This window comes from Calliphora vicina, chromosome 1 (assembly GCF_958450345.1).
Source record: "Calliphora vicina chromosome 1, idCalVici1.1, whole genome shotgun sequence".
Taxonomy (NCBI): domain Eukaryota; kingdom Metazoa; phylum Arthropoda; class Insecta; order Diptera; family Calliphoridae; genus Calliphora; species Calliphora vicina.
In genome coordinates, this window is record NC_088780.1 from 14,146,985 (window position 1) to 14,291,163 (window position 144,179).

Sequence of the window (144,179 nt, forward strand, 5' to 3'; positions counted from 1 at the left end):
TCCTTCAACTTCTTTTTGAGGAAACATTACACAAACACAATGTTGCGTTTGTTTTTCAGTGATGGCCTGGAAAATATAGAAACCTTCAACGATGTAGAAAATTATATCGACATATATAAATAAAATGATTTAACTTGTTGTTGCTTGCTGGTTTGTTATCCTCAGAAAATTGAAAAACTAAAATTTCCTTAAGCGACAGTTTAATGATGACGGTCATGGTGATGATGATGCTGTTTTGCTTGAAAAACTCGTCTAATAGTACTGATTTGAAAAAACAGATTTAAATTTCTATACAAAAATGTCAACAAAATTGTCTAAAGAAAATCCAAGCAATCGCCGGCGACAACAAAATTGTGTAAAGAAAATCCAAGCAATCGCCGGCGACAACAAATTTTTGTAAAGAAAATTCATGCAATCGCCGGCGACAACAAAATTTTCTAAAGAAAATTCATGCAATCGCCGGCGACAACAAAATTTTCTAATGAAAATTCAAGTAATTGCCGGCGACAACAAAATTTTCTAAAGAAAATTCAAGTAATTACCGGCGACAACAATTTGTTTAAGATAATTCAAGTAATTGCCAGCGACAACAAAATTTTCATCAGTCGCCGGCGACAACAAAAATTTTCTAAAGAAAATCCATGCAATCGCCGGCGACAACAAAAAATTTCTAAAGAAAATCCATGCAATCGCCGGCGACAACAAAAATTTTCTAAAGAAAATCCATGCAATCGCCGGCGACAACAAAAATTTTCTAAAGAAAATCCATGCAATCGCCGGCGACAACAAAAATTTTCTAAAGAAAATCCATGCAATCGCCGGCGACAACAAAAATTTTCTAAAGAAAATCCATGCAATCGCCGGCGACAACAAAAATTTTCTAAAGAAAATCCATGCAATCGCCGGCGACAACAAAAATTTTCTAAAGAAAATCCATGCAATCGCCGGCGACAACAAAAATTTTCTAAAGAAAATCCATGCAATCGCCGGCGACAACAAAAATTTTCTAAAGAAAATCCATGCAATCGCCGGCGACAACAAAAATTTTCTAAAGAAAATCCATGCAATCGCCGGCGACAACAAAAATTTTCTAAAGAAAATCCATGCAATCGCCGGCGACAACAAAAATTTTCTAAAGAAAATCCATGCAATCGCCGGCGACAACAAAAATTTTCTAAAGAAAATCCATGCAATCGCCGGCGACAACAAAAATTTTCTAAAGAAAATCCATGCAATCGCCGGCGACAACAAAAATTTTCTAAAGAAAATCCATGCAATCGCCGGCGACAACAAAAATTTTCTAAAGAAAATCCATGCAATCGCCGGCGACAACAAAAATTTTCTAAAGAAAATCCATGCAATCGCCGGCGACAACAAAAATTTTCTAAAGAAAATCCATGCAATCGCCGGCGACAAAAAAAATTTTCTAAAGAAAATCCATGCAATCGCCGGCGACAACAAAAATTTTCTAAAGAAAATCCATGCAATCGCCGGCGACAAGAAAATTTTCTAAAGAAAATTCATGCAGTCGCCGGCGACAAGAAAATTTTCTAAAGAAAATTCATGCAGTCGCCGGCGACAAGAAAATTTTCTAAAGAAAATTCATGCAGTCGCCGGCGACAAGAAAATTTTCTAAAGAAAATTCATGCAGTCGCCGGCGACAAGAAAATTTTCTAAAGAAAATTCATGCAGTCGCCGGCGACAAGAAAATTTTCTAAAGAAAATTCATGCAGTCGCCGGCGACAAGAAAATTTTCTAAAGAAAATTCAAGTAATTGCCAGCGACAACAAATTTTTTAAAGAAAATTCAAGTAATCGCCGGCTACAACAAAATTTTCTAAAGAAAATTTAAGTAATCACCGGCGACAAGAAAATTTTCTAAAGAATATTCATGCAGTCGCCGGCGACAACAAATTTATTTGAAAAAATACTTTTTTGTACCAAAAGTACTTTTATATAAAAAGTACTTGTTTGCATGAAAAATACTTTAAAAAGTACAACTTTGTTTAAAATTTTAAGTCACTGGAATTGTTAAACAAGCTCCTTAGCATCACCGTTTCCTTTGTAGCAGCTAAATATAAAAAAGTTTCTAATCTGTGTAAATTAAGGAAATTCAATTGTGATTTTTTTTTAACAATATACTGTCTATAGCCAGTGTTAGTTAGTACTAGTACCTACATATACATCCTTCTTCTTTATTTTAGCTTTTAGTTGTTGTCTTGTTTTTTTTTCCTTTGCTCTCTTCATTTTAAAAGAAAACTAACTTTTTATCCTTTCGCAAAAGGATGTTTATCTTAACTTGTGGTTTGTGCTGTGCTGCAACCAGTCGGTAACCAACCACATCAAACGCAAAAAAAAGGACGAAAAACTAAAGAAAATAAGTTAACATGTTGATTTTTCCTATGTCCACATAAATTATACGTAAATCAGGTTTATTGCTTCTTTGCTTGTTATTTAGCTTCAAGGATATTTTTACTTAATTTTCAACACTCTATTCTTGTGTATATTTTGTTTGTTTGTCTGCTGTGTGTTGTTTTCTTCAGCATCTTCATTTTCAATCGAAACCAAATTGTCTCTTTAGTTTTAGGTTCTTAAACCCCCTCCCCCTTAGCCCCTTCATTAGGGGGTTTTCGCCAGAACAGTTTGTTAAAGTGAATGATGATGATGACGCTTTTGGCTATTTAATCTGTTTAAGAGTGTTTTCTTGTTGGTTTTCGTTGGTCGGTCTTCTTTGGTCGACGAGGACACCATCTTTAATTTCAGGCTCATACAAATTGTTCTTTATATGCTTGTTTTCTTGGTTTTATACATTTTCCTTGAAATATTTAGTTGTTAACATAACTTTGTGTTGTTTTTGCTGTTGGTGCTGCTGTTGTCGTAGTTATATTTTTTTGCTTCCATATTTTATTATGTAGTTTTGCCACCAACCATTTGATTTCATTAGATTTTATGTACATGTTTGTGGCAGAGCTGTAAAATAATTAAATTTAAGTAAAAAATTAAGAAAAACATAAAAGGGGCTATAAGTCGGTAAATAGTGGTCCAAATGGAAAAAGCACGGTCATCTGTGATCACTTAGATTTTCAACCAAAAATCAATTTTTTATATGAAAATGAAGAAAAACCTAAAAGTGGCTATAAGTCGATAAATATTGGCCTAAATGCAAAAAGGACGATCATCTGTGATCACTTATATTTTCAACAAAAAATCTATTTTTGATATGAAAATGAAGAAAATCATAAAAGTGCCTATAAATCGGTAAATAGTGGTCAAAATGGAAAAAGGACGATCATCTGTGATCACTTATATTTTCAACCAAAAATCAATTTTTAATATGAAAATGAAGTTAAACCTAAAAGTGGCTATAAGTCGGCAAATAGTGGTCCAAATGGAAAAAGGACGATCATCTGTGATCACTTATATTTTCAACCAAAAATCGATTTTTTATATGAAAGTGAAGAAAAACATAAAAGTGGCTTATAGTGGTCCAAATGGAAAAAGGACGATCATCTGTGATCACTTATATTTTCAACCAAAAATCAATTTTTGATATGAAAATGAAGAAAAACCTAAAAGTGGCTCTAAATCGGTAAATAGTGGTCCAAATGGAAAAAGGATTTTCATCTGTGATCACTTATATTTTCAACCAAAAATTGATTTTTTATATGAAAATGAAGAAAAGCCTAAAAGTGGCTCTAAATCGGTAAATAGTGCTCCAAATGGAAAAAGGACGATCATCTGTGATCACTTATATTTTCAACCAAAAATCTATTTTTGATATGAAAATGAAGAAAAACATAAAAGTGGCTATAGTTGGTAAATAGTGGTCCAAATGGAAAAAGGACGATCATCTGTGATCACTTATATTTTCAACCAAAAATCAATTTTTGATATGAGAATGAAGAAAAACATAAAAGTGGTTATAAGTTGGTAAATAATGGTCCAAATGGAAAAAGGACGATCATCTGTGATCACTTATATTTTCAACCAAAAATCAATTTTTGATATGAGAATGATGAAAAACCTAAAAGTGGCTATAAGTCGGTAAATAGTGGTCCAAATGGAAAAAGGACGATCATATGTAATCACTTATATTTTCAACCAAAAATCAATTTTTTATATGAAAATGAAGAAAAACATAAAAGTGGCTATAAGTCGGTAAATAGTGCTCCAAATGGAAAAAGGACGATCATCTGTGATCACTTATATTTTCAACCAAAAATCGATTTTTTATATGAAAACGAAGACAAATATAAAAGTGGCTATAAGTCGGTAAATAGTGGCCCAAACGGAAAAAGGACGATCATCTGTGATCACTTATATTTTCATCCAAAAATCGATTTTTTATATGAAAATTAAGAAAAATATTAAAGTGGCTATAAATCGGTAAATAGTGGCCCAAACGGAAAAAGGACGAACATCTGTGATCACTTATATTTTCAACCCAAAATCAATTTTTTATATAAAAATTAAGACAAACATAAAAGTGGCTATAACTGGTAAATAGTGGCCCAAATGGAAACATCCTTTTCATCATCTGTGATCTTTTAACCAAAAATCGATTTTTTATATGAAAATGAAGAAAAGCATAAAAGTGGCTATAAGTTGGTAAATAATGGTCCAAATGGAAAAAGGACGATCATCTGTAATCACTTATATTTTCAACCAAAAATCAATTTTTGATATGAGAATGATGAAAAACCTAAAAGTGGCTATAAATCGGTAAATAGTGCTCCAAATGGAAAAAGGACGATCATCTGTGATCACTTATATTTTCAACCAAAAATCAATTTTTGATATGATAATGATGAAAAACATAAAAGTGGCTATAAGTCGGTAAATAGTGCTCCAAATGGAAAAAGGACGATCATCTGTGATCACTTATATTTTCAACCAAAAATCAATTTTTGATATGAGAATGATGAAAAACCTAAAAGTGGCTATAAATCGGTAAATAGTGCTCCAAATGGAAAAAGGACGATCATCTGTGATCACTTATATTTTCAACCAAAAATCAATTTTTGATATGAGAATGATGAAAAACCTAAAAGTGGCTATAAGTCGGTAAATAGTGGTCCAAATAAATCGGTAAATAGTGCTCCAAATGGAAAAAGGACGATCATCTGTGATCACTTATATTTTCAACCAAAAATCAATTTTTGATATGAGAATGATGAAAAACCTAAAAGTGGCTATAAGTCGGTAAATAGTGGTCCAAATGGAAAAAGGACGATCATCTGTAATCACTTATATTTTCAACCAAAAATCAATTTTTTATATGAAAATGAAGAAAAACATAAAAGTGGCTATAAGTCGGTAAATAGTGCTCCAAATGGAAAAAGGACGATCATCTGTGATCACTTATATTTTCAACCAAAAATCAATTTTTGATATGAGAATGATGAAAAACCTAAAAGTGGCTATAAATCGGTAAATAGTGCTCCAAATGGAAAAAGGTCGATCATCTGTGATCACTTATATTTTCAACCAAAAACCAATTTTTGATATGAGAATGATGAAAAACCTAAAAGTGGCTATAAATCGGTAAATAGTGGCCCAAATGGAAAAAGGACGATCATCTGTGATCACTTATATTTTCAACCAAAAATCAATTTTTGATATGAAAATGAAGAAAAACATAAAAGTGGCTATAAGTCGGTAAATAGTGCTCCAAATGGAAAAGGACGATCATCTGTGATCACTTATATTTTCAACCAAAAACCAATTTTTGATATGAGAATGAAGAAAAACCTAAAAGTGGCTATAAATCGGTAAATAGCGCTCCAAATGGAAAAAGGACGATCATCTGTAATCAGTTATATTTTCAACAAAAAATATATTTTTGATATGAGAATGAAGAAAAACCTTAAAGTGGCTATAAATCGGTAAATAGTGCTCCAAATGGAAAAAGGACGATCATCTGTGATCACTTAACCAAAAATCGATTTTTTATATGAGAATGATGAAAAACCTAAAAGTGGCTATAAATCGGTAAATAGTGCTCCAAATGCAAAAAGGACGATCATCTGTGATCACTTATATTTTCAACCCAAAATCGATTTTTTATATGAAAATGAAGAAAAACATAAAAGTGGCTATAAGTCGGTAAATAGTGGCCCAAATGCAAAAAGGACGATCATCTGTGATCACTTTCAACCAAAAATCAATTTTTGATCTGAGAATGATGAAAAACCTAAAAGTGGCTATAAATCGGTAAATAGTGCTCCAAATGGAAAAAGGATGATCATCTGTGATCACTTATATTTTCAACCAAAAATCTATTTTTTATTATAAAACGAAGAAAAATATAAAAGTGGCTATAAATCGGTAAATAGTGGTCCAAATGAAAAAAGGACGATCATCTGTGATCACTTATATTTTCAACCCAAAATCGATTTTTTATATGAGAATGATGAAAAACCAAAAATCAATTTTTGATATGAGATGATGAAAAACGTAAAAGTGGCTATAAATCGGTAAATAGTGCTCCAAATGGAAAAAGGACGATCATCTGTGATCACTTATATTTTCAACCAAAAATCGATTTTTTATATGAAAATGAAGAAAAACCTAAAAGTGGCTCTAAATAGGTAAATAGTGCTCCAAATGGAAAAAGGATGATCATCTGTGATCACTTATATTTTCAACCAAAAATCAATTTTTGATATGAGAATGATGAAAAACCTAAAAGTGGCTATAAATCGGTAAATAGTGCTCCAAATGGAAAAAGGACGATCATCTGTGATCACTTATATTTTCAACCAAAAATCAATTTTTAATATGAGATGATGAATAAACCTAAAAGTGGCTATAAATCGGTAAATAGTGCTCCAAATGGAAAAAGGACGATCATCTGTGATCACTTATATTTTCAACCAAAAATCAATTTTTGATATGAGATGATGAAAAACCTAAAAGTGGCTATAAATCGGTAAATAGTGCTCCAAATGGAAAAAGGACGATCATCTGTGATCACTTATATTTTCAACCAAAAATCAAATTTTGATATGAGAATGAAGAAAAACCTAAAAGTGGCTATAAATCGGTAAATAGTGCTCCAAATGGAAAAAGGACGATCATCTGTGATCACTTATATTTTCAACCAAAAATCGATTTTTTATATGAAAATGAAGAAAAACCTAAAAGTGGCTCTAAATCGGTAAATAGTGCTCCAAATGGAAAAAGGACGATCATCTGTGATCACTTATATTTTCAACCAAAAATCAATTTTTGATATGAGAATGATGAAAAACCTAAAAGTGGCTATAAATCGGTAAATAGTGCTCCAAATGGAAAAAGGACGATCATCTGTGATCACTTATATTTTCAACCAAAAATCAATTTTTAATATGAGATGATGAAAAAACCTAAAAGTGGCTATAAATCGGTAAATAGTGCTCCAAATGGAAAAAGGACGATCATCTGTGATCACTTATATTTTCAACCAAAAACCAATTTTTAATATGAGATGATGAAAAACCTAAAAGTGGCTATAAATCGGTAAATAGTGCTCCAAATGGAAAAAGGACGATCATCTGTGATCACTTATATTTTCAACCAAAAACCAATTTTTAATATGAGATGATGAAAAACCTAAAAGTGGCTATAAATCCGTAAATAGTGCTCCAAATGGAAAAAGGACGATCATCTGTGATCACTTATATTTTCAACCAAAAACCAATTTTTGATATGAGAATGAAGAAAAACCTAAAAGTGGCTATAAGTCGGTAAATAGTGCTCCAAATGGAAAAAGGACGATCATCTGTGATCACTTATATTTTCAACCAAAAATCAATTTTTGATATGAGAATGAAGAAAAACCTAAAAGTGGCTATAAATCGGTAAATAGTGCTCCAAATGGAAAAAGGACGATCATCTGTGATCACTTATATTTTCAACCAATAATCAATTTTTAATATGAAAATGAAGTTAAACCTAAAAGTGGCTATAAGTCGGCAAATAGTGGCCCAAATGGAAAAAGGAAGATCATTTGTGATCACTTATATTTTCATCCAAAAATCGATTTTTTATATGATAATGAAGTTAAACCTAAAAGTGGCTATAAATCGGTAAATAGTGGTCCAAATGGCAAAAGGACGATCATCTGTGATCACTTATATTTTCAACTAAAAATCGATTTTTTATTTGAAAACGAAGAAAAACATAAAAGTGGCTATAAGTCGGTAAATAGTGGTTCACTTGGAAAATGCTGTAACTTTACGAAGGAAACTTATAAACCATTCTTTTACAATCCTGTTTGACTAGAAATTGTTGATGTCCTTGTAGAGTTGTTTTATTTTCTTGTTGTTTTGTTTCTAGTATAAGAATTTTTGTTTTACTCCTTGAGTGCACAATTTATATTTATGAAATTATGTTTTTGTTGTTCATAAATGAAATTTCTATAAACCTACATGCATAGAGATATGAATATGTTAAGTTGTGCTGTCATATATGTATGTACGAATGCTCTGTACTTATTATATTCACTTTGTTATTTTGATTAGGTCTTCTTTCTTAGTTTTTCCGTAAAAATACCCATTGGTTTATGGAGGGAAACGTGAACCAATCACATCTAACTAACCAAAGAGTTTAACCACTGGTTACTTCACTAGCGATATGACCTGGTACTTTAACATTTGGCTGTCATTAAAGTGAAGTCATTTCAAAGGGAGAGCAAGGTGTCAACTGATCCCCCTATAGATAACATGGGGACAGTAAAGAGTCGCAAGCGGAAAACCAACTAAAACACGGGGACATTGTCATATGCTGAACTAACGGGCAAATTTCTTGTTTATTGCAAAAAAAAATTTTTCTTTTTTTTCCTTATTCTTTCCCCGCGGGTTTGCGATGATGCCATATTAGTCCTGATTTAGCTCATCAATTTGAGACATGGAAAAATATAAATAAATCATATTAAGAACTATAAAAAATACAAAATAATTTATTTACAAAATCACTTACACGTTCCTGCACATTCAGGCATAAATAATCATTAGTATTGAATAAACAGAAATTTATTTCTACAACTTAATTAAACTGATTAAATATATCTTAGGAAATATTTTGAGATATTTTCTATTAAATACAAGTGGACGGTGGATTTGTAAATTTTTGGATAATTAAAGCAACATGGATTTTCCATTGTCGTTGAGGATTAATTTTCTTCATTTACATCTACATATGTATATATCTTCTATAACAATGTGGTCCTAAAGACGAAAACAACTTAACCAAGACAAGAGAACTTAACCAAGACAAGAGAAATGTTTTAAATGGTTTTTTGGTATTGGTGTCCTTTTTTGAAAGCCGTGTAGAAGATTTATAGAAAATTGGTCTAAGGGCATCCAGTATCACGATATTTATTGAACGTGTAGCATGCAGTAATGATGGATCGCGATCCAAATCGTGATCAATTACTATGGATCGCGATCCAAATATCGCAATATTTATGGAACGTGTAGCAGTACTCTAATACGATTTCCGTAAGGCAGTGGTCGGCACTCATATTCACCAAGAGCTGAGAGTGATCGTTTATTTACCAGTAATTAACCTGTATATTGGTCTAGAGCACTGGTCCTCTAGGGCGAACATGATCATTTATTTATCTGTAAGCCACACGAATGTTAAAGAATCTGGTCAGATTGCAACAGAGACAGAAAGTGCATAACATGTTATTGGGTGTATGAAACATTTGTACAATATAAATTTATTCAAAGTATTGTATTGGCCATTGTTAGCTTGACCGTTTCCCATCTATCTGGCAACATATGGATTCCGCGCCAAAAGAACTGCTCATCTTATGAGGCCAAGAACGAACCAAGCCAATTTCGAATACTCTGTTCTGAAGTGAAGCGTATCCCAGAGATAGCGTTCTGCATCGATCGATACAAACAATAGTCGGACGGCCACGGTCTGGACTATAAAGCGGGTGAGGCAAAACTTCCCAACCATTTAATTCTAAATAGATTTTAACAGGTATTAAAACATGTGGCCGAGCGTTGTCATGATGGAATATTACACTCTGGCCGCCTATTCTGGGCGTTTTTCGGCCAATGTTCGCTTCAAATGAATTAGTTGCGTTCGGTAGAGGTTCCCAGGATGGTCTCAGCAGCTCATAATGAATTTGCTCCCACCAAATACAGAGCATTACCTTAAAGCCGTGGATATTTGGCTTTGATGTCGATTCGGCTGGATGGCCGGGCTTCGCCGGGATCCATTTTTATAAAAGTTATTATAGTTATTTTAAATAGTTTTTAACAGGTATTGCAACATGTGGCCTAGCGTTAACATGGTGGAATATTACGACGGTTTTCTGTCTGTCCGTTTATCAGCCAATACTCGCTGTACCAGTTGCGATCGGTACAGGTTCCCTTCGATGGTCTAGCCAGATTTTAGCAGCTTATAATAGATAGGATCCTTTTGCGCCCACCAAAAACAGAGAATTCCCTTAGCTGCATGAATATTTAGCTTTGGTGTCGATTCGGCTGGTTGGCCGGGCTTCACATACGATCTCTTACACTTCGGGTTATCGTAATGGATCCATTTTTCATCACAAGTAATGATTCGATGCAAAAATTACTTACTTTTATAGCGCCTAAACATTATTTCGGACGTGCAAAATCGTCTTTCAAATGTACCTGCTACTTGAAAACGTTTTTAAATTGCTGATTGAGTAGCTCCAATGATTTTGCAAGCTCTTGTTGAGTTTTACAACAAGCTTCATAGAGTAATGTCTCCAATTCTTGCTCTTCAAAGTTTTTTGGCTGGCCTGGGCGATCTTTGTCTTCAAATGTTCCAGCTTTTGGATGAATCCTTCTTCTTGAAAACGTTTTTAAATTGCTGATTGAGTAGCTCCAATGATTTTGCAAGTTCTTGTTGAGTTTTATAACAATCTTCATGGAGTAATGCCTCCATATCTTGCTCTTCAAAGTTTTTTTGGCTGGCCTTCTTTATCTTCTGTGTCAAAATCTCCAGTTCTCTTCATGCCGACGACCACTGTCATGAGGTATTATCAGCACTTCCTCACTAATTTCGAAAATATTAGTTTGTAATATTGCTAATAAACGTTATCTTGTCTGAAATGGAATTATAGTTATCCTTATTCCTTATTGCAATATAAATTTCTGCATATTCATTATTATTTTCAAAAGCTTTATTTAACAAATGCTCCATGGCTCTAAAAGCCAAATTATAGCTTACTCTATAGCAATTTTGTTAATAAAAATCGTTTCCTCGGATTTCAAACAAAAATTATAAATTCGCTTAGTAACAGGTAATAATTGTTTGGCACCATTTTTTGTGCTGTTGCAACAAACAAATTTCAATAAAACTTTACCCACGCCAAACTAAAAAAAAAAATTTCGAAAAATAAAATAAAAACATTTTCTTTATTGACCAGCCAAAGAAGGGAAACAATTATATGAAACGAAATTGTATGTATTTATATAAATAAACTGTAACACATAAACTTGAATATAAAAAGAATAAAACGACAATTTTTTTTATACGATTCATCCCAGTCACGTGCTAATGAATTAAATTAAAGAATTTTCGTACTCCCTAGACATTTATCCTGGTAAAAGTTCCGTGTGTTTTTATACTCGTTTTTTTTTGTATATTGAATACAACTTGTATAAATGAACGAACATTCATATCAACTACTAGAATAGAAATAAACGCCCCATCGATTTGTGACAAATATACAAATAAAATAAAAAAAAAGAAAAAGGAAAAAAACAAAGCATACAGCGACAGGATGGCAGTAAGGCATGCCTGGCATGATGATTGGGTGGTACTTGAATATAGCAAGCGTCATTTCCGGTTGCTGTCTTTAGTCAACTAATTGGCTTGGTGCCTGTGTTTATTTACAAGTAGTTTTTTCTTCACCGTTACACAAATCCTTACAGACACACATACTACTCACATTCCTGAACACATTCCTAGAGAACTGTGGGTATCATCGATTTCAATGGAGTATTGAACTTTTTTTTATTTATTTTCTTTTTGTTGGTCTTTGCATGGTATTGTTTTTATATCCACTAGCAAAAAGATGGGGGGATTATTGAGTTTGTTATTCCGTTTGTAACATATAGAAATATTGGTCGTAGAACCAACAAGTTGTATATTCTGGGTCCTTATAAAATTCTAAGATGATCTAGCTATGTCCGTCTCCTATGATAGTACATCATGGGCAATTGATAGTTTCTCCTCATTCAAGTCACCTGTGCCTGATGGTATTTTGCCTTGGCTTCACAGAATATTTACGCTCTGTCTCTCTCTCAACCATGTTCCGGCTAACTGGAGAAGGGTCAAGGTTGTCTTTATTCCCAAAAATTAGCAGAAGAAGTTATTAGAATGTGAAGGTCTTTCAAATTTCCAACTTACAACGTTGGAAAGACTCATCGACTCTCTTATAAGACATTGACTGCAAGACCCAACACAGTTCCCAAGCAGTCAGCACTCCTACCTTAAAGGTCGCTCTAACGACAAAAATGTCCTTTCTGGACATAGAGGCTGCTTTCAATTATGTAACTACTCTTGCAATTCAACAAGCTCTTATTAACCGAGATGTTGAAGAGTATATCAGCAACTGGTTAGTATTCATGTTGAAATCAAGAACAGTTACAGCAAATTTGTCTCTCTCTCAATCATGTTCCAGCTAAGTGGAGAATGGTAAAGGTAGTTTTTATTCCCAAAATTTGCAGAAAAAGTCATGAGAATACGTAGGACTTTCGTCCAATTAGTCTTTCAACTTTCCAACATAAAACGTTGGAACACTCATCGTCTCTCATATAAGGCATCAACTAGAGGGCCTACCTTAATAGTCGCTCTAAAGAGACAGCCCTGCATGAAGTCATAAGAGTTATTGAGAGATCCCTCGAATTTAAACAATACACAATGGCAGCCTTCCTGGACATAGAGTCATGAGAATGCGAAGCACTTTCGCCCAATTAGTCTTTCATCTTTCCAACTTAAAACGTTGGAACACTCATCGACTATCATATAAGGCACCGACTAGAGGGTCGCTCCACAGAGACAGCTCTGCATGAAGTCGTAAGAGTTATTGAGAGATCCCTCGAATTTAAATAACAAACAATGGCAGCCTTCCTGGACATAGAGTCATGAGAATGCGAAGGACTTTCGCCCAATAAGCCTTTCATCTTTCCAACTTAAAACGTTGGAACACTCATCGACTCTCATATAAGGCATCAACAAGAGGGCCTACCTTAATAGTCGCTCTACAGAGACAGCCCTGAATGAAGTCATAAGAGTTATTGAGAGATCCCTCGAATTTAAACAATACACAATGGCAGCCTTCCTGGACATAGAGGGTGGTTTCAATTATGTAACTAATCTTGCAATTTAACAAGCTCTTATTAACCTAGATGTTTAAGAGTATATCAGCGACTGCTTAGGATCCATGTTGAAATCAAGATTAGTTGCAGCAAATCTTAGTAATAGCGTTAAGTCCAAGCTAGTTGGACGATGCACACCTCAGGCGGTGTGATCTCTCCACTACTATGGCGTTGCTAACTCGACAAAAAAGCAATAAAAGTTGTCGCTTATGCGGATGATGTGGTGATACTTGTATCAGGATTGTTTCCGGATGTAATTAGTGATATTATGTCCACTGCTTTAGAATTTCTCAACAATTGGGCCACGGAAAGTGGTCTTGGGGTAAATCCAAGCAAAACAGAACTTGTACTTTTCACGACATAGACGAAGATTCCCAGCTTCAGACTTCCGCGGTTGAAAAACTGCGAAATCCTCATTTCAAATAATGCGAAATGTCTAGGTTCTAAATCTAAATGATCATGGAAACTAAATACTAAACACAGTGTTAAGAGTCCCAACATACGGCTATAGTACGTCCAATTCTTACTTATGGATCTCTTGTATGGTGGACTCCAACTAGAAAAAACTATGTCGTACCCCAATATAAATTCCAGAGATCAGCTTGCAAAGGTCCTGCAAAGGCTCTGAACACTATACTGTACCTTGTTCCAATAGACCTTTACATAATGGCCACCTCTATCAGCAGCGCAGCGATGCTTAACGCATCTGGATGTTGGAGATCGAGAACGGGGATTCTGGGCCTAACGTCTTGGATCGTATACCAACCTTCGGACAATATAACTCCAGATTCTGATTTTGATAGGGTTATCAAAGTTTCCTCCAGGAGTGAGAGCTGTAGGGGTAATCTGGTGTACGAATATAACACCGGGATATATACAGACGGTTCTAAATTAGCTGTGGTGTTGGTTCTGGTCTTTTCTGTGACGAAATAAGCATCTCATACCGTTTTCCGAATGAATTTAATGTTTTTCAGGCTGAAATCTTTCCAGCCAGAATGGAATCTACTTTGGATATCTCCAATGCGGACGCTAGGCAAGTATGCAATGGACTCCCTTTTCAGGATAGGCAAAAAGAGGAGAAATGTTCCGCCTAGTCCTCAGTGTCAAACGACATAAATTCCAAGGTAACTACATATTGACCAACCTAGGTGAGGTCTAAACATAATGACCTGCTGAGATATCTCATGGCTACAGGTTGGGTCTAGTAACTTTGACATTTTTGTATACATTACAATGTAAATTACACTACATTTGTGGTCTTGCCAAAACGACTACATCGCGCGCATGGAACTACCACGTAAACCAACCAAGCAACTTACCAACTCACCCTATACAAGGTCCCCCTCAATAAATGACTTGAATATTCATAATTGTCTTGGAAATTGGACATAAACAAGTTTTATATATAAACCTAAATCTTTCAACCAACTTTTGTGAGGATCGGTTCATAATTGACTCTACCCCCCATATAACCCCTACATCAGACAAAATATTTATTGATGGTGGGTAAACAAGCTTCGGCACAGCCGAATATATCACTCTTAATTGTTGTTTTTTTTTTAGTATGTTGCTGTGTTGTGTGTGTTTATACAAAATGATGAACGATGCCAAAAATGTTAACGTTAGCAAGTGTTTGTGTGTATTTCCTGTTGCTGCGGCAAAAACAAAAAGCAACAGCAACACAAAATTACGAATAACGAATACGAGAATTTTGTGAGGACATTGCAAAACAACAAAACACAAAAAAAAACTTAAAAAACACAATAAAAAATATGAGAAAATGGAGAAGAAAAAAAGCAAGGAAATATATTGAACACTAAACTTAAACACACACACTCACTCACATCAACTCGTAAACTGTAGAAAGATACGCCACTGAATGACAGTCATTTCCGTTACTGTTTTGGTTTTAGTTCCCGTTTTATCCCTTCACCATTTTTGGAAGGCAAACGATGCCGTAACGTTTCTCTTTCTATTTAGTTTTTTGTTGTTGTTGTTTGCATCTATGGTGTTTTCCTTTCTTTCCTGTTTTTACCACACGATAAGTATTTTTTATGACCAAAACAACAGTAGCACAGCAATAACAACAACAAAAACAATAACAATAACATCCTAGCCGTGTGACAAGAAGACAAAAATAAAACGACTAAAAAGTGATGGCTTTGAAAATTTCTATCTTGTTAAAGCAAAAATAGAAAAGTAGAAAATCCTTTTTGGCACCAATTCCAGTTTGTAATGCAGAATAGTGATGGTGAAAAAATGTATTGGTAATCGTAGGTTCAAAGTGCTAAAATTGATAATAACACACTTACGAAAATTTTAAAAGAAAAATGTTTTGCTCATTTACTTTGTGTAGGCTTGACCGACCACATACATTCTTTCTTACTTGTTTAATTTATACTTGCCCTAGGATGACGATATGGATATCAAATGGAAGGGCATTCATTATGTTGACATCTCTAAAGACAAATTTGTTGTAATTTATCAAAATTAAAAACGGTCAAAAATATCTTTCAAAACGTTAATCCTTTTAACATTTGTTTAAACACACACAGACATTTTTAATGCTTTTTTTTTGTAAAAACTAATAAAAATATATTGAATATTTTATGGGAAAAGTTCAAGGATATTAAAGGATATATTGTTTATTGGATATTTAACAGTGGTCGCGCTTTTTTCGTCAAACAACAATGTGAACGTTCCTTAACATAACTACATTTTCAGTTTTTAAATTCGTTATGGAGCATTTTTAACTTACCGTTGAAATGTGATCCTTGCAAATTTCCAATAAGTTTTTCCGGCAATATCGGTACATGATTTCACCTAGCCCCCATACAAATGTCCCTCTGGAATACTTTTTGAATAGTCATAAATAAAATTTTGCACAAATTAGTTCTAAGTACTCTGAAATTATACTGTAAATTTAATATACAACATGGGCAATATTTGTCCCTGGTCCCCATACAAGGCCCCCTCAGAACATTTCAAAAACTTGTCAAGCAACAAATTATTGATTTAGAGCAAATCTAAGAAAGCTTCCTAGCAAACTAAAAATTTATATTTTTACCTATGAAAGTTATCTAATTGTGTAACTGTTTGATAAACATAAAACTTTTTTATCTATATTAAAATATATTTAAAAACAAGTAAGAGAGCTATATTCGGCTGTGCCGAATCTTATATACCCTTCCCCAAATTATACTTAAAAATAAAAATTTTAAATATTTTTAGATAAACAAAAGTTATTTGGAAAAACAAATTTCGAATTGTTTTTTTAAATTTTAAAAATTAATTTTTTTTTTTAAATTTAAAATTTTTTTTTTTGGTTTTTTAATTTTTTTTTTTAATATTTAGCGAAAAAAAATTGTTCGTGAAAAAAAGGGTTAAAATTTTTTTCCGATTTTGACCCAAAATGTAATTTTTTGAGGCAAAAAGTAATTTTTTGCACTTTCAAGAATGCATTTTTTTGTTGTTGGCATTTGATAAAGAAAACATTAAAGCAAATAACGGCAAGTTTTGTTTTTGTGAAAAATTAACGGCGACCGTCAAAGTCATTGATTGTGAGAAAAGTGTTTTTTTTAGTTTATTTAAATAGTTTAAGTTTATTTAAATAGTTAAAAAACAAAAATAAATTGAAATTAAATATGGAAAACAAAAGTGATAGTAAGTGCTTAATAGTTTAAGAAAAATATTTTGTAAAAAAAAAATTGTTTTTGCGAAAAAACTCATAATTCCGACATAACTTTTAATTTTAGGATTTTTTCTGAAAAATAAATTTTGGATAAGCTTTTAAAAAATTGGACGAATTTGGCCTTGTTTAAACGATCAGAAACGTGTTAAATGAAGAATTTTGAGTTTAATTTGTCAATTTCATGTTGCACTTTCTGAGAAATATAATTTTTCGTAGGCAAAATAGCGAACTTGCGGAAATTTGGTTGGATGCTCAAAATAAGAGAAGAATGCTGCTGTTTACAATTTTATTGTTGGTGAAATTGAATTCGGCAATGCTTTGAATGAGGAACCCGGTTATGTGAAGGAAAAAGTTTAAATTTTTTGTAAGAATATCTCAGTTAGATGGATGATTTCCGGCCATATTGGATCAGCCATTTTGAATCTGAAAAATTTTACATCATATACGAAATCAGCATTCTTGAGTACCCTCACATACTGATTTTCATGTAAATCTGAAGACATTATAAATTTTACGCCATTTTGAATTTAAAAAATTTTACCTCAGATTCGAAATCAGCAACCTTGAGTACCTCCACATAACGGTTTTCATGTAAATCAGAAGACATTTTAAATTTTACGCCGCCATATTGGATCCGCCATTTTGAATTTTAAAAATTTTACCTCAGATTCGAAATCAGCAACCTTGAATACCTACATATACCGATTTTCATGTAAATCAGAAGACTTTTTAAATTTTACGCCGCCATATTGGATTCGCCATTTTGAATTTTAAAAATTTTACCTCAGATTCGAAATCGGCAACCTTGAAAACCCCCGTATACAGATTTTCATCCTTGTTCAATGATTCCTTATAGTTTTGGCCACAAAAATGGGTGAAATTACCTATAGTGCATTGTAGGTCCAACTTACTATGGTCTAATATACGTCGTTGTAAAGGTCTTAGAAATATCTATCATTAGATATCCATATTGTCTATATTAATCCAGATATAGGTCAAAAATCGAGGTTGTCCTGGCTTTTTCCTTAATCTCAGCCATTTGTCGACCGAGCCTGGAGAATTCCGAAGATATTGATGTATGAATCGTGTAAGTTATTTGGGGGCTTCGGACATGGCTTAATCGACTCCGCTATCTATTAGGATCCAGAATATACATATATACTTTATAGGGTCGGAAAATTATATTGTGGAAATTACAAACGGAATGACAAACTTATATATAACCTCCTCACGAAGGTGAAGGGTATAAATATAAAGTGCATTCTGCTTCCATTGTAGGCCATTGAAAAATATTCCCATAAAACTCTTCATATCTAACCAAGTAATGTTTTAGACCTTGTAAATCTTTTATGTTTATAACATATATTAATATCTACAACATTTATGAAAAAATATTGTCATTCAAGCGCTGTCACCTGACTTCTTTCTGCACTTAACACGGATTTCTCGGCTTTGCTTATCTCGGCTTATCTTTACAAAACAGTAATCGCCCAATAACTAAATTTTGGAATTTTTGTTGCTTGACTGGTTTTTGAAATAAACAACGATTCAATTAATATCGTAATGAAATGTGATATAAACAAGTTTTACATGAACATCAGAGCTGTAAATGAATAATTTTTTCTGTTATTAATTCGTTATGAATTAGCTAAATTTTGAATTAATTATTTTCACAACAAAAAAGAATTTAATGAAATTTGAATCAATTCAAAACGTATTTAAATGATTTGCAATTCATTTCCAATTAAAATGAATTTTTCTATACAAAATTTGTTTAACGTTTGTCGTTGCGTTTTATAAAATGAGGCCCGTTAAACAAATTTTGTATGGAAAATATTCAAGTTTCAAACCCTTTTGCCAGTATTCTTCATACAAATTGCTTACGTTTCTGAATGCTTCGTTTTACAAAATGAGGCCCTTGTTTATTAATTTTTCAAATAAATTAATAGAGCAATAAGGACCAAATATGAGAATGAGTTACTCCATTATGATATATTTACTCTTAATATTTTTGTTTTACCATTTCGAATCGGTAGCCAACTTTGGTAAATACACAACACTGTTATATTGTTGTGTTGCTTGCTGTACATTATTATAAGGGTGTTGTAGTTGTTTTGCTATTATTATTTTTGCCGTTCAGTAGGCGGAAAAGCATATTGATAGGGTTTGTTTGCCAATAACGTTCCGTTTTCATTCTTCAAGTTCTCGAACAAAACTGGCAAAACGAATGAAGAAAAAAAATGGAAAACAATCTTGGTATTTGTCATCAAACAAATAGTCAATAAAATCCAATGTCTATCATGTAAATAAAATAAACGTGTAAATATTCTTAGAGAGAGAGAAAAATACAAAGTTATGCTAAGGGTTCTGGTAAATATTGTATTTTCATATAAAAGAGTAAAGTGTTAAGTGTGATAAGGAGCTGGGGATAAGTGTCAGTATATAATGACAGCACTTGGACAGGAAAGATTTTAAAAATAGGATTTTTTGTTTATATGATTTAGCAACATAATTAAATAAGTTTTGAAATTTCAAAATTTTTTTTTGTAAATTTAAAATTCCAATTTTTTTTTTAATTCCAACTAAAACTTGTACATCTGTTTGAAATTTCTGTTTATTAAATTGCAACATTTCATTTGAAATTATTTGCCATTAACAAAATTTAAGCAAAACAAAAAAAATGTCCATTCTATGCAAGCTCGTAAATCATCATCCACATTGAAATGATTCTATAACAATTATTTTGTCCTAAATTGAGAAAAAGCAAATAAATCCAAATGTTATAGAATTTAAATGGATGTGTAATAAACAAGAGTATGAACGAACGAACCAACCCACCAATATTCCTGCAAAAAAAACCAAACGAAATGGAATGAGCAAAAAATTGGAAAATTTACTAAGTAAATAGTCGGATGAAAAAATTGATTTAGGGAGAAACATTTGTACAATGTAGACAAATTTAAACCTGGCGAATAAAACGAAATTTGAAATGCCCTGCTAAAGAATTTTGGAATTACATAAATTAGCAAAAGATTTCATTTAAATGTCTGGGGGTTACTGCCTAATTCGTTTCGAATTACAATGAATTTAAAACACAAATTCAAACATTTTCGTTTTCGGATTGAGTTACGCAGTAAACGACCTGGATTCCCTAGCTAAACCTGACTAGATTTGGAATTTAGTTTTATTTTTATCAAAAAGCGTTATATTTTCTTATGATTTATAGTTCTTCTAAATAGGTTTTATAAAATTTAGAGTTTTTAACCAAATATCTTCATCAACCCTAAGGTATTTGATGAAACTGTAGCGCCCATCATGAAATTGTCGATATGTAGAGACAAAAAATCAAATATAAAACAGAAAACATTGTTGTAACAATTAAAAGTCAACACCAATATACCAAATGATGACTAAACAAGCAAAAAACGAGAAAAAAAATAATGAATATTTGTTTAGAATACATACGTTTAAACAAATTTTACGAAAATTGCAATGCAAAAAAAGAATTCCGATAAAACCATTTAACAACTTTTTCAGCAGCATCCAAAAACTAGAAATTTTAACAAAACAAACAAAACCAAATTAAAATCATTTAGTTTTAGTGATTTTTTTCTAATCATTTTTATTCGATTTCATTAACTGCTGGTCCTGATGATATTTATCCAAGGCTTCCAGCAAAGAATCTAGAAAATCGGCCAATATTATCTTTTGCGAACAATCAAATTCCATATTAAAACAATAAGTGGCATGGGCCAAAAAGGGTAGCTTCCTCAAAGTACGGCCACTAAGACCTTTACTTCTTTTGGCCAGTTCTTTTAACAAACCCTCATGTTTATCATCCGATTTGAATGAAGCCTCTGAATCCACCAAACCCACTCTCATTAGCTCGATAAGCATGGACTCATAAATTCTGCGTATAGCCAGTTCATTGGGTAAGCCAATATATTGCTTAATATCAGCTCTATCCAAAAACGCCAAATCTATGGTATCGGCTAAATTTGAAGTGGCCAATATCAGTACATTTGGATGCTCCTTAATACTATCCAGTTGTGTTAGCAGGGCATTTACCACACGCATGGCATCTTTGGGTTCCTGACCCGACATACAGTCCCTAGCATAGGCCAAGGATTCGACCTCATCTATGAGCACACACACCAAATTATGTTTATCTGCTATGATTTCTTTGATTTTGCCAAACAAACGCATCACCAATTTACCGCTCTCGGAAAACCATTTGGAAAATAAAGAATGTGAATTGATTTCTATAAGATGAGTGTGGCGAAATACCGGGCGACATCTTATGGCCAGCTTTTGGGCCAAAGCCTTGCACAGACTGGTCTTACCAGTGCCGGGTGGACCATGTAACAATATTAAACGATTGCAGGATATTATATTGTGATTAACGCTGTGTTGCGAAAATAGCAAGGCTGAAAGGGCAAACTTTAAAAGTTTCTCTTTAAGACCTAGGTCATAGATCAAATGCTCCCATAGTCCCTCAAACGAATGGGAAGGTAAAATCCAATGATTGGAAGAAGGCACAGAGCCAGAATCATCGTCTGCGCCAGCTCCAGCTTCACTGTCAAACATTTCCAATTCCATGGCACGTCGCTGAGGCCAATAGAAATGGAATATGAAAAATTCAGCATCTTCGGGGCAGGTTAACTAAAAATAAAACAAAAAAAATTAACAAAGTAACATAATTATTAGATAAAACATAATTTAATAATAAACAGCAAACAAAATTATTATAATTGGATAAGGATTACTCTTTATGTTTTAATTTAAAACCCACCTCTCCTTCCTTTTTCGATTCACACTCCAGCAACACACTTTCCACACTGTGCAGCACATCATTTTCCAATTCCTCCTTTTGTAACTTAATGCTATCATTGAAAGGCAATTGTTTTTTACTTAATAAATCCTTCAAAGGTTCTTCCAATTGAGCTTGAACTTGTTCCAGTCTTCTAAATAGTTTGGCATACCCAAAAAAAAATTATTACTTTTAAATTTGAGCTTATTTGTTTAACTTACCCCGCCAATTGTTTTAAACACACTTCTACATGTACCGCACGCTTTGAGGCCAAAAATTTCATTATAATTTCGATTGATTTTTTTAGATTTATATTAAAATTTATGCAAATGCTTAATATTTTGCAAATTCGTTTGAATGTTTGCCAATTTTGTTTTGTTTACAAAATTCGGCGGCCATTTTTGAGAGCCATCTGTATGTCAAATTGTGTGAGAGAGAGAGATCAATGAGTGTAAGGTATTGCCAGATGGTAATTATTAGGTATTGCCAGAACATTTTTAAGTGTTTATTTAAAAGAGTGATGTCAAACCGTTAATTTTAAACGTTTTTAATGGTTATACGTTATTTTAGAGATTTTATTGTAGAATTTAAAAAGTGTTTGCAAACTAAATTAAATTATTGTTTTATTATCCATTTAGTTAGTGACTTTTGACTCAAAAAATGTTTTATTTATTATTTTCTAAAAATTTAATAAAATTTTTTATTGATTTTTCAGGATATTTCTGTGCATTTCTGATATTTTTTTATAAAAAATAAAAGGTAAGCAAAATTAATAATAACATTCCATCGTGACTGAAAATAAAAAAGGTTCAGAAACAAATTAAATTTTCTAACATTATATTAAAATAAATTCAAAATTTTTACCCACAATCCACAAAAAAAAATTTAAATATAAACAAACAAAATTTCCATAAAAAATTTGATTTTAAAACGTTTAAATTTAAAAATTGATTATATATAAGGCCAATATAATATAATGTGTTTTTAGGCATCTTAGATGTTATCATGAGAAAATAGGATGGGAAATTGAAAATATATTTTTTTGCTCTTGGCTACTTAATTACATTTTCTCTTAAGTATTTTTGTTTATATATTTATATCACGACTGCACTCATCTTATAAAATCTTTTTATCAATAAAAAATTATTAGAAAAAATGAAGAGGCCAAAGAAAGCTCGATTAACGGTAAATTTTTCATTTGATATGTCGCGTGACAAATCATACTAAATGCAAAAATTTCAACATTATTCCATATTAAATTAAATAAAAATTTCTTTAATAAATTATGTTTCAATTTGCTGATTTTCTGCATTTTTTTCTAAAGTCGAAGTCGAAAAATATATTGCAAACAAAATCTATATTTTGCACTAAACTAAAGTGCTACAAATATGTAAATAAGAAAAAAACAATTGTTCTGATTTCTTTATTTTTTTTTACTTGAAAGGCGGTTGAATGTCGCGTTCGGGATTGTGGAAATGGCTTAATTTAACTACAATTTAAGAGTTTATTTTTATTTTTAACATTTTAACTAAATCAAACAGATTCTGTTTGAATCCCCCCCATTAAATGGTGTGAAATTTATTAGCAATTAAATTAAAAAAAAATATATTAAATTTTTATATATTTTCAATATTTTCCCATAAAAATAGTTTTCTTAAATTGAGCAGAGCAAAATATGTCACCTAACCTCTTGTAAAATACGAATTCTACTAAACAACTTGGCAATTTTTCTAACGATAACGATACCCCAACAGGGGCTATAAAGAGAGAGAGAACGAGAAAACACTTAAATGAACTAAAACGTTATTTCTGTATTTAATATGCGAAAAAACGAATATGCTAGTTGTAGTTAGTTGCTTTTATTTTCTATATTTTGTGTGTGTTTGCAAGACATTTGTAAGAAATTGAAAATTGAAAAATTTTCAACATTTATGCTGAGAACGTGACTAGAAATATGATGTTTTTCTTTATGCTCTAAAAACTACAAATAAAAAACAACTTGTTTATATAAAAATATATGAATTTTTCAACCTCTTTGCACCCACTACTCTGTTAACATAAACTGCAAATTTTAAATGGATATGACATTTGCTCATACTTGCGACAAGAAATATAACGAAACAAAATTGTAAAATACTTTCACCATCCCCCCCCCCAAAAATAAAGAAAAGTGTCAAATACAATATAGCAAATGTAATACATTAGACCGGAAGCTAAACAACCAGACATATCAGCATCATAGCCAGAAAGCACCAACGAATTTTTTTACTATTTAAAAAAAAAAATAGCAAATCTTATTTTCATAAAACCATTTTTAGCAAGTTTTTATTTTATTTTTTAAACAAGAGTGAGTAAATATTTTTTACAATAAAAATTTGAAAACCATTTTGTGAGTTTTTGGGTTCTTTTTTATAACCTTCACCTAGAGTTTGTCATTGCGTTTGTAATTTCTATATATTCTGGATTGTTATATCCGTCTGTATGTTGAAATCAACTTTTCGTAGCCCTCAAATAATTTAAATTCATGATTCAAACATCAATTTATCAGCTATAGTACCGGATCGGTTGCTATTCAAAATCTAAAAAATCGCCTTAAAAATGACTGAGAAACAACCACTACCTTGATTTTTTACTTATTTTTTATCTATATCTGGATTGCTAAGTCATTAATATAGACAATATGGACATTTAATGATGGATATTACAAAGAATTTAACAACGCCATAGTAATTTGGACATACAATGGGTAAAAATCGGGAAAAATATATTTTAAATTTTTGGTGAAGGATATTTAAGATTCTGCATAGCCGTTATAGCTCTCCTACTTGTTTTTATTTGAATTTTCTTATATTATTGGAGATTTTCTACGCAGCTTTAGTTTGTTCAGTATGTTGCATTAATTTTTCAAGCATTTGAACGATTCTTTTATTGACATGTTATATACAAAAATGTTTGTATACAGTAGATGTCCATAAACATATGGTGAAGTATGTATCAAGTCTCTAAAATAGAAAATTGTTAAAATACAATATCCATTTTGGTCTAACAAGATTCCTATAATACTTATACGTTTTTTTTTTGTTATGTACAAAAACCAAACCCAATTTTTTTCTCTAATAAGAAAACGAGAAAATATTTTCAAATAAATAATGCCAACAATTGCCAAGTAATAAGTCAAATAATACACAAAAATTTCATTTTATAAGATGAGAAAGATTTATTTTTTTTATTCTTGGTTAAATAAGTGATTTTTTTCTGATTTCTTTTTTTTTTAGAAAAAAGAAAATTTAATTCAAACTGGAATTGAAAGCAAAATAATGAGTAAATAAAATTGCATAATGCAATACCAACAATGACCACAATAGCAATATCAAGAGTTTTCCAAGGAAAAAATAAACAAAATTTCAATTTAATCTGAAAAAGTAGCAAATTTAATTTTCATGCATAACTTAACCTTAAATTTCTTGTTCAGCTAATTGACAACCTTGTTTTTGTTAAATGACAATCGTTATTTTTGTTGCTGTATGTTTTGCTGTATGACAACCGTTATTTTTATTGCATTTGCTTTGTGCTTTTCTTTGTTTACATTTTAATCACTTGTGTTTGTACTGCACACACAAACAGACACGAGTTATTTGCATTTTGGTTTAATATTTAGTGACAAGTGTTGGAAGAAAATTTATAATTTCATAAAATATGTTAATAAATCAAGTTCTTGACATAAAAAAGTGTTAAATTAATAAAGTGCAATAATTAAGGGAGCTAATTTGTGTAAAATAAAGTGTGAAGAAGTGCTTCTAAATAAAAAAAGTTTTTACTTAAAAAAAACTTAGCTTTAATAGTTTTTCTCTTGAAAAATATTCAAACGTTTTTAATAAATATTCCTTGTTATTAAATCAACTAAAAATATGTATTAAAATTTGATTTTATTAACATGTAAGTGCTTTTTATTTACCTACAAATATTTGTTTTGGTATTTTTTTTTATATCAATAGTTTTAATTTCCTGTTAGTTTTTTGTTGATTACTTAAAACTACAAATAATTTATTTAAGGTTTTTTGTTCGTTTTTGAAACTATTATTGTTGTTGTTATTAAATGTTTTATTAAAAACATATATTGTTATAAAGTGCTTGATTAAAAATGATGGAATACTCTATAAACAGTAAATTGAACTCGATTAAACATGTTTAAGGTTTAAAATTTGCATAATTTTTAAACAACTTGATTTTAATTCAAATAAAATACTTGATCGTAAGTGATTAAAATGTAAATTCCTATATATTTCTTGTCAAAAGTTCAAACATTGTTGGCCGATTTTTTTCTATTTAAATAGCAACTGAACCTGGACCATAGCCGACATATTGATATATCAATAATGTTTATAAGATATATGGGGGCTTCGAAAAGTTGATTTCAAAACACAGACGGACATTGTTATATGGTGAAGGGTATAATCAAAGAATTAAGTTAAAACAATTTCGGTTAATATACAATTTTTGCCCAGTTTTAAGATTTAATAAATGTTCAACTCTTTTTATTTTCGTTACGAAAAATAAAGAACACTATAAATATTTATTTCTGCACTAAGTGTCAACATTAAATTTAACAAAACTAAATAAATTCATTCATAAAAATGTATACAGTGGGAATAATTTTTAAAAATTTACTGGGAATTCATAACTTATTTTTTAGGATTTTGGAAATTCCCATTTTAAATTCTGAATACCTTTAACATAAAATTTCGGGATACATTTTACATTTACATTTTTTAGTTTTTCTTTTTTAATTATTTCAAATATTTGAAATTCGCCAAGTTTTTATCAAATCCCACTTTTTGTTCTAAAACTCCAAAATTTTCATTTACCAGGAAATCAATGAATTTAATAATTTTATTAAAGAATAATCTTTAAATATTTGGATTTTGTTAATATTTCAATAATTTTGTGTTAAAAATTAAAAGTTGCAATTAATGGGATTTTTGAAAAATTTCTGGGAATCAATAATTTATCTTTAAAATAATCAATATTTGGTTTATTTACACAAATAACTAAATTTTTCAAGATTTAGCAAATTCCCAGTTGAAATTTCTAAAATTTCCTTGACATAAAATTTCGGGATAAATGGATTTTTTTCGGATTTTCTTGAAGACTTTTTTTTATTTCTTTGGAGGATTGGAAATTTGCCAAATTTTTAAGAATTCTAAATCTTTGTTTTTATATTCCCAAATTATTTATTTTGCCGGGATTGTCGGAAATCAATAAATTTTATATTTTAGTGGAAGAAAATTAATTATTTTTGTAAAATATTAGTAATTTGTTAAGTTTACCTTAATTTTATGTTAAAAATCCTAAGTGGGTATTAATGGGATTTTTGCTAAATTACTGGGAATTCAAAATTTATATTTTAAATAATAAAAATTTTGTTTATAAACGGAAATAATTACATTTCTAAAGATTTAGCAAATTCCCATTTTAATTTCCGAAATACCCTGAAAATAATATTTCGAAACAAATGGATTTTTTAGGAATTTCTGAAAACTTTTGTTTATTTTTTTTATATTTGAAAGTTTTTATGATTTCCCACATTTTGTTTTAAAATTACCTGACTATTCATTTTGCCGGGATTGTTGGAAATCAATAAATTTAATATTTTTGTTAAAGAAAATTTATTATTTTTGTAAAATATTAGCATTTTGTTAAGTTTTCCCTAATTTTGTGTTAAAAATCCAAAGTGGAAATTAATGGGATTTTTGATAAATTACTGGGAATTCATAATTTATATTTTAAATAATAAAAATTTTGTTTATAAACAGAAATAATTACATTTCTAAAGATTTAGCAAATTCCCATTTTAATTTCCAAAATACCCTGAAAATAAAATTTCGAAATAAATGGATTTTTTAGGAATTTCTGAAAACTTTTGTTTATTTTTTTTATATTTGAAATTTTCCAAGTTTCTATGAATTCCCACATTTTGTTTTAAAATTCCCTCACTATTCATTTTGTCGGGATTGTGGGAAATCAATAAATTTAATATTTTTGTTAAAGAAAATTTATTATTTTTGTAAAATATTAGTAATTCGTTAAGTTTTCCCTAATTTTGTGTTAAAAATCCAAAGTGGGAATTAATGGGATTTTTGCTAAATTACTGGGAATTTATATTTTAAATAATACATATTTTGTTTATAAACAGAAATAATTACATTTCTAAAGATTTAGCAAATTCCCATTTTAATTTCCAAAATACCCTGAAAATAAAATTTCGATATAAACGGATTTTTTAGGAATTTCTGAAAACTTTTGTTTATTTTTTTTTATATTTAAAATTTTCCAAGTTTCTATGAATTCCCACATTTTGTTTTAAAATTCCCTCACTATTCATTTTGCCGGGATTGTTGGAAATCAATAAATTTAATATTTTTGTTAAAAAAAATTTATTATTTTTGTAAAATATTAGTATTTTGTTTAGTTTTCCCAAATTTTGTGTTAAAAATCCAAAGTGGGAATTAATGGGATTTTTGTAAAATTTCTGGGAATTGTTAAAATATCTTTAAAATAATAGATATTTGATTTATTAACACAAATAACTATATTTTTCAAGATTTAGCAAATTCCCATTTAATTTCAAAAATACCCTGAACATAAATTTTCGAAAAAAATGGATTTTTTTTGGAAATTCTGGAAAACATTTATTTATTTTTTTAAATTATTTGGAATTTTCCAATTTTTTATGAATTCCCACATTTTGTTTACCGGGATTGTTCAGATATAGCAGGAAATCAATAAAATTTTGTAAATCTTAACCACAATTTGTTTTTATGTTTTTAAAATTGCAATTTGTTCACTTGTTCAGTATACAGCCACTGTATTTAACACGGTTTTTTGAAAAATAACAATAAAATGGCATTAAAACAATATAAAAGAATACAACCACCATAAATAAAGTGTTACACAATATTTACTTGGCGATTGCGAATACAAACAGAATTCTCTCATACGAAACATTTTTCAAAAAAAATTATCATCAACATCATTTCTGGATGGATGATGGTTTTAGAACATTATTTGTAACAATATTTTAACCATATATCACTCAAGTAGTGATGTTGCCACATTCATTCATACATATTGTCTATCTGTCTGTCTGTTTGTTTGTTTGCTGCACATATGACTTTTGTTTTTATTTTTGCAGTTTTATATTTATTATTCTATGTAGTGCAGCAATATCATATGGACGTACTTAACAAATATTTATTTAAATTTCTATTATAGTCATAGAGAAACACAAGTGCGAATATGTATTTCATTATTTTATCGTTTTCATATGCAACTATTTAAATACATATCTGTATGTTGTATGTATTTAGTAAATATTCATATATAAAAATTGATTGGTTTTATTTTTTTCTTTTATAGTTTTCCATTATTTTAAAAGTTTTTTCCCTTTTTATCGATACTTTGTAGTTGCATTAATATATTGTAGAAACTTTTATAGTATGTTTATTCATATATTTTTTTAGTTTGTTGTAAACTATTATGTTTCTAAGGCTATTTGAGTATTTGTGGCATGTATTTACTTGTACAGTAAATAAATATACCTATTGCAGCTGCTCTATTCAGGTAAATATGTTTTATAGCATATTTGAGCGTTTTAGAGCATATTTTGTAGATTTGTTAAATTTTATTTATAATTTGTATATCCACAATCAAAAAAGATATCATTTCATTTGTAACATATCGAAATATTGATCGTAGAACCAAAAAGTTTATATTGTTACGTTTTTACCTTTTAAAAACGATGGTTCATTGCCTTTAAATAAACCTGATACTTTTCATTGCAAATAAAAGCAGTTTAGTAGTTATACCCTACACCACCATAGTGGGTAGGGTATAATGCGTTTGGGCAGCTGTTTGTAACGCCCAAAAATATTAGTCTAACACCCACCTTAAAGTATACCGATCGACTGAATCGTTTAAACGATGTCCGTCCGTCTGGTTGGCTGGCTGGCTGTCCATGTAAACCTTGTGCGCAGAGTACAGGTCGCAATTTTGAAGATATTTCGATCAAATTTGGTACATATTATTTTTTCGGCCCAAGGACCAAGTCTATTGAAACTGGTTGAAATCGGTTCATTATTTCACCTAGCCCCCATACAAATGTCCTTCCGAAATTGGACTTTATCGATCATAAATGTTTAATTTGTATATGTATCTCCACAAATTACGCTCCAAATAAGTTTTATATATACAAAATTTATGTCAGCAAATTTTGTTACGATCGGTCCATAATTAGTCATAGCTCCCATATAGACCCGCTTCCGAAAATCACTTTAACGTGCATAAATTGCTTAAAAATGTTGGTAAACACACAAAATTCAACATAGTTAACTTTAACATAGACATAAATCACACGACCTAATTTCATGGTGATCGGTCCATAATTGGTCATAGCCCCCATATAATTTCCACTTCCGAAAATCACTCAAAAATATAAATTATTGAAATTTTAAAAGAAAAATGTTTTTGCTCTTTTACTTAGTGTAGGGTTACTTTCTTACTTGTTTAACAATTGTAACAACTCTTTATTTATTAAAATTTACACAACCGTTTAAATAGTCACTCTGTGATTTTATACAAACACACGTTTTTAATTCACAGTTAAACACACACTTAAATTACACTTTGTAATGTACAAGAATCCAGTTGATGTTACCTTTAACAGCGCCTATAATTAACTCACTAAAACCTGCAACTGCTGCCACACACCGCCATTTTCCTTCGAGTAGCTTCATGAATGATATTAACGGACAAAACTAGAATATTCGAATTCTAGAGCTTTAACAGCTTCAATGTTAATAACTGCGTGCTAACACCATTGTTGTTAAGTAGAAGCTTCTACTGATGGATATGTTTATAAACATGATAAATGTTCCAAGTACTTAGTCGTTAAATTCAAATTGATAGTGCAATTTCGTAACAATATTCTGGGTCCTCATAAGATTCCTAGACGTTCTAGCAATGTCCTTTCGTCTGTCTGTTTAAAAGACGATGGGGCCCAAACAAAAGGAGATAGGTATCTGAAATTCCACAAATTCTTCTCTATTGAAAATGAGCAATATCGGTCCATGTCCCCCTCATACAAATGTCCCCCCGGAATACTGTTTGAGCAGTCATTAATATGTTGATTAGCGGCAATTCGTTAAAATTTTACTGTAAAGTATGGCGAAAAGCGGTCAAAATTTGTGTCTAGTCCCCTTACAAGGTTCCAATCAGAAAATTCGTGAAGAAATGCATGGGTGGTTGTGGTCTTCTTGGCATAGAGCTTTGACTTTAAATAACACCATAAAAAGAAATAAAAAGAAAAAAGGGAAACTTCTAATCAGCGGAACGAGAGAACACACGATCAGAAAATTTCTCAAGCAGTAATTGAATTGTATCATGGACGGTATACTATGTAGACTGGTCGAAACTAGATGTCGTCCACATCAATACATCCAATTTATGTAGGTAAAAACAACTGTGTTATCATGCCTCGATGTCGAGCATTAGGAATAGTCAATGATTCAGCCTAATTTTCGAAGATATATTGTGCAATAAAGCCTCAAATTCAAAACCCACCGAATTGTGGCATAGTGTACTCTACTCTATTAAAATATTTAGTCCGGGGCCAGTCAGGAACATATGTTTTTATTTAGAGCGATAGTCCAAGAGAAATCATGAACGAAATCGAAGAATGACTATAAATAAACGAATAATTTTAATCTGATTCTTTATCAAACATTTCTTCCGCCAACCTCGTCGTCTGAATTCTCAAACTAGACTGAATGATTTCATTCAATATAAGATCGAGCGTAGGTAAGAGAACAATGACTAAACATACATAGGAATTGCGTAGCCCTAATCTACAGCCACCTTTTTAAACTCCCTCAAACGGTGTATACAAGGACACCGATTTTTAGACAGAAGTGTTGACATTTAAAACTTGGAATATCACTATATAATCTATCGTTTCCAAACAATCCACAACATGATCCACGATATGGAAAATAAGTATTATTTTTCAATGATCTTAATCAAATTAAGTTTCTTCAACTTCGCATAATTAATGCTAACAACTCTATACTGACAAAAAAGTTTAGATTGACATGGCAGACATAAAATATTGCACAAAATTTTATCCCCAGCCAAATGAATAAAATCTAAGTTGAAGCTTTTATTGAATAAAGAAGGAAGAATACCCAACATTCTGACTCTGGAACGCAGTTTTCAACGAGACGTTTTCAATTTGCGTTTTACTGGAATTGTACCATTTAATTTTTCAGATGCATATAAGTTTTATTTTCGATGTTCGATAATAGAAAGAAAGTATTTTATGTCAAATTAGGACTGCACAGTGGGCAACCAACATATTTTGAATATTTTTGCCATTTCCAACCGGATAATCCGATTGACATAAAATTTCTCGTAGGAGTAGCAGAGTAACATTCGAGTTTGAGTTTCAACGACGGATCCCAAAAACTTCTCAGGAGCTGTGATATGGGATCCCAGTCGACTATAAGGTGGATGCTTCATCAATTCAGTGCTTGGAGTGCATGAAAAATATTGTTGTATTAACAAACTTTAGTTCTTGCTTTGTTATGGTGGAGAGTAATGCCTGTTTGGCAATTGTTTTTCTTTATTTTTGAACAAATGGTAGTGTTCTATTCCGAATATATCATCATACAGTTTAAAGTCAGACTCATATACATAGGACCATGAGTCGTTAACTGTCACGATCTAAAAGACAAGAAGAAAATTTCTTTGGATAAATGTTAATAATTTGTTGCTTGTTGATTTGAAAAGATATATTTTTTGGCCAAGTTTTTCTAGTTTCATTATAAGTCTCATTATGCTTTTGCAATATCGGTTTTCGGACAGTATCGACATTTGTCTGGCGATTTTATACAACATTTACGAAATCCCTCTTGGAAAGTATGAAATAACTGATTGAAATTGAAAACCCAGTGAAACTTGGTGAAGCAGATGTTTCTATGATTATTAGGAGTTTCCGCGTAACTCACAGAGACAATGTACAATTGTAAGAACTTGCAAGGAACACACAATTGACAACTCTTCGTACCTGACTGCATGGTTTAATGTACAAGGATCTTGCTGAAGCTCTTGAGCTATCAAATCTCTGTCATCCATAGCTGCAAGTAACTTCAACAAGTACATTCTCGTATCTAGCAGTGTATATTAACCTATGGAGTAAAAATATTGGGTAATTTTTTACCCGTAGATATTCGTTTGAAATTAATGACAAGTTACCTTTAAGATAAAGTAATCTGTTAGGTATTTTACACAGTAGATATCTATTTGTTGGAATTAAGGGCATTAGTCAATCAGCAAAGCCTAAGAAAACAAGTCGCGTTCGGTCTGGGGCACCAGTCCAGCATGTGATTGGCGACCTCAAACCCCCAAAGCCGATATATATCAATTGATCCCAACTGAGAGCCACGAACATCGCCAACTCCAATACGTTTTCCAAGCACCGAGCCAATTGCCACATCACTACTTTCAATGGCTCTGTTGTTTCGATAACTGCACCTATTAAGATATACTTGGTTGTCCGAAGTTTGCCACTAGCATAAACATCATCAATTTAACCAATAATCTCCTTACCGCTTTGGATTTCAACCACAGCCACTACATATTCCCCGAAGAAACCAGTCAGGATAAGTCCTGGGGCCACTAATAAACAAAAGCACCAGAAAAGTCACTGGTCAGCTGCGAGTTTTAAAACTCTTACTAGGTGCAGCCCAACAATTCGGTATCCCCTTTCCTACTACGAAATTAATACATTAAGGTGTTAGAAGATAACCAAGATAACATGCTCCGAAGAGCACTTGCCAAAACAGTATAAGTTAACTAGCATGATTATCCGAAACAAATTACGTCCGAAGAGCGAATTGCATTTAATATACTCTTTTTCAAAACTCATTCCAAAAAAGTTTCGGAGCAACGTTGCACAGTGGTTTAGAAACTTTTTTTTTGGAAATAATTCGGTATATTGGGAACTATTAGAGATATTTTTACGAAATTTCACATGGTTTCGAGTTGATTTACGTTTGTTCAGCTTCTTTGGGCCAATGGGGGCCAGTGCGTAGCCCCTCAATGTTGGTCACCTCGGGTCTTAAATTTTTTAAAAACAATCGCCAAAAATCCATTTATGACCTGAATGTTGTATTTGTAGATCTTCTCAAGGACTATTTATATTCAAAATTTCAGCTCATTCGGATCATAAATGGATTTTTGGCGATTTTTTTAAAAAAATTTAGACCCGAGTTGACCATCATTTCGTAACAATATCTTTAATAGTTCCCAAGTAACCGAATTATTTTAAAAAAAAAAGTTTTTAAATCACTGTGCGTTGCCAATTAAGTGCCTTTCATGATTGATTTAGATCTTTTTAACATCCCGAATGTCGTACTATTGTCTCTTAGTGCTTAAAAAAAGCGTCATGGATTAATGCGTTCCACTTTATCAGACTTTCTAATTTAACTGTTTCTGAAAATTATGGCAAATATTTATCTTACATTGTGGCCAACTATTAAGGCAAAGTGGAAGACGTTAGAGCTGATCCTCAACTGATCATTTAATTTTCGGTATATTTCATGCGATAGATATATTAATTTTGTCTAAAAGAGGTCGATTTGGTCCTTCCTAGGTCAAGGCTATTATTAGCAAGGCTATTAAATTTGACATATCCGTTTTATATAAATTGTTTGAATGAACTAATTACCTGACTAGTTCTATTTCATGTTTTTGTCCCTCTAGGATATTTAAACGCTTTCTACAGTATTTGGTAAATATTCAGTTTTTTTGTTTCCATTTAAACAAATTTTTTCGATTTAATTTTGTTTTACAGCATGAGGCTGTTTGCATACAAGTATTTGTACAAATGTATGTCTGACTTTTAAAGTGTTATTAAATACATGCTACTCCATATTTTTCTCTATTGCCATTCACATACTCATCTAGCTAATAATATTTGTTTACGAGGGTGTTCTGAGGAATGGCCGAAATATTTCCATGTTTATATAACAGGATTTTAGGCAGGTGGCTGCATCGGTTGGCCATTCAGTAGCGTAGGCTGTCAATCAATTTTCCCAGACTTTGTTTGGTGATTTCAAGTTCTATTTCTCGAATGTGTCGAACGATATTCGCCTTAATGGCTCAAATTAGACCAAATTGCTGTTACGCGGTAGCCAATTGGGAATTGATAATTCTAATGACTAACTTAGTACGCAAAGAGCTTCCAAGTCCCTACAGAACGAACATATTCATGACCCCATTGCGCTTATTACTGACTGAATGTTCCTGAATGGAACAGTTACAATCTCATCGGTTTACATCGTTTTACAGCAGTGATCATGAGTGTTGTCTCCGATCAATGTAGTCTCACGATCACGACAAACAAATTAGAATCATAATTTCTTTTTAAAATTTAAATGAAATTTAGTTGTGCAGAATTGTATTTCCATGATCATTTAACTGATCGTGGTAAGACATTTATAGGAGAAGTGATCAATAAGGCTTAGATCTCCAGAAATTTGTTGTGATCTCTACTTATATTTAACCTATTTATGACACATTTTTGATAGCTTTATATTTCAAGCTAAAGACATATTCCGGGAACACAATTCTTTTGAAGCTACCAGAGAATTAAATTGACTTTAGTTCTCAAACTTAACATTTAATTATTTCCCATATGACCCTAGTTCCTTACCACTATTCAAACTTATAAAAAATTTAAAGTGGCTCATTTGTTATGCGAATATAAGTTTTGAATACACAAATTTAAAATATAAATGTTAATAATTTTTCAACACAAAAACAGCTCGTGTTTAATTCATTTTTTTTGTTTGTTTGCTAAAAATAAACGAATAAAATGCATTTTATACAAGTACGAGAAAATATTTGCAACAAAAAAAACCAGTAAGAGTGTACCGAATCTTGTATACCCATCATCAATAGGTGATAATAAAATATTTTTCTGATATAAAGGTTATATGTGGGTTAGGGTCAATTATGGAAAGATCCTCACAAAAGTTGGTAGACAGAGTTAGGTTCGTATAAAACTGGTTTACATATGTGCAATTTTATCATGATTACTTATTATAAGAAAATTATGATTATTCAAGTAATTTTCTGAGGGGGACCTTGTACGGGGACTGCAAAATTTTATCAGGATTGCCGCTTAAAACACATATTTATGACTGCTTAAACAATATTCCGGGGGGACATTTGTATGGGGGCTAGGTGAAATCATGCACCGATATTGACCAATTTTCAATACTAAACAAACCTTAAAAACAGAGAGTATTAGACAGCTAGCGCCTTTCGTTTGGGCCCTATCGTGTTTTCAACAGACAGACATACGGATGGACAGATGTACAGACGGACGGACATAGCTGGATCGTCTTAGAATCTTATGAGGACCCAGAATATATCGGGTGTATGACTTCAAAATGCAGTATTCAAAGTATATGATCTGTTACCATCTTTCTGGCAACATATGGATTCCGAGCCAAAAGTAGTTCTTTTGAGACCAAGAACTAATGAAGCCAATTTCAGATAGTCTGTTCTGAAGTGAAGCGTATCCCGGAGAGAGCGTTCTGCATCGATCGAAACAAATAGTAGTCGGACGGGGCAAGATCCGGACCATAAAGCGGGTGAGGCAAAACTTCCCAACCAGTTAATTCTAAATAGATTTTAACAGGTATTAAAACATGTGGCCGAGCGTTGTCATGATGGAATATTACAGTCTGGCGTTTTTCGGCCAATGTTTGCTTCAAATGAATTAGTTGCGTTCGGTAGAGGTTCCCTGTGATGGTCTGGCCAGATTTCAGCAGCTCATAATGAATTTGTTCCCACCAAATACAGAGCATTACCTTAACGCCATGGATATTTGGCTTTGATGTCGATTCGGCTGGATGGCCGGGCCCTTACGCTTCCGGTTATCGTAATAGATCCATTTTTCATCGCAAGTAATGATTCGGTGTAAAAATTATTTTCTTTTATAGCCTCCAAACATCATTTCGGTCATGCAAAATAGTCTTTCAATGTCTCTCGCCTTCAATTCGTATGGTAACCAATTGCCCTGCTTTAGGATGAATCCTGCTGCTCTCAAACGTTTTGAATTGCTGCTTGAGTAGCTGCCAATGATTTTGAAGGCTCCTGATGAGTTTCACAACAATTTTCATGGAGTAATGCCTCCAATTTTTGGTCTTCAAACTTTTTTGGCTGGCCTGGTCGATCTTCAGTGTCAAAATCACCACCTTTGGACCTCTCAAACCATGTCTCGTTCATTGAAACCGACTTTCTATAGAAAAGTTATCGATAACATTTCTTTTTTATAGAAAAGTTATCGATAACATTTCTTTTCTATAGAAAAGTTATCGATAACATTACTTTTCTATAGAAAAGTTATCGATAACTTTACTTTTCTATAGAAAAGTTATCGATAACTTTACTTTTCTATAGAAAAGTTATCGATAACTTTACTTTTCTATAGAAAAGTTATCGATAACTTTACTTTTCTATAGAAAAGTTATCGATAACTTTACTTTTCTATAGAAAAGTTATCGATAACTTTACTTTTCTATAGAAAAGTTATCGATAACTTTACTTTTCTATAGAAAAGTTATCGATAACTTTACTTTTCTATAGAAAAGTTATCGATAACTTTACTTTTCTATAGAAAAGTTATCGATAACTTTACTTTTCTATAGAAAAGTTATCGATAACTTTACTTTTCTATAGAAAAGTTATCGATAACTTTACTTTTCTATAGAAAAGTTATCGATAACTTTACTTTTCTATAGAAAAGTTATCGATAACTTTACTTTTCTATAGAAAAGTTATCGATAACTTTACTTTTCTATAGAAAAGTTATCGATAACTTTACTTTTCTATAGAAAAGTTATCGATAACTTTACTTTTCTATAGAAAAGTTATCGATAACTTTACTTTTCTATAGAAAAGTTATCGATAACTTTACTTTTCTATAGAAAAGTTATCGATAACTTTACTTTTCTATAGAAAAGTTATCGATAACTTTACTTTTCTATAGAAAAGTTATCGATAACTTTACTTTTCTATAGAAAAGTTATCGATAACTTTACTTTTCTATAGAAAAGTTATCGATAACTTTACTTTTCTATAGAAAAGTTATCGATAACTTTACTTTTCTATAGAAAAGTTATCGATAACTTTACTTTTCTATAGAAAAGTTATCGATAACTTTACTTTTCTATAGAAAAGTTATCGATAACTTTACTTTTCTATAGAAAAGTTATCGATAACTTTACTTTTCTATAGAAAAGTTATCGATAACTTTACTTTTCTATAGAAAAGTTATCGATAACTTTACTTTTCTATAGAAAAGTTATCGATAACTTTACTTTTCTATAGAAAAGTTATCGATAACTTTACTTTTCTATAGAAAAGTTATCGATAACTTTACTTTTCTATAGAAAAGTTATCGATAACTTTACTTTTCTATAGAAAAGTTATCGATAACTTTACTTTTCTATAGAAAAGTTATCGATAACTTTACTTTTCTATAGAAAAGTTATCGATAACTTTACTTTTCTATAGAAAAGTTATCGATAACTTTACTTTTCTATAGAAAAGTTATCGATAACTTTACTTTTCTATAGAAAAGTTATCGATAACTTTACTTTTCTATAGAAAAGTTATCGATAACTTTACTTTTCTATAGAAAAGTTATCGATAACTTTACTTTTCTATAGAAAAGTTATCGATAACTTTACTTTTCTATAGAAAAGTTATCGATAACTTTACTTTTCTATAGAAAAGTTATCGATAACTTTACTTTTCTATAGAAAAGTTATCGATAACTTTACTTTTCTATAGAAAAGTTATCGATAACTTTACTTTTCTATAGAAAAGTTATCGATAACTTTACTTTTCTATAGAAAAGTTATCGATAACTTTACTTTTCTATAGAAAAGTTATCGATAACTTTACTTTTCTATAGAAAAGTTATCGATAACTTTACTTTTCTATAGAAAAGTTATCGATAACTTTACTTTTCTATAGAAAAGTTATCGATAACTTTACTTTTCTATAGAAAAGTTATCGATAACTTTACTTTTCTATAGAAAAGTTATCGATAACTTTACTTTTCTATAGAAAAGTTATCGATAACTTTACTTTTCTATAGAAAAGTTATCGATAACTTTACTTTTCTATAGAAAAGTTATCGATAACTTTACTTTTCTATAGAAAAGTTATCGATAACTTTACTTTTCTATAGAAAAGTTATCGATAACTTTACTTTTCTATAGAAAAGTTATCGATAACTTTACTTTTCTATAGAAAAGTTATCGATAACTTTACTTTTCTATAGAAAAGTTATCGATAACTTTACTTTTCTATAGAAAAGTTATCGATAACTTTACTTTTCTATAGAAAAGTTATCGATAACTTTACTTTTCTATAGAAAAGTTATCGATAACTTTACTTTTCTATAGAAAAGTTATCGATAACTTTACTTTTCTATAGAAAAGTTATCGATAACTTTACTTTTCTATAGAAAAGTTATCGATAACTTTACTTTTCTATAGAAAAGTTATCGATAACTTTACTTTTCTATAGAAAAGTTATTGATAACTTTACTTTACTATTGCAAAGTTATCGATATCTTTACTTTACTATTGAAAAGTTATCGATATCTTTACTTTACTATTGAAAAGTTATCGATATCTTTACTTTACTATTGAAAAGTTATCGATATCTTTACTTTACTATTGAAAAGTTATCGATATCTTTACTTTACTATTGAAAAGTTATCGATATCTTTACTTTTTTTCAAATTAAAGAAGTACAGCAAAACTTCCCGCATATGACGCTTTGATTCTCTGATTCTGAGTCGATCGGTATACTTTAAGTTTGATTTGGGCGTTGCAAACATCAGAATAAACCCATAATACCCTCCACACTATGATGGTGTAGGGTATTGAAAAGGTGTGTAACACATTGTATGTGTTTAAATATTAAAATTCTTTTGCAAACATTCCGGATTTGTTATTTTTTTTTTATTATTTTCTCGCATACATTTGTTTTTTGCTCGGTTTTGCCATTGTTTTTCTACTCATCAATTATGGATAAATTTGATTGAAAATAAAATTAAAACATGAGAGGAGTCATAAATAAAAAATTCAATCAATTGCTGATGATTTAGGAAGTGAAAGATTAAAAAAAAAAATGAGAAAATAAACAAACAAATGGGAAATGTTGAGAGAAATAATTTAAAAATTTCATTTTAAATATGTATTGTATTTAAAATAGAGAAAATTTGAAATTATTTAAAATTTAATTGATTCTTTTTTTTTTCTATTTTCTTTGTTTAATAAACTCTTTAAAACCAAGCCAATTTTTTAATTTACAATTTTGAAATAGTTTCTCATTTCCTTTATTGGCAAATATTTTTCGTCGAAATAAAAAAAAACGTCTGCTCCATTGATTTTTAATCACATTTACTGTAAATCATCATATTTGTTTGGAAGTTTTTTTTTTAACAACTGTGCCACCCCTTGTAACAAAAATATTTACATAATAAACTTTCCGAACTTTCGAAGAATGAATGAATGAACATACAAAAAAAATGTTTGTTACATTTTTCTGTTTTCAAGTGTTATTTAACATGAAATAGTTTTCAATTTAAACCATTTCCCAGGGGAAATATCAACTACTGATTCTTATAAACAAGCAGAATTTAAATATTTCAGATATTTATTTCTTCAAATAGTGATATTTCAGTTACACGATCTCCATAGCTATGAATCATTCCTAGGCAGTCGGCTGGGAAAATGAATTGTACAGACACTATCAACAAAACTAATTTTATAACAGTTATGTATTTCAAGTTCTATAACCGAAAATAAGTGGACGAGTTATTTTCGGTATTTGTTTAAAGAGACATCGCTCGGCCACATGTTGCAATACCTATTTAAAAGTATTTAGAATGAATAAAGAATTATTAATTTGTTTACTCTCGAGTTTAAAAAATAACACTCGTAAAATAATAATAACTAAAAATGAACTCCCGAAAGAATAAAAATTAAGAAATTAACTTTAAAAGAATTTTACTCGCGAATTTAAAAAATAAAACTCTTAAAAGAATAATAACTAAAAAGTGGTAAATAAAACTCGCGAAAGAATAAAATTATGAAATTATTCGTTTTGCAAATTAACTTTATAATAAAATAATTGTTTTATTTTTACACGAGAGTTTAAAAATAAAACTCGAAAAAGAATAATAACTAAAAAAGGAATGGAAATAAATTATATTTTTTTTAATACGCGAATTTAAGAAATAAAACTTGTAAAATAGTTATAACTAAAAAGGGGTAAATAAAACTGGCGAAAGAATAAAATTAAGAAATTATTCGTTTCACAAATAAAATAATTGTTATATTTTTAATCAAAAATTTAAAAATATAACTCGAGTTTTGTTACGAATTAAAAACAAAAAGAATTAAATTATGTATAATTTTTTTTATTCGCGAATTTTAAAAATTAAACTCTTAAAATAATAATAACTATTTTTTTTAACAAAAAGGACTAACTTATGTTTTTTATTAAAATAAATATATTAAGTCAACAAATATAATTCGAAAAATATATATTTTTTTAATTTTAGTAGTAGAAATACTACTTTTTAAAAAAAAGTATTAAATTTGTTATTTTTTGCTTGTTCACTTGTTGCTTGTTAATACAACTATTTTTCATTTGAATTTTTTTTAAAATTTATTGAATTTACTACTATTTTTTTGACAAAAAGTAGTAAATTTTATTACATATTTAGTGGAATATCTTAAATTTAAAAATTTTATTCCAAAAACAGTGTATTTTTTCAATTTTAGAAATAGTAGTAGAATACTACTTTTTTAAAAAAGTATTAAATTTGTTATTTTTAGCTTGTTCACTAAATTAGCATTACTACCACTATTTTTCATTTGATTTTTTTTTAAATTTATTGAATTTACTACTATTTTTTGACAGAAACATTGTATTTTTTCAATTTTAAAAATAGTAGTAGAAATACTACTTTTTTTTTAAAAAGTATTAAATTTGTTATTTTTACCACTATTTTTGATTTAATTTTTTTTAAAACTTATTGAATTTACTACTATTTTTTTGACAGAAAGTAGTAAATTTAATTACATAGTTAGTGGAATATGATAAATATAAAACTTTTATTCCAAAATTATAATAATTTTTCAATTTTAAAAATAGTAGTAGAAATACTTCTTTTTTAAAAAAGTATTAAATTTGTTATTTTTAGCTTGTTCACTAAATAAACATTAATACCACTATTTTTCATTTGAATTTTTTTTAAATTTATTGAATTTACTATTTTTTTGACAGAAACATTGTATTTTTTCAATTTTAAAAATAGTAGTAGAAATACTACTTTTTTTAAAAAGTATTAAATTTGTTATTTTTAGCTGTTCACTAAATAACCATTAATACCACTATTTTTCATATGAATTTTTTTAAAATTTATTGAATTTACTACTATTTTTTTTGACAGAAAGTAGTAAATTTTATTACTTTTTTAAAAAAGTATTAAATTTGTTATCTTTAGCTTGTTCACTAAATTAGCATTACTACCACTATTTTTCATTTGAATTTTTTTTTAAATTTATTTAATTTACTACTATTTTTTTGACAGAAAGTATAAAATTTTATTACTAAAAAAAGCTGTTAAATAAAACTGGCGTAATAATAAAAACTGAGAAATTATTTGTTTCACAATTTAACTTTAAAATCCTTTTACTTGCGAGTTTAAAAAATAAAACTCGAAAAAAATAAAAATTTTTTTTTATTCGCAAATTTAAAAAATAAAACAAAAGAATAATAACTAGAAATAGGGAACACAATTAACTTTAAAATAAAAGAATTCTTACTAAAATATTAATTTCGTATTCCCGAATTACGATTTTTGTTACGAATAAACTAAAAAAAAATTAAAGAGTTTTATATTTTTTTTCTTCGCGAATTTAAAAATAAAACTCTTTAAAGAATAATAACTAAAATTTAGACACATAAGATGTTTGTTACGATTTAAATTTAAAATAATTAAAGAATTTTATTTTTTTATTCTCGAGTTTAATTTTTTAAAGAAGACAAATTTAAAAAAATGGTAATTAATGATGAAGTTGATCCAATATCTTTTATTAAATTAATATAACTTACTGATTTATTTCATTTCTCTAAATAACTTACACCTCAATCTCCTTAACTTCATGGCCATATTTTCGAGTAAATATAAAGCACTTATTTGTAATTTCCTTTTCCACTATTCCATATGTGTTTCACGTTTCTTTAATTCAAAAAACTGTCCTCTAAAGAACTCGTTCCTAAAAATAGAACATTCTAGTTTTGTCTGTTAGATTATTCATGAAACTACTAGAATATGGCACTGTGTATATAAATAGTAATAGCGAGTGGCTATTGTATGTGTATTAAAAGAGAGTGACTATTGTGTAAATTTGAATAAAGAGTTGTTACAAATTTTAAACTATTAATCGCTTTTATTTGCAATTAAAAGAATATGGTTTGTTTAATGGATATAAACCACAGTTTTTAAAAGGTATAAACTTAACAGTATGTTCGATAGGAGCTAGAGAAAGTTGATTTCAATACACAAATTGGACAATTCCTCCTGTAAACAGTTTAAAATTAACCTCTTGCAAAATTATTGCTTTCTTTAAATTATTTTTTCTACATTTTTCCACTTCTTATTTCAATGTTTTTTGCCCCATTTTTTTTTTATTTTATTTTATTTTTTGAAACAACTTTTGTTTGACTACTTATCAACAACATAAGTTTATGCACGGTTGAATGAATGTCGTCCAAACTCTTCAGAGAGAAATGCAATTGATTGCAGTATTGGAAAATAGAAAAAAAAACTGCAAAAATAATATTGTATTGTAGCAATACAGAAAATAATAAATAAATGAAGAAGAAAAATCAACCAAACAAGAAAACGAAATATTGCTGAAGACTTACTATTAGATGGCAGCAGGAAAAATAAATAAATAGAAAGGGTTTCAACACACAGAAAGACCCAGGCCAAGACAGCCAATAATATAGAAAGAAAGAATTTGACCAATTGTTGAATTGAAAAGAAAATGTATAATAGTAATTGAAACTACTATTTAAAAAAAAAACATAACTTGAGATAAGGAAAATTAAACCACAAATAAGTGGTTTCTTATTTATTTAAAAGTAGGATCATAATGTTTGCTAAATTAGGGGGCAAGTTCTAATTTAACAAATGATATTATCATATTCAGGAAAACCTTACTTGGAATAAACATTATTAAATAATAGAAAATGAAACCAATCTTTAGAGGATACATAACTTGAGATAAACAAAATTAAACATTCATCATGTTAATAAACATTTCTATCAGTAGAAACATCTGCTTATCAACAATGTTAATAACAAGCTGTTTAACATTGTTTATAAGTATGAAATCATTAACTGTTAAAGCTGCTAAAAGCTCTAGATATTGAACATTCTAGTTTTGTACGTTATATAATTCATGAAACTACTAGAAGATGGCGCTGTGTATATAAATAGTAACAGCAAATTGCAGAGGAGTCAGTATATCAAAGGCGCTATTAGAGTTTTTTTCAATTAAAAGAATACAATTTATTTAAAGGAAATAAACCACCGTTTTTAAAGGGTAAAAACATAAAACATAAAATTTTGCATTCCTTTAAATTAATTTTTTTTTAAAAATTCTTATTTATCGTTTGTTTTTAAGTAATTATTCTTTTGGGAGTTTTATTTTTTTTTAACTCGCGGGTAAAACTATAATTCTTTTAAAGTCACTCGTTTTTAAGATGTAAAAACGTAATAATATAAATAAATTAATGCCATGTACAAGTTGTGCAAGCGATTCTTTATATGTGATTCTTAAAGCGAATTCTATTTCCAACTTCTTTAACTTGTATTCTTTAAAAAATTAAACTTGTGAATACTATATAAAAATTATTGAATTAAGAGACCTAAATTCGGCTAAAAAAATTATATGTACCTTAAAATACAAATTTTAAATATTTAAAAAAAAAAAATTTTTAAAATTATTTTTGAAAATTAAAAAAAAAATTTCAAAATTTTTAAAATTTTTTTTTTCGAAATTGTTTTTTTTTTATTTTTTTTCAAAATTTATTTTAAATTTTTTTAACAATTTTTTTTTAAATTTATTATTGAAAAAAAATTTATGACAAAAAAAAAATTTTTTTGCTAAAAAAAAATCGGATTACAAAATATTTATCCCAATTATGACCCATTGTAGGTCCAAATTACTATAGCCTTACATACATCATTGCATATTGTCTATATTAATGACTTAATAATCCAGATATAGATCAAAAATAGGCCAAAAATAGGTAGTCCCGGTTTTTTCCTTATATCTCAGCCATTTGTGGGCCGATTTTCTTGAGCCGGAAGAATTCCCGAATCATGTTCGATCCAGAATATACTTTGTGGGGTCGCAAATGAAAAATGTAGAAATTACAAACGGAATGACAAACTTATATGTACACAGAGAATAAAGATTCGTGATAGCAACCGAATTTGTTACCAATCGAATGATTCGGTTGTACACATAGAATTTTTCGATTCTATCAACAGAAGGACAGTTGACAAAGAAGAATTTCGATTAAAGCAACCAAACTTTTGTTACCCCTTTTAAAATTCTATAGCCACAACTGTAAAATTCGGTCACTAAGGTAGAATCATTCGATTGGCAACAAATTCGGTTGCTATCACGAATCTGTTTTCTCTGTGTATATACTAGGGTATTCGAATTATTCGATTTTTCTCTTGTTCGAATAAAACGAATAAGAGATTTTAACTTGTTCGAATAATTCGATCACACGTTTAAAATTAATCGAATTATTCGAATAATATAAATTTTTTTTAAAAAGTAACGAATGAAGTTTTGATGAAGGTTTTTAATATTTTATTGTTAAAGAAAAACAAAAAATGACGTTAAAGTTAACAATTCAAGTATTGATAATGTTAAAGAACGTTCAAAAACAAAGTCCATCATTAAATTTTCAACAGAAATATTCTGATCAGATTAATTCCCGATCAATCTACATAACAATGCTTTAACAAATTTGAGCTAGTTGGACATGATCCTGATTTCAAATACAATATAAACGTATTAAGAACTTTTTCGAATTATTCGTTATTCGAAAATGGCCATTTTTAAAATGTTCGAATAATTATTCGTAAGAAATTATTCGATTAATCGAACGATCATTAGTCGAATGAATACCCTAGTATATACCCTTGTCACTCATGGTGAAGGGTAAAAAATCGTAAACATTTTTTTTAATCCCTAGTAAAAAATAATAATTCTCAAATTAATTACAATTTTTATTCTATTTGGAGTTTTATTTTTTAAACTCGCGAATATAAAAAAAATAATCTTAATTATTGTAAATAATTACTAATAAATAAACTACTTTTTAAATTTTGTTATTCTTTCGCTGCAACAGAATTAATCCTTTTCAAATTTTAAATTATATTCACTCGTGAATTAAAGCTAGTATTATTTCTCTCTTAATTTGTGAAACGAATCTTATTATTGTAATTCTTTTAAAGTTATTTTGTTTAACCTCTATCATTACATTACTATTTTTTTTTGATATTTTAAAATTTTTTTTACTTAAACCTTTATTTATATATTATTGTTTTGGGAGTTTTATTTTTTAAACTCTATTCAGAATACTTAATATGTTTATTCTTTTAGGAGTTATATTTTTTAAACTCGCGAATATTAAACAAATAATTCTTTAATTATTTTAAAGCTAATTCATGAAACGAATATTAAATTACTTTTAAAATTTTATTATTCTTTCGCTATAACATTCGCTTGCATTCGTTAACAAATTAAACTTATATATAAGTATTTTTATACCCTTCACCTTCGTGAGAAGGGTATATATAAGTTTGTCATTCCGTTTGTAATTTCTACATTTTTCATTTCCGACCCTATAAAGTATATATATTCTGGATCCTTATAGATAGCGGAGTCGATTAAGCCATGTCCGTCTGTCTGTCTGTCTGTTGAAATCAGTTTTCTGAAGACCCCAGATATCTTCGGGATCCAAATCTTCAATAATTCTGTCAGACATGCTTTCAAGAATTTTGCTATTTAAAATCAGCAAAATCAGACCACAAATGGCTGAGATATGAGGAAAAAACCAAGAAAACCTCGATTTTTGACCTATATTTGGATTACTAAGACATTAATATAGACAATATGGATATCTAATGATAGATATTTCAAAGACATTTGCAACGACGTATATAAGACCATAGTAAGTTGAACCTACAATGGGTCAAAATCGGGAAAAAAAAATTTTAACCCGAATTTTTTTTTAAAAAAAAAAATTTAAAAAACAAAAAAAAAAATTTTTAAAATTTAGAAAAAAAAAATTTTAAATTTTAAAAAAAAAAAATTTAAATAATCGAAAAAATTTTTTTCCAGAAAATTAAAAAAACAACTGGAAAAAAAAATTAAATTTTGTTTACCTAAAAATATTTAAAATTTTGAAGTATAATTTGGTGAAGGGTATATAAGATTCGGCACAGCCGAATATAGCACTCTTACTTGTTTTTTTAGTAATTATTTTTTGGAAGTTTTAATTTTTAACTCGCGAGTAAAAAATGTAATTCTTGTAAAGTTATTTCGTTTAATGTCTCTCATTACATTATTATTTTTTTTATATTTTTATTCAAGTTTTGTTTCTTTTAAGCTCGCGAGTAAAAAATTCAAATTTAAAATTTTTTTTTTATAATTATTACAGTTTTGAGAGTTTAATTTTTTTTAACTTACTTAGGAAAAAATAATAATTCTCAAATTAATTAAAATTTTTATTCTTTTGGGAGTTTATTTTTTTAACTCCCGAATTTAAAAAATAATATTTTTTTAATTATTTTATAGCTAATTCGTGAAACAGATAACAGAATTATTCTTTTGTAAAATTTTAAATTATATTCGCTCGCAAGTGAATTAAAGCTAGTATTATGTCTCACTTAATTTGTGAAACGAATCTTATTATTGTAATTCTTTTAAAGTTATTTTGTTTAACCTTTATAATTACATTATTATACCCTACACCACCATAGTGGGGAGGGTATTATGCGTTTGTGCAGATGTTTGTAACGCTCAAAAATATTAGTCTAAAGTATACCGATCGACTTAGAATCACAACGACGTCCGTCCGTCCGTCCGTCTGGTTGGCTGGCTGTCCATGTAAACCTTGTGCGCAGAGTACAGGTCGCAATTTTGAAGATATTTCGATCAAATTTGGTACATATTATTTTGTCGGCCCAATGACCAAGCCTATTGAAACTGGCTGAAATCGGTCCATTATTTCACCTAGCCCCCATACAATATCCTTCCAAAATTGGACTTTATCGGTCATAAATGTTTAATTTATAAATGTATCTCCACAAATTGCGCTCCAAATAAGTTTTATATATGGGGGATTTCATGTCAAGTGAACCAACTTTTGAAATCGATGTCTTCCGATCGGGATGAAATTTGCACCAAGGTTAGCTCTATTGGATAGTAACTCAGACACAATTTTTCAACAACATCGGTCGAGAACTCTCTGAGTTATAGGGGGTAAAATTTTGACAATTTGGTCAAACAGGGGTTTTTTCTTATCCATGTAACTTATTACCTATTGTTCTTAGCAAAATGTGTCCCAAATAGTATAGATAGCTATTTCTTCGATCTTTCGAAAAAAAAATATTTAAAAAAAAAAATAAAAAATTTTTAATATTTTTTTTCCGAAATCAAAAACTTTTTTGACTTTTTTTTAAAATACGCCCTTTTTTTTTTTTTTTTTTTTTTTTTCTTAAAATAAAGTTTAGATATTTTCCTTGAACACCTACTTGGTCGCTTAGTGGGATGCGAGTGGGATATCTATCAAAATAAATATTTTGTAACTCAAAACATAAAATTTTTGACTTTTTTTGCAAAATCAAAAACTTTGTTGACTTTTTTTTTTTCAAAATGGACCCCTTTTTAATCTTTTTTTTAGGTCAAACAAAAGCTTAGATATTATCCTTGAAGACCCTTTTGGTCGCTTAGTGGGATGCGAGTGGGATATCTATCAAAATAAATATTTTTTAACTCAAGACTTACAATTTTTGACTTTTTTTTTTGCAAATACGATTTTTTTTCCAAATGGGCCCTTTTTTTAAATTTTTTTTTGTAGTCAAAAGAAAGCTTAGGTCCATTCCTTTAAGATATTTTTAGTCCCTTAGTGGGATGCGAGTAGGATATCTATCAAAATAAATATTTTGTAACGCAAGACATACAATTTTTTATTTTTTTTTTGCAAAATCAAAATTTTTTTCCAATATGGGCCCTTTTTTAATTTTTTTTTTTTGCTCAAAAGAAAGCCTAGGTCCATTCCTTTAAGATATTTTTAGTCCCTTAGTGGGATGCGAGTGGGATATCTATCAAAATAAATATTTTGTAACAAAAAAAGTCAAAAAAGTTTTTGATTTCGGAAAAAAAATATTAAAAATTTTTTATTTTTTTTTTTAAATATTTTTTTTCGAAAGATCGAAGAAATAGCTATATATACTATTTGGGACACATTTTGCTAAGAACAATAGGTAATAAGTTACATGGATAAGAACAAACCCCTGTTTGACCAAATTGTCAAAATTTTACCCCCTATAACTCAGAGATTTCTCGACCGATGTTGTTGAAAAATTGTGTCTGAGTTACTATCCAATAGAGCTAACCTTGGTGCAAATTTCATCCCGATCGGAAGACATCGATTTCAAAAGTTGGTTCACTTGACATGAAATGCCCCATATACAAAATTCATGTCACCAAATTTTGTTACGATCGGTCCATAATTAGTCATAGCTCCCATATAGACCCCCTTCCGAAAATCACTTTAATGTGCATAAATCGCTTAAAAATGTTGGTATAAACACAAAATTCAACATAGTAAACTTTCATATAGACATAAATCACACGACCTAATTTCATGGTGATCGGTCCATAATTGGTCATAGCCCTCATATAAGGCCCACTTCCGAAAATCATTCAAAAATATAAATTATTTAAATTTTAAAAGAAAAATGTTTTTGCTCTTTTACTTAGTGTAGGGTATTATATGGTTGGGCTTGACCGACCATACTTACTTACTTGTTTTTATTTTGATATTTTTAAATTTTATTTATTATCTTTTGGGAGTTTTATTTTTTAAACTCGCGAATATTAAACAAAAACTTCTTTTATTATGAATGAATATTAATAAATTTTATTAATCTATCGCTATAACAGAATTATTCTTTTTAAAATTTAAATTATTCGCTTACGAGTGAATTTAAGCTAGTATTATTACTGCTTTAATTTGTGAAAGGATTCTTATTAAATATCTTCTTAATTTTTATTGTTTGACGAGTTTTATTTACCTTTTTTTTAATATTATGCTTGCACGAATTAATTTTTTTACTCGCGTGTAAAAAATTCACAATTCTTTAATTGTTTTAAAGTGAATGAATGAAACGAATATTTAATCATTATTTTTAATTTAATTATTTCACGATTTTTATTTTTGAATATTCTGGAATATAAAATAATTGTTCTTTTCAATATGTTAAATTATATTCACTTGGGAATGATTTAAAAATGAGCATTCTGCCTGGCTTAATTTAAAACTCCTTAAATCAGTTTAAATTCTATAACGTTTAAGTATTTTCAACAAAAGTTTTTTTTTTAGTAAAACCAAATAATTTCTAAATTTATTCGCATTCGATAATTCGAGAAAAATCTTTTTAAAATTTTAAATTATATTCACTCACGAATGAATTGAAACCCATAGCTTTTTCCACCTTAATTTATAGTTTCTTAACACAACCTCATTTCTCTATCGTTTAAACCACTAAATCAGCTTTTTCAACAAAAAATAATTGTAATTTTTTTTGGCGAGTTTTATTTTTCAAGTTCGAAAGTAAAAAATAATAATTTCTTTATTCCTTTAAAGTTAAAAAGTGCAACAAATTAAAAATAATTTTTTCGCAATTTTATTCGTTAAACTCGCGAATAAAAAATAATTATTATTTTCCCTCGCGAATGAATTTAAAACGAGCATAGTTCCTTTACTTTAATTTATAATGTCTTCAAACAATTTAATTTCTAGAACGTTTAAGTCACTAAATCTGACTTTCCAACTAAAATTAATTGTGCTTATTCTTTTGCGAATTTTATATTTTAAACTCGCGAGTAAAACAATTATAATTCCTTAATTCTTTTAAAAGTTAATTCATGAAATTAAACTTTTAAAGAATTAAGGAATTATAATTTTTTTACTCGCGAGTTAAAAAAAATAAAACTCCCAAAAGAATAATTACTTAAAAACAAACGATAAATAAGAATTTTTAAAACAAAATTTTAATTGAAAGCAATGCAAAATTCTGATATATTCACAAGTATGAATGTGAGTTAAAAAAGTTGGAAAAAAAACCGATTTAAGAATCATATAGAAAAAAATTGCTTGCACAACTTGTACATGGCAAGTTATCATTTATTTATATTATGTTTTTACCCTTTAAAAACGATGGTTTATTTCCTTTAAATAAACTGTATTCTTTTAATTGAAAAAAACTCTAATAGCGCCTTTGATATACTGACTCCTCTGCAACTTGCTGTTACTATTTATATACACAGCGCCATCTTCTAGTAGTTTCATGAATTATAGAACGTACAAAACTAGAATGTTGTATATCTATAGCTTTTAGCAGCTTTAACAGTTAATGATGTCATACTTATAAACAATGTTAAACAGCTTGTTATTAACATTGTTGATAAGTAGATGTTTCTACTGATAGAAATGTTTATTAATATGATGAATGTTTCATTTTGTTTATCTCAAGTTATGTATCCTCTAAAGAACTTGCCCCTCAATCACCTCAACTTTCGAGCAATTGGTGGTTTCATTTTCTATTATTTAATAATGTTTATTCCAAGATAGGTTTTCCTGAATATGATAATACCATTTGTTAAATTATAACTTGCCCCCTAATTTACAAACATTATGATCCTACTTTTAAATAAATAAGAAACCACTTATTTGTGGTTTCATTTTTCTTATCTCAAGTTATGAAATTAAACTTTTTTAATAGTTTTTAAATTTTTATTCTCTTGCAAGTTTTTCAGTTCTAGCACAAAAACGAGAATTATTCTTTGTAAAATTAAAAACGAAAATTCTTTCTAACTTAATAAAATCCTTAAAACAATTTAAGTTCTCTAACATTTAATTTACAAAATCAGTTATTTCAACAAAAATTCTCATTGTCCCAAATGAAATGAATAGTAGATATTTTAATAACCATTTCATATATTATTTTCTTTATCGTCATCATCTTAGTTAATTGATTAAGAGAAAAATATCCCACTTAATTGTGGGTAATTTTGTTATTTCTACTGCTATAAAAACCAGCCCCCAACCACATAATTTTCTTAACATTTAGACAAGAATCGTTAGAATTAAATTTAAAGGCGATAGTGAAAGAAAGAGAGTGATGTGTTGACATGACACTGATGATATTTAACATTTAATTACAAACAAAAAACTACACAAACACTGCGAAACAATTGTAATTAAATAAAAAGTCATTTCAAACCATTAAGGATTTGTTTGCAAACGAAGGAAACAACATCTAAAACAAAAGAAAAGCTAGGGAAAAAATAACATAAACCAAAATGACCAACAAAATCATTGCCAGCTATGAAGCGCCGTCATGCTCCTCATCAGTGGCAAGAAAATTAAGCCAACGACAGAACAGAATAAAAAATAGCAAATAATATAAAAATAAATAAATAACATAGAGAAATAATTACGCACAAAAATACTAAACGAATTGTAACTCTTTTTTTTTCATTCTTTTTGGTTTTATTTTCCTGTACGTTTTGTGTTCAGCTGTTACATGTTTTCACTGCCAAATGAAATGGATATACGACCAACAAACTGAAAAAGAAAAAAATAACAGGAAAATTATTTTTAAAAATTTATTTTAAAATTAGAGAGAAAAAATCTGCTACCATTTCCACAAGAAGGAAAGAAGAAATAAAAAGAAAAAAGAAATATATATGAAATTTTCAACATGCCACGCTGTCTGTCAGTCATATTTTTACATTTGATTGTTATTTTTTTTTGTTCCACAGAATTAGGCAAATATTAATTGTGGATTGGAATTAGTTTAGCAATGGATTGGTTGATACCAGAACGTAATTAGATATCTTCTAACAGATGCCACTACTTTGCACATGTTGGATTAAAATTTGGTTCAAAAGGTCCTACTTAATTATTTGAATATATGACTTACAATTGCGTGATTTTTTCCAAATGTTTAGCTTTCATTTTGAAACATTTGTGTAATATAAATTTATTCAAAGTATTGGCAATTCTTAGCAATGATCTTTTCCCATCTTTCTGGCAAAATATGGATTCCGAGCCAAAAGGAATGTTCACCTTTTGAGGCCAAGAACGATTCAAGCCAATATCGGTTATAGATGGAATTTCATCAAACGAGTTCAAGATCAATTCAGGGGTACCGCAATTCTCCGTCCTTTCTCCTACTCTATTTCTTATCTTTATAAACGACCTTCTACGTCAAACTTCCAATCCTATCTACTCTTTTGCAGATGACAGCAACATTTGCCATTCATATGCATTCAATTATAGACCAAGCCTGTCGGAGATTGGGGCAATGAGGCAAAATATGAATGATACGCTGACCAAGATCTTGTGACAATCTCTGAATGGGGTTGTGCGAATAGAGTTGATTTCAATGCACGCAAGACTCAATGTTGTATGTTAACTCACAAACGCACAACAGATCATGTTGCTCCATCTGTTTTTATGGGTGGTGTAAATATTAAGGAATCAGAAGTTCTTGATGTTCTAGGCATGAGGCATGGACAAAACACATTTTTCGAGTGTCGAAAGAAGCATTCAAGTGTCTTGGTTTTCTAAAACGGTGTAAGAAATACTTCACTCCATCTGATCTCCTTACTATTTACACCACTTATATTCGACCTAAAATGGAATACAACTCTCATGTGTGGACCGATGCTTCGAAGTCTATTTTGGAGTTACTCGACCGCGTACAGGAGAGGGCGAAGATGCTTATCGGTGATAGTAGGGTATCCAGCTCTATTGACTGTTCTACCGATACTACATTCGTATGTGCTCTGCAGAAATTAGGGAACTTGTTCCCGAAACCCGTAGTTTTTTACGCAACACACGCTCTTCGGCAAGGGCACATCAATTTGTTGTCGACTGGACAGTAGATCGCACAACACATTAAAGGGAAAATTCGTTCTTTAGCCGTACTGTCCGTATGTGGAATAAGCTTCCTCCTGAAGTCTTTCCTGTCACTTTCAATATAGGAAAATACAAATCAAATGTCCACAAACACTACTCCCTCTATCTACCCTCCCATAACCTATTTTCCTAGTTCCAACACAATGCTTAGCATGAATAGGGGTCATCCCCTGAGTGCTGGTCCAAGAAAAAAAAGCTCCCACCAAATACAGAGCATTACCATAAAGCCACAGATATTTGGCTTAGGTGTCGATTCGGCTGTTTGTCCGGGCTTCACATACGATCTCTTACGTTTCGGGTTATCGTAATGGATCCATTTTTCATCGCAGTAATGATTCGGTGCAAAAATGATTTTCTTTTATAGCGTTCAAGCATAATTTCGGTCATGCAAAATCGTCATTCAAGGTCTCTCGGCATCAATTCGTATGGTATCCAATTTCCTGGCTTTTGAATGAATTCTGCTGATCGCAAATTGCTGCTTGAGTAGCTCCCAATGATTCTAAAAGCTCTTGTTGAGTTTGACAACAATCTTCATGGAGTAATATCTCCGATTCTAAGTCTTCAAACTTTTTTTTGTGCTGACCTGGTCGATCTTTGTCTTCCGTGTCAAAATCACAGCTTTTGAACCGAACAAACAAACTCTTGCACTTTGAAACCGATGAAACACATTCACCATAAGTTTTGCAATTGGTGTGCTTCAGCGGCACTTTTTTTAAAATTAAAGAAGTGAAGCATAACTTCCGGAATATGGCGCTTTCTTAGTACAAAATCCGACATTTTCGAAACAAAAACCGAGTTAAAAGATCCCGCATTTTTAAGCCATTCACCCAATATTATATTAAAGTTGAGTTAATATTTACTTCAAAGCTAAACTTGTTAATGTCATACGATTGCTGATGTTTTCAGTTCTTCAACAACATTACAACTATTTCAGTTCAATGGATTATAGAGGATCTATGTTATGGTCACAAGAAGCTCACTTGTGACCATACAAAACTGATCCCATTGTGATACCCAAGAACAACAGGATATTTATACTACATCCGTTCTTTCCATGGTAAACCAACCAGATTATCTGATGATGGAATAGATGCGTCTCAGATTCATTCTTGATAACTCATCTAAACATCATCATCTAAACGAAAAGGAAGGGTATTCCAAAAATACGTTCCCTCAAGTTTGTCAGAGGCGGGTATTGGCAAAATAGGTGGGATACAGTCTCCTTCTCTTCTTCGTTAAACCGCATGTGCATGTGTTCCAATTATGCAGTGTCCTGTAATAAAATAAACAACTAGCCTTATTTTCTGACGACGGAAGTCTATAAGTAGATTCATGTTGTCGGCATCTTTGACCTCGCGATAGCACAGATGGATTCATTAGTCCACCTGTTCTGTGCACTTTCATATAGTTTGTGCTGTACAACCATCTTAAATTTTGCAAGATAAATACCAGAAAAGGGATCAATTGCCTCCTCAGTTATCATCGATCCCCTTTTGGCCAATTCATCTGCTATACAATTACTCTGATTTCCATCGTGTCCAGGGACCCATATTAGCGTTATCCGGCATTCCCCGGATATCTCCAGATATTCGATTATACCTCAGCCAGTTTGCCAGATGCATGTTTTATGGCAGTAAATTCCGCCTGAAGTGGGATTTTATCCCAATCACTTGATTTTTGTTGATTTTGGAAAATTAAGATTTTGGACAATTAAGGAAATCGTGAATTTTCCTCGATGTAAGTAGCGATATCATGACCAATGCTTGGGTAATACTTACAAACTGTCCCGCAAACAGTGGGCTAGGAGTTAATCTGAGCATAAATCAGAACTGCTTCTGTTTACCACAAAGATCAGATTACCACGATTCAGACTAGCAGACAACGGATTAGGGACTGTGGTAGTGCGAAGTATCTAGGTATTATTCAAAATTATTATGGTAACATACAATTCCGTGTTAATAAGGCAACGGTTGCATAACTACTACACCTGTCACAAAATTGTAGGTGCAAATCGGGAATAGAACCCTAAGCTGGTTAAGCGGATGAACACTTCAATGATACGGTCATTATTAACTTATAGATCTCTAGTTTGGTGGAATACAACAGAGAGGAAATATGCTGTGGATCAACTGCACAGAATTCAGATTTCTGCTTGCATCAGTATCATGGATGTGAATGGAGAAAAACTGTGGAGTAGAATCCGGCTTCTAAATAGAAGTATTAGTATTCGGCGTCTACTTCATCACATATGAAGTAGGGTTAAAATTCTAAATACGTCTTGCAGATCTCTACATTAGTCCAGTTTCTTTTCTAGCAATCAAGGAGGCATGTAAAGTTCTACGTGAAAGGATCATTCATGGCAGTGCCGGCATATTTATCAACTCTCAGTCGTCACTTAATCTTCTATCATGTCGTCTAACCTTGGCCGACAGTGGAAAAGCCATGCCGGCGTTCTATCCTGAAATGAAGATCACCTTCATTTAAAATTTTACCGAACTCTTCAAGTTTACGATCGTGAAACTTGCAAGTCGTGTTTTGTCAGGTTCGTTTGTGAAATCAAAGATGAAGCAGGCTATACCGCAAATCTTATATTAATGTTAAAATTGTGGTTAATTTGTAAACTAAGCTCAAGATGGGCTAAAATGGCTAAATGAAGCCATGAAAGTGAAAAAGACTTCTACTCTGTCACCTTTCTGGATTAAGATAAAGCCAAAAATCATTGATCTACACATTACACAATGATTCATGATCTCTCCAAGGCATTTATCGATCACATCAATGGTTGATCGATGTAAATAACGCTACAAGAGAGATCACAACGCCTTCACAATTCAACAAAATCCGTATATTATCATGAAGTGAAAACAATGTCGATGTAATCTCTCCAGTATTGTACTTTTGTGATCGTTTGGACTAGGAGTGAATTTAGGCACAACGGAACGGGTACAGTAGCGACTACCAAACCGTAACATTTTCTATCTAACTGTAAAATATACCTCTGTATTATTCTGGACTTTAAGCTGACATTGAAACCAATTAAAAATTGTATGATTATAATGGTTTGATTGGTAAAATGCACCGGAATATTGATTTAATTTAGACAACTATGTAGAGAGTAAGTGAAAAATACAGGGAGATTCGATAAACTGGTGATTCTAAAGAAACTGGTTGTTAAAAAAAAACAATCGTTCAAATGTCAATACCGAAGCAGTGCATGAGTTGCAGTTTTTCAAAATTATAGCAACGTTGAAATGAACTCTTAAAAGAGAATTATTTGAGATTAATAACTTTTCAATCCATTCATTTATGTAGGGTATTTTCCAGTCTACTCATTCGAATCTACATTATTTCCTTAACATATTTTTAATTCATTTTAATTTTCCTGGTGGAATGTTTGTTTGCCGTTGATTGTGCGTTTGGCTGACATTTTGGATAATTTCCATTTTAGTTTTAATTGCAAATTCTTTGGATATTTGATAACAAATATTAATAAGTATTTATACAAACAAAAATTATCATAAAGTAGGGATAGTCACAGTTTGTTGGAATTGTAGAAAATTATTTATGAAGCGGATATAGAGGAAGTCATGTACTCCTTTTTTAAGTCAATTATACTTTAAACCGGGGATGTTGGAGACACTTTGTTTGTTAACAGGACATCTTAATATTGTTACGAAATATCATTATCAATTTCAATTTAATGGTGCGTAACATTACACTGTGTGTAATTTTTTGAGTCATGGAAATATAAGCATATACGGACACCACTACTTGATAGAAGACCAAAAAAAAAACAACCGTGTCTCCCAGTTTTGCCCAAAGCCAAGCACTTTTTTATGGGCCCCCAAAGATTTGGGGCCTTGGTGTTATTTTTGCAAAAAAGTTATCATTTTCTCAGGCTCATATCTTGCAAACAGTTTGGAATTTTTATTTACTCTCTGAGGCAAAGTTGTAGCCCTTGTCATAAAGAACAAAAATTGTGAACATATAAAATCAAACAAACTTCATCTTCAATATCAAAATCGCAAACAACTTTAAAATTTTTTTGAGCTGCCTAAAAGTATGCTTTAGTTTATAATAATTTAATAGTTTATGGCCCAAAACACTTATTTCCTTTAGTTTTTTCTTACTAACTTATATTGACCTACCTAAACTGTGTTAAGACTCATTCCTAGGAAGTTCATATGTTCTAGAAAGTTGTTTATTGAAATCTTAGGTATATTTTTGTAGTGGATTGTTTCCTTGAACTTTGATTTGTTTCCTTGAATTTTGATTGTTTCCTTGAATTTGATTTTGATCTTGAACATGAAAGTTTTTTGATTTTATTTGTTTACAATTTTTGTTCTTTATAACAAGGGCTACAACTTGCGTGTTGCACTGTGTAATTTAATAACTAAATAAAATGGATCTTTTATGACTCTCCTTTTAAGTCAAATATATATTGTTATACCCTACACCACCATAGTGGGGAGGGTATTATGCGTTTGTGCAAATGTTTATAACGCCCAAAAATATTAGTCTAACACCCACCTTAAAGTATATCGATCGACTTAGAATCACTTTCTGAGTCGATTAAACGATGTCCGTCCGTCCGTCTGGCTAGCTGGCTGTCCATGTAAACCTTGTGCACAGAGTACAGGTCGCAATTTTGAAGATACTTCGATCAAATTTGGTACATATTATTTTTTCGGCCCAAGGACCATGCCTATTGAAACTGGCAGAAATCGGTCCATTAGTTCACCTAGCCCCCATACAAATGTCCTTCCGAAATTGGACTTTGTCGGTCATAAATGTTTAATTTATAAATGTATCTCCACAAATTGCGCTCCAAATAAGTTTTATATATACAAAATTCATGTCACCAAATTTTGTTACGATCGGTCCATAATTAGTCATAGCTCCCATATACACCCGCTTCCGAAAATCACTTTAACGTGAATAAATCGCTTAAAAATGTTGGTATACTCACAAAATTCAACACGACCCAAATTCATGGTGATCGGTCCATAATTGGTCATAGCCCCCATATAAGGCCCACTTCCGAAAATCACTCAAAAAAATAAATTATTGAAGTTTTAAAAGAAAAATGTTTTTGCTCTTTTACTTAGTGTAGGGTATTACATGGTCGGGCTAGACCGACAATACTTTCTTACTTGTTTATAGTATGACAACATTAACTGTAAAGCAGCTTTAGATGCTCTAGGAGATCATTGTGAAAATAGAACATTCCAGTTTTTTCCGTTAGATTATTCATGAGACTTCTAGAATATGACGCTGTGTATAAAATGGTAATAGCGAGATGTGAGTGAGTCAGTAGATGCTGTTACAGTTAACATCAACTAAATTACCAATGCAATCTTGTAAATTATAATGTAGCTTTTTTAAATTGTGTGTATTAAAATAATAATACGGTTTATATAAAGTAAATAAACCACCGTTTTAAAAGGTAAAAACGTAACAATATTCAATCCGTAAACATTATTAAATTTTATTTAGAATATGAGGGCTAAACCAGCAGATTGCCTACAGTAATATTATAGGAAATCTATTTTTGTAGGACCTGAGGCAGTTGTTTTTGCCTCTGCTCTGAAAGTTTACTTAAATTGTTCCACTAGATTTAAGAACATTTTTTCTATATCATTGTATTATTTTTGCAATAATTTTCCTTTTCCCTGATTGTGAATACTCCAACTATTTCATTCGCATTTTCATTTGTCTTTATTGTGTATGTCCGCTTAACAAATGACAGTTTTTGATAGGAAGTTATTTTTGGTGTTTGTTTCTTCTCATAATAAATTTAATTTCGAATAATAAAATTACATTGTAATAAAATTTTAATGAGTTCCTTGCCAAGTACTATGCAGCAACGAAAATCCACAACAAAAGCTCATTATAATCCCCGGGATATGCTGTATTTATTTGCTTCAATAGAAGACCTAGAAGTATGCTTTAGAATTTCATACATACAAACACACACAAATATAATATTGATTGACAGTTATTTGCAAATAAATTTAATACCTTTAATATCAATAATAATAATAAAGCATACTTTTAGGATTTCATTAAAGAAAATTGCGGGTTATTGAATAATGCTTAATCTATTTAGATTATTTAAATGAGTTTAAGAAATTAAATTTCAAAGAATATTTGTTAAAACAAATCACGTTTGTTATTTAAATAAAAAAATTAGGATCAGCAGGAAAAAACACACACAACAAATCAAATCACACACATGTTTTTATACTTTTATGAGAAAAATTTTCAAAAAGAAAAAAAAATATACCAACAAGTAAAACTTTTTAATGAGTTTAACCGCTTGAGGACAATTTTTGACAATCACACCGCCACACACACAAATTCACATAAATGTCTGTCTGAAATATAAATTTTCTGTTAAAAAAAAAACAAAATGAAATAAGATTTTAAGACTAAAAAACAAATTATTATCTTTATGCGTGTGTGTAGAGTAGACACAATTCTTTTTTTTTTTTTAATTTTGTGTGTGTGTTTTTGGCCTATAGTTACTCTTAATACCAGTACACTTGTTTGATAGCAACCAAAAAACAATCCTTGAACTCCTCTTATTACATACAAATAATGTCTAAGTATTAACTTGAGTATGTGTGCTGCTTTTAAGGGTTTTATTTTTTTTTAAAACTTCTCTCTTACACCCTTCCTTTTTTTAAAGTATACAGATTAGGGTGGCCTCGATTGTATGGAGGAAAAATAAGATATCGTTCTCAACTGAGAAGATTCCATTTCTCATAAAATTTGCTTTTGGTTGAGTATTTGGTAATCAAGATCAAAGGATAAAAGAGTTATTTTTTATGGGCTACTCTTCATTAGCTTCACAAATATTGCCCCCTTTCAAACATTTTAACTTTTTTTTTATATTGTTACGAAATTGCATTAAGTCATGGAAATATAACCATATACGGACACCAGTACGTGATAAAAGACCAACAAAAAAGACGCGTGTCTCCCAGTTTTGCCCAAAGTGATACACTTTTTTTATGGGCCCCCAAAGATTTGGGGCCTTGGTGTCATTTTCCAAAAAAAGTGATTATTTTCTTAGGCTCATATCTTGCGAACAGTTCGGAATTTTGATTTACTTTCTGAGGCAAAGTTGTAGCCCTTGGCATAAAGAACAAAAATCGTGAACTTATAAATTCAGCTTCGTAGGCGGGTGCCCCCTCGAGTCACACATTTTTTTGAACTTCATCTTCAAGATCAAAATCCCAAAAAACTTAAAAAATCGATTTTTTACCTTTTTTCCCCTGTTGTGGTTTATAGGTAGCAAACCGTTAAAAATTCAAGGAAACAATCAACTACAAAAATGTACCTAAGATCTCAATAAACAACTTTCTAGAACATATGAACTTCCTAGGAATGATTCATAATACCGTTTATGTAGGTCAATATGAGTTAGTAAGAAAAAACTAAAGGAAATAAGTGTTTTGGGCCATAAACTATTAAATTATTATAAACTAAAGCATACTTTTAGGCAGCTTTAAACAAATTTATTTCTAAATTTATTTCCATTTTTTTTAAGGTTTTTTGCGAGTTTTTTCTTGAAGATAAATTTTTTTTGATTTTATTTGTTGACAATATTTGTTCCTTATGACAAGGGCTACAACTTTGTCTCATCGAGTAAATCAAAATTCCGAACTGTTTGCAAGATATGAGCCTAAGAATATGATAACTTTTTTTGCAAAAATTACATCGAGGCCCCAAATCTTTGGGCGCTCATAAAAAAGGTGCATGAATTTGGGCAAAACTGGAAGACAAGGATAATTTTTTTGTCTTTTATCACGTAAATGATGGCCGTATATGGTTATATTTCCATGACTCAAAAAATTACACACAGTGTAATTCAGGAAACTACTAGAAGATGACACTGGGTATATAAATATTGGGTTTATGACGGCATTTACAATAAATGGCGTATCTTTTCAACGCGGTTTTTGTTTTTATCTGTTATTTATTCTCACTTAATTATTGAACAAAGTTTTTTTTTTGCTTCGAAAATGTCGAATTTTCTGCCAAAAAAAAATGGCCGCTGAAGAACACCGATTTCTCACCAAAGCTTATGGTGGATGTGTTACATGGGTTTTAACGTGCGAGAAATGTTATTTTTCGGTTCAGAAGTAGTGATTTTAACACGGAAGACAAGATCGCCCATTCCAGCCAAAAAAGTCTAAACGTTTGCAAGTAGCAGTATTCATCCAAAAGCAGCAAAATTGGGTATCATACGAATTGAAGGCTGAGAGACCTTGAACTACGATTTTATATGTCTGAAATTCAGCTTGAACGCTTTAAAAGAAAATTATTTTTGCTCCGAATCATTACTTGCGATGAAATATGGATGCATTACGATAACCCAAAGCATAAGATATGGTATGTGAAGCCCGGCCAACCAGCTGAATCGACACAAAAGTAAAATATTCATGGCGCTAAGGTAATTATCTGTATTTGGTGAGACCAGAAGTGTCCTATCTATTATGAGCTGCTGAAATCTGGCCAGACCATCATGGGAATCTGTACCGAATGCAAGAGATTTGGCCTAAAAACGGCCAGAATATGAGGCGAAACATGAAACCGTAATATTCCATCATGACAACGCTCGGCCACATGTTGCAATACCTGTTGAAAACTATTTAGAAATAAGTGGTTGGGAAGTTTTGCCTTAACCTCCTTATAGTCCAGATAAACCAAAAATATCTCTTGAACTAAAAGAGATTAGCATATTTTTTGTAGACCTTGTTCAGCTCACTCGGATAATAAATGGATTTTTGTCAATTTGTTCAAAAAAAAAATGTGAGACCCGAGGGGACACCCGCCTACGAAGCTGAACAACTGTAAACAAACTGGAAAGCACCTCAGCTCCAACCTTGTGAAGATTCGAATTCTCGGTACGTTACGAGAATCGTAACGTACCGAGATATCGAATTGTTTTCAAAAAAAACATTTCTAAACAAGTACGAGAGCTATATTCGCTGTGCCGAATCATGTGCCAAATTATACTTCAAAATAAAAATTTTAAATATTTTTCGGTAAACAAAATTTATTATTTTTTTCCAAAGTTTTTTTTTTATTTTTTTTGGAAAAACATTTTTTCGAATTATTTTTTTATTTTTTTTTAAATTTAAGTTTTTTTTTAAATTTTAAAATTTTAAAATTTTTTTTTAATATTTAGCGAAAAACAACTTTTGGTGAAAAAAAATTCGGTTTAAAAACTATTTTTTCTGATTTTGACCCATTGTAGGTCCAACTTACTATAGCCTTATCTACATCGTTGTAAAGGTCTTTGAAATATCTATCATTAGGTATCCATCCATATTGTCTATATTAATGTCTTAGTAATCCAGATATAGGTCAAAAATCGAGGTTTTCCTGGTTTATTCCTCATATCTAAGCCACATGTGGACCTTAGAGCAACCGACCCGGAAGAATTCCGGAGATATTGATGTATGAATCATGTATGTAAGTTATTTGGGGGCTCCGGAAAGTTGATTTCAACAGACGGACATGGCTTAATCGTCTCCGCTATCTATAAGCATCCAGAATATATATACTTTATAGTGTCGGAAAATTATATTGTGGAAATTACAAACGGAATGACAAACTTATATATACCATTTTCACGAAGGTGAAGGGTATAAAAACTGTGTGCGGTATAAGAAATTTTCGTGTCCTCAAATTTTACATGAGTACTTCCGCCGTTTACATAAATATTTGAGGCAAAAATGGGAGTAGTAGCTACAGTGGGCGTGGCACGTCCCATATGATGTAAATTAAAAAAATACAGTATCTACGAATAGCTGGAGTCCTCATTTGATGAAGAAATTGGTGGATTATTGATAGTGGGCGTGGCAATTCCCATATGAAGTAAATTTAATAAATCGAATATATGTATAAGAGAGAGAGATAGTTCATACATTTTGTAAAGGTAATTCTACCATCAATATTAATAAATAGGACAAGAATGGGCGGAATATAAATAGTGGGCGTGGCACCGCCCATACAAACTAAATACTAAAATCCATATATATCTGTAAAATTGTAATATGTAACGCCTTGAAACTTTGTATGAGGCTAAAAATGGGCAAACTAGAGGGCGTGGCACCTCCCTGCTGCTACGTATTCCGGTGATAACTTTGGAAATGCCATTTGATTTTAAGCGATTGTAGTTTCCTGTTTGCTGATACCAATATTTCATACGTTTCCGATACAAGAAACATGGAAAAAATCATAAAAACCTTAAAAAGTACATATTAGAAACTGTATCTTAGCATGAATTAAACTTTTATTTTAGTTGCGACCATTTGCAATTATTTTAAGGAGCCGCCTTAATATATATAATTTGATATGAGTTTATTTCCAGGCAGGTTGAGGCAATCTCATAGCTTTAAAAACAAATTTGTAAGCAAATGTAAGTAAAAAAAAAGTTTCAAATAAAAAAAACTTATTCACGCCTTCACAAAAAAAAAACACCATGTTATGATGTTGTTCTCTAGGGGTCTAAAGGATTTTTACTTCTATTTTTTGGTTTCTTTAATGGGTTTCAAATTAAAAGGATTTGTTTTTCTAACTGTTTGTGTTTTGTCGAAAAAAGCAAACAGGGTGTTTGAAATGGTCTTGTGTAGTTCAGAAGTGACATGCTGGCTGTTACTTGCTGTTACTATTTATATACACAGTGACATCTTCTAGAAGTTTCATGAATTTTCTAACGGGCAAAACTAGAATGTTCTATTATTAATCTTAATGTTAGCAGTTTTAACAGTTAATGTTGGCAGTTAATGTTGCTATGAGTAAATGTGGCTTAGTGTTTATTTGTAAAAAATACTTCCTCTTTTACAGATATTTACAACAATTTAACAAATCTTATTAGTTATTCTACCAGAAACCGAAAACATGTGGTTCCTTTTCCTTTTATTACATACGTCTATAGTTTGTATAGTTTTATTACTTGTTAATCCTATTTAATAAATTTAAAATACCATTTCTTATTGCAGCACCCTTTAATTATATAACATGTATTTTGTAAGATGAGTTTATTTAAAGGATTTAAGTTTTTAATTAAAAAAAAATCTTGTTTTGGAACACAATTTCTTTTTTTTATTTTGTATACAAAAGTGTTAAAGTTATTTGTTTGTTTAGCTTTTTTTATGTTTTCCCATCGAAGCAAATACATAGATTGGATGAATATGAAATTGTTTAAAATATATTCCAGCCTGACTGACTATTTTAGTGAAAACGTGTTCATGCATAATGCAGTTAAAAGTTTAATTAAGTTGAAGAAAAAATCGAAAAAATACTAATACGGGAACTAAAAAATACCCAACAGCCAGGTAGTAATTATAAACAGAAAGCTTCTTAAGTGATATTTCAAGATTTTTTTTTGGCAGTTAAGTGTTTTAAAAAACTTTGTTTTTATAATTGACATATAGGTGTCGGATTGACCCAACAATTATTGATTCCGTGCCCCTTTGCAATGTGTGTTTTTTTTTGGAAATAATTCGGTATCTCGGGAACTATTGGAGATATCGTAATGAAGGTTTCACAATGTTGGAGCTGAATGGGGGCCAATGGGTGGCCCCTCAAAGTTGGTCACAATTTTTTAAAAAAAATCGCACAAAAATCCATTTTTATCCGAATGAGCTGAAATTTAAAATATAAATAGTCCTTCAGAGTTCAAGATGTACAAAAATATTTACATTTTTTTACCTTTTTTCCCTGTTCAAGTCCATAGGTAGCAAACCGTTCAAAATTCAAGGAAACAATCAACTACAAAAATGTACCTAAGATCTCAAGAAACAACTTTCTTTTGGGTCATAAACTATTAAATTATTATAAACTAAAGCATACTTTTAGGCAGTTTAAACAAAATTTATTTCGAAGTTTTTTGCGATTTTGATATTGAAGATGAAGTGATTTTTGTTCTTTATGACATGGGCTACAATTTTGCCTCAGAGAGTAAATCAAAATTCTGAACTGTTTGTAAGATATGAGCCTGAGAAAATGATCACCCATAAAAAAGTGCACTTTGGGCAAAACTGGGAGACACGGGTCTTCTTTTTTTTGTCTTTTGTCATGTAGTGGTGTCCGTATATGGTTATATTTCCATGACTCAAAAAATTACACACAGTGTTATCTTGTGCCTATAAAAAGTTATACATATCCAAAGTTGTAACTTGTAATAAGGGCCGTGTTTTTTCCCCAAAGATCATATATTTTATTTTTATTTTATTTTTTATACCCTTCACCTTCGTGAGAAGGGTATATATAAGTTTGTCATTCCGTTTGTAATTTCTACTTTTTTCATTTCCGACCCTATAAAGTATTATATATTATGGATGCTTATAGATAGCGGAATCGATTAAGCCATGTCCGTCTGTCTGTTGAAATCAATTTTCTGAAGACCCCAGATATCTTCGGGATCCAAATCTTCAATAATTCTGTCAGACATGCTTTCGAGAATTTTGCTATTTAAAATCAGCAAAATCGGTCCACAAATGGCTGAGATATGAGGAAAAAACCAAGACAACCTCGATTTTTGACCTATTTTTGACCTATATCTGGATTACTAAGACATTAATATAGACAATGTAATAAAAAAGCTCCCTAAAGTATGCAGTACAAATTTAGATAGTTTGTTTGCAAATAAATAAGAACAGGCAGGTGTATGTGGGTTGGAGAAACTTGAAGAACTAATATTAGTAAATGCTACCGGGTGAAGCCGGGGCGGTCAACTAGTATCTAATAAACTGCAAATTCAGACATAAGAATTTTTTTCCAAAATCTCAATACGACTAGTAGTGAAAAATAATCAAATTTAAAATGAGTATGAAATTTATTGATTTTTTTTTTAAATTTCTTTCAAGGATTAAACATAAAAAAATGGATTATTGATAATAACTAGCTACAAAAATCAATAATTATAAAATTTTTTCTTAAAATTGCGACTTATATATGGAAAACAAAAAAAATATATTTTTTTTTTTGGAAGAATTTGTTAAAGTTGCTAAGAATATGTTTCAATATTTAAGATTTTTTCCAATAAGCAGAATATTTAAGTGCATTTCATTAGCTTTTACTAAGTAGGGTGTATAAATGTTAAAAACAAATTCATTTGTTATTAAAAAATAAGTGAAATATACTAAGTAAGACCAGGTTTTGTAACATTTCTATATTAAACAATAAGGAGTGATTCATATTTAAAGGATTTCAAACAAAATCTTAACAATTAAATTGATTTAAATAGCGAAAAGTGAAAATTAAAATGTTGCCCAAGAACAAATGAAAAGGAAATCATTATTTTTTAACTGCATTATTTAAATTTAAATTGTGATATATTATGAAACTCCCCCCTTACTAATACATTCAAATTATGAGAAAAAAAATTCTTGCACATACGTGTAGACAAACAGCTTTGGCTTTTATATGGCTCATTGCTTTACAGTTAACAGATTGGTTCAATGAATACACACAAATACTCTTACACAGTCATCAATATCATCACTCTCTCTCGCTCTTACTCTCTCTATAAATGTGTGTGTGAAAATATTCTGGCTATTTATGTATTGGTTTCATTTTTATTCTACTCTTTTTTTTGTATTGTTTTGTAAAGGATTTTTCTATTTTTCTGTCATTTTTTTTTTTAAAATATTTATTTTCATAAATGTCACATTGTTATTGTGCAAACAACAGTTTCTTTTCAAACGCACACATTCATAAATTCTCTCTCTCCATCGTATATACAAAAAAATCAAAAAATGTTGCATATGTACAGGCGTTTTTTTTTTGTATTCATACTGTTACAATAGAGCTGCGTTTATCAATGAATTGTGGTGTAATAGGGTTATAAAGTTTTAAAAAAGTGTTCAAAACAAATTTATAGATTTTTTTTGCTGCTAAATCTGTTAAAAAAAAGAATTGTTAAACAAACAAGTTATTGGCATTTTTTGAAAATGTTCAAAGTTAAATTTTGTATTTACACATCAGTAAATTTTTGTGCAAAAAAATAAATATTTTGGTTAAATGACTAGAATGGAGTTAGAGGGTTTAGCAAATGTTTCAAAATGTAAATGAATAACAAAAGGAATTTTAAAAATTTGAGTTTTTAGAGCTTGGGAAAATAGCTTTACACTATAATAATTGCAGCATTTGTAAAATCTGTGAATAATTGATAGAATTTTTAAGAGAAAATTTCATGTAAACAGTTTAGGTTATAGAATAGGAAACCACATCCTTAAATATTTACTGAAAAAGTGTGATAAGTTTCGTGTAATAACAAAAATTAATTTTGTGTAACCAGGGAGCGTATGATTGATATTAATTATGGCTTATTTTAGAATATCAATCATAACTTTTGTAATTTTCAAGAAATTTTAATGATTTAAACAAAGAATTATAGTGGATACTTTAGACTATAAAAAGCTAATGAAAATTTAAACATTTTTACACAAAAATTCCTAAGAATTTACTTAAGTTTGCTTATAATTTTTTTTTATAATTTTTATTACCAGACAATTGGTAAAAGTCTCCACCTTAAAGGTGTGTGCCCTCAGAGAACTTTAGTGGCTTTTTAATTACACAAATTTTATTAGCAACAATTGGAAGTTATTTCTATTTCTTTTAGTGTTTCTTATATACAATTCAAATAGTAATTAATCATGTCATTGATTAAAACAAACATAAAATAACACAATACCACACCTTTAACTGAAAACAAAAAAACCGTACTGATTTCTTGGCATTGTATTAAATTTCTGTTTCTATTTGCAATTAAATGCCAGCAAAAAAATGAATATACAGCATGAAAATGCAAAAAAAATCTGGCAAATGTTTAAACAAAATTATAGAAAAAGAGCAAAAAGGAAATGGGCAAGAAAAGCCACAAATACTATAACATGAAAGCAAACAAATATAAATAAATAACTAACAACTGCAGGATATTAATCAATTAGTTGGGATTGTTAAGGATTTAAGATTTTCTTTTGTTTGGTTTTTCTAAAAGCCAAGAATCTATAAAATCTCTCTCAGAATTTATAATAAATGATATTTTAAGTCATAAATCTGGCTAAAGAGAATTTCTTGAAAAATTTAATTAATTTTTTTTTTTTAATTTTGCAGAAAAACTATTTCAGCATTTTTCCGTTAAATATTTCTTTAGCTTAAAATTCTTGCTTAAAAATCTGTATTTATTTTTTTTCCCACCACAACAATTTATAAAATTTATTGTAATTAATGGTTGGCATTATAATTTTCCAATATTTTGTAAAGCAACCAACCAACCAACCATCAAACTCTTAAGCCAAGAATTTCAATTAAACGCGTTTTTCTATTTTAACGTTTTTTATTTTTTATTTTGTATTTCTTTTACAATTTCTTTACCACTTGCTGCATTCTACAGAGATATTGAAGCGTATGCAGCAAGGACACCAGCAGCCCGAACCCAGCTACACATTTACAAGCTCTCTTTTTTGTATTCATTGAGAATTATATTGTGTGTTACGCTTAAATATTGGTTTTTATTTTAGGTTTTTCTCCTCCATTATTTTTTTTTGTTTCACATCACTTTGCGATGTTAGATTATGCGTGTCTTGTCTGTTTAAAATAAAATGGCATCTTAAGGAATTGTAAAAATGCATTTGAAATAGTGGATATAAAACGAATTATAAATAGCTTTATTTTGATTAATTTTTTTTTTTAATATTTAAAGGATTTTATTTAACTTTTCGTTTGCCCTTTACAGGTCTAAACTGTGCTCTTTAATATTAAATGTAAATCTCTAAAATTGCTTAAAAATTATAAAAGTTATGGTTTGTTTTCCAAAAAATTTCATAATTAATATTAATCATACGCACCTAGGTACTTAAATTGAAATTTTCTTAATTTTTGAGAAATGTACATGATTTTTGTTCCAGTTTTTAGTTATTTTTGAAGAATTTAGTTGACATTCTTGTTTACTTTGTTAGAACTTAAAGTATTTCCACGATTTTATTAAACTTTTTGTGTTTTTTTCAGATCTTAAATGATTTAAATTCAATTTCTGTTTGTTCCTAATTGGAGACTGAATTAGTGCCTTTATTTGTATCAATATAGAGTTGTTGTTTTCAAATTAGCTACTTTTCAATAAAATTCCTCAATCATATGAACCCCTAGGCTTAAATTATACTTTGTGTAATTTTTTGAGTCATGGAAATATAACCATATACGGACACCACTACTTGATAAAAGACCAAGAAAAAAGACCAGTGTCTCCCAGATTTGCCAAAAGTCATGTATATTTTTTATGAGTCCCCAAAGAAATGGAGTTTTGGTGTCATTTTTGCAAAAAAGTTATCATTTTCTCAGGTCATATCTTGCAAACAGTTCGGAATTTTGATTTACTCTCTGCGGCAAAGTTGTAGCCCTTGTTATAAAGAACAAAAATTGTCAACAAATAAAATCAAAAAAACATCATCTTCAATAAGAAAATCTCAAAAAACTTTGAAAAATTCGAAATAAATTTAGAAATACATTTTTTTAATGCTGCCTAAAATTATGCTCTAGTTTATAATAATTTAATAGTTTCTGGCCCAAAACACTTAATTTCTTTAGTTTTTTCTTACTAACTTATATTGACCTACCGAAACGGTATTAAGAATCATTCCTAGGAAGTTAATATGTTCTAGAAAGTTGTTTATTGAGATCATAGGTACATTTTTGTGGTTGATTGTTTCCTTGAATTTTGAACGGTTTGCTACCTATGGACCTGAACAGGGGAAAAGTAAAAAAATCGAATTTTTTAAAGTTTTTTGTGATTTTGATGTTGAAGATGAATTTTTTTTGATTTTATATGTTCGCAATTTTTGTTCTTTGTGACAAGGGCTACACCTTTGCCTCAGAGAATAAATCAAAATTCCGAACTGTTTGCAAGATATGAGGCTGAGTAAATCATCACTTTTTTCCCCAAATCTTTGGGGGCCCATAATAAAAGTGCATGACTTTGGGCAAAACTGGGAGACACGAACCTTTTTTTTGGTCTTTTATCACGTAGTGGTGGCCGTATATGGTTATATTTCTTTAAATCACTAAAATTATTTTTAAATTATAAAAGCTATGAATTGTTTTCTAAAATATGCCATAATTAATATTAATCATACGCTCACTAGCACGTTAAGTAGTTTTTTGATATTACATGGACATGATCTGACTTTTTATCTAACACTGATTGTAAATCTTTAAAGATTTTGTTTGAGTTCCTAAAGAATAAAATATTTGCTTTAAATTTTCACATTTTTTCACAAAATTTATATCGACCCTATTGGTTTAATTCTAATTCTAAATTTTTATGGGCTTTTTATAATCTAAGGTTTTGGCTTTAATTATTTCTTTAAATCACTAAAATTACTTTTAAATTGTAAAAGATATGAATTGTTTTCTAAAATATGCCAATCATACGCTCACTAGCACGCAAAATTGGTTTTTGACATTGACATGCAAGTGATCTGACTTTTAAGCTAACATTGATTGTAAATATTTAAAGATTTTGTTTAAGTTCCCAAAGAATAAAATAATTGCTTTAAGTTTTCTATAAATCCCTCAATTTTCGCAAAAGTTTATATCGACCCTATGGTTTAATTTTAATTTCTCTTTTTGTATATAAAAGCCTTGAGTATTGTCTTTAATTTGATATATAATTCATTGAAATAGAATTCTAGAGCTGATATTTATGATTTATTTTGTAAAATAAAACATAATTAATATCAATCATACGCCCCCTTGTTTTGTAAAATAATTTTTTGCTATTTCACTTAAATTTATAACATTTTTTAGGATATTTTTTATAATTCTTAGAGGATTTGTTACACATTATATTACTAATATTATAATTTGTTCAAACCTAAAGTATTCGAGTTCAAATTCTTGTCAACTACCAGAGTTGTGACAAAGTTAAGTATATTATAGAATTTTATTTTGCAACAATATTATTTAGGTTTAAATTTTGATTGACTTTTTATAATCTAAGGTTTTGGCTTTAATTATTTCTTTAAATCACTAAAATTACTTTTAAATTATAAAAGATATGAATTGTTTTCTAAAATATGCCATAATTAATATTAATCATACGCTCACTAGCACGTAAAATTGGTTTTTGACATTGACATGCAAGTGATCTGACTTTTAAGCTAACATTGATTGTAAATATTTAAAGATTTTGTTTAAGTTCTCAAAGAATAAAATAATTGCTTTAAGTTTTCTATAAATCCCTCAATTTTCACAAAAGTTTATATCGAGCCTATGGTTTAATTTTAATTTCTCTTTTTGTCTATAAAAGCCTTGAGTATTGTCTTTAATTTAATATATAATTCATTGAAATAGAATGCTAGAGCTGATATTTATGATTTATTTTGTAAAATAAAACATAATTAATATAAATCATACGCCCCCTGGTTTTGAAAAATAAGTTTTTGCTATTTCAACTAAATTTATAGCAGTTTTTAGGTTATTTTTATTAATTCTTAGATAATTTGTTACTAATTATATAATTAATACTATAATTAGTTTAAACCTAAACTATTCCAGGTTAGTTTCTTTGTAATTACCAGAAACTTAAGTAAATTATAGAATTATGTATGTAATAACTTTACTTATGTTCCAGTTTTCCTTTAATTTTAATAATATAAAGTATTAGCTTTAATTATTGCTTGAAATCATTGAAATTTCTCGAAATTTCTAATATTTATAAGTTAATTTCTAAATTGTGCAAAAAATTAATATTAATCATACGCTCCCTGGTTACGGAAAATATTTTATTTGACTTTACATGAAAATTATCATACTTTTGTTTTAAATCTTTATGTATTTTATTGCACATTCTAGAGCCTAAATTGTGTGCTTCAAATTTTTTATATTTAAATTTTCCTATTATGAAAAAATATTTTTTTGCCATTTATGAAAATTTATTCTTATTTTTTTTATTATTCTTACAGGATTTGTTATAAATTATTATAATTAATTTAAAATTTCATTGAAACCTTAAGTATTACAGTTCATTTTCTTTGACATTTTTAGAATTGTAGCAAACTTAAGAAAATTATAGAAATTTTTCTGGTAATAACATTATTTATGTTAAAATTTTCGTTAGATTTTAATAGTCTAAAGCATTGGCTTTGATTCTCTCTTTAAATCATTAAAATTGCTTGAAAATTGTATCAGTTATTATTGATTTTCTAAAATATGCCATAATTAATATCAATCATACGCTCCCTGATTCCAGAAAATATTTTTTTTGGATATTACGCAAAAATTATCATACTTTTGTTTTAAATCTTTAAGTATTTTGTTTTACATTCTAGAACCTAAATTGTGTGCTTGAAATTTTCCTTTAATTCCAGCAATTTCACCAAAAATTATAACAATTATGGACTGTTTCTTAAAAAGTAACAGAAATTAATAGCAATCATATGCCCTTTCATATAGTATTTCATAAAGTCTCCTACAATTTACTTAAACCCTCTATACCTGCTTTAGCAAGTAGTGCTTTCCTCAAAAGAACAAAAAAAAAAAGAAAAAAAGAAAATAATGCAACAAGGGAGTAATAAAACTCCACTATAGTGTTTTATAAGAAAATTGTGTAATGAAATTTTAGTCTTGTGGTTTGACAAAAAACGAAAAGAAAATAATTCAAAAAAAAAAAAAACAAAGAAATAAAACGATAGAAAAGGCAACCATCTACAGAAATTATTGCATAAGCCAAAAACACAACAATTTTGGCTAAAGAAACAAAGTCGAGAAAGTGGCAGCAGCAAGAAACTGCAACAAAAAAAAACAGAACAGAACTTTTTGCATAACCATTCCCAAAAGATGAGGGAATTTAAAAAGAAGACATTTTTTTCCAGCTACAGTTTTTTTTTATGCAACAAACGAAAAGCCAGAAGAAGAAAAAAAAAACAGGAACAAGTTTCTAGAAAAAAAGAGTACAAACAAGAGATCATAAAACGCAATTTGGTGGAAAAATAATAAAGTAAGAATAATACAATTTTTGAAGGGAAGTAAGAAATGAAAGCCGGCGAAACTAAAAAAGGTTAAAATTAAAAGAAAATAAACTATTTGGGGAAAAGACAGATATTAAAAGAGTCGCAGAAGACCAGAAACTTGGCCAAAAAATATCCAAAAGTTAATAAAATGAACACATTAACTTATTTTTATATCCTTTTATAGCCAGTCCGTCCGCCCCCAAATAACGTACATACATGATTCATTGCTACAAAATCGGCCCACAAATGGCTGAGATATAAGGAGAAAACCGGGACAACCTCGATTTATGACCTATTTTTTATCTATATCTGGATTACTAAGTCATTAATATAGACAATATGGATATATAATGATAGATATCTCAGAGTCCATTACAACGATGTATATAAGGCTATAGTAAATTGGACCTACAATCTGTCAAAATTGGGAAAAATATTTTTTAAACCGATTTTTTTTTCATCAGAAAAAAATATTTTTTCATAAATTTTTTTTCATTAATAAATTTAATAAAATTTTTTATAAAAAATTAAAAACAAAACAAAAAATGGAAGAAAATTTAAAAATAAAAAAACGAATTCGAAAATTTTTTTTTTTTAAATTTTCATACATTTATCTACATTTATACATACATCTTTCGGCTCGGTTGATATTTAAAATCGGCCCACAAATGGCTGAAACCGGGATAACCTCGATTTTTGGCCTATTTTTGATCTATATATGGATTACTAAGTCATTAATATATATTAATTAATGGATATCAAATGATAGATATTTCAAAGTCCATTGCAACGATGTCTATAAAGCTTTAGTAAGTTGAACCTACAATGGGTCAAAATCGGGAAAAATATTTTTTAACCTGAATTTTTTTTCATCAAAAAAAAATTTTTTTTGTCATACATTTTTTTGCACTAATAAATTAAAAAAATGTTTAAAAAATAAAAAAAAAATTATGAAAAACATTTAAAAATAAAAAACCATTTCGAAATTTTTTTTTAAATTTGTATTTTAAAGTATAACACCGTGCGACACTCAATATTAAACACGAACCGGATGATATACGTCTGAAACAATAAATTAAATGGAGAAAAACTGCGTTTTCAGTTTTTCATTTCGTGATCCTGTTTCCCTTAAAAAGGACTTCAAATTTTCAGAGGAGTACTTTTTTAAAAAAATGTTTTAAAATACTTCTGATCATCCTAATATGTCAAATTTTTTGTCAAATGATCAAGAAGAGTTGTAAAATATTTCGTATTATTTTTATTTTAACCTATAAGGATCAAAATATGTCAAAAATGTCCTTTCAAATTTTTATCCTTGAATATCCTTTTTATATTTTATTTTAATATTTCATTCGAAAAAAATATAACAAAATCCGTTGTGAAAAGCAACGAAGAAGACTTTTTAATAAACAAGTAAAATGGTATAGACGGGCAAGTCCGACCTTATGATACCCTACACCGGGTATATGATTATAAAGAGTTTTCTTTTGATATGAAACTTATTTGTGTTGAATCTTATTTTCGGTTGTGGGCCTTATATAGGAGCTATGACTAATTATGGACCAATCGTCACAAAATTTGGTGTGATGAATTGCGAATATATGAAACATATTTGTGTTGAATTTTGTTGGGACACTGACATATTTCAGTGATTTAGGTATATTAATGACATTTTCCAGTATGTTGCTTATATGGGAGCTATGGAATATTGTTGACCGATCGTCACGAAATTTGGTAGAGTTCGGCTTACATAAAACTTAATTTTGGTTTGAATATCTTTATAATTAAGATATTTATGAGAGCTTAACTATTTTCAAATAGGCCAATTGTATGGGGGCTAGGATAAATAATGGGCTGATTCTAACCAAATTCAATAGCCTTTGTCCTTGGGGCAATATAAAGATTTGTGCCAAATTTTGCCGAATTATCTGTAAATCTGCGACCTGCAGTTTGATTGCAAGGTTTACATGGATGGACTGACAGACGGACGGACATAGCTTAGTCGACTCAGAAAGTGATCCTGAGCAGATTGGTGTACTTTAAGTGGATGTTGGGACAATATTTTTGTATGTTGCAACAGCCCTAACCCATTATTACACCCCCCCCCTCCACTATGGTGGAGTAGTTTATAAACATGCACTTTTCTAAATAAATCTTTTTTTTATATTTTAATTTGACCTTTATATTTATAAAGGATGACATTTTGACATTTAGTATAGAATATTTGGGTCTTTAACGCACTATTTTTTTAAAAGGAATTTATTAGCAATCTTAAAGGATATTAAAGGATAAACATTTTAGAGGACATTTTTGACATATTTTGATCCTTACAGGATAAAATAAAGATAATACAAAATAGTCTACAACTCTTCTTGTTCTTTTGACATACAACTTGTCATTGTTGGAATAGCAGGAGTATTTTTAATTATTTTTTGAAAAATGTACTTCTTTGAAACTTTGAAGTCCTTAAAAAAGGACAAAGGATCGCGAAATGAAAAACTGAAAACACAGTTTTTCTCCATTAAATTTATAGTTTCAGACGTATATCATTCGATTCGTGTCTAACGAATTTTTTCTCTATTTGTCGGACGGTGTAATTTGATTTACTCTCTGAGGCAAAGTTTGTAGCCCAAAATGTTCACAAAAATTGCGAACATATATAAAAACTTCAACTTCAAGATTAAATTCTCAAAAATCTTTAAAAAAAATCGATTTTTTTATCTTTTTTCACCTGTTCAGGTCCATAGGTAGCAAACCGTTAAAAATTCAAGGAAACAATCCACTACAAAAAGGTACCTAAGATCTCAATAAACAACTTTCTAGAACATATAAACTTCCTAGGAATGATAGTAAGAAAAAACTAAAGGAATCAAGTGTTTTGGGCCATAAACTATTAAATTATTATAAACTAAAGCATACTTTTAGGCAGCTTTAAAAAATTAATTTCTAAATTTATTTCGAATTTTTTAAAGTTTTTTGCGGTTTTGATGTTGAAGATGAAGTTTTTTTGATTTTATTTGTTGACAATTTTTGTTCTTTATGACAAGGGCTACAACTTTGCCTCAGAGAGTAAATCAAAATTCATAACTGTTTGCAAGATATGAGCCTGAGAAAATTAACACTTTTTTGAAAAAATTACACCAAGGCCCCAAATATGTGGGGGCCCATAAAAAATAGCGCATGACTTTGGGCCAAACTGGGAGACAGGGGTATTTTTTTTTGGTCTTTTATCACGTACTGGTGTCCGTATATGGTTATATTTCCATGACTTAAAAAATTACACACTGTATTATCAACCACTACTTCCTGAACCTGCAAAATGTCCTATAAATCTTGCTCATCATCACTGCTGGCCATTGATTTATTCTCCCCAAAGTGATAAATAGTCTAAACTGCCCACCATATAGTTTTTGCTAACAATAATTCACTTAAACTCCAATTCAATTTTCCAACTAAATTCAAATATTGGCGCCTTAAAGCCTGCAACAGAATGGGTATTACAATTTAAATGTGTGTGCGTTTGAGAGTGTGTTAGTGACCATTTACCATTTTAATTCTCATTGTGTGGGGGTGTAAGTGTCATTTAGGTAAATTAAATTAAAATCTATTACATTCGTTAGCAATTTATAGAGCTTCTACTCCCAATTTAGATACTCCTACTCTGTTGTTCTCCCAATAAACTCCCACTAATTTTTCTAAATGGCAGAGTTTTTTTTTATCTATTTTTATACACTTAACCATTGAAATGTGTACAAGAAATTTCATTTAATTACTATTAATTACTATTCGTTGCCTCTGTGGCACTCTGCCTCTTTAGTTCTGTTGGCCCTTTATACCTCTAGATGGCAAAAATAACAATGTGTCAGTTTAATTGGATTAAAAATATAAAAAAATAGTATTTGCAACACAGGATTTTAGGCAAATGTCCTTCCTTTGTGCTAAAGAAAAGACTTGATTCTTTTTTTTTTTATTTATTTCCAACACTAAAACTATGTTGGGATTTTTTTCTATTATCTTTTTGCTCTGCATTTATCGTTTTATTTTTTTCTAATTTTATTTTTGCATGTTTAAGTCATGTTTGTATTCAATTTGATTGTCAGTTTTTGGTTTTAATTATAATAATGTAAAATTATTCTCTTGTTGATGTTAGGATAAAGTTAAGAGGGGTCATCTTACAATTAGTGGAAAGAAGACGTGCTGCCCAATAGAGTTTATTTGATTAGAAGGAATTAAGGCCAACAATTTACATAAGTAGAGAGAGAAATGCTTTTGCTGATATTAAATTATGACTGTTTAAAAAAGGATTAAAAGGTCGTTGGTATTATTTTAATAAGGGTAGCAGAACATAATGGAGCTGAATTCAAAGTAAATGTTAACAAATATAATTGAACATTGTATAATAAGGTTTCGAACAGATTAAAATTTGAAACACCTCCTAGTAACTAAATATTTTTTTAATAGAAAATATTGACAAATTATTCCTCTATCATGCAATCAGGTTTGGCAGATGAGGTAATAACTTGGTGCCAACATATCCATTCAAATATTTATTACAATTTTTACCAAGTACACGATTTACTATAAGAATTTACAGATTTCAGACCCTTTACTGAGAGTTTATTTTAAGTTTCTTTATATATTTTTGAAGTTTTATTAAATTTTCTCAATAAAAACATAGATTTTTTGTAAAAAGTACCAAAAAGTACTTTTTTAAATTAACCAGAATGTCGCAATTGTTTATATTTTATTAAAATAAATTTTGTTTTTATTGCAGATGTGTCCGAATATCTTTTACTGATAGTAACAAACTAGTTCCATTTGCAAATTCTGTAAGTATTAATGAATTTAGCTAATATTAGCAAAAGTACCAAAAAAAGTACTTTTTCTAGAAATTAAAAAATTTCAATATATTTTTGTATTATTGATAATTTATTTCATAAATTCAACAACAACATTAACGAAAAAGTTTAATGAAATACATTTTAAACAAAATTTTTTTAAAAAAGTACCAAAAAAGTACTTTTTCTAGAAATTAAAAAATTCAATATTTTTGTATTATTGATAATTTATATCTTAAATTGAACAACAACATTAAGGAAAAAGTTTAATGAAATACATTTTAAACAAATTTTTTTTAAAAAAGTACCAAAAAAGTACTTTTTCAAATAATACACAAAACTACTATTGGATGTAATTCACTAATTTTCGTATTTTTTGTAGCAAAAATAAAATTTTGAATTCATAAAAAAATATATTTTGTAAAAGTACCAAAAGGTACTTTTTTGGACATTTTTATTTTTCAGTATGAATATTGAAATTAATCATTAGACGTTCAATTTAAAACATTTGCAGTTAAATAGGACTTTTTTGTAAAAGTACCAAAAAAGTACTTTTTGGAAATTTTTATTTTTTGGTATATAAAAATACAAAACAATTAATAAGACATTAAAATTGAAAATTTAGTTAAATTCCAGACATTTGTAGTTAAAAAATACTTTTCCAAAAAAGTACTTTTTCAAATAATACACAAAACTACTATTGGATGTATATTCACTAATTTTCGTATTTTTTTTTTTACTAAAAATAACATTAATTGGTCAAAAAATAAATTTTTTTGTAAAAGTACCAATATGGCAATTTTTTGGAAAAATCATATTTCGACCTTAAAAATTCACTAATTTTCGTAATTTGTCTACAAAAAATAATTTTAGAAAACGTTGGAATTTTAGTATATGTAAATGTATGTATAGTATTAGTAAAATTTACTTCATTTGAGCAGAAAACTAAATTTTTTAGTAAAAGTACCAAAAAGGTACTTTTTGAAAAATTTTATTTTTTAGTAAATAAAAATACAAAACAATTACTAAGACATTAAAATTGAAAATTTAGTTAAATTCCAGACATTTGGAGTTAAAAAGTACTTTTCCAAAAAAGTACCAAAAAGTACTTTTTCAAATAATACACAAAACTACAATTAGATGTATATTCACTAATTCTCGTATTTTTTTCTAGCAAAAACTAAATTTTGATTCATAAAATAAATAAATTTAGTAAAATTTGAGCTGAAAACTAAATATTTTGTGAAAGTACCAAAAAGGTACTTTTTTGGACATTTTTATTTTTTAGTATGAATATTGAAATTAATCATTGGACATTCAATTTAAAATATTTCAGTTAAATAGGACTTTTTTGTAAAAGTACCAAAAAAGTACTTTTTTAAAATTTTTATTTTTTGGTATATAAAAATACAAAACAATTAATAACACATTAAAATTGAAAATTTAGTTAAATTCCAGACATTTGGACTTTTTTGTAAAAGTACCAAAAAAGTACTTTTTAGTAAAAGTACCAAAATGGTACTATTTACAAAATTGGTAACTCTACTATTGTATATAAACATAGAAAACAATACTTTATTCATTAAAAAATTCAATTTTGTGAATGTTTAGAAAATTGCGATCAAAAAGGTACTTTTTTGTCATTTTTTTGTTAGAATAAATATAGAAATTAATCATTAGACGTTAAATTGCTGATATTTGCAGTTTAAACGGAACTTTTAGTATAAGTACCAAAATGGTACTTTTTTAAATTTAGTATATAAATATAAAAAAAACAAAATGTTAGGCCATAAATAACTTAATTAACTAAAAATTACATTAATTGGCCAACAAAAAATTTTTTTTGTAAAAGTACCAAAATAGTACTTTTTTGAAAAATCGTACTTTTTTTGTAAATAAATATAAAAATCAATGCATTCAACTATATATAAGGAAATATGATTTAATTGCGGATATTTGGAGTACTTTTTGTAAAAGTACCAAAATGGTACTATTTGAAAATTTGGGAATTCTACTACTTAAACATAGAAATCAATACATTAGCCATTAAAAAAAACTTAATTTGGTGAATGCATAGAAAATTTGGATTAAAAAATACTTTTTCTTATCTTTTTCTAAAAAGTACCAAATGGTACTTTTGGTATCAATATATAGAGATCAGTATAGTATGTTGGAAAACAAAATTTAGTAATAGCAAAGTTATTTGTCGAAAAAAAGTACATTCTCCATTCGACTTTAAAAAATGATTTATAAAAATGATGATTAAATTGCAAAAATTAGAAAATTCTAATATATTAACATAGAAAACAATACATTAGGCATTAAAATACTTAATTTAGTGAATGTTTAGAAAATTAGGATCGAAAACTAGTACCAAAATGGTACTTTTTTAGAAAAAATTTGAATTTTGGTATATTAATATAGAACACAATAATATTTTTCGACTAAAAGTACATTTAGTTAAAGGTTTTATATTAGGACTTTAAATTCAGTAAAATTTATGTCATTTAGAGATCAAAAATACTTTTTTTGTAAAAGTACCAAAATGGTACTTTTGTGAAAAATTAATTATTTTTTATCATTTAAATAGTACTTTTTTTTGAAAAACCTTACTTTTTTTGAATATAAACATAAAAACAATTAATATTTAATTAAAATAAAGTCATTAAGCTAGAAATAGTATCTTTTTGTAAAAGTACCAAAATAGTACTTTTTTGTAAAATTTCGATTTTTATCATTTAAATGTTACTTTTTGGAAAAACTTTACATTTAACGGACTTCTGTTTTTATTTTTTTAAATCTATTTGAATTTAGTGAAATTTAAGGCATTTAGAGATCAAAAATACTAGTTTTGTAAAAGTACCAAAAAGTACTTTTTGGAAAAATTCTTTATTTTTATCATTTATATTAAACTTTTTTGAAAAACCTAACTTTTTTAGTATATAAACATAGAAACAAACTAAATTTTATGAAAAGGAAGTCATTAGGTGATAAAAAGTACCTTTTTGTAATAGTACCCAAATAGTACTTTTTTGAAAAACTCCTTTTTTTATTATTTAAATGTTACTTTTTGGGAAACCTTTAGATTTTGCGAACATCTCTTCCTATTATTTGAATTTTTTCTTTGATTTAGCTTTAAATTTAAATAGATTTTTTCAATCTATTTGAAAATAGTTCTTATCTTAAATTCTATAATTATAAACAAATATGTATTTAATCATATATTTTGATGACACATCATCTACATGTACGTACGTAGTACGTATATTGTGGTGGCACTAGCTTGACAATTTCGTTGATACCACATGTGTATCAACTAAAAAGACAACAACACAACAAGTTTATGCCAATTATCAATTGTATTGTCAACTGCAGGCTCCTCTTGGCGCAGTGAGCGAGAGTGCACACTAATGCAAACATTTTCAAAATTATTGTATATGTATTTCCAACAACTGATCTCAGGAAAGAAAAAAAAGGAAATGAAATGAAAAGAAAACAACAAATATATATTAATAAAATTCAAGTACTGGCAGTGTACTGTACAGTACTGTACTATATTGCAGTGCACTTGTACTGTATGTTTGTATTTGTTATTTAACCAAGTATCCATCAATGTCTAAATGTGGAACATGTGTATGTGAATGTACGTTTGTATAACGGGGTTTTGTGGCATACAACAGTATGTCAATGACAGCTTGATTATAACTGAATCTATTCTCAATATTTCTCTTAATAAACCGTTACACTACAAACACACACTTGCAATCGCACTCGCACTCGCACATTAATACAATATATCATCCTAACTGTAATAAAGACTTGTAGTGTTAGTGACACTTTCTTAGAAATGAAACAAACACAATCAAACAAACAAACACACGCCTGCATACATTAACACACTTATGCATATGCAACCTCAAAGAACGTGACATGTGTGAATGTTTTGGGTGAGCGTGCGTTTGTGCATGGGATAGTGTTTACATTCAATTGTCATCGGTGTGTCTGTCAAAATAGATTGAATGATTTACGTAAATTATTTATTGTTAATTTAGACTATTACAAATTACAGGGAAAAATAGTTTTTGTTTGAAAGGAAATATTAAATTTTATGTGACCATTACAATTAAAACTTTCAAGTACATAATTTAAGTATTCGTGAAACTCAAATTGTTAAAATTTCAAAAAAGTCATTGCAAAACAAAAATTTATTAAAACTTATGTAATTTAGCCACAAAATGAGGTTTTTATTCAACTATCAAAACATTATTTTTGTTGAAACACTTGGATTTTATTAAAATTTTGAAAATTAGAGATATTTGACTGAAAAAGTAAAAGTACCAAATTGGTACTTTTATTAAAATATTGATTTTTTTAGTATGTAAATATATAAAGTATTACAGTAGGCCTTAAAACCCATTTTTTATTAAAAGTGGGCTCATTTGGCGTCAAAAATAACTTTTTTGTAAAAGTACCAAAGTGGTACTTTTTGGAAAAATAAAATTTTTTTAGCATCCAAATATAAAAATTAATGTTCAGAAAACAAAATATAGTGAAAAAGAAGTTATTTGGAATGATAAAGTACTTTTTTGTAAAAGTACCAAAATGGTACTTTTTTGAGAAATTTGAATTTTTAGTACTTAAATATAAAAACTAATAGATTAGGCCTTAAGAAACTTAATTTTGTAAAAATGCAGTAATTTTTGCGAAAAAAGTACATTTTTGAAAAAGTACCAAAATAGTACTTTGGATTCATTTGGCTCCAAAATTACTTTTTTGTAAAAGTACCAAATTGGTTTTATAGTATAAAAATCAATATTTAGGCATTAGAAAACCAAATATAGTGAAAAAGAAGTTATTTGACAAGAAAAAGTACTTTTTTTGTAAAAGTACTAAAATATAACTTTTTTGAAAAATTTTAATTTTTAGTATTTAAATAGAAAAACTAATAAGATTTACTAAAAATGCAGTAATTTTGCGAGAAAAGGTACATTTTTGAAAAAGTACCAAAATAGTACATTTTTAAAAAATATTGATTTTTTAGTATTCAAATATAAAAATCGATGTTTAAGCTTTAGAAAACAAAATATAGTGAGAAAGAAGTTTTTTGGCAAGAAAAAGTACTTTTTTGTAAAAGTACTAAAATATAAAATTTTTGAGAAATTTGGATGTTTAGTATTTAAATATAAAAACTAATCGATTAGACTTTAAGAAACAACATTTTGTAAAAATGCAGTAAGTTTGCGACAAAAAGCACATTTTTGAAAAAGTACCAAAATAGTACTTTGGATTTATTTGGCTCCAAAAAGTACTTTTTTGTAAAAGTACCAAATTGGTTTTATAGTATAAAAATCAATATTTAGGCATTAGAAAACCAAATATAGTGAAAAAGAAGTTATTTGACAAGAAAAAGTACTTTTTTTGTAAAAGTACTAAAATATAACTTTTTTGAAAAATTTGAATTTTTAGTATTTATATAGAAAAACTAATAGATTAAAATTTTAGTAAAAATGAAGTAATTTTGCGAGAAAAGGTACAATTTTGAAAAAGTACCAAAACAGTACTTTGGATTTATTTGGCTTCAAAAAGTACTTTTTTTTTGTAAAAGTATCAAATTGGTTTTATAGTATAAAAATTTAGGCATTAGAAAACAAAATATAGCGAAAAAGAAGTTATTTGAAAAGAAAAAGTACTTTTTTTGTAAAAGTACTAAAATATAACTTGTTTGAGAAATTTGAATTTTTAGTGTTTAAATAGACAAACTAATAAGATTCAAAATTTAGTAAAAATGCAGTTATTTTGCGAGAAAAGGAAAATTTTTAAAAAAGTACCAAAATAGTACTTTTTTAAAAAATATAAATTTTTTAGTATTCAAATATAAAAATCGATGTTTAGGGTATAGAAAACAAAATATAGTGAGAAAGTAGTTATTTGGCAAGAAAAAGTACTAAAATAAAACTTTTTTGAGAAATTTGAATTTTTAGTATTTAAATATAAAAACTAATAGATTAGACTTTAAGAAACAACATTTTGTAAAAATGCAGTAAGTTTGCGACAAAAAGCACATTTTTGAAAAAGTACCAAAATAGTACTTGTTTAAGAATATTGATTTTTTAGTATCCCAATACAAAAAACAATACCTAAGAACTTATGAAACTAAATTTTGTAGAAGTTGAGTTATTTGACTACAAAAAGTACTTTTTTGAATAAGTACCAAAATGGTACTTTTTTGAATATAGTAGGCCTTAAGAAACGAGTATTAATTAAAGTTGGGCTCATTTGGCAACAAAAAGTACATTTTTGAAAAAGTACCAAAATAGTACTTTTTAAAAAAATAATGATTTTTTAGTATTCAAATATAACAATCATTGTTTATGCGTTAGAAAACAAAATATAGTGAAAAAGAAGTTATTTGGAAAGAAAAAGTACTTTTTTTGTAAAAGTACTAATATATAACTTTTTTGAAAAAATTGGATTTTTAGTATTTTAATAAAAAAACTAATAAGATTAAAATTTTAGTAAAAATGCAGTAATTTTTTGAGAAAAAGTACATGTTTGAAAAAGTACCAAAATAGTACTTTTTAAATAATTTTGATTTTTGATTGATTTTTTAGCATTACAATGCAAAAATTAATACCGTCAAGACACTAAGAAACTAAATTTTGTAGAAGTGGATTCATTTGGCTTCAAAAAGTACTTTTTTGTAAAAGTACCAAAATGCTACTTTTATGAAAACACTGATTTTTTAGTATGTAAATATTTAAAATATTATAGTAGGCCTTAAAAAACAAATCTTTATTAACATTGGGCTCATTTGGCTCCAAAAAGTACTTTTTTGAAAAAGTACCGAAATGGTACTTTTTAAAAAAAAGATTGATTTTTTAGTATTCAAATATAAAAATCAAGGTTTATGCGTTAGAAAACAAACTATAGTGAAAAAGAAGTTATTTGGAAAGAAAAAGTACTTTTTGGTAAAAGTACTTAATTAAAACTTTTTTGAGAAATTTGGATTTTTAGTATTTATATAGAAAAACTAATAAGATTAAAATTTTAGTAAAAATGCAGTAATTTTGCGACAAAAAGCACATTTTTGAAAAAGTACCAAAATAGTACTTGATTAAGAATATTGTTTTTTTAGTATCCCAATACAAAAAACAATACCTAAGAACTTATTAAACTAAATTTTTCTAGAAGTTGAGTCATTTACTACAAAAAGTACTTTTTTGAATAAGTACCAAAATGGTACTTTTTTGAATAAATTTGTTGGCATAAATTAAAGTTGGCAACAAAAAGTACATTTTTGAAAAAGTACCAAAATAGTACTTTTTAAAAAAATATTGATTTTTTAGTATTCAAATATAAAAATCAAGGTTTATGCGTTAGAAAACAAAATATTGTGAAAAAGAAGTTATTTGGAAAGAAAAAGTACTTTTTTGTAAAAGTACTAAAATATAACTTTTTTGAAAAAATTGGATTTTTAGTATTTTAATAGAAAAACTAATAAGACTTAAATTTTAGTAAAAATTTAGTAATTTTGTGAGAAAAAATATATTTTTGAAAAAGTACCAATGGTACTTTTCTTAAAAAATAATGAATTTTTAGTATCCGAACGTTATCGGTCGTAAAGGCTATATAAGTATCTACAAAAATTTCCTTCCAAATAACAAGATATATTATACAAATATGTATAAGTTGCTTAAATTTGTATAAATATTTAAATACTTTAAAATTATACTTTTCAAATAATGTCGATTTTTGTGTTGTTATTAACTTTACTCAACCAACTTTCTTTTTTCTTTCTTGTTTATTTTGTTAATCTTCAGACTACAGAAAATACAACATACATGCATGCATGCCTACATACACGCTTTAAATATGCATATCGACTGCCTAAAAGTATGCTTGCTGTATATATTCTTTTGATAATAATAAACAAAGCAACAGAAAAAACATTTTAATATGTAATACAATCGTAAGTAAGTTGGTATCTGTTGAATTCTTAAGAAAAACTGATATACTTAGTATTTTTTCACAAACAAGAAGCCGAGTTGTGTGTTCTGTTCCCTATCTACTTGTACTTGTATTTTGTTAAGTAGGTATTTTATATGATAACTGCTTAACAGCAATAACGAGACAGTAAAAACAACATAACATACACACACGCACAGTGTTACGAAAAGGAGTTTGATTAGAAAAAATAAACAATATTTTAATGATAGAATTTAGTAAAAAAATTTAATAATAATGTTAGACAAGCTTCTATCTGATCTTTTTTAATTTGTTTCAAATTTTATAAAATAATTCCTGATACTATTTTAAGGTTATATCGAAAACAGTTTAGAAATGCCTCATATCAACTCCGGTTTAATAAATTTAAGTTTCTTATTATACCGAGATATACGGTTTTAAACATTATAATTGCCAAATTCTAAATATTTAAAGAACCAACAATTTCTAACACAAAACCTTTTAGTTCCAACAGAGCCTATAAAGATTTAAACAAAATCCTTTGATAAATATTGTATTAAAAAAAAACTAGATAGAAGTTTGCCACATTTCTCGAAATAAAGAATATTAATATTAAAGTACTAGGGTGCGTATGATTGATATTAATTATGACATTTTTAAGATAACAACCCATAACTGATATAATTTTTAAAGCAATTGCATTGATTTAGGTTTAATATTAAAGAGTACAATTTATGCTCTTAAATGGAAAACTCAAATTTCAATAAAAGATTTAAAGATTAAAAAAAAATTAAAGAGAACTTAAACTGACGAAATGCAGAAAATAATAATTTAAATAAAGGGCTACTTTTGATCGCTATTATTAAGAATGAAATGTTTTCAAATATTTCATATAAAATAAGGTCGGAATATTGCTTTAACCAGGTACCGGAAATAATAATTATTCTTGAAATTTCTAAGAAAAAAAGCCAATATATCACCGGGAAAAAACGGAACTGCTTCTTAGCTTCATAGCAAAAGTCATCATCTTGATTGCTTTAATATACATATATCCGCACAATTTGAAACAGCATTGGACACCGAGTACTATATGCATTTCATGTCTAATTTTGTTCCTATTAGATGTGGCTTTGCGATAAAGCAATAAATCTTAACAATTTCTACAGTTTTAAATTTTTCATGATTTTTTGAAAACAATTTTTTTTTTTATTTTCACGCAAAAAATATATATTTTTTTTTAATTTGTTATAACTCCGAAACTGCTGAGACGATTGAAACACAATATATATGTGAAAATTTGAACAGAGCATGGGGAAAATGTTTTTGAAATTCAATAATTTAAAAGAAGAACAATAACTACTCAATTTGATGTATGTCAAACAAAAAACTAAAATTTTGTGAAAATGAGCGAATTCACTTAATAAAGTATTCAGTAAATTTTTATGATCGATATCTTATTATTTTCCTATTACCTGTGGCTTTGCGATAAAGTAATAAATCTTAACAATTTCTGGCTTTTTAGATTTTTCATGATTTTTTAAAACAAACAAAAATTTGCCATTTTTACACAAAAAATATATTTTTTCTTCAATTTGTTATTATAACTCCGAAACTACTGAGCCAATTGAAACCCAATATGTATGTGAAAATTTGTACATATCATGGGGAAAATGTTTTTAAAATTCAATCAATCGAAAGAAGAACATTAACAACTCAATTTTATGTATATCACACAAAAAACTAAAATTTTGTGAAAATGAGCGAATTCACTTAATTGTGAATAAATTCGAAAGGAATCCAAAGATTTGTATGATTGATATCTTATTTTGCTCCTATTACGTGTGGCTTTAGGATAGAGCAGTAAATCTTAACAATTTCTGGCGTTTTAGATTTTTCATGATTTTTTGAAAACAAAAAAAAATTTGCTATTTTCACGCAAAAAATATATTTTTTCTTCATTTGTTATTATAACTCCGAAACTGCTGAGCCTATTGAAACGCAATATATATGTGAAAATTTGAACATAGCATGGGGAAAATGATTTTAAAATTCAATCAATCGAAAAAAGAGCATTAACAACTCAATTTTATGTATATCAAACAAAAAAACTATAATATTGTTAAAATGAGCGAATTCACTTAATTGTGATTAAACTCGAAAAGAATCCATCGATTTTTATGATCGATATCTCATTTTGTTCCTATTACATGTGGCTTTAAGATAAGGCAATAAATCTTTACAATTTCTGACGTTTTCGATTTTTCATGATTTTTTGAAAACAAAAAAATTGCTATTTTCACATAAAAAATATATTTTTTGCTTCAATTTATTATTATAACTCAGAAACTACTGAGCCAATTGAAACCCAATATATATGTAGAAATTTGCACATATCATGGGGAAAATGTTTTTAAAATTCAATCAATCGAAAGAAGGACCTTAACTACTCAATTTTATGTATATCAAACAAAAAACTAAAATTTTGTGAAAATGAGCGAATTCACGTAATTGTAAATAAATTCGAAAAGAATCCATAGATTTTTGTGATCGATATCTTATTTTGTTCCCATTACATATGGCTTTAGGATAGAGCAATAAATCTTAACAATTTCTGGCGTTTTAGATTTTTCATGATTTTTTAAAACAAACAAAAATTTTGCCATTTTCACACAAAAAATATATTTTTTCTTCAATTTGTTATTACAACTTTGTACATATCATGGGGAAAATGTTTTTAAAATTCAATCAATCGAAAGAAGAACCTTAACTACTCAATTTTATGTATATCAAACAAAAAAACTAAAATTTTGTGAAAATGATCGAATTCACTTAATTGTGATTAAATTCGAAAAGAATCCATAGATTTGTATGATTGATATCTCTTTTTGTTCCTAATACACGTGGCTTTGCGATAAAGTAATAAATCTTAACAATTTCTACCGTTTTCGATTTTTCATGATTTTTTTAAAATAAAAAATTGCTATTTTCACATAAAAAATATATTTTTTTTTTTCAATTTGTTATAACTCTGAAACTGTTGAGCCAATTGAAACGCAATATATATGTGAAAATTTGAGCAGAGCTTGGGAAAAATGTTTTTGCAATTCAATAATTTAAAAGAAGAACATTAACCACTCAATTTTATGTATATCAAACAAAAAAACTAAAATTTTGTGAAAATGAGCGAATTCACTTAATTGTGATTAAATTCGAAATGAATCAATGGATATTTATGACTGATATCTCATTTTGATCCTATTACATGTGGCTTTGCGATAAAGTAATAAATCTTAACAATTTCTGTCGTTTTCGATTTATCATGATTTTTTGAAAACAAAAAAAATTGCTATTTTCACATAAAAAATATATTTTTTTCTTCAATATGTTATTATAACTCCGAAACTACTGAGATGATTGAAACGCAATATATAAACGGATTAAAGGTTATGTAAGTTTAAATTTTTCTTTGCTTATTTCAATAATATTGGAGTAACCCTTTACAGTACGTCTAACAGAATTTATAATTTTACATAAAAATGTTTTAAAATAAAATCTCTCCATAAAATTGAAAAATTTCTTGCAATTATGTTAAATCAATTATTTCAGGAATATTTGTTTTACAATTTTTATTCTCCTTCAAGAATCTTTAAAAATTCCAACTACTGTGCGCTATTTTTACTCATACTCGTAATCTATGTATGTAGTCTCTTCCTTCATATGTGTGTGTATGTGTTCACTTACATGTTTATCTGTATGTGTGTGTGCTTTTTTTTCTTCTCTTTTCGGAATCATGTTAAGAAAATAAGCATAACAAATACCTTGATTTTATGTTCTTATTATTCTTGCTATTATTATTATTATTTGTTGTTATTGTTGGCTGCTGTAGTTGTTGTCTTTGTGGATATTTTTCTTTCTACTTACAGGCTTAAGACGTTTATTTTTCGTTATTTTCGTTTTTTTTTCAACTTTTTTGCTGTGGCACCAAAACAAATAAAGAAAACCACATAATCTTATGCTGCTGGTTAGAAGATGACTTTTTACAATTCACATTCAGTTTGGTACAAAAAAACCACAATTTTTTTTCCTTCATCTTTTCGAAATTGTATTAGTGTTATTTTTGTGAGCATAATGATGAGATGTGTGTATAAATACACATTAGGGTGTTTTTTTTATCCTAAAACTCAAAATAACTCCAATTTTTCCTCACGAGACAGCCATAAACATTATGAGTTTTGACTAACATTTTCTGAGTTAGTCAGGTGTCACAAGAATCAGACTGATACTCCATAAAATTTTGAGAAAACCGCCCTAATACTTTTTTCCATATTCATAAACTTCCATATAAACTACCCAGTTTTGGAAAGCAGACGAAGAAAAAAGGTGCAGCTTATCTCTAAAATGTTAGCTTTTGTTGTTGTCATCATAATATTGTCAGTAAAGGCGTGCAAGTGAGTGACATTGTTAAAGATATCAACCCATACAATAACTACAACAACACTAACAGTCGTACTGATGGCAGTGACAGCTAACCGCCAACAGCCAACAACAACATTAAGATTTAAATGTAGTAAGTTTTGAGGGACGGGGAAACACAGAATAAGGAGTTTAAAGTTTAGCTTTAATTTACGTACAATTTCAAGTAAATAAAATCTTATTAAGTCTTATTTTATATCTGCCTGAAAGTATACTATAACAATTAGGTTTAGATTAAGCCTTAATGTAGTCTTAAGGTTTAATCTAAAACAAATTTTTGTGGCCTAGTTTCAGGCTGAAAACTTTAAGTGAAATTTAAACAAATGTAAACACAGATCAAAGCTTAAGTTGGTTGTAACAAGATTTATTTAAGAAATTAAGAAATATTGGTTTAAATATTTACGAGAAATTTTAAAAGTCAAGTGTTCTAATTTCTAGTGATTTTGCGGAATTTTAATTTTTTAAATTCTATTCATTTGCTATTGAATTCATTGAAATGTTAAATGAATTCTTCAATTTCATAATTCTTGGCTATTTAAATATCGGAGAAGATTTTGAATCGATTTTTACCAAAATTAAATTTACGATAAAATTTATTTCAGGCATTTGCTATTGAAAATCAGCAAAAATAAGACTGCCTTTTGGAGAGTTTAAATAAACAATATATAAATTAAATGAAAGGTATTTCAAAGCTATTCAACGTGAATTTCACCAACCGATTTAGCATTTTTTTAATTTCACCAAAATTCTTATTTTTACGAACAAATTCTTTTTCTAAAATATTACATTTTGTTAAATCTGCATTTGGAAAAATTATAAAATTTTTTAATTTTATCGTAAATTTTTTAATTGCTTGCAGAGCTTTTTAGTTAAATTTGTCTATATGAAATGATAGTCCATGTTCTTGTTTAATTTCGGTTTTTATTAAATTTCATAAATCATGATTTTTAAAATTTATTGTAAATTTTCTATTTTTTTTTTCCAAAAAAAAATTTTTTTTTTTAACTTAATTTTTTGCTCTAAAATAATTTTTTTGCAACAAAAACATTTCAGTTTCACTTAAGTTCTTAAATTTTTGTTAAATCTTAAAAACTCATGCATTTGGTTAAGTTGTGAAATTTTGCAATTTTATCGTAAATTTTTTAAATACATACAGAACGTTTTACTTCAATATATGTATACTAAATTATAGCTTAGGCCTTTGTTTAATTTCGGTTTTTATTAAATTCAATAAAACATGACTTCTAAAATTTCTAGTAAATTTTATAGTTTTATAGTAAAAAATGTTTGCATTTTTGGAGAAGAAAATGTTTGTTTTGGAAATTTTTTTTCTCCAAAAATGTTTTCACTAAGATCTTTGTTTGCAATAAAAGAATTGTATTTTCAAAAACAATTTTAGATTTTTGTTAATTCTAAAAAGCTCAAGCAGCTCAAGTTATACAATTTTTTAATTTTATCGTAAATTTCTAAAATACTTACAGAACGTTTTACTTAAATTTGTGTAAACTAAATGACAGTTTAGGACTTTGTTTAATTTCGGTTTTTGTTAAATTCAATAAATGATGGATTTAAATTTTTTTTTTTTGGTTTTATTTTTTTCACCAACAAAATTTTTTTAAACTTAATTTTTTTTTAATTTAATCTTAAATTTTTTAAATAGTTATAGAACATTTTAAATACATTTGTGAATACTGAATTATAGCCTAGATATTTGTTTAATTTCGGTTTTTATTAAATTAAATAAATCATGACTTCTAAAATATCTAGTAAATTTAATTTTCTGTACCAAAAAAATTCGAATTATTAAAAAAATTTTTTTTCGAATTTTTTTTTCTCCAAATATGTTTTCACTCCAATCTTTATTTGCAGCAAAAAAATAATATTTTTACCTAAAATTTTAGATTTTTGTTAAATCTTAAAAGCTCAAGCAGCTCAAGTTATAAATTTTTTTAATTTTATCGTAAATTTCTAAAATACTTACAGAACTTTTTACATAAATTTGTGCAAACTAAATAATAGTACAGGCCCTTGTTTAATTTCGTTTTTTGTTAAATTTGATAAATGATGGATGTTAAAATTTCTTTTAGGTTTTTTTTTTCACCAACATATTTTTTATACCTAATTTGTTTTAATTTAATCGTAAATTTTGTAAATACTTATAGAACATGTTAAATAAATTTGTGAGTAGTAAATCATAGCCTATATATTTGTTTTATTTCGGGTTTTATTGAATTCAATAAATTATGACTCTAAAATGTTCGTAAATTTTGTCTTTTTTTCCAAAAAAGTTTGCATTTTTTGAATTTTTTTTTTCCAAAAATATTTGCATTAAATTGTCAGTTGGGAGTTTTTTCCCTTTTCTCATTTTTCCTATTTAAATGCTATGTTAAAAAAAAAACGAAAATGGAAAAAACTCCCGGGGAATTTTTTTTCATAATTGGGTTGTATTTGTTTGCAATAAAAACATTCTATTTTCATCTAGAAGCATTTGGAAAATTTATAAAAAATTTTAATTTTATCGTAAATTTTTTAAATACCTACAGAACTTTTTACATAAATTTGTGTATTCTAAAGGATAGTATAGGTCTTTGTTTAATTTCAGTTTTTGTTAAATTTGATAAATAGTGGCTTTTATAATTTCTAGTAAATATTCTATTTTCACCAAAAAACTTTTTTGAGTTTTTTTTTATTTTATCGTAAATGTTTTAAATACTTATAGAACATGTTAAATAAATTTGTGAGTAGAAAATCATAGCCTATTTATTTGTTTTATTTCGGTTTTTGTTGAATTCAATAAATCATGACATGACAAAATGTTTAGCATTTTTTGGATATTTTTATAAAATTTTTTTTTCCAAAAATATTTCCACTAAATTATTTGTTTGCAACAAAAACATTATATTTTCATCTAAAAGCATTTGGAAAATTTATGAAAATTTTTAATTTTATCGTAAATTTTTTAAATACCTACAGAAATTTTTACATAAATTTGTGTATTCTAAAGGACAGTATAGGCCTTTGTTTAATTTCAGTTTTGGTTAAATTTAATAAATGATGGCTTTTATAATTTCTAGTAAATATTCTATTTTCACCAAAAAACTTTTTTGAGTTTTTTTTTTATTTAATCGTAAATTTTGTAAATACTTATAGAACATGTTAAATAAATTTGTGAGTAGTAAATCATAGCCTATATATTTGTTTTATTTCGGTTTTTATTGAATTCAATAAATCATGACTCTATAATTTTTCGTAAATTTTCTTTTTTTTCCGAAAAATTTTGGATTTTTTGGAAAATTTTTAAAATTTTTTTATTCCAAAAATATTTCCACTAAATTATTTGTTAGCAACAAAAACATTATATTTTCATCTCAAGCATTTGAAAAATTTATGATTTTTTTTAATTTTATCGTAAATTTTGTTAATACTTTCAGAACTTTTTACTTAAATTTGTGTATACTAGATGACAGTTTAGGTCTTTGTTTAATTTCGGTTTTTGTTAAATTCTGCTAAACAATACTTTTAATATTTTTCGTTAATTTTTAAAATTTGTATGTTATTCACAGTGGCTAGAATCATAATAATTTGGAAACAAATCAGCCATTTCTAACTGGCTGCATCGATTGCCAAGAATTGAGGAGTATTGAGGAGAATTTAAGTTTAAGCTTTTTCAAAGGATAACACAGACCTCAGTAGGCGTTGATATGAGGTCTCAAAGTAGGTTATACAAATGTTTAATTTCCCGAAATTTTTTGGCGTTTTTTACGATTTCGAATTAAATTGTGTATTGTCGGAAAGTTAACTAATTTTCTTTATGCTTAGATCTTTTTTTTAAGTTTTCTTGTAAATTTTTAAAAACTACAATATGTTTCTCATATAGTTGTTATTATATAAATGCTTTGTAGATACTAAAATTAGGTTTTTATTAAATCTAAAAAATTTTTAATTTTTACTATAAAATCTTTAAAATTTGTTTTAAATTCAATTTATGCTTTCTATTTTTTTAGCAACAACTAAATAAATTTTAATATTTCCTAGATTGCAAAGAATTTTATCACATTTGCCGGATGTTATTAAAAACTCTTTATGCATTTTGGAAATATCCATATATTAGTTTTCTATAAATATTTGAATTTCCTATACAAAAAGATATCTCTAAAAATATTTAAGTATTTTCTAGTTTATTTCCTTTTAAATACCAGGAAAAAAACATACAAAAAGAAAAAAAAAGAAAGATTTAATAGCAATTTAAATATTAAAAGTTCAAAGAAATGTCTATTACTGCTACATACTGCAACTACTATGTGCTGCTGCAATATTTATGTGTGAATGTAGATTTGTAATGCATGCAATAAAATCATCCTAAAAGTATGCAAATACATTTTTTTATATAGAAACATATGTGTGTATAATGTACATATGTATAGATGTGTTTAAAATGTTAACAGTGTTCAGATGCTGGCACATTATAACTTTGCTATTACGCTTTCATATGCGAATAAGTAAATATGTATATATGTATTTTTGCTGTTTATTTGTTGCATATATTTTGTTGCAAGTGTATTGCAAAAAATGTGTTTCATATGCAAAGCGTGTAAAGCCAAAGTGAACTTAAAAAGGCACGTCTAAGTATTACATATTTCATTTAGAATTAACACAATTTGCAATTGTCTTTAATTTATGCTTTAAACTATGTCCCCAGTCTATATGTTAGTAGAAATCATAGTCTGCAAATATTTTAAGTACCCAAATTTAGTATTAATTTAACACATAAACGTTCTAGAATTTTGGTATTGAGAACCAATAAAATTGTTAGGTAATTGGCTCATATATGAGCAAACAATAATTGAAAAAGGAAATTATCTTTAAAACAATTTAATTCTCTATTTAAATCTCTATAAAGATGCTAATGCTTGTTTTTAAAAATCTTTGAAAATTATTTTTTAATTTTTTTTTTAGAAAGTAAAATTTTACTTTATTAAAAATTAGTTTTGGTCAGAATTTTTTTTGCAAACAATTACCACAATCTTCTTTATATTTTCCTAAAATTTTAACTATCTAGCTTCTCTATTTCATAAGCTATGATAATTTTCACAAAACTACTTTTTTCTCGCTATAAATTAATATTAATCATACGTACAGCTGTACAGTGCAAGCGATTAATAAGTACTTGATAATAATAATGGAACTATTAATCTGATCAATACCAAACTTGGTAGAATAATAGAGAACAAAATAAGGATTTGAAATATTATTTGAAGAACTGTGAGATTTTAATACAATAGGGCTATAGAGGGCCTAATTATTATCTTATTAAAAATGCTAAGCAAAAATGAAAAACTGTTGTTTTTTTTCTCAAGAATTGTTGCTGTTGTTTTCCCATCTTTCCATGTAAGATTGCACTGTTCTAGTTTAGAACACGGCTTCTTGAGCCTTGAGGATTTCAAAACTTTTAAAAATTTTGTTAAATAAATCGTAAAAATTTAAGAAATTATTTTTAGGATTGTATTAAGGATATATGCGAGAATAAATGACAGAAAAAATTAGGTCAATAGCTGACATCTTTATGTTATTGTAACTTTCAATAAAAAGGATTTTTTATATACCATTTTCAAAAATTCAGTTTCAAATTTTTTTAATCATGTTTGAAAGTTATTTGGGAGCTACGGAAAGTTGATTTCAACATACAGACGGATAGTCGGACATGGCTATATCGACGTCGCTATCTATAACGATCCAGAATATATACAGTTTGTGGGGTCGCAAATGTAGGAATTAAAAACTTATATAAACCTTTGCCACTCATGTTTAAAGGTATAATTATGAAATTTTAAGCCAAAAATAATAAGTTTTATCCATTTGACAAATTTAAACGATCACCCAAGTCCTTAAGCTGGTGCAGCTCTGCTCTAAACCTTTTTTCATACTCTTAGCACAGACATTAGAAGAGAAAAAGTGGCAACAAAACCAAGAAAACAAACAAAACGCAACATAAAATTCAAATGAAACTATTAGACTTTTGCAAAAGCATACCTTTAGGCGTCTTTATAGAAATCATAATAAAAAGAAGGAGAACAACAATATTACACACATAAATGTGGTAACAAACACATGCATATATAAATTTAAAGCAGCAGCAGTTTCTTTTCAGCGTGAACATTTTAATATTTTTTAATAAAAAAAACATTTTGAAGAGAGAGCGACAGAGAAACATACAAATCTTTAGTGTATTTTACAACATATCATTTCTTTCTTTACAAATTTTGTAATTTTGAAAATTACACTAAATAATTATTATTAAAATAAAATGCAAAAGAAAATTGTAGAATATAAATTTCATACTTAGGAGTGGCAGAAATTGTTAAATGCATCATTATTTATATAAAAGAAAAAAATATTATGAAAATATATTTTTTGTTTTGTTTGTGGAAATATGTAAATGTATGTATAAATGCATTTAATGCCAGCTACTTTTCATTTATATTATAAGGTTTATAGTAGGTATTTTTTTTATAAAATTGAAACTGCAGACATTCAGCCACACTCTGGTGCAGCCTGCATTTTAACAAAACATACCGACATGTTTTAATGTGATTTACAATTTTTCTTCTTTTTTTTTTTTGTTATTCTTTAACAAGTATGTGGAAATATAATCAGTTTTATTTTTTTTTATATGAAACGTTGTATGAATATATAAATAATGTTGCTGTTTTATATTATTTTATTTAAATATTCTGATGTTTTTTGTTGTTTTTGTATTGCAGTTGTTGCATTTTCCATTTAAATATTCATTCATATTAAGAGTTTATTGCTCTTATGCTGCTTGTTTTAATGTTTAAGGATTTATCTACCGTGTTTTTTTTTTTGTAGAAAAGTGTAGAATTTTTCTGAATAATGTTTAGTTTCAAGTATAAAATTAAACATTTCTTTATAAAGAATTTAGTTTTTTTATTTGTTTTGTGTAAAATATTAAAGTTTTAATATATTTGTAAGGGTTTTAGCGTAATTTTATATTGAGCCTAAAATCATGCTATAGAATTTTAGTTAATTCTTAAACACTGATAATGTCACATCTTTTTGAGTAAATTCAAGCAGTAAAGATCGGATTATTCGCCCACTTGATATAATATTGGTTGTATGACTTAAAAATGCGGGATTTTTTTTTTTCAAATTTTTAGCTTTTATTTTAAAATATTTGTGCAATACAAATTTATTCAAAGTATTTGCCATTGGTAGCTTTGACCTTTTCCCATCTTTTTGGCAACACATTGATTCCAAGCCAAAAGAACTGCTCATCTTATGAGGCCAAGAACGAATCAAGTCAATATCGGATACTCTGTTCCAAAGTGAAGCCTATTCCAGAGTCCAGACGGGGCACGCCCTGGCGTATAAAATTAAATTTTATTATTATCATAAAATAATAGCAGGTTGACCAAATTATTGCCCAAAAATTTGCTTATTTCTCCAAAATTCTTAAAGTTCAACTAAAAAAAGTTTTAAAAAAAACCTTACTAATGAACACGTAATGCAAAAATTTTGTTTTATATTTGTTTCTATTCATATTTTTGCAGTTTATTTTATGAGTTTTTTGTTGTTGTTGCTGGGTTCATTGTGTTGTCTTCTTTATTATAAAACTCTGGCAAAGGCCTCGATAAATGTATGTAGTTCTTTTTTTTGGGGTGTACAAAAGCAATAAGAACCAACACGTAACAAATACGAAACTTACGTGGCAAACATTAAAATCATCATCATAAATACACAAAAAAAAAAACCCAAAAAAAAAAATAGAAATCACATGCACAATTCCCTTTTACCTTTAGTTTGGAAAAGAAAGCAAAAGAAAAAAAAATAAATATGCAAACATTCATATGATGATGCATGCTCAATCAAACCTCATACAACAACTAAAGGGTGTGGCAAATAGAAGACACATTTTTTTCGTTGACTTTTCATGAACTTTCAACATTTCAACAATTTAAGTTGACTTTACCTTTTAATTTTTTTAAATTCTTAAAGAGTTTTATTAAAATTTCAGTTTTCCCTTTAAGAGCTTAAACTATCCTCTTTAATATTAATCATAAATTACTGTAATTGCATGGAAATTGTATTAGTTATGGGTTGTTTTCTAAAAAATGCCATAATTAATTTCAATCATACGCACCCTGGTACTAAATTAATAATTTTCTTTATTTCCTTATACAACAACTAAAGGTTGTGACAAAATTAACTAAAGATTTGTGTTAAATAGAAACACATTTTTGTGCAGATTGTTGTTGGTTTATTACATCTTAAAATATTTAGGACTTTTTAACTAGTTAAAAAGTCCTAAATGCTATCAGGCTTCGCCCGATAGCATTTACTAATGTTAGTTCTTCAAGTTTCTCCAATCCACACCTATCTATTCTTATTTATTTGCAAATAAAATAACTAAATTTGTTCTGCATACTTTAGGGAGCTTTTTTACTACAGTTGACTGGACTCAAAAAATTTTTTTTTGGAGTTTTACCCGGAATTTTTGATTTTTTCTTCTTTACAAACCATCTCCTGAAAATTTCGAATCCAATAAAAAACAATCAGCTAAATCGCTCCAGCCGTTCTCACGTGATGCCATTACATACATGGACCATTTCATTTTTATATATGTATATTAGGGTGGCCCTTAATAAACTAAAGTTGGATTTTGGCCATTCTCACCCCCCAGTTTGGTGAACATTAGTAAAAAAATCATCCTGAAAAAATTTTAGGTAAATCGGTTGGGGTTAAGACGTGCCGCAAGCCCTCTGAAGTTTTGAGATGCATTTACAAGTTAAATTTCATCAAAATCGGCCCAAAAATATACAACATTTCGAACATTTCGAAATCTTTCCAAGAGAAATTCCAAATATTGAAAAATTTGACCTTTGACCTTCACGATTTAAAGGTTAAAAAAAAAAATTTCAAAATTTAAATCGCAGGTACGGAAAAACTATAAGAGATATTTTCATAATTTTTTCAAATTTGTATTCCCTATTATATTCTTAATAAATCCCAATGAGATGATCAAAAAATTCTGAAATTTGTTTAACAAAATTTTTAAAAATTTGAAAATGGAGTTTTGAAACTGGCGTTAAAATTTTTTTTTTGTTTCATACCTAAGAATAGGTTAACGGTATTCTACGAAGACAAAAACTCATATACAAGTAAATATGGACATATTTTAAGTAAAAATGAGCTTTTATTTTAATATTTATCAAAATATGTTAATTTTGTTCCTACCTTTCATGTTCTAGTTGAAAGTTTTATATCTTATTAGAACTACAATTACGTACACATTTCGATTCTTTCAAATTAAATTGCAAAAGTAATTATTTAATGGCAAAATTTTCACAAAAACTTAAAAAAATTAATTTTTTTCCCTTGTAAATTCATCTCAAAACTTCAGAGGGCTTGCAGGCACGTCTTAACCCCAACAGATTTACCTAAAAATTTTTCAGGATGATTTTTTTACTAATGTTCACCAAAGTGGGGCGTGAGAATGGCCAAAATCCAACTTTCGTTTATTAAGGGCCACCCTAATGTATATAGATTATAGAAATTCTTAAAGAGTTTTATTAATATTTCAATTTTCCATTTAAGAGCTTATAGTGTCCTCTTTAATATTTACCATAGATCACTGAAATTGCATGAAAATTGTACTAGTTATGGGTTGTTTTCTAAAAAATGCCATAACTAATATCAATCATACGCACCCTATAACATCAACACTAATTTTCTTTATTTCAAGAAATGTCAAAGGTTTTTGTTTTAGTTTTTTTCTATTTTTTAATGGATTTTGTTTGGATCTTTATTGACTTTATGGGAATTTAATATTTATATAATATTTTGGGAGAATTTTCAAAATTCTGCTAGTTTCATTTGAAGTTCTTAAAATATTTCATTTAATTTTCTGTTTGTGTTTTTAAAGCTTGAATTATTTGTTACCATTTTTGCATAACTCAATGTATTTACATTAGTTTCTAGTTTTAAATTAATTCCATTGATTTTTAAGACAATAATAGTAGTATTTTCCTAAAAGTTTAATAATTAATATCAATCATACGCACTGAGTGAAGACAATTATTAAAAAAATTTAAGATTTACAATATATGGTGTATCTTTTGAACGCGGTTTTAGTTTTTAATGTCATTCTGTCATTTATGCTCAATTAGTTATTCAACATTATAGTGCAAACAACAAAGTTTTTTTTGCTCCGATTTCTTTTTTAACCCTTTTTCCACTGTTCAGGTCCATAGGTAGCAAACCGTTCAAAATTCAAGGAAACAATCAACTACAAATATGTACCTAAGATCTCAATAAACACATTTATAGAACATATGAACTTCCTAGGAATGATTCTTTACACCGTTTAGGTATGTCAATATAAGTTAATAAGGAATTAAGTGTTTTGGGCCATAAACTATTAAATTATTATAAACTAAGGCATACTTTTAGGCAGCTTAAAGAATGTATTTCGAATTTTTTAAAGTTTTATGCGATTTTGATCTTGAAGATGAAGTTTTTTTGATTTTATATGTTCACAATTTTTGTTCTTTATGACAAGGGCTACAACTTTGCCTCAGAGAGTAAATCAAAATTCCGAACTGTTGAGTGCCTGAGAAAATTATCACTTTTTTGCAAAAATTACACAGGGGACAAGGGTATTTTTTTTGGTCATTTATCACGGAGTGGTGTCCGTATATGCTTATATTTCCATGACTCAAATTACACACAGTATTATTTTTGACGTGAATTTCATGACACCCTTTACAAGCCCAAATCCTATACAAAAATTACACAGACATGTTCATCATATAACACTGACAAACGTATGCAAACACATGTGATAAGACACTGACAAGCCAGAATAGGAATAAATACCTAGATTTTTTTTTCTATATACATGTGAGTTTAAATCAAACTTATACAATCCTGCTCTACTCATTCTGGCTTTATGAATTTGCCAAAGAAATCCCAAAAGTATGCTACGTTTTTTCTCTCCCCTTTTATTTTACAAAATTTTTATTTGTAACTCGTATTTGTCGATTACAAGAGTACACTTATTATGAAACGTACTACATGAATTTGTCTATATTGGGTTGGGGTTTACGTACATATGTAAATGTCTGTAGATCAGTGTGTTGTATTGCATTTATAAAGACATTATTATCACTACAACATGCATGTTTGTTGAAAAGCTAGACAAACACACGGTGTGTGGCATGAGATTTGTTAAGAATGAATGTGGAAAACAAATAGAGAGAGGGAAAAAGAAAAATCATATTGAAGCAGGTGAAAATTGCTACGTGATTTTGTAGCCAGAATTATTAGCAAATAATTGTGTTTGTTTACATAAAATTCTAGTTAATTTAAAGTCTATTTTTAATATAAAAACTAAGTAATTTGATTACAAAACAATAGCTTAACTAATTTTGTATAGATTTCTTTATAAAGATTTAAGACCCAATATTCTTTTAATAAAATTAATCGAATAATAGCTGACTTTAGCTATTACTGAAGTTTTATTTACACAGTGCAACACGAAAAAGACCAGTGTCTCCCAGTATTGCCAGAAGTCATGCACCTTTTTTTATAGAACCCCACAGATTTTGGGCCCAGGTGTAATTTTTGCAAAAAAGTGATAATTTTCTCGGGCTCATATCTTGTAAACAGAAGATTTGAGGTCTCGGTGTAATTTTTGCAAAAAGTTATAATTTTCTCAGGCTCATATCTTGCAAACAGTTCGGAATTTTGATTTACTCTCTGAGGCATAAAGAACATAAAGAACAAAACTTGTGAACATATAAAATCAAAAAAACTTCATCTTCAAGATCAAAATTGCAAAAAACTTTAAAAAATCGAAATAAATTTAGAAATAGTTTTTAAAGCTGCCTAAAAGTATGCTTTAGTTTATAATAATTTGATAGTTTATTGCTCAAAACACTTAATTCCTTTAGTTTTTTCTTACTAACTTATATTGACCTACCTAAACGGTGTTAATAATCATTCCTAGCAAGTTCGTATGTTCTAGAAAGTTATTTATTGAGATCTTAGGTACATTTTTGTAGTTGATTGTTTCCTTGAATTTTGAACGGTTTGCTACCTATAGACCACAACAGGGGAAAAAATCGATTTTTTTAAGTTTTTTGGGATTTTGATCTTGAAGATGAAGTTTTTTTGATTTTATATGTTCACAATTTTTGTTCTTTATTACAAGGGCTATAACTTTGCCTCAGAAAGTAAATCAAAATTCCGAACTGTTTGCAAGATACAAGCCTGAGAAAATGATTACTTTTTTGCAAAAATGACAAGGAGGCCTCAAATCTTTGGGGGCCCATAAAAAAAGTGCATGACTTTGGGCAAAACTAGAAGACACGAGTCTTTTTTTTCTGGTCTTTTATCAAGTAGTGGTGTCCGTATATGGTTATATTTCCATGACTCAAAAAATTACACACAGTATTATTAAACGATTTAGTTACACTTAATTCATACAAATTTTGGAAAATTCACTCAAATTGTAGGATTTGTGTTCATAATATGTTAAAATTCCTGTCTTTCCGATTGAAATCCAAAGTATCTGCTTTCATTTGTTGCATTAACTATGGAAATCGCTTCACAATTATTCAAATTATGAGCTATTTTCTAAAAATTTCCATTATTAATATAAATCATACGCCACGTAGTACATAAAATACTATATTTGATATTTTGCACAATGTATTCAAAACTTCTTGTTAGTTTTTCTAAATATTTAAGGCTTTAGCTTGAATTTATATTTGTGCAAGATGAACCAAGTTTCGATTGACCCATAAATCATAAAAAATTCTTTAACTAGAGACCAAAAGTCCTTAAAAAAACGAATTGCTGATTATGATTAATAACCTTGACGCTAATTTTGCAATGAATACTTCATCAAGTAATCATTCGGAATAAACATAATCGAGGGTTGATAGCGTCCATATTGTCGAAGCTACATCTGTCGAATTGACTGTCATTTATTCAGTTTGTTTTGCCAAATCACCATAAACAGATATGGTGTTCAACAACACGTGTAAATGTTGAAATTGTTTTATCAAAATGTTTCGAATTTGGGACTATAGAAATCCTTGTGAGATCCAAGAGCATCAAATGCATCCAGAAAAAGCCACTGTTTGGTGTTTAATTTGTGCTGACAGCATCATCGGTCCATATTTATTTGAGAACAATATTGGCCAGGTCATCAACGTCAATGGCGAGCACTATAGGTCGATGAATACCAACTTATTTTGGCCTAAATTGGATGATATGGACACTAGAGTGACAGCTGATTTTTTTTTTTAGATTTCAAAGAGTGCCGGGTGGAATATTGTGACACTAGGCCTAAATATTAAGTGCTGAAAATTTGAGCTAAATCGGGCAACGATTTCTGGACGCGCATCGAGGTCAAAGTTCAGATATATGCAAAATTTTACTATTTATATGGAATAAATAGGTGAAACTCGATAAATTTCTGCATTGTTTTCTAGAAATGTGTAGATTTATTTATATTAATGAATATTACATTAAAAAAATTTTTTGGAAGTTAACCCTGCATCTCCTTTGGGTCAAAATGACCCAAAAACTGTATTATTGCCAAAATTCGGAAAAAATGCAAATTTTTCAGATATTTTAAAAATTTTGCTACTAAATAAATACTTTTGCAATTGAATGCAAAAGAATCGAAATGCGTACGTAATTATCGTTGTAATGAGATATAAATGACAAAATTTGGTTAAAAAATGTTAAAGTTATTACAAATTCACCAGACCATTAACATGTTTCAGGCCACTTGAACAAAAAATTTAGGAAAAAAATTAACATATTTCGAGAAAAATTAAAATAAAAGCTAATTTGTATTTAAAATATATCCGTATTTACTTGTGTATGAGTTTTTGTCTTCGTAGGATACCGTTAACCTATTCGCAGGTATGGCCAAAAAAAATTATTTTTTTAACGGCTGTTTCAAATCTCCATTTTCAAATTTTTAAAAATTTTGTTAAATAAATTTCAGAATTTTTTGATCATCACATTGGGATTTATTGAGATCAAAATAGGGAATAAAAATATGAAAAAATTATGTCAATACCTCTTACAGTTTTTCTGTACCTGCGATTTAAATTTTGAGATTTTCAAGAAAAAACTATTTTTTGTCCATATTTAGGCGAATGAGCCCAATTTCCTAAATGTTATAAATTTTAAGTAAAACCTATTCATAATATTATAGTCCTTGTAATTTTAAATATGGTCTGAAAGTTTTACTAAAATCGGAAAACGATAACCTTAAATCGTGAAGGTCAAAGGTAAAATTTTTCAATATTTGGAATTTCTAAGAAAAGATAGCGAAATGTTATATATTTTTGGGCCATTGGACACCAACGAAATGTGGTTTCAACAGAACGTTGTCACATGCAACACAGCTCATGTCACATTAGACATTATGCTCGAGCGATTTGACAGCAAGGTCATCTCACATGGAGGTGATGTGAACTGGCCACAGAGATCTTGCGATTTGAATCCTTTAGACGTTTTCTTAAACCTCAGGTCTATGCTATAAGTCACAAACTATAGCGGCTCTCAAAGCCAACATAACCCATGCCGCCGGTCATATTCAGCGTGATTTATGCGCCAAAGTCAAGGAAAATTAGACATTTCAGATGCACTCTACCGACGCAAGTCACGACGTACATTTGCACGATTCCAGCGATATCTTGCATACCTTTGTCTTATTTAAATTTAAAGATTGAATTTATTAAACAATTTAGTTACACGTAATTTATGTAAATGTTTGCCTTTGCAGCCAAATTATAGGATTTGTTTACTTATTATGTTTCAATTCCTGTATTTCCAAATAAAACCTAAAGTATTTACTTTAATTTGCAAGTTTAGTTATTGAAATCGCTTCATAACTATTAAAATTATGAACTATTTTCTAAAAATTGTCATTATTAATATTAATCATACGTAACGTTGTACAAAAAATAATATTTTCTTTATTTTGCAGAACGTAATCAAGTTTTCTTCTTAGTTATTTCAAATATTTAACAATTAAGCTTGAATTTATATATCTATAGCACAGACCTAAACTTTAAAGATCCAAGTGGCCCATAAATCACAGAAATTTCTTTAACTAAAGATGAAAAGTTCGAAAGGAATTGAATTTTTGACGATGCTTACAAAATTTTTACGCAGTTTTGTCAATTTATAAATAAATCATCAGAAAATGATGGCAAATAAATTAAATATTATGTTAAAATTCCTATTGTGCCCTTTGCAGCCTAAAGTATCTGAGAAGTTACACTAAATTAATTGGAATCTTTGCCTTGGCTTTCTTTCTATAATTATTGAAATTTCATAGTAATAATATAATTAAGAATTAAGACCTACAACTTTGTTTTATTTTATTTTCTATGAATATATAACAAGGCGTTTTCGATGTTTTTTGTGTTTAACACTTCACCACAATAACTATTAATTAATTAAGGCTCATTTATAACCAAAAACAACAACAAAAAAAAAACTATGTATTTTGTTTTGTATTGCAATAAATTGTTGGTTGGTTGGTAAAAATAAATTAAACACTCTCACAAAAGAAATTAGAGCATGGTCGGCCAGTGTTTAGTTATCATAATAGTGCTCGAACGTAAAAAAAGAGCTGGCAGAAAGAGCAGGCAGTAGCCGGCAAAAACACAACAATTACTCTGGTGCATACACTTAGGGGCATTAATTAAAAACAGATATTAAACACAGTGGTACATTCGAATGCAAACGATGATGATGTTGTTGGTTACAAACAAAACAAAACATTACACATAATACACACAATTAAACATGCATATATTTGGGCAATAAATATTAGATATGATCACGAAAGAAAAATTTTAATATAAAATAAATCGATTTCCGAACTTGTAATGTCTTCTTTAAGATATTTCAATGATTTATGAGTTAATTGGAACTGGAAAGTTCAGGCTGGAGCTGTGCAAATATAAATTCAATACATACCCTTAAGAATTTAGAAAAATTAAGAAGTAAACTTGAATACGTTTTCCAAAATAAGGAAAATAATATTTGGCGTACTTCATTACGTATGATTGATATTAATTATGACATTTTTTACTGAATAGTTCATAAATTTCATAATTTTTAACCGATTTCAATAAATAAAGAAGCAAAGGAAAGCAGACACTTTAGGTTTCAATGAAAAAGATTGGAATTTTATTATAATACGAATTCAAATCCTATAATTAAACTGAAATGGCAAACATAAAAATAAATTATGTTTATTATTGGCGTACTTTTGATCACGGTTTTTGTTTTTTTTTGTTATTAGAATTTCCTATTGTGTAAGAAAATTTCCACACTAAATTTTCAAAAAATTAATTGTTGGTAGTAATTTTTTTTGGAATTTTTAAATAATTTTATTTAAATTTATATTTGTATAAATAAAGCCTGACGTCTCAGCTTTAGTTTTGTCATTACACTACAGCAATTGCTTTATATTTGTAGCACTTATGCTTTGTTTTCTAAAATATACCATAATTAATATCAATCATACGCAACCTGGCTTATAAAATTATTTTTTTTTCAATTGATTTGCCTCTTGAAGGATTTGATTCAAATTTATATTTATTTTGTTGGAACTTAAAGTATTCGCGATCATTTTCTTTATAATTTCAGTTTTTTTTTATAGTATCATACATTAAATTTACAGAAAATTAATTTCTAGCAGTAAATTTGTTGAATTATTAAAGAATTGTATTTAAATTTATATTTGTTTTACGAAAGCCTGACTTCTCAGCTTTATTTGTGTCCTTACAGCACAGCAATTGCTTCATATTTGTAGCAGTTATGCTTTGTTTTCTAAAATATCTCATAATTAATATCAATCATACGCCACCTAGTACATAAAATACAAAACATGGTGTATCTTTTGAAAGCGTGTTTTGTTTTTAATAACTTATATGTCATTTTGAAGGGTACATATCTGACTTTTACTCTCACTTTGTTATTGAGCATTAGAGTGTAAACAACATAGTTTTTTTTGCTTCGAAAATGTCGAATTTTGTGCCAACAAAGCGTAATATGTGGGAAGTTTTGCTTAACTTCTTTAATTTGAAAAAAAGTGCTGCTAAAGCACACCGATTGCTCACCAAAACTTATGATGAATGCGTTTCATCGGTATTAACGTGCGAGTGATATTTTGTGGGGTTTAGAAGTGGTGATTTTTAAACGGAAAACAAAGGTCATCCAGGCAAACCAAACAAGTTTGAAGACCAAGAATTGGAGGTATTATGCCATGAAGATTGTTGTAAAACTCAACAAGAGCTTGCTAAATCACTGGGAGCTATTCAAGCAGCAATTTCAAAACGTTTTAGAACAGTAGGATTCATACAAAAGCAGGGAAATTGGGTACTATACGAACTGAAGCTGAGAGACCTTGAAGTATTTTGCATGTCCGAAAGAAACATTTTTGTCAACGATTAATTACTTGCGATGAAAAATGGATCCATTACCGGCCAATCAGCCGAATCGACACCATAACACGGAACTTGTGTGATCACAACTAATTCGTTTGAAGCGAGCATTTAATGAAAAACGCTCAGAATATGGCAACTCCCGCCCACATGTTGCAATACTTGTTAAAAAGTATTTAGAATGAAATGGTTGGAAAGTTTTGACTATAAAACGGATGTTTATTTTGAATCATTACCTGATGACCTTTTTATAATTTGGAAAAATTATAAAAATTCATCTTCATAAACAATTTGTTTTCTTACCAACTTTTCGCTTCCAGTTAATGAAATTGAATTGATTTTTGTGGTACTTGGAAATTTAAAGTTCAGACTCGTACTGTATAAATATAGAATCTAGAAAAATCATTAAAAATTTGGAAAAACTAAGAAGAAAACGTTTATGTATCAAGCAAATTAAAGAAAATATAATTTTTCGTACTACGTTACGTATGATTAATATTAATAACGACAAATTTGGATGCATGTAACTTTTTATAGGTACGAGATAACTGTTAGAAAGTTATCCTGGTTTTATTCAAAATTTTATAGCAAAAATAGCTGATATTTTTTTTTAAAAAAAATTCGAGCCTCCGTAGGGCCGCCATATCTAAAAAAACCAAAAAAAGATGTAGCAGAATTAAAAAAAATAAATAAATGAATCGAAATATATCTTGAACTAAAAGAGATAACTTACATATGCATGCATGTTTTTTGTAGGTCTCCTTAAGGACTATTTATATTTAAAATTTCAGATCATTCGGATCGTGCTTAGATTTTTGGAGATATTTTTAAAAAATGTGACCCCCGAGATGGTGTGTAATTATGCTAATTAAGCGTAAAGGGCTATATTAACAACTTTTGTATCTTTGGTGACCCCCACTGAAATTTTCTGGCAAAAATTTTCGTAGAATATTTTAATCCATAAATGTCCTTTTTGAAAGGACTTTTTTTGATTTTCTCGAAAAAAGGGTCAAATTGACCCCTAAAGAGAGGAGATAGTGGGTTAAGATCTTCCACAAAAATAATCCCCATCAAATTTCACAATATAACTCTGACAATAAGAATTCTCTCAGATATGAACTTACAACAGTTTTTTCAGTTTGTATAATGTTACTTTCAATCAAAAATTTAAAACTTTGACCGACTGTAAAAAAAAAAAATTCAGACCAGGTGGACTATAAGTTTATTCTACAAAAATGATCTACTCAACGTGCTCTTTCAGAATTATAGGGTCGCTATTCTGGTACAAAAATGCTGTTGGACAGTGTTATTAAAGAAGCAAATGAAAGCACATACTTAGGTCTTTAATAGGACTAGGACTAGAGGATTTGACTAAAATAGATTTGGTGTAACTAAGTCATTTAATAAATTGTAGTCCAGTAATAACTTTTACTTTAGCTATTATTATTTGATTAGATTAACACTATTTTGGAACATATCCTGATAATGTACTCGTATTTTAGGAAATCTGTTTAAAAAATTATTTTTCAGCATCAATTTTTCTACAAACTTTTGGTGTCCAGTGGAAGAAATTTCAGTAATTTATGGTTTAGTTGAAACTTAAAACCAAATTAATAATAAATTGAAGTAAAGTCCTTAAGAATTTTGAAAAACTAAAAAGAAAACTTTAATACTTTAAGCCAAATAACGAAAGTATTATTTTACATACTATGTGGCGTATGATTAATATTAATTAGAAAATTTTTTAGAAAATATTTAATAATTTTCGTAATTGTGAAGCGATTTCAATAATTAAAAAGGCAAATGAAAGCAGATATGTAAGGCTTTATGAAGAAAAACATAAATATCAAATATGAGAATACATAAATAGGAAAATATTGAAATAAATTAAGATTTTACTAAAACTAAGTTTCATAAAAAGAATATAAATAAGTTTTGTGGTGTGTCTAATATCTTTGCATTCGAAATATGTTTCGCAAGTTTATTAGAAATGGCTTTAAGCCTTAAATTTACATAAAATTACAATGCAAATGAAATATTTATAGAAAAGTAGGTCTCTTCTCGTAATTAAAGTGCTACACAAAAACACAATAGCAAAACAACACAGCACAGCACAATAACTGACCAACAATCTACATAAATGACCAACAAGTAGTGCTCTCAATACTCACTCATGGTTGTGGTACTTGGGCTAGGACAAGGGTTTTACAAATTATTAAATTTGTATATGATTTCTATTAAATTAACACTATTTTAATTTGAGGGGATAAATATCAACACAAATAAACATAAATACATACATACATACATATACTTATTAAGCACTCATATATATATATAGATAGATATTTGAACTGATGTTGTAGTGGTAGTAGTGTAAGTAAGTATTTGTATGAATATTGGTAAATTTATAAAAGCCATGGAAAATGAACATATTTTGGTTTTACATACATACAGACATCAATTTGGCATTTACTTAGTTATTATAATAATTGAAATGAAAATTACATTTAAATCTGCAGCTTATATAATAATGCAAACAAAAATAAACACACTGAGAGAAAAAGTTAAAGCTAGGAAAATTTAAATATATTTAAACCAAGTTACCAATAACTTGGCACTAGTTAACATTTCAAGACGTTTGCATTTTAAGGGTTTTTAAAGGATTTGGAGAATTTTTTTTAGGTAGGTTTTTTGCAGTGTATGTTACCACATATTTAAAACACCCACAATACAAACCCATTAAATTACATTACATTGATTTAAACACAAACGTGTACATGTTATTACAAACACATTTCATTTGAATGTGGTATCGATAATCATAAATATATTAATTTTATTAAAATAATTAATTATTTTAATTATCTCTATTATTATCATACCCTCATCATCATTATTATTACAACAGCTCTACATGCATATACTTATTAAACAATTGATTTTACTAGATGCATAAATAACAAGCGTAGAATTCAAGTAAAACTATATAATTTTTACAAAAACATACAGCATATTCTTAATTGATAAATAATTGGCAAAACTGAGAATTATATTTATGAAGAATGACCCTGTAACAATTGCAGGTTAAAGCAAAGTTAAAATATAAATGAATACAGAACTTTTAATAACGAAAGTGATGATATCACGAAGAAAATTTTAGTATTCTATGGGGCACTTGGAAGTTGATGAAGGAAGCAGATGTTCCATAAGGGACAGATATAAATTCCTACGAAATTCTTGAAAAATTAACAAGAAAAATCTAAGACATTTTGTAAAATAACGAAAATAGTATTTTCCGTACTACGTGGCGTATGATTGATATTAATAGTGATGCTTTATGGAAAAGTGGTTGCAGTTTTTATAATTGTGAAGCGATTTCAATAATTTAAGAAGCAAATGAAAGCTATTATTTGAGGTTGTACTGGGCAAGACAGATAATTTAATTAAAACGATGCAAATCTGTAAACGTTCACGAAATGGAAAAAATTATACAGAATTTTGTGATACTAATTCATGCATTGGCAATCGAAAATGTTTTATGTATAATTAACTGAGTACATTTTCATAAAAGATTCAGATGGTTAATAAATATTTAAAAGATCAACAATCCATCGAACATTTGGATACAAGTTAAAGAAATTTTAGTGATTATAAGGCAATTTAAAGTAGATGCTTTGAATGCAAACGGTAGAGATACAGAATTTTCAAAGAAATTTTGTAAAATAACGGAAATAGTATTTTCCGTACTACATGGCGTATGATTGATATTAATAGTTATGTTTTATAGAAAAGTGGTTGCAGTTTTTATAATAGTGAAGCGATTTCAATAATTTAAAAAGCAAATGAATGCTTATACTTTAGGTTGTAATGGGCAAGACAGATAATTTAATTAAAACGATGGAAATCTGTAAAAGTTCCCGAAATGGGAATAAATAATACAGCATTTTGTGACACTAATTCATGCATTGACAGTTGAAAATGTTTCGCCGTTAATTTTAGGCCGTATATTATTGGTTATGTATAATTAACTGAGTACATTTTCACGAAAAGACAAAAATTAACTAAATTTTGTGATGCAAATTGATGTATTGGCAATTTTCGAATTTTTTAGATACAAGTTAAAGAACTTTCAGTGATATGTGTGAAAATTGAAAGTAGATGCTTTGGATGCGTACGTTAATGATTTAAATTTAAACGAAATTCTTGAAAAATTAACAAGAAAAATCAAAGACATTTTGTAAAATAACGAAAATAGTATTTTCCGTACTACATGGCGTATGATTGATATTAATAGTGATGCTTTATGGAAAAGTGGTTACAGTTTTTATAATTGTGAAGCGATTTCAATAATTTAAGAAGCAAATGAAAGCTTGTTTTTGAGGTTGTAATGGGTAAGACAGATAATTTAATTAAAACGATGCAAATCTGTAAAATTTCACGAAATGGGAAAAATTATACAGAATTTTGTGATAGTAATTGATGCATTGGCAATTGAAAATGTTTTTGCAGTTAATTTTAGGCCGCATATTATTAGTTATGTATAATTAACTGAGTACATTTTCGTAAAAGATTCAGATGGTTAATAAATATTTAAAAGATCAACAATCCATCGAACTTTTGGATACAAGTTAAAGAAATTTCAGTGATAATGAGGCAATTTAAAGTAGATGATTTGAATGCAAACGGTACAGATACAGAATTTTCAAAGAAATTTTGTAAAATAACGAAAATAATATTTTCTGTACTACGTTGCGTATGATTGATATTAATTGTGATATCTTGTGGAAAAGTGTTTACAATTTTTATAATTGTGAAGCATTTCAATAATTTAAGAAGCAAATGAAAGCTTGTACTTGAGGTTGTAATGGGCAAGACAGGTAAATTTGTGAAATTTCACGAAAAGGCAAAAATTAACTAAATTTTGTGATGCAAATTCATAAATTGGCAATTTTCGAATTTTTTGGATACAAGTTAAAGAAATTTCAGTGATATGTGGGACAATTGAAAGTATATGCTTTGGTTGTGTACGTTACAGATATGAATTTAAATGATATTCTTGAAAAATTAACAAAAAAATCTACGACATTTTGTAAAAAAAACGAAAATAGTATTTTCTGTGCTACGTTGCGTATGATTGATATTAATAGTGATATTTTGTGGAAAAGTATTTATAATTTTTATAATTGTGAAGCGATTTCAATAATTTAAGAAGCAAATGAAAGCTTGTTTTTGAGGTTGTAATGGGTAAAACAAGTAAATTTGTGAAACTTCACGAAATGGGAAAAATTAACTGAATTTAGTGAGATGCTAATTCAAGTATTGGCAGCTAAAGAAGTCAGCGAAATAATTAGTTAATTTAAGGCCGGATATTATTGGTTATGTGTTATTTGGAATAATTAACAGATATGAATTTAAATGATATTCTTGAACAATTAATAAGAATAATCAAAGATATTTTATAAAATAGAGAAAATAATATTTTACGTACTACGTTGCGTATGATTGAAACTTCATCTTTAAGATCAAAATCGCAAAAAACTTTGAAAAATTAGATTTTTTACCTTTTTTCCCCTGTTCAGGTTCATAGGTAGCAAACTGTACAAAATTCAAGGAAACAGTCAACTACAAAAATATAGCTAAGATCTCAATAAACAACTTTCTAGAACATATGAACTTCCTAGAAATGATTTTAAAACACGGTTTAGGTACGTCAATATAAGTTAGTAAGGATTTAAGTATTTTGGGCCATAAACTATTAAATTATCATAAACTAAAGCTTACTTTTAGGCAGCTTAAAAAAATGTATTTTAGGCAGCTTTAAAAGATTTATTTCTAATTTTTTTCGAATTTTTTAAAGTTTTTTGCGATTTTGAAGATGAAGTGATTTTAGTTTTATATGTATTTTATGACAAGGGCAACAACTTTGCTCAGAGAGTAAATTAAAATTCGGTACTGTTTGCATGATATGAGCCTGAGAAGATGATAACTTTTTTGCAAATTGACACCGAGGCCCCAAATCTTTGGGGGCCCATAAAAAAAGCGTTTGACTTTGGTCAAAACTATTTGAAATGAAAACAAATATGAAAATTGTTGATACCGAGGGTACCAGGTCCATCCAAAAAACGCCTATTTTTTATGTACATAAACTTCAACTTTAGGGTAAAGTTTATTTGACTAAGTTTATTTCGAATTGTTTCCAGATGATGAACTAAAAAATAGAGAAATCTGCATAAAAATTATTAGTCATCATCAAAAATATTTTTTTTGTTTGCGAACTTTTCGTCTCTAGTTAATGAAATTTCCGTGATTTAGGGGGCACTTGAAATTTAAAAGTTCAGATTTATAGTGTATAAATATAAAATCAAGCCACAGCCTTCAATATTTTGAAAAAATAAGAAGAAAACTTGAATACATTAAGCAAAATAACGAAAATATTATTTTGCGTACTACGTTACGTATGATTAATATTAATAATGACTTGTTTTAGAAAATAGTTCATAGTTTTCAAAATTGTGCAGCGATTTCTATAAGCAAAGTGGCAAATGAAAGAAGACAGTTTAGGTTGCAATGGCTAAAACAGGAATTTTAATATAACAGGAATACAAATCCAATAAATTGACTGAAATTTCAAAATTTAAAATAAATTAATTGAAACTCATGTTTTAAATAGCAAACATCAAACATTTTCTAACAACAATTGATTTAACAAAATCTTTAGTATTTCTCTGTTAACAAATTGAGTATTTTCCCCCAACAGATATTTAAATACAAACAAATTCTACAACATGTATTTATATCAAAACACATAACAGGCAAATACAGATTTGTTAACAGCCATATAAATGCATACATTTGAGTATTCATATTATTTATATGTATATTAAAAATATGCAAATGATATGTACATACATGTGATTGTATTTGTTAGTAAACTTATAAAGGGTCTACCAATAAGGGACTTACGAACTATGAAAGTTGTTAAAGGTCATATTGTTGAAGCTATATCTGTCGAATTGGCTGTAATTTATTCAATTTGCACGAATAACATTTTGTTTTATTTAAATTTAAAGATCGAAAGCTCTTAATGAAACACCCTTTACATACTTATACATAAATATTTTATTATTATTGTTATTGCATATTGAGCTCACATACATTCATTTCATTGTTTGAGTGTATTGGAATAAATTTGAGTAAATAATTGAAATACTTATGCAACAGAAATGTTATGCGTTTAAGAGAGCGAATGTATTTGCTGGCATATTTAGTTCTACATATGTGTGAATTTTGATTTGAAAACAGTACATTTATCCAACTCTGTATGTACTATTTGTATGCATATGGAAATTAATTTTGAGTTATAGCATATTCTATTGTTTTATTGGATAAGGGTAACAGGAAAAGTATCAATTCAAGCACATGAACTTGAAAAATTTTCAAAATTTGAAAAAATACTAAATGTTTTGTTAAGTTATAAAGAATGTTAGTTTCGCACTGAGGTAACTGAATAAATATTTTGTTATTAGATCATTTTATTTAGACCATAGTCGAGTAAGTTGCGCACAATATTAAAAATTGTGTTTTTCGTACTACAGTACGTATGATTGTTATTAATAATGAAATTTTTTAGAAAATATTTCATTATTTCCTTAACTCTCAAACGATTTCAGTAATTAAAAATGCTAATGACAAAAGAGAGTTCAGGCTTATGATAAACAATTAGCTATATGAATTTGTTAATTTAAAAATATGAATTAAATTGGCATAAATAAATTATTAATATAAAACATTAATTTCTCTGCAAAACATAAAAGACCTTTTTCCTTTCTGATGGGTAATCTAGTCCCACTAGCTCGCTTTACATAGTTAACATGGAGTCAAATGATCAATGTAACAATATTCCCTTATATGAAAATCCTGCAAAGTGCAGCTTGCTTCTAAAGTTCTGTCATGCATAAAAGTATGCAACTGTTTTTACTCTCATAAGGATTTAGTTGTAAATAGTTTCTGCAACTCAATCCTAATGTCCTTCACTGTTTTTTTTTAATGAAATTACATTCTTAACTTAATGCCACAGTAAATTACCAAAAAGTTAAATTCAAACATGCGAGGGAGATTAAAAAATTAAAAATGAATTAAAAAAAATTTTTAATATTAAAATTTTTAAAATGATAAAAGCCGAAAATTAAAGAGGATTTTAGGGTTTATGATGATAAAGAGACTTTTTAATTACATTCTTTAAGAATTAATAAAATATTTGAGATGATTTTCTTGAAAAAGCGAAAAGTATATTTTACGTGATATGGTGCGTATGATTGATATTAATTATGACATTTTTGGGAAAATAGTCCATAATCTAAACAATTTTAAAGTAATATTAAGGATTTATACATTAAATGAAAGCTAACACTTAAGGCTGTTTCAGGGTAAAATTGATTTGAAACAAAAAACTATTTTTAAATTAAAAAATTAGAAATAAAAAAATATTTTTTAAATGTCGATAATTTTGAGGAAAAGAAAAACCAAACATTAGGGGCTTTATAATGACAAAGAGAAAAATCTTTTATAAATAACAAACAAATATTTGATATTGTGGGTATGACTTTCAACTGCTGGGTTGACAATAGATGACGTATCTTTTGAACGGTGTTTTTGTATTTAATATCTTATATGTCATTTTGAAAGGTCAGAGTTTTTTTTTGCTTCGAAAATGTCGAATGCCAATAAAGCGTCATATGCGAGAAGTTTTGCGTTACTTATTTAATTTAAAAAAAGTGTCCTGTAACGATTGTTCACCAAAGCTTATGGTGAATGTGTTTAATCGGTTTCAACATGCGAAAAATAGTTTGTTGAAGACCAATAATTGGAGGCATTACTCCTGGAAGATTGTTGTAAAACTCAACAAGAGCTTGCAGAATCATTGAGAGCAAAATAAAGCAGCAATTTCAAAACGTTTTCAAGCAGCATGATTCATCCAAAAGCATGAAAATTGTGTACCATACGAATTGAAGCCGTGATACCTTGAAAGCCGATTTTGAATGTACGAAATAATGCTTGAAGGCTTTAAAAGTTTTGCACCGAATCATTAATTGCAATGGAAAATAAATCCATTACTATAACCAGAAGCGTAAGAGAGCCGAATCGACACCAAAGCCAAATATCCATGGCGGTAAGGTAATGCTCTGTATTTGGTGGGAGCAAAAGATCCCTATCTATTATGAGCTGCTGAAATATAGCCAGACCATCAGAACCTTTATCGAAAGTATTGAGAATATGCAGCCAGACATGAAAGCGTAATATTCCATCATGACAATGTTCGGCCACATTATTAAATATCTGCTAGAACTGTATTAAGAATGAAGTGGTTAGTTATGCACTGTGCGACTACTATTTGTTTCGATCGATGCAGAACACTCTCTCGCGTTAAAACAAAAAAAAATATTTTATGTACCAGGTTGCGTATGATTAATATTAATTATGGGATATTTTACATAACAAAGCATAACTGGCACAGATTTAATGCAATTGCTGTGATGTAAGGACACAAATAAAGCTGAGACATCAGGCTTTGTTAATACAGATATAAATTTTAATAAAATTCTTTAATAATTAAAAAAATTTACTACTAAAAATGATTTTCATTGTAAAATTCTAATAACATAACCTACAATAATTCTTTTGTTCATAATGTCGTATTGATTTTCATGGAAAATTAGCAAAATTAATGCATTTAGCTGGTGAAATTAATAATTTTCCGTATGTTTTTTTCAATAACGATAACACATTTTGAAATAAGAAAGGAGAGGAAGAAAGTTTAAAAATATATGAGATGAAAAACAACACAATTAATGAGGACTTTAGGTTATATCATAATAAGGAGACATTTTAATAAAATCTTTTCGTGCGTAGTATTAATGTTATGTTTTCGAATATTTTTTATTACAATTTTGAAGTAATTTGAATGATTATTGAAAGCAGACACCTAAAGTTTTAATGCAGTAAAAAAACCAAAAAACCTATTAGAACTAAAAAAAGGGGTAAAGAAAATTAGAAATAAATGAACCAAAGGAAAACATTTATTTTTTAAAGTTCAAAATGTTTGAGGAGACAAAAAAACAAGAAAATTAAAGGGAACTTTAGTTTATATAATGATCTAGAGACATTTTAACAAAATTCTTTAACAATTAATTTTTTTTTTTTATAATTTTCACAAAACAGCAAAAATTATATTTTAAGTGTTTTGGTGCGTATGATTGATATTAATAATGGCATTTTAAGGGAAATGTTCCATAATTTATATAATTTTTAAGTTATTTCTATGATTAATACAATAAATGAAAGCAAACACTTTGAATTAATTTATTCTTGAATTAAAAAAATAAGAATAAATGAACCAAAGAAAAAAAATACAAGGTGGCGCAAAAGTAAACTTCCGATTTTTTTGGCTGTAATTTAAAAAAAAATTAAAAACTTTGATTCTTCTTGTGGATTATTTTTTTTGGTCTTTTAATTTTTTTTACATCAAGTGGAGAATATGATGTCATATAAATGGCCGCCGCCACAGTTGATTGTCATTTGAGCCCTTTTTATGGCATTTTCCATCACTTTGGCCAAAACTTCCGGCGATAGGTCCTCACATTATTGAAGGATATTGTCTTTAAGAGACTTCAAAAAGCCCCACAAAAAGAAGTCTGAAGCGGTTAAATCAGGCGATCTTGCTGGCCAGTACAAATCGCCAAAACGGGAGATTAGGCGCCCGGGAAATGCATCCTTCAGCATATCGGTTGTGGCACGTGCAGTGTGTGCCATTGTACCGTCCTGTTGGAACCACATGTTTTCCAATCCCAATTCATCAAGTTGCGGCAAAAAGAACTCGTTGATCATTGCTCTGTTGCGCTCACCATTCACAGTAGCCGTTTGGCCCGCGACGTCTTCGAAAAAAGGTCCGATGAGTCCTCCAGCGAAAACAGCACACCATACAGTGACTTTCAGTGGGTCTAATGGCTCTTCGTGGGTTACACGCGGATTTTCAGTGCCCCAGAAGCGTAAATTTTGCATATTTACGTAGCCGCTAAGATGGAAATGGGCCTTATCACTCATGATTATTTTTGACGAAAAATCATCTTCCTCTTGGTGGTGATTAAGGATGGCAATATTCCGCGTTCTGGAGCAGTGTAGCGTAACATTGTTTATTAACGTGTATTTCGCATGTGTTTACTACACAAATGTCAAAACAGAACTGACATTAGGGGCCAATCGCAAAATGTATAGCATTTTCTGATAGGAGGGTTACTTTTGCGCCACCTTGTATTTTTAAAAATTTAAAAATTTGAGATGAAAATACAGGAATTTAAAGTGGAATGACTTTAGATTACATCATGTTAAAAAGAAATTTAAAGAAAGTCATAAAAAATTAAAATTATTTTAAAAATTTTGACAAAAAACGAAAAATTATATTTTATGAACTATGGTGCGTATGATTAATATTAATTATGTAATTTTTGGGATAATCTTGCATAATTTAAACAATTTTGAAGTGATTTTAAAGATTGATACATTAAATGAAAGCTAAAACTTTAAGCTTTAAAGCAGTAGACAAGATTATAGACAAAACTATTTTTTACTTAAAAAAATAAGATGAAGAAAAAGGTAGAAAAAAATTCAAAAAATTTTAGAAATTTTTTAGTTCAAAATTAAAGTTTTATTTGAGTTCTTGCTGAGTAGTTACAAATTTCAAAAAAAAATTATGAGTTTATCCTCGTATTTATTACTGGGTTAAAATATGTATAGTTTAGTTTATGGAAATATATGTTAAATGCTTTTAATTTTATTTGAACTTTTGCCAAATTCACCACTAAATGCAAAAATATTTATTAAATATTCAATTTTCTAAAGTAAAAAAAATAAACAATCATATTTATTGCAAATATTTCTTGATAAAAATTTTGTTTGTTTTTCAAAACCAACAAATTTAAAATATTCTTACAATATTTTAAAACAAAATTGCTGAACAATACAGCTTTAGAGTAGGAAACCAGTATGAGAATATTTAAAACATTTAGCTGAACAAGACATTTTAATTTGAAATGTAATGTTTTTTTTTTTTTGGATTGTCACCAGAACAGTGAAAACTTTGAAAATAAGACTAAGATTGAAAAATAAAATTTTTATTTTATTAAAATTTTTTGAAGAAATTATTTAAAAATTGGCTAACAATTACAAATTAAGATATGTTATGTATATTTAAATCAACATTATACGGCTTAAAAGCAATTTGAACTTGTTCCATTTACATTTTTAAGTTTTTAACAATAAATTGTTGTGGGAAATTAGCCGTATCTGACATTTAATGTATGTTTAAATCAATATAGCTCAGTCTAGAAGCAGTTTGAACAATTTCCAAATATAAATGTAAGTTACTAATAGACTTAAGTAAATTGTTAAGGAATATTAGACAAATTGGTTCAAAAATACCGAAAATAGAGACCAGTTTACATAGCTACTCATTTATTTGTTAAATTTCCTCTCTTTTTTCTAGCTTCCTCAGTCTAACCAATTTCCACAATTTATTTTATATTGTTTAGCATGTTGTCTGTCTAAGTGTTGCGTTCTGGTGAGAGAGTGGTTGAGTGAATGAGTGTGTGTGTATATGTCTCTCCTTCAAACTGCCTGTCTGTCTAACTGCTGTCGTTTCTTGTGCTCGTTAGCAAGATAAAATGAATTTTAATTTAAATGACATTTCATCCCAAAGGACACAATTTTTTTATTTTAATAATATAAATTAAAATTTTACTTGTACTTCTTGTTTTTCTTTATACGTCTATATTAACAACAATTCGCGTTTCTTCTTATCTAAACACAGGGAAAACATAATAATTTACAAGTAGACATGTGTAAGGTTGCTTTTTTATGTGGAAAAATGTTAGAAAATAAAAAGAAAATGAGTAAAACATTTAGAAAAATGGGGAAATTTTATATAATTATAACTAAACTTGAAGAGTAAGAATGTTTTTAAAGGTCCTATTAAGTAGAAAAACTCACATTGATATATTAAAAAATTGTGTTTTAAAAATTTGTTTCAAACCTTTCTAAATAAAACACAAACTTATAAGTAAATAAAACAGAAATTTATCTCTTTAATGGGCCATACTTACCATAATTCTGATGTAACTTTTTGTAAATTGTGCTGAAAACGGAAATGTATAATTTAGGTTATAATAAAGAAACTGAAATTATAATGAAACTGAACTCGAATACTTTAGGTTACATTGAAATAAATATGAAGTTGATTCCAATCCTTTAAAATTTAAAACAAATTTTCTCAAGAGGCAGACCATTTTCGCGTTAAAGCAAAAAATGTATTTTATGTACTAGGTGGCGTATGATTAATATTAATTATGGGATACTTTAGAAAATTCAGCATAACTGGCACAAATTTAAAGCAATTGCTGTGTTCTAAGGACAAAAGTAAAGCTGAGACTTCGGCCTTTATTAATACGAATAGAAATTTAAATAAAATTCTTTAAAAATTAAAAAAAATACTACTAAAAATTACTTTTTTTTTTGGTAAAAAACAGGAAATTCTAATACATTGCCTACAATATTTGTTTTCTTAATCATTTTATATTGATCTTTAAGCGAAATTAGCAAAATAAATAAATTTAGCTTGTTAAATTAATAATTTTCCATATATTTGTTATATATTCTTCACTAACGATAACAGCTATTGTTAACACGTCACTTAAGAGTTTATTTTTTTGGTTATTTTTGACTTAAAAAAAAAACCTTTTAAAATGCGTTTTTTTATTGCTCCACCTGTCTGTCAGTTTTTGAGTACCTACTTTTTTAACACATCAAAATTGTTTTGCAACTGATACTCTTTATAATAACTACAAACTGCAAATTAAATAAAGAAAAAAATACACAACTTTTTATCAACAAAAAATACTATTAAATACCAAACATTGCTGTAAGAAAAAAAAAAAAACAAAATTTCATCAGATTTTTTTTTTAATTTTTCCCAAAATGTTATAGCAATTTATTTGATTATAAATTTCACTGTTGCTCTTATGCAACAATTTTTAACTCTACATTTTTTGTTGTTGCAACTTGCAACCAAAAAAGATTGGAAAGCAAAAAAAAACCTACATGAATCCTTTTTGAATATGATAAATATGACCGCAATATAGTAAAAATTGGTGAAAAACAAAAATGAACAAACAAAAAAAAAAAAAGAAACTACTCAAACATACACAGGACAAAAAACCACAGACAAATTGCTGAGTAAGGACAACAACAACAGCAGCAACAACAATTAAAATGTGTATGTATTTTGAAACAGTGAAGTTGCAAAAGAAGAATATTCTTTGATCACTTGTAATTTCAAGTAGAACCCGATTTTTATACCCTTCAGCTTCGTGAGGGTATATATAAGTTTGTCATTCCGTTTGTAATTTCTACATTTTTCATTTCCGACCCTATAAAGTATATATATTCTGGATCCTTATAGATAGCGGAGTCGATTAAGCCATGTCTGTCTGTCTGTCTGTCTGTCTGTCTGTCTGTCTGTCTGTCTGTCTGTCTGTCTGTCTGTCTGTCTGTCTGTCTGTCTGTCTGTCTGTCTGTCTGTCTGTCTGTCTGTCTGTCTGTCTGTCTGTCTGTCTGTCTGTCTGTCTGTCTGTCTGTCTGTCTGTCTGTCTGTCTGTCTGTCTGTCTGTCTGTCTGTCTGTCTGTCTGTCTGTCTGTCCGTCTGTCTGTTGAAATCAATTTTCTGAAGGCCCCAGATATCTCCGGGATCCAAATCTTCAACAATTCTGTCAGACATACTTTCGAGAATTTTGCTATTTAAAATCAGCAAAATCCGTCCATAAATAACGGAGATATGAGCAAAAATCCGAGACAACCTCTGAAAATTTCATCAAAAAACACAATGTATTGCATGCTTTGACAAAAAAACAACAAAACGTATGTTTGGATGTGCAAGTTTTGTGTATTTTGTTATACCCTACACCACCATAGTGGGGAGGGTATTATGCGTTTGTGCAGATGTTTGTAACGCCCAAAAATATTAGTCTAACACCCACCTTAAAGTATACCGATCGACTTAGAATTACTTTCTGAGTCGATTAAGCGATGTCCGTCCGTCCGTCCGTCCGTCTGGTTGGCTGGCTGTCCATGTAAACCTTGTGCGCAGAGTACAGGTCGCAATTTTGAAGATAATTCGATCAAATTTGGTACATATTATTTTTTCGGCTCAAGGACCAAGCCTATTGAAACTGGCCGAAATCGGTCCACTATTTCACCTAGCCCCCATACAAATATCCTCCCGAAATTGGACTTTATCGGTCATAAATGTTTCATTTATATATGTATCTCCACAAATTCCGCTCCAAATAAGTTTTATATACACAAAATGCATGTCACCAAATTTTGTTACGATCGGTCCATAATTAGTCATAGCTCCCATATAGACCCGCTTCCGAAAATCACTTTAACGTGCATAAATCGCTTAAAAATGTTGGTAAACACACAAAATTCAACATAGTAAACTTTAATATAGACATAAATCACACGACCTAATTTCACGGTGATCGGTCCATAATTGGTCATAGCCCCCATATAACCCCACTTCCGAAAATCACTCAAAAATATAAATTATTTAAATTTTTAAAAGAAAATTTTTTTTGCTCTTTTACTTAGTGTAGGGTATTATATGGTCGGGCTTGACCGACCATACTTTCTTACTTGTTTTTTTTTGTGTTTTGTTTCTTTTGGCATTGTTGTTGTTTTTTATACAACTAAACGTTTGTTTGGTTGTGTGTTGGTTTTTTTGACAAAAAAGCAACAAATCGTATGTTTGGACAAAAAAGCAACAAATCGTATGTGTGTTTTGTTTCTTTTGGCGTTGTTGTTTTTTATACAATTAAACGTATGTTTGGACGTGTGTTGGTTTCATTGGCTTGCGTATTTTGTTTTTTCTTTTGGTGTTTTGTTTCGTTTGGCGTTGTTGTTGTTTTTTGTGTTCTTGATAAATTTAGGATGCTGTACGCTGAAAGTGGGCAATGTACATACATACATATATACTAATTATAAAAAATAATAATGCATCCACAACAAAGGTGAAGGGTATATAAGATTCGGCATAGCCGAATATAGCACTCTTACTTGTTTATATGAAAATTAAGTGAAACATATAAGTGGCTATAAGTCAGTAAATAGTGGTCCAAATGGAAAAAGGACGATCATTTGTGATCACTTATATTTTCAAACAGTTTTTATGTAAAAATCAAGTAAAACACAAATGTGGCTATAAGTCGGTAATAATGGAAAAAGTGCGATCATCTGTGACCACTTATATTTTCAACCAAAAATCGTTTTATTATTAAAAAATCAAGTTAAACATAAAAGTGGCGATAAGTCTGTAAATTGTGGTACAAATGGAAAAAGGAAGATCATCTGTGATCACTGATATTTTCAACCGAAATCCGATTTTTTATATGAAAATCAAGTAAAAAGGACGATCATCTGTGATCACCAGGGAAACCAAAATATGCAAATGCATATTTTTTCAGGTGAGTCTAATGAACACATGGATAAGATATTTACACGTTTCAGAACTATTTAAGAATTTTGGCATTGATTTGTTAGTGCATATTTTTGCATATTTTACCCTTAAATACATATTTTTGCATATATTTGTTTTAGGAGCATATTTATGTCATATTATGCGTTTTTAGAGCATATTTTACTGTTTAATAGCATATTTTGAGTTTATCAAAAACAAATTTTGTCTTACTTATTTTTCGCTGTTGTGTTACAGGTTTTTACTTCCTTTATTTAAAATTCAAAATCAAAAACAGAATTTTTTTTTAAATTTAAAATAACAATTCCAAAAATTTTTTTATCCAAAAAATGAAAAAACTGAAAAAAAATTTTTGTTCACCTAAAAATAATTAAATTTTTTATTTTGTAGTAAATTAGGTGAAGGGTATATAAGATTCGGCACAGCCGAATATAGCTCTCTTACTTGTTTTAATATAAAATAAGCACTATTTTAATAATAGCTCCATCTAAATATCAAATTTTAGTTCTAATTCAAACTTAACCACTCTAAGTGTTAAAGAAATATTGTCTTTTAAATTTGCTCCTGTAACATTAGTTGATGTCGAAAGAACATTTTCTATGTTTAAAAATGTTTTCAGATCCAATAGACAACGATTTTTATTTGAAAATTTAAGTAAATTTGTTTTGGTTAAAAATTATGTAAAAGTTTGTTTTTTTAAGAGCATATTTTTTAAATTTTAAGAGCATATTTTAAAGTTTTTACTGCGTATTTAAAGCGCCTAAAACGCTTTTTTTAGAGCATATTTCCGGTTTCCCTGGTGATCACTTATATTTTCAACCAAAAATCAGTTAAATCAGGTAAAACATAAAAGTTGCGATATGTCGGTAAATAGTGGTCGAAATGGAAAAAACACAATCATCTGCGATCACTTATATTTTCAACCAAAAATCGATTTTTGATATGAAAATGAAGAAAAACATAAAAGTGGCTATAAGTCGGTAAATAGTGGTCCAAATGAAAAAAGGACGATCATCTGTGATCACTTATATTTTCAACCAAAAATCGATTTTTGATATGAAATTGAAGAAAAACATAAAAGTGGCTATAAGTCAGTTAATAGTGGTCCAAATGGAAAAAGGGCGATCATCTGTGACCACTTACATTTTCACTCAAAAATCGATTTTTTGTTCGAAATTCAAGTAAAAACATAAAAGTGGTTATAAGTCGGTAAATAGTGGTCAAAATGGAAAAAGGACGATCATAAATATTCACTTATATTTGCAACCAAAAATTGATTTTTTATATAAAAATCAAAGAAAACATAAAAGCGGCTATAAGTCGGTAAATAGCGGTCCAAATGGAAAAAGTGCGATCATCTGTGATCATTTATATTTTCAACCAAAAATCGATTTTTATTAAAAAATCAATTAAATTATAAAAGTAGCTATAAATCTTGTAAATAGTGGTTTAAATCGAAAAAGGATCTGGGTTCACATATATTTTTAACCAAATCGAGTTTTTAATAGAAATCCAAGTAAAACATAAATGTGGCTTTAACTTGGTAAATAATGGCCCAAATAAAAAAAGGACGATCATTTGTGATCATTTATATGTTCAGCTCAAAATCAAGTAAAACATAAAAGTGGCTATAAAAAAGGACGATCATCTGTGATCTCTTATATTGTCAACCAAAAATCGATTTTTAATATGAAAATCGAGTAAATTATAAAAGTGGCTATAAGTCGGTAAATAGTGGTCGAAATGGAAAAAGGACGTTCATCTGTGATCACTTATATTTTGAACAAAAAATCGATTTTTTATTAGAAAATCAAGTAAAACATAAAAGTGGCTATAAGTCGTTAAATAGTGGTTCAAATCGAATGAGGACGATTATCTGTGATCACTTATAAACGAATATTTGTAGGTTTTTTTTAAAATTTTCGGTATATATTTTGTAATACAACTACAGTTTTATTAGCCACTGTATGTAGTGCATGCCTCCGAGTATTGGGCCAAGGAAAACATAAAATAAAAAAAAAAAATAAAAATAACTCTGCCAAACATGCAAACATATTTAATGATACTTGAACTCATCCATGGTCATTGCGAAACACAAATATAAACAACATATACGCACCACGTATAAACATAAAAATTTTCACATACACACACCCATAAATACCTACAAAAAAGCAGGGTCAAAAACACGCATACACACTCAAAAACTGCACGCTCACTCACACACACATAGTGATCAAACATACACAAACCAAAATAACTACTACATACTTACACTCACAGGCATAAACAAGTAAAGTGCAGTTAAAGCAGCACTTAATCAAAGTGTCATATGCATCCTTAACCAAAAACACAGACAATACATACACGACACTCTCTCAAACACACACATACATTCTGCCCTGCACTGGCTCTCCCTCTCCATTTTTTTACACACACACATTCTCTGGAACGCATGCAATTATTTAAAAACAATCACCGCAAAGATTTTGTATTAAAAAAAAATGTTTTTATGAATTTTTTCATTGAAATTAATACAAATTATTAACAAAAATAACAAAGAGCTATTTTTTGTTGCGGTTTCTTACACAAATATTTGTTAAAGAGCAAACAACTGGGCAAGACAGTGCCACAGAAAAAATATAATCACCTACAGCGAAAACCATTTACATTTTTTGGGTAAATTGTTGTTTTATAATAAAATGTTTGTTAAGAAAAAAAAAATTAATTGAAACAAGTAAAAAAAACCCCTTTGCATTTGTGTTCGAGTAGGTGTTTAAAATTGTTGCAGTTTAATAATTACCCTGTCGCTGCTACTCTAAATTGTAGGCTGTTTCTTTTGTTGGCCAAATAAATAAAATATTACAAATGTGATTAATGGTTTTCTATTTAAAGCTGCTTGCTGCTGCTGCATTTTATTTAAACCACCATAATTCTATCGAAAATTTCTGTTACATAGATTATGCAATGCGTGGCCAAAATATTGCAAAAATTACTCAAACCCCATACACACATATCATCCTGGTAAATGAATGCAACAGTAAGAGACAAAATAATGAAAACTTGAAAAGACCTAGCAAAATTTTCATTAACAATTGAAAACAGGGAAATAATGCGCCACATTTAAAATGTGATTTTTGGTTGAAAATATAAGTTATCACACTATTTACCGACTTATAGCCACTTGGATGAAAATATAAGTGATCACAGATGATCGTCCTTTTACCATTTGGATCACTATTTACAGACTTATGGCCAATTTTATGTTTTTCCTGAATTTTAAATAAAAAATCGATTTTGATTTAAAAATATAGTGATCACAGATGATCGTCCTTTTTCCATTTCGGCCACTATTTACCGACTTATAGCCACTTTTATGTTTTTCTTCATTTTCATATAAAAAATCGATTTTTGGATGAAAATATAAGTGATCACAGATGATCGTCCTTTTTCCATTTGGACCACTATTTACAGACTTATAGCCACATTTATGTTTTTCCTGAATTTTTAATAAAAAGCCGATTTTGATGATCGTCCTTTTTCCATTTGGACCACTATTTACAGGCTTATAGCCACTTTTATGTTTTTCTACATTTTCATATCATAAATCGATTATTGGTTGAAAATATAAGTGATCACAGATGATCGTCCTTTTTCCATTTGGACCACTATTTACAGACATATAGCCACTTTTATGTTTTTCTTGATGTTCATATCAAAAATCGATTTTTGGTTGAAAATATAAGTGATCTCGAATGATCGTACTTTTTCCATTTGGACCACTATTTACAGACTTATAGCCACATTTATGTTTTTCCTGAATTTTTAGTAAAAAACCGATTTTGAGTTCAAAATATAAGTGATCACAGAAGATCGTCCTTTTTCAATTTGGGCCACTATTTACCGACTTATAGCCACTTTTATGTTTTTCTTCATTTTCATATCAAAACTCGTTTTTTGGATGAAAATATAAGTGATCACAGATGATCGTCCTTTTTCCATTTGGACCACTATTTATTGATTTATAGCCACATTTCTGTTTTACTTGATTTTCATAAAAAAAAATAAATTTTGGGTTGCAAATATAAGTGATTAAAGATGATCGTGCTTTTTTTACATTTATTAACCGACTTATGCTACTTTTCTGTTTTACCTGCTTTCATATAAAAAATCGATGAAAATATAAGTGATCACAGATGATCGTCCTTTTTCCATTTGGATCACTATTTACCGACTTATAGCAACTTTTATGTTTTTCTTCATTTTCATATAAAAAATCAATTTTTGGTTAAAAACATAAATGATCACAGATGATCGTCCTTTTTTCATTTGGGCTACTATTTAACGATTTATAGCCACTTTTATGTTTTACTTGATTTTCATATCAAAAATCGATTTTTGGTTGAAAAAAACTATTTAACATTTGTAGCCACTTTTATGTTTTACTAGATTATTTTTATAAAAAAATCTATTTTTCGTTGAAAATATAAGTGATCTCAGATAATCATCCTTTTTCCATTTGGACCACTATTTAACTCTTTATAGCCACTTTTATGTCTTTCTTGATTTTTTAATAAAAAAATTGATTTTAGCTTGAAAGTTTAAGTGATCACAGATGATCGTACTTTTTCCATTTGGACCACTATTTATTCGTTTTCATGTAATCGATTTTAGCTTGAAAGTTTAAGTGATCGCAGATGATCGTCCTTTTCCATTTGGACCATTATTTAACTATATATAGCCACTTTTATGTTTTACCAGATTTTTTAATAAAAAAATAATTTTTGGTTGAAAATATAAGTGAACACAGATGATCGTCCTTTTGCCGTTTGGACTACTATTTATTCGTTTTCATGTAATCGATTTTTGGTTGAAGAAATAAGTGATCACAGATGATCGTCCTTTTCCATTTGGACAACTATTTAACTTTTTATAGCCACTTTTATGTTTTACTTGATTTTTTAATAAAAAATAAATTTTTGGTTGAAAATATAAGTGAACACAGATGATCGTCCTTTTGCCATTTGGACCACTATTTTAAGTTTTTCTCAATTTTCATATAAAAAATCGATTTTTGGTTGGAAATATAAGTGATCACAGATGATCGTGCTTTTTTCCATTTGGACCACTATTCTCACTTTTGTTCTAAAATTTTAAGGATTTTGTCTATTAATCAATCAATGATATAGACTCTGAAGCTGGTTCTGGCATAGGCTCCTACATAGGCAGTGGCATAGATTTTGATATACACTCTGATATATACTGTAATACAGATTTTTGCATTGAATCTAACATAGACAGTTTTTAAATTTATCAATTTACTCAGATATAGGTTCTGACATAGACTGTGGCATTGACTCTGATGCAGATACAGATATTAACACTAATATAAGCAATGACATAAAGACTGTTATAGTCTCTACGACAGACCCTTATATAGACTGTTCCTTTCATATATTTTCCCCCAAATTATCACTCACTGTATACACGTGAACCTGAGTACATACATATAAATATATTTGTATTTGCCTACAAATCTTATTTGCTACGGTTATAAAATTTGCCATAAACATGTAATAATAATTTCTACAAAATATTATTATAGTTATTTTGGCAAAATATGCCTGCAACTCTCTGTACATGCAAATACATGAAATACACACCGTTTGCCAGCGCTCAAAACATGGCGCATAAATGCATTACCAACATAACCAAAAACTAATTGATCATAATGGGGTATGTTAGATGGGAAATAGACTAATATTTTGCAAATAGAAATATGCAGGTAGGCGGGAAGAAAAATATTGCAAAACTAAAACAGGCCGGTAGGTAAGCGAGCTAAGCATACAACTGCAACATGAGAAATGCAACAATGTACGAGGCATGCATTTTTAGGGGAACACACATACATTTTAAATGTTATAAACACAAATAATGGATGAGTAGAGAAGGATATTTACCCACTAAAATTATTGTTGCTCGATTATTGCCAAAGCTAAACTAAACAGCTTTAACTATTTCCTGCTAAACTTCACATAGTTAGTCCATTTTACTAATGGTTGAAATTTTGGAGAAACGCCTAATAATTTTGCCAAAAATATGTCAACAATTTCAAACTTTCAAATATCTAATAGGTACATAACGAACAAATTAATATTGCAGAAGTTATTAAATATAAACGAAATTATTAAAAAAAATATTTTGGTAAATAAAAATAAACAAAAAAAAAATGCAACATAGAAATACACAGCTTCATATATAGTCTGACTGAGACTCTGATACTGACTCTGACTTTTTCCGCTACTTTTTGAATTTCCCGGCTCTTATTGAATGAACAAAACTACTCCTGCCTGTTTACATCTGTCAGTTGACTATTGGAAACGATTGAATTTCATCTGCTCATTAAGCATTATTTTTTGCGGAAAAAAATCATCACTCAAATTAAGTCTAAGCTTGAACACTGCACCATTAATTTAAAAGGTAAAGAAACTGCATTTCGTTGTGGCAGTACAGTCTTTACGCCCAAAAAAAAATTAAAAGAATCTCGATATATTTTTTATTGGTCGTGGGAAGATTGAAAGTGTTGAGTTGAATAATAAAGGAAAGGCTGGTACACACATGTCAAATTTACTTGAGCAAGTCTTGCTGGTTTATTGAAGATAGATGAAGAGGAACATTTTTCCAATCTCTTTTCCTCTTTCATTTACAAACTCAAGATTTGCGCAAGTAAACTTGACGTGTGTGAAACAGTCGTATTTGATGAATAAGATTAATATTATATTCTGCTGCTTTTTAATTCAATCTATTGTATATTTTGCCAATAATATACTAAATTGCAGCACGTATTTGTTCAAGATAATGCAAGACAGCACGTTAAAAAACATGAAAATATGTTTCAATACAGTTAGAGAGCGAAGGACAAAATGAAACTGAAAATAAATGTTTTTTTTGTTCATATTTATCTTTTTATTGTTGATAATGCTTTGTTGGCAATGAACTCTATGCTATTTTGCTGTCACCATGTCTTTAGTCGATTTTTATAGATTCCAATAGAAACTCCCAAAATGACTCTGACAAAGACTCGTAACAAAGATCTGCGAGTTCTTAAGTTTTCCCTAATTAATTTGCAACGTAAAAAAACATAAGGTACACATGTTATATATCAATGGATAGAGGATTTTGTCTGCTTTTCAAAAATGCATATAGCTCTTGACAATTAAAAAATTGATGGAATACTTTTTGGAAAAATATTACAAAAAATGGTTTTTATTGAGTTTTTGAAAAGATAAAAATTTTTCAAATTGAAATTAAATTTTTATTTACATATGAATATTTTTAAATGAAATTTTAAAGTTAAATAAATTTATCTATTGGTAATATAAAAATAAAAACAAATTTTGAAATTTGTAATCAGGAATCCTGCAATTCCTAAAAAAGTGTTGAAAAATCTTAATAATGGAATTTTTTAGTTTTCTGGATCTAATATCCATACCAGAAGAGGGGTTATCGGAAACCTTTACAAAATAATTAAGAACATATTTGGCCTTTTAAAATGGGTTACTATATTTTGATATCGACTATGCGATTTGAGAATTTTTGCTCTAAAATTGAATTTTACTTAATAAATAGGTGATTTTTGGATGGACCTGGTTTCCTCAGTATCAACAATTTTAAATTTTTTTTTTATTTAAAATATTTAATATAAAGTTAGCTTTTCAAAATGTATACATTCCTAATACATCTTCTTAGACATTTTTTTAGATAACTTAAAAAGAAATAAAGTACTTTTTTCAAAAAAACTAGCGAAAATCGCCTTTTAAATTCAAATGCATCTAACTTTGAAGTCAGTCACGATTTTTAAACAATTATTCTTTTGTTTGACATATACATTTATTGTTAGTCCAAGAAAATTGGGATATATGTGGACCCGCTGTTATCAAAAAACTGGAGTAGGTTGGGTAAAAATGTTGAAAATTTAATTTTCAAATGCGAATATCTTCTAATACACGGTACGACACGCAATATTAGACACGAACCGTCTAAAACTATAAATTAAATGGAGAAAAACTGCGTTTTCAGTTTTTCATTTCATGATCCTGTTTCCTTTTAAAAGGACTTAAAATTTTCAGAGGAGTACATTTTTGAAAAAATGTTTTAAAATACTTCTGATCATCCTACTATGCCAAATTTGATATCAAATGATCAAGAAGGGTAGTAAAATATTTCGTATTATTTTGATTTTATCCTGTCAGGATCAAAAGATATTAAAAATGTCCTTTAAATTTTTTATCCTTGAATATCCTTTTAGATTTCCAATAATTTTTTTCATGAAAATAGTGAGTTAAAGATCCAAATATTGAATACCACATGCCAAAATGTCATCCTTCTATCTTCACTACTTAAGTGTTAAATAATATTTTAAATTTTAATTCGAAAAAATATAACAAAAACCGTTGTGAAAAGAAACGAAGAATACTTTTTAACAAACCAGTAAAATGGTATAGTCGGGCAAGCACTACCTTATGATACCCTACACCGAGTATATGATTATAAAGAGTTTTCTTTTGATATGTAACTTATTTGTGTTAAATCTTATTTGAATACCAACATTTTTAATTTGAATTTAATATGAAGGATGAAATTTTGATATTTAGTATAGAATAAAATGAATTTATTGGCAATCTTAAAGGATATTAAAGGAGACATCTTTTGATCCTTACAGGATAAAATAAAGATAATACAAAATATTTTGCAAGTCTTCTTGTTCTTTTGACATAAAATTTGTCATTGTTGGATCAACAGGAGTATTTTTAAATATTTTTTGAAAAATGTACTTCTTTGAAACTTTGAAGTCCTTTAAAAAGGACAGAGGATCACGAAATGAAAAACTGAAAACGCAGTTTTTCTCCATTTAATTTATAGTTTCATAGGTATATTATCCGATTCGTTTCTAACGATTTTTTTCTCTATTTGTCGGACGGTGTTATAAGAGATAGGTGATAGCAACGAAAAGGAAATCGTAACGCACACGAAGAAATAGGATCGTTTTAAAAATTTAACTTACCCGAGATGTCTTACTTTGGGCACCCCTGGCCCCATTACTGGTGGACCGATGCGCTCAAAATTTAAACTCAGCAGCACTTCTTCTTTGCCCATGTCAAATTTCATTCAAATCGAATTAAGGGCGTAGAAGTCACAGGTTTATTTCCCTTTTTTATATCCTACACCACCATAGTGGGGAGGGTATAATGCGTTTGTGCAGATGTTTGTAACGCCCAAAAATATTAGTCTAACAACACCCACCTTAAAGTATACCGATCGACTTAGAATCACTTTCTGAGTCGATTAAACGATGCACAGAGGGTTGAAATGTACCAAAAGTGGCGATTAATTCAAAAGCTGAACTTTATCTCTTTCACTCATGTTTGGTATTGTGTTAAAGTGCATTAAATAATACATCACAAACTGCTAAAATTGCAGTTGTGAGTAACTTACTTTATTGGCAGTGAGCGGTCAAAGTCAAATAATTTTTACAAATTTTGCGTGCTGTGGTTAAAATTGAAAATTGTGATATTTCGAGAGCTTATATTTTTTGTTAAATCTGTTAAAAGTAGAAATATTAAAATGGAACCATCAACTTCAGGTATTTGAGAACATAAATAAATAATTTTTGTTTAGATAAATGTTTTGAAAATATTTTTTAAGATTTTTTTTAAAGTTCTCCATTATTGGGGTTTTTTCGATATATAGATTGAGTTTAAAAAAAATCAGGGCGAGATCGGGTAAATTCCATTTTGTACATTTATAAAATTTTGTGAAAAACAAAAATTAGATTTTAAATTAAATTTATGCTAATGTAAATACATATAATAAATTTATGTTTTGAATTTTTTAATAGCATATTAAGTATGTTTTTATTTCCAATTTAATTCATTAATTTATCGCTTTCCATTCCAAAGTTACAGCATAAATTGTGAACTAAGGTCTTTTTTTCCAAAAAAACAATAATGCGCTTAACGGGTTAAAATTTTTTTTTAAATTTTTTTTATTTTAAATGCTTTGTTTTTATGTATTTATGATTATTCATTACGAAAAAATTATAATATTCTCTTTAGTGACTTTTTTAAAAAAATTTGTACATTTATAAAATTTTGTGAAAAACAAAAATTAGATTTTAAATTAAATTTATACTAATGTAAATACATACAATAAATTTATATTTCGAATTTTTTAATAGCACATTAAGTATGCTTTAATTTCTAATTTTTTTCAATAATTTATCGCTTTCCATTCCAAAGTTACAGCATAAATTGTGAAAAAAGGTCTTTTTTACCAAAAAAAACAATAATGCGCTTAAAGTGTTAAAAAAAAAATTTTTTTAACCTTTTTTTTTTCTAAAATGCTGTGTTTTTATGTGCTTATAATAACTTATCAATAAAAAAATATAATATTTTAAAACTACGGCTTCTATGAATTAATCGCCACTTTGGGTACCATTCAACCCACTGTGCGATGTCCGTCCGTCTGGCTGGCTGTCCATGTAAACCTTGTGCGCAGAGAAATCTTCGCAATTTTGAAGATATTTCGATCGAATTTGGTACATATTATTTTTTCGGCCCAAGGACCATGCCTATTGAAACTGGCTGAAATCGGTCCATTATTTCACCTAGCCCCCATACAAATGTCCTTCCGAAATTGGACTTTATCGGTCATAAATGTTTAATTTATATATGTGTCTACACAAATTCCGGTAAATAAGTTTTATATATACAAAATTCATATCACCAAATTTTGTTGCGATCGGTCCATAATTAGTCATAGCTCCCATATAGACCCGCTTCCGAAAATCACTTTTACGTGCATAAATCGCTTAAAAATGTTGGTATACTCACAAAATTTAACATAGTTAACTTTCATATAGACATAAATCACACGACCTATTTTCATGGTGATCGGTCCATAATTGGTCATAGCCCCTATATAAGGCCCACTTCCGAAAATCACTCAAAAATATATGTAAATTATTGAAATTTTAAAAGAAAAATGTTTTTGCTCTTTTACTTAGTGTAGGGTATTATATGGTCGGGCTTTACCGACCATACTTTCATACTTGTTTTCTATACCACTGTGAGAGGTTTTTGTTTTTAATAACTTATATGCCATTTTGAAGGGTACATATCCTGTCATTTATTCTCACATAGTTATTGAACATTATAGTTTAAAGCATAAGAGATCTTATGTGAAGCTGGGCCAACCAACCGAATCGACACCAAAGCCAAATATACATGACGCTAAGGTAATTCTCTGTATTTGTTCGGAGCAAAAGGTTTCTGTCTTTTATGAGCTGCACAAATCTTGCCAGACCATCACGGGGAAGCTTTACAGAACGCAATTGATTTGTTTGAAGCGAGCATTGGCCGAAAAACGACCAGAATATGCGGCCAGACATGAAACGGTAATGTTCCATCATGAAAACGCTCGGCCCCATGGTGTAATACCCGTTAAAAACTATTTAGAATGAACTGGTTGGAAAGTTTTTTTTCATCTGCTTTATCCTCCAGTCCGTGCACTGTCCGACTACTATTTGTTTCGATCGCCTCACTTTGGAACAGAGTATCCGATATTGGCTTGATTCGTTCTTGGGCTCCAAAAATTAGTAGTTCCTTTGGCTGGGAATCCATATGTTGCCAGAAAGATGGGAAAATGTCATAGCTCACAATGGCCAATATTTGGAATAATTTTATATTGCACAAATGTTTCAAAATAAAAGCTAAAGATTTGAAGAAAAAAAAACGACATTTTTAGGTCATTCGCCCAATAGAATCTAACATAGACCATGATATAAACTCTAACAAAGACTATGATATAGACTCTGAATAAATTCTGATGGAATAGACTTTCACATACTCGCACATAGACTCTAATATAAACGCTGACATGAGCTCTGGCATGGACTATGACTCAGAATTTGACATATACTCTCATATAAACTGAGATACAGACTCTGTTATAGACTCTGTTATAGACTCTGTTATAGACTCTGTTATAGACTCTGATACAGACTCTGATACAGACTCTGGCATAGATTCAGACATAGACAATCAAATCTGAAATTGTCTCTGATATAGATTTTGTCATTGATGGGCATAGATTCTGACGTATACTTTGACATAGAATCTGATGTCATATAGAAGCTAACATAGACTCTGATGAAGACTCGGATATAAACTCTGATATGGACTCTAACTCTCTAGACTGTGACATAAAATAGTTGTAATTTAGATTTTTTTTATGAAAACTTTTAAAATTTATTTATTTTTAGTTTTTTATTTCAAATCTATGCTGCTACTTATCCCATTTTCTATTAAACATTTGACTTATTATTGTACTCATCTGCTTCCAATATAACATTTTTGCACTTGCAACAATTGTTATCTGCTTTGTAGCTCGATTCCTTCTTTGGTGGCTCTCTTACTGCTAAGTTACTGGCAACAATACCTAAGAAACACGTTGTCGTTATTGAAGCAGTTTTTCTGTAATTCTTTTTTTTTTCTTTCCATAGACCATTGTCTCTGTGTGTTGCATTATTCCAAAGAATTTCTATTCTTGTTGTACGTAGAGACTTCTTAAGAATTTTTCTAGAAATATTTCATAGAATACAATTTTGTAATATTGTTTTTCTGGGAAAAAAAAAACTCTACATGAAAGGATTGTTGTATTGGTAGCTAGACAAAAGCAGCAGGGTGTGTAAAGTCAGCACTTCACAGGAGTTTTGAGCTTGGTTGAGATAAATTGTATATATAAGTAGGTTTGCGTTTAAAAGTATGCATGGAAAATATTGCAGTTTAAAGTTGAAATAGGAAAATGATTTTTTTTTTTTTAAAAACTATTGTTATTTGTAAGGTAAAAGCAATAAAACTAGGTAATGTTAAAGGGATTCTTTGTAACTGATCTTCAAAGAGTTGTACAATTAGTTTTTTTCTTAAATTAATAATAAAGAAAATCAAGAATATTTCAGTGATTTTCTTGTTAACAGTTGAAAAGCCCCTAAAAGTATGCAATGCTAATGAAATACATGATACAAGCTAGCTTGTCCCTAGGGATATTACAGATTATTCTTTCTTTAAATAAAACTAGAAAAATAGAACTTTCAATTAATATGGTAATACTTAGATAAGGAAAGTTTAACGTTAAAACCCCTTACAGAAGGCCATGAAATAAACCCCTAAAATTATGCTGTTATTTTGAAATTCATTATATGTTTAGATTTCATGTGAATACATTTGATTTTTTGCTTTAAATAATTAATATTCTCAATTTGTAACAAATTATTCTTTGTTTTTGTTGTCAATTTTAATTTATATTGTTTGGGAAACAGTTATTTTTTTGTTGTTGTATCAAATACATGTGTATAGCCATTGCTGATGTATAGTGTTGTATGTGTGTAATTTGTTTTAAACTCATTAGGCATGCAACATGTGTTGCAAGATTCATATCTGAATGTATGTGTTATCACACATATACATAAATTTATTTATATGAATATTAATACAAGCATAAATTTTATATAAAATCCATGTAAATATCCATCTGTATGGATGTGTGTAGTATTTTTTATCCTACGATATGTCGAAATTTAAATTTAAACTTTTATCAAAAGTAAATTTGTTAACGGTTTTGCTGAAGTTTTTTTTTTTTTTGTTAAAGGGGGACTAACATGAAATTACAGTTCTTAGTGGTTAAAATAAAACATTAATAATTTTGTGAAAATGAGCAAATTCACTTAATTGTGAATAAATTCGAAAAGAATCCATTGATTTTTATGACTGATATCTCATTTTGTTCCTATTACATGTGACTTTGGGATAAAGTAATAAATCTGAACAATTTCTGCTGTTTTCGATTTTTCATGATTTTTTTTAAAGTAAAAAAATTGCTAATTTCACATAAAAAATATATTTTTTGCTTCAATTTGTTATTATAACTCCAAAACTACGGAGCCAATTGAAACGCAATATATATGTGAAAATTTGTACATAGCATGGGGAAAATGTTTTCAAAATTCAATCAATCAAAAGAAGATTATTAACTACTCAATTTTATGTATATCAAACAAAAAAATTAAATTTTGTGAAAATGAGCGAATTAACTTAATAGTGAATAAATTCGAAAAGAATCCAACGATATTTATGGTTGATATTTTACTTTGTTCCCATTACATGTGGCTTTGGGATAAAGTACTAAATCTGAACCATTTCTGACATTTTAAATTTTTTATGATTTTTTTAAAACAAAAAAATTTGATATTTTCACGTAAAAAATATATTTTTTTGTTTCAATTTGTTATTATAACTCCAAAACTACTGAGCCTATTGAAACATGGCATGGGGAAAATGTTTTCAAAATTCAATCATTTAAAAGAAAAGCATTAAATAATAAATTTTATGTTTATCAAACAAAAAACTACAATTTTGCGAAAATGAGCGAATTCACTTAATTGTGAATAAATTCGAAAAGAATACATAGATTTCTATGATCGATATCTCATTTTGTTCCTATTACATGTGGCTTTAAGATAAAGTAATAAATCTTAAAAATTTCTGCCGTTTTCGATTTTTTATGATTTTTTTAAAACCAAAAAAAGCTGTGTTCACAAAAAAATATATATTTTTTGCTTCAATTTGTTATTATAACTCCGAAACTACTGAGCCGATTGAAACGCAATATATATGTGAAAATTTGTATATAGCATGGGGAAAATGTTTTCAAAATTCAATCATTTAAAAAAAGAACATTAACTACTCAATTTTATGTATATCAAACAAAAAACTAAAATTTTATGAAAATGAGCGAATTTACTTAATTGTGAATAAATTCAAAATGAATCCATCGATATTTATAGTTGATATTTTACTTTATTCCCATTACATGTGGCTTTGGGATAAAGTACTAAATCTGAACCATTTCTGAGATTTTAAATTTTTTATGATTTTTTGAAAACAAAAAAAATTTGATATTTTCACGTAAAAAATATATTTTTTGTTTCAATTAGTTATTATAACTCCGAAACTACTGAGCCTATTGAAACATGGCATGGGGAAAATGTTTTCAAAATTCAATCATTCAAAAGAAGAGCATTAAATAATAAATTTTATGTTTATCAAACAAAAAATTTAAATTTTGTGAAAATGAGCGAATTCACTTAATTATTAATAAACTCGAAAATAATCCACTGATTTTTATGATCGATATCTCATTTTGTTCCTATTACATGTGGCTTTAAGATAAGGCAATATATTTTAACAATATCTGACGTTTTCGATTTTTTATGATTTTATTAAAATAAAAAAATTTGATATTTTCACGTAAAAAATATATTTTTTGCTTCAATTTGTTATTATAATTCCGAAACTAGTGAGCCGATTAAAACGCAATATATATGTGAAAAATTGTATATGGCAGGGGGAAAATGTTCTCAGAATTCAATCATTCAAAAGAGAACACTAACTGATCAATTTTATGTATATTAAACAAAAAACTAAAATTTGCGAAAATGAGCGAATTCACTTAATTGTGAATAAATTTAAAAAGGATCTTTCGATTTTTATGATCGATATTTTATTTGGTTCCCATTACATGAGGCTTTCGGATAAAGTAATAAATCTGAACAATTTATGCAGTTTTCGATTTTTCATGATTTTTTAAAAATAAAAAATTTGATATTTTCACGCAAAAAATATTTTTTTTTGTTTCAATTCGTTGTTAAAACTCCGAAACTACAAAGCCGATGAAAATGCAATATGTATGAGAAAATTTGTACATAGCAGGGGGAAAATGTTTTCAAAATTCAATTAATCAAAAGAAGATTATTAACTACTCAATTTTATGTTTATCAAACAAAAAACTAAAATTTTGTGAAAATGAGCGAATTCACTTAATTGGGAATAAGTTAGAAAAGAATCAATTGATTTTTATGATTGATATCTCATTTTGTTCCTATTACATGTGGCTTTTCGATAAAGTAATAAATCTTAACAATTTCTGCCATTTTCGATTTTTTATGATTTTTTTTAAAGAAAAAAAATTGCTAATTTCACATAAAAAATATATTTTTTGCTTCAATTTGTTATTATAACTCCGAAACTACTGAGCCGATTGAAACGCAATATATATCTGAAAATTTGTACAGAACATAGGGAAAATATTTTCAAAATTCAATCAATCGAAAGACGAAATTTTATGTATATCAAACAAAAAAATTAAATTTTGTGAAAATGAGCGAATTCGCTTAATTGTGAATAAATTCGAAAAGAATCCATCGATATTTACGGTTGATATTTTACTTTGTTCCCATTACATGTGGCTTTTCGATAAAGTAATAAATCTTAACAATTTCTGACATTTTAAATTTTTTATGATTTTTTGAAAACAAAAAAATTTGATATTTTCACGTAAAAATATTTTTTTTGTTTCAATTTGTTATTATAATTCTGAAACTACTGAGCCTATTGAAACATGGCATGGGGAAAATGTTATCAAAATTCAATCATTCAGAAGAAGAGCATTAAATAATAAATTTTATGTTTATCAAACAAAAAATTAAAATTTTGTGAAAATGAGCGAATTCACTTAATTATGAATAAACTCGAAAATAATCCATCGATTTTTATGATCGATATCTCATTTTGTTCCTATTACATGTGGCTTTAAGATAAAGTAATAAATCTTAAAAATTTCTGCCACTTTCGATTTTTTATGATTTTTTTTAAAACCAAAAAAAAAAGCTGTGTGCACAAAAAAAATTTATTTTTTGCTTCAATTTGTTATTATAACTCCGAAACTACTGAGCCGATTGAAACGCAATATATATGTGAAAATTTGTACATAGCATGGGTAAAATGTTTTCAAAATTAAATCATTTAAAAGAACAACATTAACTACTCAATTTTATGTATATCAAACAAAAAACAAAATTTTTATGAAAATCAGCGAATTTACTTAATTGTGAATAAATTCGAAAATAATCCATAGATTTTTATGATCGATATCTGTTTTTGTTCCTATTACACGTGGCTTTGCGATGGAGTAATAAACCTGAATAATTTCTGCCGTTTTCGATTTTTCATGATTTTTTGAAAACAAAAAAATTTGGTATTTTCAAGTAAAAAACATATATTTTTTGCTTCAATTTGTTATTATAACTCCGAAACTAGTGAGCCGATGGAAACGCAATATATAAACAGATTAAAGGTTATGTAAATTTAAATTTTTCTAAGTTTATTTTAATAACATCGGACATGGAGAACCACAATACATCAAAATTGTGTAGTGGTTTAAATTTCCATTCTTCTACTCTTTAGAATATTCCCAAAATAATGTAAATTCCTAGTCCCCCCATACAATTATAAACTGTCAAATGCAATTTTACTCCACACATACACACAATCCCTTTATTACTTCATATTTGCGTATCATTTCATTTATTTTATGTTGTATTTACATTGATTAACTGCCGTAATTTAATTAAATGCCAGCCCAACTGAATGACGGCCTGAGTGACTGACTGACTGCCTGACTGCTTTCCTGTTAAATATAAACGGGCAATGAATGAATGAAATCAGGAAACGTGTTGTTATCGACAAATTTTCGTTTATGCAATTTATGGCATTTTGATGGGTTAAAAATTAAATTAAATTATTGCCAATATAAATAAATTATAAAACCATACACAGCTAAATAATTGATGCAAAAAGTCAGGGGGAGATGGAGGAGATAAAGAGATTTTCAATACAATGATTTTATAAACAAATAGCCGGAATGTTAATATTAAACATTTTGATTAGATATAATCAAAATATACTCTGACATAAATATATGCTGTCATGTAGTCTGATATAGACTCTGATATACATTTTCATTTAAACACTAACATGGACTCTCGTATAGACTCTAGTTTAGACTCCGACATAGAATCTGTCACAGATATTAATACATACTCTGACATATACTCTGACATAGACTCTGACATAGATTCTGACATAGACTCTGACATAGACTCTGACATAGATTCTGACATAGACTCTGACATAGACTCCGACATAGACTCTGACATAGACTCTGACATATACTCTGACATAGACTCTGACATAGATTCTGACATAGACTCTGACATAGACTCCGACATAGACTCTGACATAGACTCTGACATAGACTCTGACATAGGCTCTGACATAGACTCCGACATAGACTCTGACATAGACTCTGTCATAGACTCTGACATAGACTCTGACATAGACTCTGACATAGACTCTGTCATAGACTCTGACATAGACTCTGACATAGACTCCGACATAGACTCTGACATAGACTCTGACATAGACTCTGACATAGACTCCGACATAGACTCTGACATAGACTCCGACATAGACTCTGACATAGACTCTGACATAGGCTCTGACATAGA

General features: G+C 28.6%; 1 protein-coding gene and 1 long non-coding RNA gene across 2 annotated transcripts; one reads left to right on the forward strand and one right to left on the reverse strand.

Moving 5' to 3' along the window:
• Positions 1-19,923: 19,923 nt before the first annotated feature.
• Positions 19,924-79,181, forward strand: LOC135948801 (uncharacterized). The gene is made up of 3 exons (XR_010575842.1): positions 19,924-19,994; positions 22,571-22,614; positions 79,126-79,181. It is a non-coding gene; the product is annotated as an uncharacterized LOC135948801 (long non-coding RNA).
• Positions 20,648-22,236, reverse strand: pch2 (pachytene checkpoint 2 protein). The gene is made up of 3 exons (XM_065516204.1): positions 22,077-22,236; positions 21,838-22,009; positions 20,648-21,707 (listed from the first exon to the last, which is right to left on the reverse strand). Exons 1-3 carry the CDS (start codon positions 22,136-22,138, stop codon positions 20,658-20,660), a joined length of 1,284 nt encoding a protein of 427 aa, XP_065372276.1. The 5' UTR covers positions 22,139-22,236; the 3' UTR covers positions 20,648-20,657.
• Positions 79,182-144,179: the final 64,998 nt, after the last annotated feature.

Excerpts from the sequence above, each read along its gene's own strand:
- pch2 (XM_065516204.1), bottom strand. The coding sequence starts at position 22,138 with ATGAAATTTTTGGCCTCAAAGCGTGCGGTACATGTAGAAGTGTGTTTA. Across the intron at positions 22,010-22,076 it reads TGTTTAAAACAATTGGCGGG|AAGACTGGAACAAGTTCAAG; the intron begins GTAAGTTAAACA and ends CAAACTATTTAG. Across the intron at positions 21,708-21,837 it reads AATCGAAAAAGGAAGGAGAG|TTAACCTGCCCCGAAGATGC; the intron begins GTGGGTTTTAAA and ends TTTTATTTTTAG.